We start from the raw sequence: 144,179 nt of genomic DNA, 5'->3' as shown, positions 1-144,179 counted from the left end.
TGGACTCTCAACTGGCGGACAGTTTGTTTTTTTGGTGGTTTTAGGTCAGATTTATCCCGCGCTATAAGAGAACCACAGTACCAAAGCGGATTTTGACGTGTCCTCATATTGTGGCTGTATAAGTGTTCAGCAGTACAGTGTGTGTCCAGGGGTACAGTGTGTGTCCAGGGGTACAGTGTGTGTTCAGCAGTACAGTGTGTGTCCAGGGGTACAGTGTGTGTCCAGGGGTACAGTGTGTGTCCAGGGGTACAGTGTGTGTCCAGGGGTACAGTGTGTGTCCAGGGGTACAGTGTGTGTCCAGCAGTACAGTGTGTGTCCAGGGGTACAGTGTGTGTCCAGGGGTACAGTGTGTGTCCAGGGGTACAGTGTGTGTCCAGCAGTACAGTGTGTGTCCAGGGGTACAGTGTGTGTCCAGCAGTACAGTGTGTGTTCAGCAGTACAGTGTGTGTCCAGGGGTACAGTGTGTGTCCTGCGGTACAGTGTGTGTCCTGCGGTACAGTGTGTGTCCAGGGGTACAGTGTGTGTCCAGGGGTACAGTGTGTGTCCAGGGGTACAGTGTGTGTCCAAGGGTACAGTGTGTGTTCAGCGGTACAGTGTGTGTCCAAGGGTACAGTGTGTGTCCAGGGGTACAGTGTGTGTCCAGGGGTACAGTGTGTGTCCAGGGGTACAGTGTGTGTCCAAGGGTACAGTGTGTGTCCAAGGGTACAGTGTGTGTCCAAGGGTACAGTGTGTGTCCAAGGGTACAGTGTGTGTCCAAGGATACAGTGTGTGTCCAAGGGTACAGTGTGTGTCCAGGGGTACAGTGTGTGTCCAGGGGTACAGTGTGTGTCCAGGGGTACAGTGTGTGTTCAGCAGTACAGTGTGTGTCCAGGGGTACAGTGTGTGTCCAGGGGTACAGTGTGTGTCCAGGGGTACAGTGTGTGTCCAGGGGTACAGTGTGTGTCCAGGGGTACAGTGTGTGTCCAGCAGTACAGTGTGTGTCCAGGGGTACAGTGTGTGTCCAGGGGTACAGTGTGTGTCCAGGGGTACAGTGTGTGTCCAGCAGTACAGTGTGTGTCCAGGGGTACAGTGTGTGTCCAGCAGTACAGTGTGTGTTCAGCAGTACAGTGTGTGTCCAGGGGTACAGTGTGTGTCCTGCGGTACAGTGTGTGTCCTGCGGTACAGTGTGTGTCCAGGGGTACAGTGTGTGTCCAGGGGTACAGTGTGTGTCCAGGGGTACAGTGTGTGTCCAAGGGTACAGTGTGTGTTCAGCGGTACAGTGTGTGTCCAAGGGTACAGTGTGTGTCCAGGGGTACAGTGTGTGTCCAGGGGTACAGTGTGTGTCCAGGGGTACAGTGTGTGTCCAAGGGTACAGTGTGTGTCCAAGGGTACAGTGTGTGTCCAAGGGTACAGTGTGTGTCCAAGGGTACAGTGTGTGTCCAAGGATACAGTGTGTGTCCAAGGGTACAGTGTGTGTCCAGGGGTACAGTGTGTGTCCAGGGGTACAGTGTGTGTCCAGGGGTACAGTGTGTTTCCAGGGGTACAGTGTGTGTCCAGCAGTACAGTGTGTGTCCAGGGGTACAGTGTGTTCAGGGGTACAGTGTGTGTCCAGGGGTACAGTGTGTGTTCAGCAGTACAGTGTGTGTCCAGGGGTACAGTGTGTGTCCAGGGGTACAGTGTGTGTCCAGGGGTACAGTGTGTGTCCAGGGGTACAGTGTGTGTCCAGGGGTACGTGGGTGTCCAGGGGTACAGTGTGTGTATACTCATGCATACGATGCAGACCTATTGAAGACGATATGATGCAAGGTCCACTAAAATACCTCACTTTTGGGAGTGTTTGAAAGATTGTGAAATTGTGACAGGTGCACTGACTGTGTATATAGTTGTCCTGGGAACTCAGTTGAACATTTGTTTTGGTGCTTGAGAAGGAAGGGTAGGCTACATTTGAACTATGATGTAAGACAGTTAGCATGTTTGTGTGGGTACACACGTTGCTCTGTGGCTTCTTGCTTGGCCTCCCTGAGGTTAGTGTGTGTGTGTGTGTGTGTGTGTGTGTGTGTGTGCGTGCGTGCGTGCGTGTGTGTGTGTGCGTGCGTGCATGAGGGCGCGACAAGTGGTTGAGTATTACAGCATACAAAAGTCTCACCATTGTGTGTGCGTGCGTGTGTGCATGCGTGTAAGGAAAGCAATGATTATAACTTTCCTCATATATTATTTTGCCTGGAGCAAATTCTAACTGACGGTTTTTGCACGAACAACGGTTACTCAGAGATGTTTTATTGCTTTCTCTTGGTTTGTTTTTTTTGTCTGAGGGAGCTGGAATAGAGGATTTATTTGTCTAGGTACAGGGTCTACTTTAACAGTTGTGCTTCCACTCTCCAAGAACATTAAATGGAGGATGGTTGGTCAGAAAAAGCAGCGTGGTCCTGTCTGCATGCTTCTCCGACACCATATGCAGTACTTCGAAGAATAACACACTAGCCATGATGATGAACGATGTCAGACTCAGAGGCAGACAATAATGGATTCTGCGGTACTAGACAGCGACGGTGATTTAGATGGATGACCAGAGCAGAAATCTGTGTCGGAGCTTGCGGCGTCTGGGGAAACGGAAAGTATTGTCTTGAAATTGATAGACAATACCCTGAGATGTAGGCGCTGTGTTTAATGGCTCACTTTGGTATACTGTAGGTTTGTTGTGTGAGCGTTTGTGTGTGCAGTTACAGTGGGCCTGTCTGGGGAAACGGAGGGCTGTCTATGGAGAGCTAACATGAAAGGATTTCCACACGGTTGACTTGATTATTTTCAGCTGATGGATGGAATGCGTCGTTATATTGACCTTTCGCCAGGAGGGGGAGACGGGCTTCCTCTCCGTCATACTGGCGGGGATTTGGGGGGAACGTGTTCGATTAACAAATAATGACCGACGTCTGAGTCATAAGGGAGTTGTGTGTGTTGACTTCTGTTCTGAGCCTGGCTTCAGAAAAGTGTTAGATGTCAACACACAGCCAGAGTGTTATGTTTTTCTAATTAAGTGGATGAATTGAAAGCTGTTCCAACCTAGGTTGTTAATTAACTCCCTCTCTTCTCAACCCAGGTTAATGAGTCTCCTAAGTAACTCTCTCCCCTCCCTCCCTCCCTCCCTCCCTCTCCCCCCAGATACCGCTGCGCTGCTCTGAGCACCACAACAACCCGGCAGTTTCTCTCGTCCTGACCGGAGGCACCGCTACCTGTGTGACCCGCTGGCTGTGCCAGGGTGTGTGTTTACGTGTGTGATCCGGTCCTATCTGCCAGTCAGTCCGTGAGCATGCAGGGCGTGTGTGCGGCGATCCTGTGTGTGTCTGTGTTCCTCCGCAGTGCTATTTCACAGCCACCTACAGAAAGTGACACCTACACGGTAAGGATGGGTATTCCAGGACTCTTTTTCTCTCCCTCCCTCCTCTCCTTCTATCTTGTCTTCCCCGCCCACCATACACCAGACTGATAATTTGACCCCTTTTGTACTGCAGCTGCTCCTCTCTTTCCTGTTGACCTCCGCTGTACTCTGGAGTCCTGCTGTGTCTTTTCCCCCTCTGTGCCTATGACTAGGTACCCTCCTGTTAATGTGACACAGCCATTATTTAAAATGTACCTAATAGCTTCAAATGAAAGGTCATTTGGATTGTTCAGTGCATATGACTCTCTCGCTCTCTGTCTCATGCCATCTGTAGGAATGCACAGATGGGTATCAATGGGATCCTCAGACTCAGCACTGCAAAGGTAATGGCTCTCGATTATCCTCATGTCCCCATCTCCTCTCTTCCCTCCATCAGTTGTAAGCAACGAGTGAGAGCATTACAACTTGCAACCAGTCCTGTCTTTTCAGTCCTTTTCCTTCTCCCCCGACAGACATAAACGAGTGTGAGACCATTCCGGAGGCCTGTAAGGGGGAGATGAAGTGCTTCAACCACTACGGGGGCTACCTGTGCCTCCCCCGCTCTGCCTCAGTCATCCCAGCTCCAGACCCCCCCAGCCAGCCTGGGACCAACCTGGAGAGCACCGCCAGAGAGCCCTTCAACCCCTGTCCTCTGGGCTATGAGCCCCAGGGAGACAGCTGTGTGGGTGAGAGAGTAGGGAGGGAGGGGGGGTAGACAGGTGGCTGCAAGGGACTGAATAAGGTGTGCGTGCCTTGTTTGTGATTGGGCAATAAGCATGTAGTCTGAATGAGTGCAGACTAGTGTGGGACAGGTGGTTGTATCAAGCGTGTGTTTGGGGAGTTTGTGGAGTTTGTGTGGGTGTGTGTGAGTATTTGTCGGTGGGGGGTGGATAGCTGGTACTGGAATGTGGAGATTTCACATGAGGACAGCTGCTCTTAGTTTTAGAGGACGGAGAGTGTTGAGAGGAGTGGTGTGAAGTACTTTAGTCAAAATACTTTGAAGTACTACTTAAGTACTTTTTGGGGGTATCTGTACTTTACTTTATTATTTATATTTTTGGGAACGTTTACTTCACTACATTCCTAAAGACAATAATGTACTTTTTACTCCATACATTTTCCCTGACACCCGAAAGTACTCGTTACATTTTGACAGGAAAATGGTCCAATTCACACACTTATCAAGAGAACATCCCTGGGCATCCCTACTGCCTCTGCCCTGGCGGACTCACTAAACACAAATGCTTCGTTTGTAAATTATGTCTTGTAGTGTGCCCCTGGCTATCCATCAATAAAAAAAACATTCAAGAAAATTGTACTGTTTGGTTTGCTTAATATAAGGAATTTGAAATGATTTATACATTTACTTTTGATACTTAAGTATATTTAAAAACAAATACTTTTAGACTTTTACTCAAGTAGTATTTTACTGGGTGACTTTCAGTTTTACTTGAGTCCTTTTCTATTAAGGTATCTTTACTTTTACTCAAGTATGACAATTGAGTACTTTTTCCACCACTGGTTGAGAGAGCTGCTTGTCCTGTTGTTCTTGGAGTCTGGGTGATAGGGGTTGTTGATGGGGAATGCATGAGACAGGAATAATGATTGAACAAAATGGGGCAGCTGTTGGTGCCTCAACCGTATTAACATCCATATGACTAAATACATTGTGTTGTTTTACCATATCTCACACACAGATGTGAATGAGTGTGAGAGAGATGAACACGACTGCCAGCCCAGCCAGCAGTGCATCAACACACCGGGAGCCTTTACCTGCCAGTGTCCTGAGGGTTACCGTAAGGTTGGCACCGAGTGCATCGGTAAGACAGCCAATAGAACTCCCACTAATCAGCCTAACCACTGGCCTGAGAGACAACCAATAGGACGCCCACTAACCAGAATAACCACTGGCCTGAGAGACAACCAATAGGACGCCCATTAACCAGCCTAACCACTGGCCTGAGAGACAACCAATAGGACGCCCATTAACCAGCCTAACCACTGGCCTGAGAGACAACCAATAGGACGCCCATTAACCAGCCTAACCACTGGCCTGAGAGACAGCCAATAGGACGCCCATTAACCAGCCTAACCACTGGCCTGAGAGACAGCCAATAGGACGCCCATTAACCAGCCTAACCACTGGCCTGAGAGACAACCAATAGGACTCCCACTAACGAGCCTAACCACTGGCCTGAGAGACAACCAATAGGACTCCCACTAACGAGCCTAACCACTGGCCTGAGAGACAACCAATAGGACGCCCATTAACCAGCCTAACCACTGGCCTGAGAGACAACCAATAGGACGCCCATTAACCAGCCTAACCACTGGCCTGAGAGACAACCAATAGGACGCCCATTAACTAGCCTAACCATTGGCCTGAGAGACAACCAATAGGACTCCCACTAACCAGCCTAACCACTGGCCTGAGAGACAACCAATAGGACGCCCACTAACGAGCCTAACCACTGGCCTGACAGACAACCAATAGGATGCCCATTAACCAGCCTAACCACTGGCCTGAGAGACAACCAATAGGATGCCCATTAACCAGCCTAACCACTGGCCTGAGAGACAACCAATAGGATGCCCATTAACCAGCCTAACCACTGGCCTGAGAGACAACCAATAGGACGCCCATTAACCAGCCTAACCACTAGCCTGAGTCGCACCAACTCACTGTTTGCGGTCTCACCTCATGGTTTTGGTTAAGCTTAGCCATTGTAGCATGTTATTTGACCTCTATTTAACCAGAAAGGTCATTTAGTTTATTCACAATTAATATGTTAATATGTTTTGTCACATACACCGTATAGGTCAACTTCTCCTTAGTCATTGTAGCATGTTATTTGACCTCTATTTAACCAGGAAAGCCACTTGAGTCAAAGTCTCCTTCACCATAACGACCTGGTTGGTCAACTCAATCTCCACCTTCTCTCTGGAACTGTTTCTGAATGCTCTCCTTCCATCTGGGTTGTCAGACATTGACGAGTGCAGATACAGGTACTGTCAGCATCGCTGTGTCAACGTCCCCGGCTCCTTCTCCTGTCAGTGTGAACCAGGCTTCCAGCTGGCCGGCAACAACCGCTCCTGTATTGGTAAGGCGTGGTCAGATATACACACACCCACATACAGAGAGTCCCAGGCTATCCAGACTGATGTTAGAAAATATATTGACTGATATACTGATAGACTTCTCCCTCTCCTCCTCCTTCCAGATGTGAATGAGTGTGACATGGGCGCCCCCTGTCAGCAGCGGTGTTATAACACCTACGGTACCTTCCTCTGTCGCTGTGACCAGGGCTACGAGCTTGGGCCTGATGGCTTTGCCTGCAATGGTGAGAGGATACGTCTGTCTGTCTGTCTGTCTGTCTCTATACTGTCATTAAAGTAGCAGTGCTTTGATCTGAAAAGAAAAGCTACTCTTTCTTTCTTGCATTTATTAAAAGCTTTCCTTCTGTTTCTTGGTTAAAACAGCTGTGCTATGATCGTAAACGTTGTTCCCCTCCCTCTCCCTCCATCGCTCTGCAGACATAGACGAGTGCAGCTACTCTAGTTACCTGTGTCAGTTCCAGTGTGTCAATGAGCCCGGGAAGTTCTCCTGTCAGTGCCCAGAAGGCTACCAGCTGCTGGGCACTCGACTATGCCAGGGTAAGCACCCTCTCCATCTGTTCTCCTTCTTAATGTTTTTCTGAACACCTTTCCCCATCCTTCACTGTCAGCTAACTGTGCCTGTGTGTTATTTCGTTGTCCTCGTTGTTAGTGGACGATAAAGTATTCTAATTGATTCGATTCATTTCAATTCTCTCTTTCTCCGGCCCTCATTCGATCCCTCTCCTCCCCAGATATAAACGAGTGTGAGACCGGAGAGCACCAATGTACTGAAGGACAGACATGTGTGAATATCCACGGTGCCAGTCAGTGTGTGGACACCAACCGTTGCCAGAGCCCTTACGTCCAAGTATCTGACAAGTGAGTGAACATTTATTAAAACATGGGTACACACACACACACCATTTTCCCATTATCAAACTATGCCCTGGTCACAAATCTCAACATATCATCAACTTCTGTATGGAGCATAGCTCACATTATTTTGAAGATTGCGCCAATTGCTTTTTCCATATTTCTTTCCAATTCTGTGATCTTTTCAGTTGAACATGTTCCAGTCCAATTAGAATGCTGTTAGAAGATTGAAACCAGTCTTACATTGATAACAGGTGTGGACAGTAGTTCATTTCCCCCAGCATTTTTTGGCTGTATGAAAACTGCTTCAGAAAATCTCTTGGGGAAATGGCCACTGTTCAAATACAGTTGAATGTAATCCATCTTGGTTTGAGGATAGTTCACCATGCTCCTTCATATTGCAATATACCCCTCTAGTGGTTGAGTTATCAACTACTCTTTTTAATATTGTATCTACACATGCAGGCTGGTCTCATAGACTAGACATAACATAGTAAACAAAAATATGGGACACTCAAATTAGTATGTTATGTTTGGTATGGTATGGTTACATACCAAGGCAAAAACGAAAGGACGCGAATGTCAAGCAACCCAAAGGTTGTGTGTTCGAATTTCATCAAGGACTACTTCAGCATTTTATGCTAATTATCCATTTTCCAACTACTTAACTACTTTTTAGCTACTTTGCAACTACTTAGCATGTTAGCTACACCATAACCTTAACCCCTAAACCTAACACCTAGTCTAACGTTAGCCACAGCTAATTGTAATTCATAACATATCATACTAATTGTAATTCGTAACATATATGAAATGAATGATGGACATCCACAAATTAATACATAACATACCAAACGTCACATATACTAATTTGAGCGTCCCGCATTTTAGTTTACTATGTTACATCTACCCATGGGTCCAGGTTGCAGACAAGCATGATAATATCACAGGACGTAATCTATATTTAATATTTAGTGATGAATATCAAATATTATGTTTTAATATAAAATGAAACAGAATCAAAAGTACCACATCAAGTCATCTCGTTAATGAGGTCAAATTTCAGGAAATGATGCTTTATGCAACATGACTGCCACTATGGCACAACTCATATATCTCCCCAGAGGACTAAAACCTGCGATTTTTCCCCTAGTCGCTGTGTTTGTCCTGTGACCAAGCCGGCCTGTCGAGACCTACCCTTCTCTATCGTCCAGCGCTACATGAGCATCACGTCAGAGCGCTCTGTCCCGTCAGACATCTTCCAGATACAGGCCACCAGCGTCTACCCCGGAGCCTACAACACCTTCCGTATCCGCTCTGGAGACCACGACGGAGACTTCTACATCAGAGTGAGCACAGCCATAGTGTAACAGCCCCTGTACAGCACCAGCCTGGGTCACCCTCCCATCCACCTTGTCAATATATGACGATAGACTTGTGAATGTATGATGACAGAGGAGGCCAAGAAACATATTATATTGCATTGAGTTTTGAGACATTGCATCATAACAGGACTTAGTAAGACACGTTTGCTTGACTTTTAGACTAGGATTGTACGACGGACCCTGACTAACCTCACCATCATCTCTGTGTCTCTCTCAGCAAATCAACAACATCAGCGCCATGCTGGTTTTAGCCCGGGCCGTGACGGGGCCCCAGGAGTACACACTGGACCTGGAGATGGTGTCAGTCAACCCCCTCCTGAGCTACCAGACCAGCTCGGCTCTGCGACTTTCAATCTACGTAGGGCCTTATGCATTCTAGAGGGAGGACAGAGAGTCAGAGACAGAGAGGGGGAGACACACAGTAGAGATACAAGAGAGGAGAAATAGGACACACAGAACAATCTAGAATTGAAAGGGGTCATAAACAGAACAGTCAGATACTGTGACATGATGTCAGACGTTTGTTAGCTTCTCCTATTTCATGACCTGCAAAGGAAACACACAACTCAAATCACAACCCTCTGGGAAAGCTGAGATAGAGTGAGGTAAAGAGACATTTCTAAAAATGAATACTTTATGGATAACGTGTGACTGACAAACATCAATACGACGAAGTGAATTTTCCCCCGGCCCACACACCGTCCATTTTTGTTCCCTGCCTCTTAGCTGAAGTCTCCTGAAGTATATTTTTCGACTGCTCCACGCTGCTCATTTGTCACGGTCCTTTGAGCCGAATAGGGACAATTACCCTAGTAACCTTTAGTACAAACCCCTGTCATGTTTCAGAAACACCCTGCAATTGAAGATAAAGAACAACACGTTATTTCATCATTCTCATCCCGTCTCTGTCATTCTCTTGCTTTGAGCAGGCCCATTCTCACGCCTGTGTTTTCATGCTACTCTCATTCCTCAGCCTTTCAATCCTTATCGTCCATGGACACGACTCAATAACCACTCAGATCCAACCTCCTCATTCCACCCTGTCTCTCCTGCATCCATCTCTCGCCTAAATCATAGCTAGTATTAGTGCTGAAGCTCTCACTCACTCACTCATCATTTGTAGTTTTGTCACATTAATGATTTTGTTGTAATTTTGGCCCAGGAAGCTGATACAAAATAAAACGATATACATTTTAATCACGTGTTAACCATTGCCTTTTGTTCATATTGTTTAGCCATGTCACCCTCTTCCTTAATATAGTCCCATTTCTCTCCTACTTCTTCAACTCCTGTTTCTCCTTTTCCTCCAAACAGTATTTCCTCATTTCCCAGTGTGGTATGGTCATAGCTAGTTGACCTTTCTGAATGGAAACACCCCCCCCCAGGTCCAGTATGCTCCAGTGTCAGTGGCGCTCTGTGTCTTTCCACAGCTGCAGAACAGATGCCTGGGCTTCTTGTATGACAACCACTGAGAGAATGGAAAAATCACTTGAACAAAGAGAGAGGGCAGAAGGTATCGCTAGATATATCAGCACTTAAGACTCATTAGCCTTAATATGTGAGGCATAAGACAACCAGTGGCATAATGATCTAACACAGCCACTGTGTTCTCCCTCTCCCCTGGATGACTAAAGCCATATTCCTTGGGTAGTGATTCCTCTACAGTCCCACAAAAAAACAGGGGAAAGCCCTAATTTCATTGTGTATCTCATCCGCTGCTGCTAGCTCCGCCCAGACAGCCTCCTCCTTACAACGCACGCACACCACACACTGCACACGCACACACACACACCTTCAATCTATCCTCACTCAAGGGTGATGACTCATACGCCGCGCAGTCTTACGCAATCAGCCCAGAGTGGAGTCTGTAGCCAGTACAGCCACAAGGTGGCATTGTGACACACAGATCTTTCTCCCAGGCTGAGACAGGAATAGCATCAACCCGAGGTGATGGAATCTGCTGGGTTTTTTCTCTTCCTGACTACTGAACCTGCCTTCCCTCTCCCTATCAATGAACTCATAGACTTGAGCGATGCAGAGGCACTATGGATACACAAACTAACACGTACAACAAATCATAACCACAGCTGGTGTGTAACATGCAGCGCCTGAAGTATTCACACCCCTTGACTTTTTCCACATTTTGTCCTGTGACCGACTGAATATAAAATCGATTCAGTTGAGAGTTTGTGCCACTGATCTACACATAATATCCCATAATGTCAAAGTGGAATTGTGTTTTTAGACATTTTTACAAATGAATGAAAAATGAAAAGAGGAAACGTTGAGTTAAAGAATATTCAACCTCTTTGTAATGGCATGGAGTAGAAACGTGGTTAACAAATCACATCATAAGTTGCATGGACTCACTCTGTGTGCAATAATAGTGGTTAACATGATTTTTGAATGACTTCACCCCACCTCTGTACCCCACACATACAATTATCTGTAAGGTCCCTCAGTCGACTAGTGAGTTTCAAGCACAGACTCAACCACAAATTCTAGCGAGGTTTTCTAATATCTCACAAAGAAGGGCACAGATTGGCAAAAAAAAATAAAACTTCGGACACTGAATATCCCTTTGAGCATGGGGAAGTTATTAATGAGGGTTTGAATGGTGTATCAATACACCTAGTCACTACAAAGACAGGTGTCCTTCCTAACTAATTTGCCTAAGAGGAAAGAAACCCCTCAGGGATTTCACCATAAGGCCAATGGTGCACAGTTACAGAGTTTAATGGTCGTAATAAGAGAAAACTGAGGATGGAGCAAAGGAAAGAAGACTTGAGCGAATACATCATTTTCCTAAACATGCATAATGTTCGCAACAAGGAATTAAAGTAATACTGTAAAAAAATGTGGCAAAGTAATTAACTTTTTGTCCTGAATACAAAGTGTTATGTTTGGGGGAAAATCCAACACATCACTGGGTACCATCATGTCATGTGTATGTTTGTCATCAGCAAGGACTGGGGAGTTTTTCAGGATAAAAATAAATGGAATATAGCTAAGCACAGGCAAAATCCTAGAGGAAAACCTTGTTCAGTCTGCTTTCCAACAGAAGCTGGGAAACAAATTCACCCTTCAGCAGGACAATAACCCTAAAAGGCCAAATATACACTGGAGTTTCATACCAAGATGACATTGAATGTTCCTGAATGACCTAGTTACAGTTTTGACTTAAATATGTTTGAAAATCTATGGCAAGACATGAAAACTGCTGTCTAGCAATGATCAACAACCAACTTGACAAAGCTTGAAGAATTTTTAAAAGAATAATGAGCAAATATTGTACAATCCAGATGTGCAAAGCTCTTAGAGACTTACACAAATAGACTCACTGCTGTAATCACTGCCAAAGGTGCTTCTAACGTGTATTGACCCAGGGGATGAATACGTATCTAATCAAGATATATTTGTGTATTATTTTTCATTAGTTAATTATTATTTTTTTAAATCTTTTTTTTTGTTGCATTTTCCAATTAAGAACATTCAAAACAGAAGTGAAAAGATATTACACAATTATAGGACAAAGAGACAGTAACAGACGAGCGTAACAATAAATAAATAAATCATTATAATTATATACACAAACATACAATAAGAAAAATAATAATAATAATAATGAGACATTGGATCACTTGCCGTAGGCTACATATTATACATTACGTGTGAAACATTATGTGAGGATTATATAGAGATTCAATCAATGAGATGTAGTTAATTCTTAAAAAAAAAAAAAAAATCTTCCACTTTGACGTTACAGAATATTTTGTGTGGAATTTTTACAAAAAAATGACCATTAAATACTTTCTGAAGGCACTGTACATTAACACACACACCAACCAGATGGCATCAGTACGCTTGTCTTAGCTCAGGGCTTTGTGGTACAGATCATAGTTAACAACATGATGGTGTTGTGGGGTGTGGAGGAAGGGGGGGAGAGGTGTATGTGTGAGGACTATGTGGGTTACGGGGGAGGAACAGAGTGGTACAACTCCCATGGCATTTCCTGTTGGCACTGAGACAAGGAAATAACCTGAGTGAAATGGGATCAGACTGTACTGTACCCGCGCTGTGGGCATGGGGGAGGATGGTAATATGTTGTGTGTGGGTTTGTGTGTGTATGCACAAGAGCATGTGTATGTGTGAGGGTGCTTTGTTTGTGCACGCGCAGTAAGAGTATGAGTGTAAGTGTGACGTTGTGTGTGAGTGCCAGTGTGTGAGTGTGTATGCAGACATGGGGAGGAGTGTTTGGGGTGACAGTAGGGAGCGGAACAGTGGGCCTCTCTTTGGCACCTCCGCGCAGGTATGAGCTCATTTTCCTGGGCAAACCTTCCGCCGTGGGCCGAGCCGGGTGTGGGGGTGGGAGTCAGTGGGGCAGTAATGCAATCACCGGGCCAGGAAATACAGCCAATGGAGAATATAGGACACTCAGAGAAACTAAGGACATCTTCTCCTAGAACTCACATAACCTGCTCTGTAACCAGGGTAAAGACATAAATGGCAACTATGCATAATTGATAAGATACCATCTTCTGTGAACAAACCCTCAAAAGCTCAAATTGAACAAAGCATTTCAGCTGTATTGGATTAAAAAAAGCTCTTCGCTCTCTTATTCTCTTTAACCATTATGCTTGTGGATATTTTTATCAATAGGGGAGGAAGGGAACTCAGTCTAGGTAGGGTGGTTTCATTGCCCTCCACTCCCGCCCTACCTTTGAAATTAGTCTCTTAATAAAATCAGGAGAGTGCTGTGGAATCCGAGTGTCATCAGAAATAGTCGTTACATATGACAACACAAATAGACAGATCTGAATGAGTGGATTGTAAATGAGTAGGCGGGTGGGACAGGAAATGGTTATTCTATTTTGGGGTCTCTATGGCCCTGTATATAAAGAGAGTGCTCCTATATAGAGCAACCCAAATGATAGCGATACACAAATAGATAACAACAATCACGAATACTTATCGGAAAATAGCAACCAGGTAAGTCATTGTTACCAACTCAAAATATGCTTAGTGAATTTTTATCCGGATGAATGGTCATCAACTTCTTAAAGTAGACCATCACCTGTAGCCGAACCTCATTAAGCTAGGAAGCCATGAACGGATCCGTGAGGTTAAATAGAGGAACACGCCTGAAGAAAGACCAGTTGGTGAGAGGTAATTGCACTATTTGTTTGTAGAGAATTGAATTGACCTCGAGATACCACCTAGGACATGAGATTAATAGGCTTACGAGTGACACTAACAACAAGTCATCTCCCTCATTTTTAACTGACCTCCTCATCACCTTACTCAAATTAGTGGTCTAATTGCTGGATATGTTAATTACAGGAGGTCAGTGTTATATCCTGAACTACATGTTGAATATCTCAGCGAAGGTAATGCATTAAGAAACCGGCACAGCTATCCACTGTAGGGGATTGGAACCAGCTAGATAGAGAGAAATACCATAGAATTACACATTGAATATTCTATACACCAGGGAATTTGAGATCCCTACAGTTATGTAAGTAGGGACTTGTGAGTGAATGTGTAGTTTTATGTGTAGACTTTTCTCCCTTTCCCTCATACGCTCAGGCATTGAATGTTAGAAATACTTCCAACCTTCACAGTGGTACTTTGAATAATAACCCATTCCATATCTACCCCACCTTCCATTTCTTTGCTCAGTGCGTGAATGTGGTTACTAAGATACGACAACGTGTTGCTATGGACGCGTGGGCGTACTGAGGCAAAAGGGCTTGAGCTGAAAGAAAATTCTGCTATGCAGGAAGACAGAACAGAAAAGGAAAAACTGTTATGAAAGGTGTGCAACTGAAAGGAAGCTGAAGTGTATTTTGACCAAGTACAAATGGACAGTTGATACCTGAACAAATCTGCAGCTTGGATGTCCAAATAGTCCTCTGGATATTTCACCATGGAGTAGGTGGATTTGGAGACCCAAATCCATGCCACTAAAAGGAGGATACAACTTTTTGGTTATTTGCCCTTTGCCTACACATATCAGTAGTTATTGATAAGGATGAGAAGCGGACCTCTCCAGAATAAACAAATCCAAGTTTCCCGCTCACCAACTGGAAGCCCTTAATTCTGCCCAACAATTCCGATACCTTTTGACAGTGTTGTAAATCCCATATTGGCTGTTGTGAAAAAAACAACACAACACCAACATCCTTATCATGATCAATGGCCAATTTAGTATCCACCTCTAAAGTGATTATTTCTCAGGTTTCATCACTTCCAACACACATTATCAGTTATGAAACATAATGGCAATGATATGCAGGTTAGAGAGAGAAGGGTGCTGATGGATAGAGTGAGTTAAAGGGTCAGTCATCATTAGCTATGAGTGAAGAGGAGGTAATTGGTAGAGAGAGAGAGAGCGGGAGAGGGAGAGAGAGAGAGAGCGGGAGATAGGGAGAGGGGAGGGAGAGAGAGGGAGAGAGGGGAGAGCAAAGAAAGAGAGAGGGAGAGAGAGAGGGAGAGTGGGAGAGAGAGAGATAGAGAGAGAGAGGGGGAAGCAAAGAAAGAGAGAGAGGGGGAGAGAGTGGGAGGGAGAGGGGGATGGAGAGAGGGGGGGCAAAGAAAGAGAGAGAGAGAGGAAGAGAGAGAGGTAGATGGAAAGGTAGAGGGAGAGAGAGAGCAGAGAGCAGAGAGAGAGCAGATAGAGAGATCAGCGAGAGAGAGAGAGAGAGAGAGAGAGAGAGAGGGAAAGGGAGAGAGAGAGAGCAGAGAGAGAGCAGAGAGAGAGAGAGCATAGAGAGAGAGAGAGAGCAGAGAGAGAGAGAGTGGGGTTGAAATGAAAAGACAGAATGATCTAGTACTGTGCGAATGAACTGGACAAATGGTCATGTGGTTATTACTGCATTCACTGCACCTCAAGAAAATTCACCATTGTTATCCAAAATGATGACAAATTGCAAAGGCCAACAAACCGAAGAGTAGATGAGCTTCGAGAGAGGCTCAACAAAACCCAAAGAAATGAAAGTATAGATGGTACTGTAGCTTCATTCTAAAGCCAAAATGAAGGGTACCTTATTACCTCTCTTTCTCCCTTCGCTCTTGCTCGAACAATTATTCAACATATCATCAAACCCAACACCAACACCATTTTCTCTGATTCTCATTGTTGATTATATGTCTTTGTCTCGCCTTTGTCCTTCCACTATTTTTGGTCCCCTCTTGTCAATAAGCAGATACACAATCATCTCTGCTCATTGCATGTCTATCCATTCCTATCTATCCAATATATGGTCCAAAAGAGAGAGAGAAAGAGAGCAGGAAAGACTGACTGACAGAGGGTGAATTAAAAAAACTGCTACTAGGAGGTCTCTGATGATGTCAGACATCTACACCACATCACCATAGCAACCCAGCATCAGCACCAACTTACTGAGAAAGGAGTAAGAGAAAAGGAGAGGGTGGAAATGTCTGTGGTGGTATGTAACAGTGGGATGCTTTTGCATATTATGTACGCATACATTCAATATTACATATAAAATAATGTGGATTGCAAATGTTCAATTCAATCACTCCTTTATGTCAATGCTAACCATTATATTGAGGGCCTTCATAGAAGACACTAATCATTCTGAACACATTTTTATCATATAATGCATCTAGAAAGTCTTAGTTAAAAGGAACTTTATGATGGTGGAAGATTAGAAAACATCTCTCTATCTTTTCATTCAAACTATGCCATCAGACCTATTGTCCTCATGATGCCCTGTGGGTTTTGATAGTCCAAAAACCACCAGGGCAGGGGTTAGAGAGGGGGAGCTTGACACCCCCAGCACTAGGCGACTGCTCCCCCTCTTCTGAGACCCAAGTTCTAAAAATAAACTGACTACTGGAAAAAAGAGAAAAGTACAAGACTACAGGCTCTGGAAGCATCATCAGAGGAAGGGAGGGAGGGAGAGAGGGGGGCAGAGGGAGGACGGGGGATTGGAAGCAGTGAGTGGGCGTTTGTTCGCTTCACTTCCACTAGTTACGGCTGTCGTGGAATCTGGCTGCATTCACACCAGACAAACATCCAGACGCTGTGTGAAACCCCCTAACCTGCACGCTATGCATGTGAAAGCATGCACAAACAAAACAAACTGGAAGCTATAGCACTTTCCTGTAAGCGCTTATGGTTCACACCGATTGTCAATAACTGCACCACGCACAGTCTACGCTACCATGCATGTCTCAGACAGTCCAGTCATCTCGTTTTCTTCTGTCTGATGGACTCAGCTTGTCCTATGTCACTATTCAAACTCATCATACCTCGTCATACCATCATACCTGATCATAGCCCTCATAGCCCTCTACCTCTCTGTACGTCCCTCAGTCTTTTTCATCAACCCTCCTTCCTTCCCTCCTACCCCATCTTCTCTCGTTCGCGCTTCGACGCAGGAGTGGGAGGTGTTGCTAGGCGACAGATTAGCTCCTTTCTTTCAAGAAGCAGAGCAAAGACCTTGGTTCTTTGGGTGTAAAAATAAACACTGGTGTAAAGAAAGACCTTTTGTTCTCTGGGTGTAAAAATAAACACCAGTGTGAAGAAAGACCTTGGTTCTCTGGGTGTACAAATAAACACTGGTGTAAAGAAAGACCTTGGTTCTCTGGGTGTAAAAATAAACACCAGTGTAAAGAAAGACCTTGGTTCTCTGGGTGTAAAAATAAACACCAGTGTAAAGAAAGACCTTTGTTCTCTGGGTGTAAAAATAAACACCAGTGTAAAGAAAGACCTTGGTTCTCTGGGTGTAAAAATAAACACCAGTGTAAAGAAAGACCTTGGTTCTCTGGGTGTAAAAATAAACACAAGTGTAAAGAAAGACCTTGGTTCTCTGGGTGTAAAAATAAACACCAGTGTAAAGAAAGACCTTGGTTCTCTGGGTGTAAAAATAAACACCAGTGTAAAGAAAGACCTTGGTTCTCTGGGTGTAAAAAATAAACACCAGTGTAAAGAAAGACCTTGGTTCACTGGGTGTAAAAATAAACACCAGTGTAAAGAAAGAGAGTCTTAAGGAAAGGACAAGTATCCTTCACTTCTGCCAAGAGAGGCAAACATTTATTTCCCCAGATTAATTTTTTCTACAACCCTCTTGTCTTTTTCCTCAGAATACTCTCCTTTCCCGGAGAGGGTGAGACCTAATGCACATATCATTTCAATTTGGAAAAATGATAAATATCTATCTCTACCTCTATCTCTATAGATATATCTATTCCAGTAACAATTATCTGTGCCAGTAACAATCACAGATGTCCTAAAAACTATTGCTATACAACAGAAACTCTTACCAAGAAAGAACATTTCTCCCAGGTATCATGGTTAGATAAGAAATACTTAGTAAGGTGAGCTACAAACTGTTCCCTTAAGTCAGATGGCCAGAGAGATTACAGTAGAATAGCCTACATATGGTTTGCTTTCCATCTGATGAGCAACCCATTCTCTCTGTTATACTTACACTGTAGAAACTGCTGAGAGACACCTGTTGCCATGGGTGATGCCGAACCATTTGGCCCTTCATGGACATGATACATTTCAGTGTATGACTGCAGTTAATGTAACCAGCACGTAGGCTACAACTTGTTCTTTATCTACACATTATGTGTTTGTTATGTAGGTGTGCATTATGCATGTCGTAGTGTGTTAATTAAGTGATAATGACCGAGAAGCTGGTGTTTGGATGATATATTGGCATGGGTGTTGTTAGGCCGGAGAGGAGGTCGAGGGCCGGCAAACTGTGCCAATATATCCTCCAAACACTGGCTTCGATGGCGTTATCACTTTTACACAATGGGTTTTTTATTAAATTTTTAAAAACCTTTATTTAACTAGGCAAGTACAAATTCTTATTTGCAAAGATGGCTTACACCGGCCAAACCCGGACGACGCTGGGCCAATTGTGCGCCGCCCTATGGGACTCCCAATCACGGCTGGTTGTGATACAGCCTGGAATTGAACCAGGGTGTCTGTAGTGACACCTTAAGCACTGAGATGCAGTGCCTTAGACCACTGCACCACTCGGGTTAGCAACATATTCAAATAATGATTGACATATTTTCATTAAAGACATTAATTTGTTCATACTATTTCATCCTTCCACAAGATATAGTCTCGACACAAATCTAGGGTTGCTACCCAAGCCGGCTGGTCGTTCGTTCTATCCGTTCGGTTGCCAGAGATGCGACCAAGTCGTTCAGTCTTTTTTTTCTGTATCTATGTACACAACCCAGTCGTTCATTCTAAATGCTCCATTGCCATATTGGCTTGGCAACGTTCTTATCCCTTGCTTGCTAGCTAGCCAACTACGGCTAACTTACAGTCACGTCAAAAAGTGCAGCCAGAATAACTGCAAAGTAGGTGCATTTGCATTTGTTTAAACTGTTTTCTAGAGACATTTATTTGGATACATCCATAACAATGAGCTAATGAGGTGCGATTTCACCTGGTATAGAAAATGTGCTCACTCGTCAGGATGTTGTTGTTCAGAGGAGCTGAACAACACAGCTAACAAACTGAAGCTGGAAAGACTGCAAACTAGCTGCACTTGGTTTCGTTTGACCTTTTATTTGTATATATCCGTAAAAACGATGTCAGCTGATTCATGATTTCGACAGGCTGAGAAACACAGCCTGCCTGTCTGTCTCGTCCAGACTCCCGACACTTTCATTACTATGGGAAAGCTGGACATCCGAATTTGATTATTGATTGATTATTGATTATTGTCACCCATCTTCCCCTGTGCATTTATACCTGTGTTCTCTGTTTGTCTGTTGCCAGTTTGTCTTGTCTCATCAAGCCTACCTGAGTGTTTTTTGTACTCCTGTTTTTTTCAGCCCCTGTTTTCTAGTTATCCCTATTTGGATAATTCTGCCTGCCTTGACCCTGAACCTGCCGTTCTGTACCTGTTGACACTGCCCTGGATTACTGACCTCTGCCTGCCTTGACTCTGAGCCTGCCTGCCACTCTGTACCTTACGGACTCTGCCTTGGACTACCGACCTCTGCCTGCCCTTGACCAGTCGTTTGCCTGCCCCTGTTTTATAAATAAACGTCTGTTATTTGAACTGTCTGCGTCTGGGTCTTATCCTAAGTCGTGATAGTTAGTCTAAAAGTCTAAAATAAATGTGAGATTATGTCTAGATGCTTTTCAGTGGCGATTTTAGAATGTAAATCATGGTGGGGCAAAAAAAAAAGAAGTGGGATGCATGCCATCAAAGGCACAACACTAAACAATACATGAATTGCACTGTAAAGGTGACAAACGGTGCCCACAAATTGTTAGGGCCTATGTAAAGCTGTCCCAACAGCAGAGTCCCAACAGCAGTCCCAACACCTTACCACTGCAACACCTGGCTTTCAGTGGAGCCTTGTCTGGCAACGAAAAAGTTAATTCAGCCACATTTACTACCATTTAAAAAAAACAAAGCTGATATGGCTGACTTGCTTAAACACATGTGGTTTCTACTAACAATTGAGATGTACAAACTATGGCATAAGGAGAAGGCAAGCAGATAAGAGGCAATCTGTAATTTCGGTTAAGAATTAATGAGCGAGCGATGACATACGTTGTCAATATAACTATTTGTTCAGCACTTCTGAAATGTACAGTGACAGAATTCAGAACATGGGCCGTTCTTACAGTGTACTCCCTGTACAACAAGTCAGAACCGTAGGATAAATAAAGGGGGCATTAAAACAGACAATGAAAGCTCTTACAACATTTGATGATTACATGTCTCTAAAACAGGATATAGCCTACATGTGCACCACCAAGGTAGAACAGTAGGCGCATTTAAGAGGTGAAAATAGACCACATTATTAGGGTGAGGCACAATGAACGCCGATTGGGTCTTTACGTCATATAATACCATTTGACTCATTAAATTAGCTTATAATTTGACACGTCAAATAACACAATTATATTATCGAATGTTGTGTGTGCTGAATTTGCACGTGCTAGCCAAATGTGCTACTATCAGTAGCACAGTCAAAGCTGTACAAAAAAAGTTTGCAAACAAGCACACACCGACCACAAACAATGTGTTTACAAAACCGTGTTGGTGAAAATAGAACAAATTATTAGGGTGAGGTGTAACCGATGTGAAATGGCTAGCTAGTTAGCGGTGGTGCGCGCTAATAGCGTTTCAATCGGTGACGTCACTCGGTTTGAGACCTTGAAGTAGTGGCTTTTGTGGAGCGATGGTGTTTCGTGTGTGTCAGTTGTTGATGTGTGCAGTGGGTCCCTGGTTCGAGCCCGGGTGTGGGCGAGGGGATGGACTAAAGTTATACTGTTACAGAGGCACATGGGCTACTAATAGCTTACTACTCAACATACACTTAGTATTACTTTCTTAGCTACAGTATACATATCTCCCTGGCATATTACATCATTTATGCAGCAGCATACAAGACATTTTTGGACTCACCTTGTAAAGGTGGCGTGGCGGTCCTTTGTGGGCAAATTTTGTCATCAAAGTCTGGCATTCTCTGGATTTATGGTGGGAACTCTGAAAAAAACACACACAGCCACTCCATTGAATAGCAGGCTAACATTAGTGGTTGCTTTGCAATGCTTGCAGTTAGCCACTGATTCCTTACAAACCACTCATTATTGAATTTGCGATTTCCAACTTGTTGTGTAATCTTTATGTCCAATGGCCAATGAGCACCAATACATTTTATCTATAATTTTTCATATGACAAGGATTAAAAATGATTTGCCAGTAGATTGTCGACTTGTTTCATGATGATGACTACTAGCTAAGTTGACATACGCTTCACAAGTCCTCAACTAGCAGCTTCATTAAATAGTACCCGCAAAACAACATTCTCAACGTCAACAGTGAAGAGGCGACTCCGGGATGCTGGCCTTCTAGGCAGAGTTGCAAAAAAAATAAAAACACACACATATATATATATATATATATATATATATATATATACAGTGCCTTGCGAAAGTATTCGGCCCCCTTGAACTTTGCGACCTTTTGCCACATTTAAGGCTTCAAACATAAAGATATAAAACTGTATTTTTTTGTGAAGAATCAACAACAAGTGGGACACAATCATGAAGTGGAACGACATTTATTGGATATTTCAAACTTTTTTAACAAATCAAAAACTGAAAACTTGGGCGTGCAAAATTATTCAGCCCGCTTAAGTTAATACTTTGTAGCGTCACCTTTTGCTGTGATTACAGCTGTAAGTCGCTTGGGGTATGTCTCTATCAGTTTTGCACATCGAGAGACTGACATTTTTTCCCATTCCTCCTTGCAAAACAGCTCGAGCTCAGTGAGGTTGGATGGAGAGCATTTGTGAACAGCAGTTTTCAGTTCTTTCCACAGATTCTCGATTGGATTCAGGTCTGGACTTTGACTTGGCCATTCTAACACCTGGATATGTTTATTTTTGAACCATTCCATTGTAGATTTTGCTTTATGTTTTGGATCATTGTCTTGTTGGAAGACAAATCTCCGTCCCAGTCTCAGGTCTTTTGCAGACTCCATCAGGTTTTCTTCCAGAATGGTCCTGTATTTGGCTCCATCCATCTTCCCATCAATTTTAACTATCTTCCCTGTCCCTGCTGAAGAAAAGCAGGCCCAAACCATGATGCTGCCACCACCATGTTTGACAGTGGGGATGGTGTGTTCAGCTGTGTTGCTTTTACGCCAAACATAACGTTTTGCATTGTTGCCAAAAAGTTCAATTTTGGTTTCATCTGACCAGAGCACCTTCTTCCACATGTTTGGTGTGTCTCCCAGGTGGCTTGTGGCAAACTTTAAACAACACTTTTTATGCATATCTTTAAGAAATGGCTTTCTTCTTGCCACTCTTCCATAAAGGCCAGATTTGTGCAATATACGACTGATTGTTGTCCTATGGACAGAGTCTCCCACCTCAGCTGTAGATCTCTGCAGTTCATCCAGAGTGATCATGGGCCTCTTGGCTGCATCTCTGATCAGTCTTCTCCTTGTATGAGCTGAAAGTTTAGAGGGACGGCCAGGTCTTGGTAGATATGCAGTGGTCTGATACTCCTGCCATTTCAATATTATCGCTTGCACAGTGCTCCTTGGGATGTTTAAAGCTTGGGAAATCTTTTTGTATCCAAATCCGGCTTTAAACTTCTTCACAACAGTATCTCGGACCTGCCTGGTGTGTTCCTTGTTCTTCATGATGCTCTCTGCGCTTTTAACGGACCTCTGAGACTATCACAGTGCAGGTGCATTTATACGGAGACTTGATTACACACAGGTGGATTGTATTTATCATCATTAGTCATTTAGGTCAACATTGGATCATTCAGAGATCCTCACTGAACTTCTGGAGAGAGTTTGCTGCACTGAAAGTAAAGGGGCTGAATAATTTTGCACGCCCAATTTTTCAGTTTTTGATTTGTTAAAAAAGTTTGAAATATCCAATAAATGTCGTTCCACTTCATGATTGTGTCCCACTTGTTGTTGATTCTTCACAAAAAAATACAGTTTTATATATTTATGTTTGAAGCCTGAAATGTGGCAAAAGGTCGCAAAGTTCAAGGGGGCCGAATACTTTCGCAAGGCACTGTATATATATATATATATATATATATATATATATATATATATATATATATATATATATATATAGAGAGAGAGAGAGAGAGAGAGAGAGATAGTGAGCGGGCAAACAGGCCCAACCCCCACTCTCACACTCGCCCAAGCCAATGGCATGTACCAGATGCTCAGCAGGCTCTGCTCACACTTACTGGCCTGAGGCCATACCACGACCAACAACATTGGACACTTTATGGAACAAAAAGTGTTCACTATATCATCCTGGAATATCCAAGGCCTGAGGTCATCTGCCTTTGGCCTAAAGAGCAGGAACCAAAGAAATCGGTAATACAGACATTGTCATCCTGCAAGAAACTTGGTATAGAGGAGACGGACCCACTGGTTGCCCTCTAGGTTACAGAGAGCTGGTAGTCCCATCCACCAAACTACCAGGTGTGAAACAGGGAAGGGACTCAGGGGGTATGCTAATTTGGTATAGAGCAGACCTAACTTACTCCATTAAATTAATCAAAACAGGAACATTTTACATTTGGCTAGAAATTCAAAAGGAAATTATCTTAACAGAGAAAAATGTTCTCCTGTGTGCTACCTATATCCCCCCACTAGAATCCCCATATTTTAATGAAGACAGCTTATTTATCCTGGAGGGGGAAATCAATCATTTCCAGGCCCAGGGACATGTACTAATCTGTGGCGACCTAAATGCCAGAACCGGACAAGAACCTGACACCCTCAGCACACAGGGGGACAAACACCTGCCTGCAGGTGACAGCATTCCCTCCCACATATGCCCCACTAGGCACAACTATGACAACATAACAAACAAAAACGAATCACAACTCTTGCAGGTCTGTCGCTGGGTATGTACATAGTCAATGGTAGGCTTCGAGGGGACTCCTATGGTAGGTACACCTATAGCTCATCTCTTGGCAGTAGTACTGTAGACTACTTTATCACTGACCTCAACCCAGAGTCTCTCAGAGCGTTCACAGTCAGCCCATTGACACCCCTATCAGACCACAGCAAAATCACAGTCTACTTGAACAGAGCAATACCCAATCACGAGACATCAAAGCCAAAGGAACTGAGTAACATTAAGAAATGCTATAGATGGAAGGAATGCAGTTTGGAAACCTACCAAAAAACAATTAAGCAACAACAAATTCAATCCCTTCTAGACAATTTCCTGGGTAAAATGTTTCACTGCAATAGTGAAGGTGTAAACTTGGCAGTAGAAAATCTTAACAGTATATTTGACCTCTCATTTTCCCTATCAAATCTAAAAAATCTCAAATAGAAAACCGAAGAAAATTAACAACAATGACAAATGGTTTGATGAAGAATGCAAAAATCTAACAAAGAAATTGAGAAACCTGTCCAACCAAAAACATAGAGACCCGGAAAACCTGAGTCTACGCCTTCACTATGGTGAATCACTAAAACAATACAGAAATACACTACGGAAAAAGAAGGAACAGCACGCCAGAAATCAGCTCAATGTAATTGATGAAACCATACACTCTAACCACTTCTGGGAAAATTGGAAAACACTAAACAAACAACAACACAAAGAATTATCTATCCAAAATGGAGATGTATGGTTAAACCACTTCTCCAATCTTTTTGGCTCTATAACAAAGAATAAAGAGCAAAAACATATACATGATCAAATACAAATCTTAGAATCAACTATTAAAGACTACCAGAACCCACTGGATTCTCCAATTACCTTGAACGAGTTACAGGACAAAATAAAAACCCTCCAATCCAAAAAGGCCTGTGGTGTTGATGTTAATGAAATTATCAAGTATACAGACAACAAATTCCAATTGGCTATACTAAAACTCTTTAACATCATCCTTAGCTCTGGCATCTTCCCCAATATTTGGAACCAAGGACTGATCACCCCAATCCACAAAAGTGGAGACAAATTTGACCCCAATAACTACCGTGGAATATGCGTCAACAGTAACCTTGGGAAAATCCTCTGCATTATCATTAACAGCAGACTCGTACATTTCCTCCATGAAAACAATGTACTGAGCAAATGTCAAATTGGCTTTTTACCAAATTACCGTACAGCAGACCATGTATTCACCCTGCACACCTAATTGACAACCAAACAAACCAAAACAAAGGCAAAGTCTTCTCATGCTTTGTTGATTTCAAAAAAGCCTTCGACTCAATTTGGCATGAGGGTCTGCTATACAAATTGATGGAAAGTGGTGTTGGGGGTAAAACATACAATATTATAAAATCCATGTACACAAACAACAAATGTGCGGTTAAAATTGGCAAAAAACACACACATTTCTTCACACAGAGTCGTGGGGTGAGACAGGGATGTCAACGAATTGGCGCGGGCACTAGAAAAGTCTGCAGCACCCGGCCTCACCCTGCTAGAATCTTAAGTCAAATGTCTACTGTTTGCTGATGATCTGGTGCTTCTGTCACCAACCAAGGAGGGCCCACAGCAGCACCTAGATCTTCTGCACAGATTCTGTCAGACCTGGGTCCGACAGTAAATCTCAGTAAGACCAAAATAATGGTGTTCCAAAAAAGGTCCAGTCGCCAGGACCACAAATACAAATTCCATCTAGACACTGTTGCCCTAGAGCACACAAAAAACTATACATACCTTGGCCTAAACATCAGCGCCACAGGTAACTTCCACAAAGCTGTGAACGATCTGAGAGACAAGGCAAGAAGGGCATTCTATGCCATCAAAAGGAACATAAATTTCAACATACCAATTAGGATCTGGCTAAAAATACTTGATTCAGTCATAGAGCCCATTGCCCTTTACGGTTGTGAGGTCTGGGGTCCGCTCACCAACCAAGACTTCACAAAATGGGACAAACACCAAATTGAGACTCTGCACACAGAATTCTGCAAAAATATCCTCTGTGTACAACGTAGAACACCAAATAATGCATGCAGAGCAGAATTAGGCCGATACCCACTAATGATCAAAATCCAGAAAAGAGCTGTTAAATTCTACAACCACCTAAAAGGAAGCGATTCCCAAACCTTCCATAACAAAGCCATCACCTACAGAGAGATGAACCTGGAGAAGAGTCCCCTAAGCAAGCTGGTCCTGGGGCTCTGTTCACAAACACAAACACACCTCACAGAGCCCCAGGACAGCAGCACAATTAGACCCAACCAAATCATTAGAAAACAAAAAGATAATTACTTGACACATTGAAAAGAATTAACAAAAAAACAGAGCAAACTAGAATGCTATTTGGCCCTAAACAGAGAGTCAGAATACCTGTCCACTGTGACTGACCCAAACTTAAGGAAAGCTTTGACTATATACAGACTTAGTGAGCATAGCCTTGCTATTGAGAAAGGCCGCCGTAGACAGACCTGGCTCTCAAGAGAAGACAGGCTATGTGCACACTGCCCACAAAATGAGGTGGAAAATGAGCTGCACTTCCTAACCTCCTGTCCAATGTATGACCATATTAGAGATACATATTTCCCTCAGATTACACAGATCCACAAAGAATTCGAAAACAAATCCAATTTTGATAAACTCTCATATCTACTGGGGGAAATTCCACAGTGTGCCATCACAGCAGCATGATTTGTGACCTGTTGCCACAAGAAAAGGGCAACCAGTGAAGAACAAACACCATTGTAAATACAACCCATATTTATGCTTATTTATTTTCCCTTGTGTTCTTTAACCATTTGTACATTGTTACAACACTGTATATGTATAATATGACATTTGTAATGTCTTTATTGTTTTGAAATTTCTGTATGTGTAATGTTTACTGTTAATTTGTATTGTTTATTTCACTTTTGTATATTATCTACCTCACTTGCTTTGGCAATGTTAACACATGTTTCCCATGCCAATAAAGCCCCTTGAATTGAATTGAATTGAATTGAGAGAGAGATTTTGTTTGCGCAAAATGTGGAGCTCAAAACAGGTGGGTACTGATTATTTTTATAGTGGAGATTAAGTTTATAAAGTGCTTGGCTGGGCTGATCAGACAGTGGATTGCGCAGTTTGATGGAACAGAGTAAATAGTAATTTTAACATCATAGATTTAGCCGGTGGTAACTTGTGGAATAGACACCAGCTGGAATGCGGTTTTAACCAATCAGCATTCACGATTAGACCCACCCGTTGTATAATGTCATTGAGCCATGAGACAGTCTTATTGGATTCATTGAAGTCCTCTCAATTAGACAGGCTACTCATCCCTGCGACCCTCTTACCATTTCACATGCCTGCCCATAATAGCTGCCATTATCATGACAAGCACAACAAAGGAAGTGATGGCAATTTGTCCAGGCCACTGCTGCGTCAACACAGTGTGTAGGACACGATGTGCTTCTGAAACTGCCAGGAGAAAAAATAAAGATGCATACTATTTTTGGTGAAATATGGGATAGAAATAGCTATGAAGTGTTTTGAATAATCGTGATCCGAAAATGATCTGATATTGGAGTAAAAACACACAGTAGCCTACCAACAAGCATCAGACCAGAGCATAGATTCCTTAAACATCTCTGGATGCCAGACATCTGGCAATAGGCCTACACTGTAACAAAATGCTGTAGTTTTTACAGTAAAAATGCACAGTAATGCCATGGTTTATCCGTTAACAATATAAGGATGTAGACTGCAATGCATCTTGGGTTGCCATACAGGCATGAAGATGAACAGCAATAACGGTTAGTCCTAGGCCCATCGGATTATGACATTGCTCGGTCTTTTCTGGTAAATTATTGTACAGACCTGTAGACTGAAGCAGCCATCAAGTGGGTTAAATCATATTTACATTAATCAGCCATACAATGACAAGACCATTTCTCACTAGGTTTCGGCTCCCGATGTAAAATAGCCAACAGAATCACATAGTCTATGGTAAATATTTGGCCATTTGGGCAAGTAGGCTACATTAAATTTGTTGAATTTTCAAATAACATTTTGCATCGGGAGCCCATTAATCGGTTTGAAAACGTCAAGTGTCTCTGCGAGCCTTCAGTCTAAAACTATTATTATTAATAGCATATTCCAAGTTCTGTTTCCCCCAAATATTTTTGTATGTGAGATAATAGGTAGGTGTTCCCTCCCTTAGCTAAATATTGGAACATTGTTAGAATCAAGATGGAATAGATTCTAGATGTATTTTCGTTATGTCCGTTATGGCTTGATGGTTCGAATGTGTAATCAATCGGTCTGTTTGTTGGCGAGCTAGCTGCATTACAGCTGTCATTTGAGGTGAATTTAGGTAAACAACTCTCAGCCACAAACGTTAGTTTGCTATTCTTTTGAACTGTTTATTTAACTTCTAATTTTGGGATTTGGATTATAGAAATAAATACAGGCTAATGCAGCTTGAACTGAGACTGTTAATTTGTTTCGTTTTTAAAAATTATTATCCAGAATCAACCTTACACAGTTAAAATGTTTCAGTGCAAATCGTGTATGCATGAATCTAATACAGTAGTATCATAAGTACAGCACATGAAACTTCATAGAAATTGACTAAATTGCTCTTTTAATTGTGACGTGCCCAAATGTTCAGGCAATTTACTGCCTTTAAATCTCACTTACACAGAGACCACAAAGGATATCAAAGGTATGTGAAAAGTGCTCAATTTCAACCAGCAGACAAAATGGTGATTTGCCCAATAGAAATTTGTCCGTTCATATGTTATTATTTGACAGATTTTTTTTTTCATTTGAAGGATCATTTGCAAGAGGGCAGAGAAATGAGTTGCCCTTTTATGGGATGTGAAAAAACATGCTGTTAAATTTACATTTGCGTCTCATACAGTACCAAGTCAAAAGTTTGGACACACATACTCTTTCAAGGGTTTTTCTTTATTTTTTACTATTTTCTACATTGTAGAATAATAGTGATGACATCAGCACTCTGAAATAACACATGGAATCATGTAGTAACCAAAAAAGTGTAAAACAAATCAAAATATATTTTATATTTTATATTCTTCTTTTTTTTATATTCTTCTTTGCCTTGATGACAGCTTTGCACACTCTTGGCATTCTCTCAACCAGCTTCACCTGGAATGCTTTTCCAACAGTTTTGAAGAAGTTCCCACATATGCTGAGCACTTGTTGGCTGCTTTTCCTTCACTCTGTGGTCCAACTCACCCCAAACTATCTCATTACACAGCCTGGAGGTGTGAAGAACAAATGATAGTCCCACTAAGCGCAAACCAGATGGGATGGCGTATCGCTGCAGAATGCTGTGGCAGCCATGCTGGTTAAGTGTGCCTTGAATTCTAAATAAATCACTGACAGTGTCACCAGCAAAACACCATCACAGCTCCTCCTCCATGTTTCACGGTGGGAACCACACATGCAGAGATCATCCGTTCCCCTACTCTGCGTCTCAAAAAGACATGGCGGTTGGAACCAAAAATCTCAAATTTGGACTCATCAGACCAAAGGACAGATTACCACTGGTCTAATGTCCATGGCTCGTATTTCTTGACCCAAGCAAGTCTCTTCTTCTTGTCCTTTAGTAGTGGTTTCTTTGCAGCAATTTGACCATGAAGGCCTGATTCATACAGTCTCCTCTGAACTTGATTTTGAAATGTGTCTGTTATTTGAACTCTGTGAAGCATTTATTTAGGCTGCAATCTGAGGTGCAAATTGGTGAAGTGAAATGAAAAAAATAACTTGTTTCAAAAATTTAAATGTAAATAAAAAACGGAAAAGTGGTGCGTGCATATGTATTCACCTCCTTTGCTATGAAGCCCCTAAAAACGATCTGGTGCAACCAATCACCTTCAGAAGTCACATAATTAGTTAGATTGCACACAGGTGGACTTTATTTAAGTGTCACATGATATCAGTATATATACACCTGTTCTGAAAGGCCCCAGAATCTGCAACACCACTAAGCAAGGGGCGCCACCAAGCAAGCAGCACCATGAAGACCATGGAGCTCTCCAAACAGGTCAGGGACAAAGTTGTGGAGTACAGATCAGGGTTGGGTTATAATAAAAATATCAGAAACTTTGAACATCCTTCGGAGCACCATTAAAGCCATTATTAAAAAAATAGAAGTAATATGGCACCATAACAAACCTGCCAAGAGAGGGCCGCCCACCAAAACTCATGGACCTGCAAGGAGGGCATTAATCAGAGAGGCAACAAAGAGACCAAAGATAACTATGAAGGAGTGGCAAAGCTCCACAGCGGAGATTGGATTATCTGTCTATAGGACCACTTTAAGCCGTTCTCTCCATACAGCTGTGCTTACGGAAGAGTGGCTAGAAAAAAAAACATTGCTTAAAGAAAAAAATAAGCAAATACATTTGGTGTTTGCCAAAAGGCATGTGGGACTCCCCAAATATATGGAAGAAGGTACTTTGGTCAGATGAGACTAAAATGTAGCTTTTTGGCCATCAAGGAAAACGCTATGTCTGGCGCACACTCAACACCTCTCATCAACCCAAGAACACCATCCCCACAGTGAAGCATGGTGGTGGCAGCATCATGCTGTGGGGATGTTTTTCATCGGCAGGGACTGGGAAACCTGTTTCAGTCAGAATTGAAGGAATGATGGATGGCTCTAAATACAGGGAAATTCTTGAGGGAAACCTGTGTCAGTCTTCCAGAGATTTGAGACTGGGATGGAGGTTCACCTTCCAGCAGGACAATGAAAGCATACTGCTAAAGCAACACTCGGGAGGTTTAAGGGGAAACATTTAACATTTGGAATGGCCTAGTCAAAGCCCAGACCTCAATCCAATTGAGAATCTGCGGTATGACTTAAAGATTGCCGTGCACCAGTGGAACCCATCCAAATTGAAGGAGCTGGAGCAGTTTTGCCTTGAAGGATGGGCAAAAACCCCAGTGGCTAGATGTGCCAAGCTTATAGAGACATACCCCCAGAGACATGCAGCTGTAATTGCTGGCTCTACAAAGTATTGACTTTGGGTGGGTGAATAGTTATGCACGCTCAAGTTTTCAGTTTTTTTTTCCTTATTTCTTTTTGTTTCACAAAAACCTATATTTAGCATTTTCAAGGTGGTAGGCATGTAGTGTTATTCAAATGATACAAACCGCCAGAAAATCTATTTTAATTCCAGGTTGTAAGGCTTCAAAATAGGAAAAATGGGGGGGGAGGTGACTACTTCCGCAAGCCACTGTATGAGTCAGTGTTGGAAAGACAAAGTGAAAATGTTACTGAGACCCCTGGTGTGTCTACAGAGAATGACTTTAAAGAGGACCTAGAGGCAGGCGGCCCCTTGGACAGTGTTGATGAAGCTCTCTTTTTAAAAAAAAAATCTTACACTGTTTTATTAAAAGCTTCAGACAAAGTTATTGTTTTCTGTCTCTGTCATTCAGTCTGCTGTTGAAGAATTTCAAGATATTCATTTCCTTGGTCAATCACATTTTCTTTCAAAGCTCAAGGAGAAGGTGGGTGTACTTGGCATTCCTGAGAATGATCTAAAACAATGTAATAGAAGAGCTGAAAAAGGAGGATATTCTTAAGGCCTGTAATGGTTCTTTACGAACAGATCAGCATCAGAAGACTATCTTTAAAAACACTTTCAATTATGTTGAACTTGTGCCCTTGTATTTAGGCACTAATGAATCTGGGAACGAGTGCTTTGCCCAGTATGTCCCTATGAATAAAACACTTGGTGCCCTTTTTGAGTCAGACATTCAAGACACAGTATGAGAAAGCACTGATAAGGAAATCTTTGGGATGGACAGAATATTGCAGACAATGCTTTATTTAAAACAGAAGCATCATTTTTAGCCTTAATACTTTATCGAGATGCATCTGAGGTTGCAAATCCTTAGGGAAAAAGAAACACAAGGTGCTTGCTTTCTATCTTACTCTAGGTGACATGTTGCCTTAGAACAGGTCAAATATTGATCACATGCAACCAGTCCTTCTGTGCAGAGAGCAAGATTTTAAGCATTTTGGACAGGAATGAGTTCTTAACCCATTGTGAAGAGATCTTAAGGAGCTAGAGGATGGTGGTATTGTTTTAGCAGATGGATGTGTTTTGAGAGGTGCTTTAGGTGCCATACCGGGAGATAATCTGGGATCTCACAGTATTGGGGGCTCTGTGGAAAATGTCAGCCAGGGGAACATATTTTTGGCGATATTGTGACATTGACAGAGCAACATTTGAGTCTAATCCACTGTCAACTGGAACTGCCCAGTCCTAAAACAATGTACTGTACTGTACATAGAAGCTACTGTACATACATGTACTGTACATAGAAGCTACTGTACATACATGTACTGTACATAGAAGCTAATGACAGTGGATGGGGTGTCACATTTGATTCTCTATTTATGAGCTTAGGTACTTCCATGTTTGCCAGCCTGGACTGCTTCCTTGCCTTGGTCATGACCTCTTCAAGGGCATTGTCTCTTTTGACCTTGCACTGTTCATGAATCATTTGGTCAATCAAGAGAAACATTTGACATATTTAGAATTGAGCAGATGCATCAGCCAATTTAAATACCTTGGGAGTGATGGTAATGACAGACCTCCTGAGATAAGCCCTGGCAGTGAGAAGCTAAGTGGTGTCTGTTGAGAGTGCTCCCCCTCTTAGTTGGAGATTGGATCAAAAATCAACCAGATAGTGGTGTATGGCAGTTGATTTTGCTCCTAAGACATAGATATGGGCATCGGCCATTACTGCGGACAGGTGGCATATCTTGAAGTCCTTATTGATAAATATATCAATTTCAGAACTGAGAATTTTCCTGACAAATCCCTCAAGCCAAAGCACCATTACCCCAAGCTTGTCATTAGGTTCAAGCCACTTATTCGTCTCTGGACGTTGAGGTTCGAAAGTAAGCATACTTACTTCAAGCAGTGTGCACGGAAATGGCACAACTTTAAGAATCTATGTGGGACTCTAGCAGAGAGACACCAACTGTTCCAAGCCTATTTAAGTGCTGGCAGTTTATTTCTGCCTCTCATTCAGGTAGAAAAGGGAAGTGACTTTTATGCCAGTGATTACAACAAGAATATTTGAGCATTCAGTCGCTGCATTTCACTTCAAATCTGACCACACAGTTATTTTAAATTATATCACTGTCAAAGGCACAAAGTACAGAAAGGAAATGTATGTTGTGATGGGGAATGATGGGGATGGATTGCAAATGGGTGAGATGAAGTTGATCCTGGTCCATTGCTACTCTTCTGTTTATTTTGTTTTAGAGAGCCAGCAGGCTGTGCAGCTAGTTGATTTAGGTATTCACTGCCTAACAGGAGTAGCCAAGGACTCAAAATTGATCTGCATTAAGCATGAAAACCGTCTTGATTATTACCCCATAGTAGAGTACAAGGTATTGGGCAAATCACTGATGATTCTTCATCATTGTTTCCCTTTGTTGTAGAGCCGTGACAGCGCTGGGAGAGGAGATAAGAGAGGCAGTATTGTCAGTGCTACCAGATTTGCCTGGGCAGACACTTTCATCCCTCCTGGACAAGCTAGCAAGTAGAGGCAAAGTCAGACCTTCAATTTCTTAAAGACCTACAGGAGCACATCAGACTAGGATTGCACATTTTGGGGAGTACCCAGAGGTGGAAAATGTCAGTGGGAATTAACAGGAGTATATGGGAATTAACGGGAATATATGGGAATTAACGGAAATATATGCACATTGATATTAATACCATTTAAATGTAGATGTTTTTTGCATTGGATATATTTACCATATGGAGACAGAAAGAGACAGACTCCATCCCCTCTAGGAGACTGTTGCTGGGCAGCTTCCATGTGGTGCTCTTATTCTTCTCACTTTGCTTAGTGAGGTAAATTGCTGTTATAACTTGATGACCATTCACATACCTAACCATTTCCTTGGCTCTCTTGTAGAGTGTATCCATTGTTTTCAGTGCCATGATGTCCTTGAGAAGCATATTCAATGCATGAACAGCACAGCCAATGGGTGTGAAGTGAGGGTAGGACTCCTCCACTTTAGACCAAGCAGCCTTCATGTTCGCAGCATTGTCTGTCACCAGTGCAAATACCTTCTGTGGTCCAAGGTCATTGATGACTGCCTTCAGCTCATCTGCAATGTAGAGACCGGTGTGTCTGTTGTCCCTTGTGTCTGTGCTCTTGTAGAATACTGGTTGAAGGGGAGAATGTAGTTAATTATTCCTTGCCCACAAACATTCGACCACCCATCAGAGATGATTGCAATACAGTCTGCTTTCTCTGTGATTTGCTTGACCTTGACTTGAACTCTGTTGAACTCTCCATCCAGCAAATGTGTAGATAAAGCATGTCCGGTTTGAGGGGTGTATGTTGGGCGAAGAACATTCAGAAATCTATTCTAATACATATTGCCTGTGAGCATCAGCGGTGAACCAGTTGTGTACAAAGCTCGAGCAAGACATTCATTAGTATTTCTCTGACTACGTTCCTCCATTGAGTCAAAAAAACTTCTGATTCCAGGAAGACCATGAGCTGGTGCTATTGATAAGGTGTCTGATTCATCATTTGTTTTTACCTCGAATAGAAGTAGAGGGACTTTTGTCAGAGGTTGCTTGTTGTGAGCGCTGAGGGAACTTTACACACTTGGCCAGATGATTCTGCATCTTTGTTGCATTCTTCACATATGATTTGGCACAGTATTTGTTAATGTACACAGCTTTTCCTTCTACATTAGCTGCAGTGAAATGTCTCCACACATCAGATAGTGCCTGTGGCATTTTCCTGTAAAGATTAGAAAACAATTAGTAAAAAAACAACAAATACAATTCCCTGTACAGATAAATAGTTAAGGATTTAGATTAAACAACTCCTTTGTAAGATAAATGTTTTAAAATTAAACATGTATGGAAACAGGTGAATTAACACTCCTCAGGGAGCAGGTTCAAGCGAGCTAAAACCCACATGGTAGCATAAACTAACTAGCAGAAATTATTAACAAGTTAGAAATTATTTGAACACACTTTGCTGTAGGCTACTGTTTACTAGTTAACAAAAAATATTGTATGTCATATAAAATATACTCACCCCACCCAGTATTGTAATCAAAATTACCAGAAAGCATGTAGTCCTTGGCTCAAACAATGTAGTAGTGTGGGCTCAATAGCATTTTATTAATGTGCAAGATCTTGAGAATCATCTGTACATGTGATGGAAGAATGCACTGTGCATGCAGAGGGTTGCAATTCCATTGAATAGTTTTGGGGATAGTTTAACCAAAATATACCACAAGAGCTAGAATTGCTTTATTTTTATCCCACAAAAAAGATTCACTGTTAAAAGCTAACTTTTTGATGAATTTATGCAATATTACCCAAATTCCAGGGCCTAACTTACCATGGAAAATTTCCGGAAGAATTCCAGAAATGTACCGGAAAGTTTCCAACCCTTGGCAACCAATACAATGGCGGAAGCTGCTAAATGCATGGAGATTTGAAAGTATTACATTTTGTTAAAATATTTACAAGTAATTTACAGTTGAGAGGAAATGTTTGGAATTGTATTAGTTGAGCAACTAAACTCATAAAAAAATAAACATCCTTTCACTGTCAACTGCGTTTATTTTCAGCAAACTTAAGATGTGTAAATGTTTGTATGAACATAACAAGACTCAACAACTGAGACATAAACTGAACAAATTCCACAGACATGTGACTAACAGAAATTTAATAATGTGTCCCTGAACAAAGGGTGGGTCAAAATCAAAAGTAACAGCCAGTATCTGGTGTGGCCACCAGCTGCATTAAGTACTGCAGTGCATCTCCTCCTCATGGACTGCACCAGATTTGCCAGTTCTTGCTGTGAGATGTTACCCCAGTCTTCCACCAAGACACCTGCAAGTTCCCGGACATTTCTAGGGGGAATGGCCATGGCCCTCACTCTCTGATCCAACAGGTCCCAGACGTGCTCAATGGGATTGAGATCCGGGCTCATTTTTTGAAAAATCGCGGTTTTCTTTTTTTTGATATATGCAGTATAGCAGTGCCTTTCTTATCTGTAATTCTGTCACTTTCTATGCTGGAACAGTTATTAACATGCTACTTTTTGATAGGTGCTAGGGGGAAAGGTTTGTAATTTAAGTGTTTGTGATGAAGCCCATTTGGCTACAGTTTATTGGCGAAGTTGTACTATTGGAGCTTATAGAATGTGTTGTCACTTTTTTTTTCTTTACATTAAACCATGCTTAATAACATTTGGTTTACTTGTTTTGGTAATGCAAATATTTTAGAAGTTTACAGTACTGTTGGCATATTTTATCTGTAAATGTCTTATGTTACTGTAAAAGCACATACAACAGATTAATTACAGTAATTTAACAGCAATTTGAGTTGCCAAGTAAATCCTGTACATTTCGCCGATGCAAGTAATTATTGTAAAATAGAAGTACAATAATATATTGTAATTAGAAAGGTGTACAGGTACTGTAATAATACAGAAAGCAACATGTTGTAATTATAATTTACAGTAAATCACTGTTGTTTTACAGTAATTTTACTGGCAACTTTTTTTGCCATTCGTTTCATGTCATTTCTACAGTCAATTTTTACAGTGTACCTCCCTGACAACTTACATGGGAGAAAAGGCCCTTTTCACTCTACCCAGTGCTGAACATAGTGGTTGTAGCTCTCTTCATTAAAAAACTGTCTGTAATTTTATCCACAAAACAAGAACACAGGTCAACAGTCAGTAAAGTATGAATATAGAAGACAGACCAATGATGTAGGCTAACGCAGATCCATTTCATCATTCATGTACAGTATGCCATGTGGGAAGCTGTTCATATGCATTTGCGAAAAGGGCAAACTTCTTTAAGTCGATCCAATTGTGGGAAGCTGTTTATACTGCTCTGTCTCAACACGTTATCCATTGTTACTGTACCTTTTTGCATATGCGGAAAGCAACATTTGATGAACGCCATCACTCTATGTGACAATTATTGTGTAGGAATACATAAAGAGGAACATGCAGGTGTTTTGTTTGATGTTTAGGCGTGATAAACGCTCCTAGAGAGCGATGCAGCGCTACCGAGAGCTGAAACGTCTATGTAGCTGTCCATGGTGCTGAAATATATTGCGGCCGCTCTAAAATAAAGCGTTTGCGGGGAAAGGGAAGGTCCGTGAAATCGAAGTTTGTGAACATGCAACATATATTTTGAGCCTTAAAAAAACCCATCTGTCTAAAAATAGGGACAATTGGAGATAGAAGCGGGGGTGCGCCACTGAGTGAATGTGTCAGTTACGGGTGAGAGCTATTTATAGAAACGAGGAGCTTCATCTCTGTGCTCGTGCTCTGTTTGCAACAGGTGTGGTGTTTGTGTGTGTGTGTGTGTGTGTGTGTGTGTTTAGGCCAATATACTTTGAGTATCCTATAAAATATATACAATTCTACAAAACTGTTTGTATGCTTCAAATATCACTTGGACTATTTCCTAAACTTTAACATGCAGTAAGAACCCCATGACAACATTGTTGCAACATACTTTCATACAGTTCCTTTCAAATCATTTCACAAAACATCACATTTCATCTCAAATTGAGCTTCCACAATTCACTGGATCCGACTGTCTTCTCACAGGTTTTTACACATCAGTGGTAGATGTAGATACGAATGACTGCTGCAAAGCCTACATCCCCACGCCTTCAAAGAATTTAGGCAACGTTTTATATTATAGTTTGATTGAAGATAATGTATTTTGGGCAATAACAAACTCTGGTGTTATCTGTACAGCCCATAGAGAAAGGGTTGGGCTATGATCATGTTGTTTGGATCTATGTTTTTCGACAAAGCGAAAAAAAACACAATTTGCAAATATTAACACGGGTGCTTATAAATAAGATGCAACTTTAACCTGTGAAAATGGTTACAAGACTTTCCCAAATAATTCCCCGTTTGGATGCAATCCATGCCTAAGGTTTTCAACCAGAAGAATCAGCCAGGTTTCGATGCATAGACTAGACATAGCTCAGCATCACCCTTAGCTACATTCAGTTCAAATTACCTTATAAGGAAGGATGTTGCAGTTTATGTAACATATAGGCTATACAGAGCGATTATGCTGTCTCTCCTCTTCCTTTGCGCGTTAGCCCCGGAGGCACTGCGCTGCCTGACAACTGAATTTCAGTCAGAATGGTGGATTCCATTCATAAAAAGCAACTGAATTTGGTGATGTAACACTGCCCCACTGTCCCGCGTTTCTCCCTGAAGCAGACTTCCACCAATGCTAGAATAACTTTTTGCTGGAATATTGTTAATATATAACCTTGGCATGCGTTACCCTAGAGGTCGACGGTGGACGGTTTTAAAGAAGGCATCGCATCGTTCATAATCATAACATTAAACATATTATGAGCTAGTCTGGCGAGGCATAGATGCATTTGCATAATTTAGGCTACTGATAACCTAGCCTACACTATATTAGGAATGATACATTTTTAGAGAGGATTAATCGTTCCTCGGGTGTCAGACATAAAAACAAATCTTCTCAGTTTCACTCCTCCTCTCTCCCCCCTCCCTTACACCGGAGTCCGGTGACTCCGTCTACGTTTTACGTTTGTCTCCGCCCATTCCTCGGTTTTGTCCAAATCGGGCTTTTTGCGTCGCCGGAGCTCCCGATATCAAGCCAACGTCATCATTGGGTAGAGGGAAGAGCTGACGTCAGAAAAGAGTCACCAAAAGGAGAGGGTATGAGCAGTAGGGGGAGCGGGCAGAGGGAGAGAATTTCACCATTGCTAACATTGAATCCCCCTCGGCCCCCCTTCTCTCTAGCCCCCCTCTTCCTACAACGTCGGTGTTGGCGCGTTGGGAGCCCCCCTTCGTCACCGGAATCCCAGCCTATATAACTTACTCGAGAGCAGAGTCCCTCCACCAGATTTACGGGATCCGGATATCTGGGCGAGAGACGGCTACTACAGCCGCCGAATCACTCACACTCTGAACCGGTGGAAAGCCATCCAGCGGCTAGCCAGCAACCTTACTGGACGCTGTGGCGGAACCGAAGAGGAAAAAAGAACGGATAGGAGAAGGTCTGAAGCCTTACTCTGGAACAAGCTGAGATGAAATTCCAATAGTAAAACGACAAGGTTATTACTACTAGCCTTTCTCTGACACCTCATCTTGGGAGAAAGAGACTCAGACCTCAATATTCAGTTGAGTTTCACCTTCAAATCCAGGGAATTTAGTCAACCACTATAACAGGCTACAATGTATCGATCAACGAAGGGCGCGTCGAAGGCTCGAAGGGACCAAATCAACGCGGAGATTCGGAACCTGAAGGACTTGCTTCCCATATCCGATGCGGAAAAGGCACGGCTCTCATACCTACATATCATGTCCCTTGCCAGCATGTACACCAGAAAATCGGTCTTCTTCTCTCAAGGTAAGCGCGACTTAGCTTATAACAAACAAGTTCAAATACACCCAGTGTATAACCCATAGCCTGTTGATTCATAACTAAGAAATGCTTGTGAATGAAACATATACTGACAAACTGTTGCTTCCATCCGTCTGAGCTAGTTGCATGCTACCTTTGGCTTTCCGCTTGAATCAACAGGTGCCATATTTCTTGCCGAAAGAAACAGTTGATGAATTTCATGTCTACATGTGAATTATGTTGTTTAGGAATATATATAAGGAAATATTATAGTGCTTTGTTTGAGGTTCTGGCGTGAAAAACTATTTTAGAGCCGAGTGTCGCTATCTAGTGCTGAAACGCTTCTATCGCTGTCCATGGCACTGAAATCTAATGCGGCCGTTCTATAGCTACTGCAGGGAGCATACACGTTACCTTTGTGGTATGATGACATCCATAAGCTAGACAAAAACATAATTTAAAAAACATTTCAAATCATCTTTTGTTTTTAGAATCGGGATCCGCTGGCAGTCTCGAGGAAAGCGCGAGGTTCCTGTCTTTCCACGAGCTGTCAGAGCTGGTGCAGGAGCTACCCGGGTTCCTGCTCCTGCTGACTGGGGAAGGCAAGCTGCTCTACCTGTCAGACAGCGTCTCCGAGCACCTCGGCCACTCCATGGTGAGTTCACGGGAGCCCGTATCATGTCTACAAACTAGTAAATTAGCTGTAATTTAGATTTTGCCTCAGGGATTTCATGAATATGCTAAATAAAAACGACTCTTTCTCGATGTTTCAGGTGGATCTGGTTGCCCAGGGTGACAGTGTGTATGATATCATTGACCCTACTGACCACTTCATCATGAGGACCAACCTAGCTCCTCCTACATCACCTGACACAGGTAAGATGCGCCTTCCTATTTCCAATGGTACAGAAATGTGTTACAAATGGCTCGCATTTATATCACTCAGATCATTTCTGATATTCACAATTTCTCCTTTCCTCTTCTTCCTCTCAGATCGTCTATTCCGTTGTCGTTTCAACACTTCCAAGTCGGTGCGCAGGCAGAGTGCTGGGAACAAGCTGGTTCTGGTCCGGGCACGCTGCCCTTTCCCACCCTCCTCTTCTACCACCCCTAGCTCCTACTGGACATCCAATCCCGTCTGGATGTGCTTCTGTTCGCCTCTGGAGGCCGTCCCCACCCGCTCTGGTCCTGGGGGGGACCAAGTTCCAGCTCTGATCCCTCCTGCGGCTGAGAACAACTTCTTCCTAGCCTCGTTCCAGTCTCAACACAGCCGAGACATGAGGCTCCAGAATGCACAGGACAGGTGAGGTCACACCCACTGACCAGGCAACGCCACCTGTTGCTTTAGATCGTCTGAGTGATGGCATGACGTGTACGCTTTATAGTTAGAAGTATGTTGAAGACATAGACTTACCATGTCTTCTCTCCATCTTCCCTGTAGTGTCAGTGTTTACCTTGGCCTTGATGTGTCAGCCCTGAGGTCTCGCTCCTGGTACAGCCTCCTCCACCCACAGGACCTGTCACACGCCTCCACTCAGCACTGCAGCCTGTGTAAGTACCAATTCAGTTCACCACACAACAATCACACACAGACGCACCAACACACATCAACACAAATGTGAACTCAATTATACTGCATCCACCATTACATGGAGCAAACTTCACTACAAACCCACCATTAAAGTTCTGTGATGTGATCAGTAGTAGAACACTGTCTGATGTCGATGTTCTCTTTTTGTTCCCCCACAGTGAGAGAGGGAGGAGAGGGTAGATCTGAGATGGTGGTACGGGTGGAGTCTGCAGACCACTCTTGGGTCTGGCTCTACATGGTACTGCAGCTGGAGGCAGGAGACAGCCCCATCAGCAGCAACAACTACATCATCAGGTACTACCTCTACCCTATGACAGATTATCATAACACATTTTCAATAGATATAAAGGAGATTGCAAAGAGCACAAGAGAATCTTACTAACCATTTCCATCTTTTTCTCTTTCTGTTTCTCTCTCAGTGAGGCGGAGGCGTGGTCAGTGAGACAGCAGCTGAGCACAGAGCAGACCCAGCTGACCCTGGTACTGAGTACCAGTACCTCCCGCCAGGACAGCCTGAGCCTGTCCAGCCCAGACCAAGTCTTCACCCCAGGCAGCAGTGGCCTCTCAGCCCAGTCCTTCGACTTCAGCATGACTGTGTCCAGCAGTGTGGGCTCCTCAGACGAGACAGGGGGCGCCACCACTGAGCCCATGCAGGTGGAGGGCGACCCTCGCTCTAGTATTTCCTCTATTGAGGAGGAGAGCTTCTTCCAGCAGCAGCAGATGCCTGCCCCTGTCCAAACCCGCTCTGCTGCCTCCTCCCCCACCCCAGTTACCGTTGCCACGGTAGCAGACCTGGACTTCCTCACTCAGAACATTCTCCTGCCCCCCTCCTTCCAGCTCGAGCCCCCGCTGCCCGCCCTCCCCCTTCCACTCCCCCCAGTGCCCACCTCCCAGGAGCAGCAGACCAAAGAGTTTGTGTGTACGCCCCCCTACACACCCCAGCTGGGCGGGGGCAGCTTCCTGTTCGGCGAGCCCCTCTTTAGCTTCGACCCCACAGGCACCACCACACCCCCTCCCTCCACCACCACAGCTACAGCCACCACCTCCATCGCCCCCTCCCTCTCCCCCTCTGCCCCACCCACCACAGCCTCCAGCCCTGTTCCCCCCTCCTCCCTGTGCCTCACTGGCCCCTCCACTGACCTGTTCTTCCCTGCCGATCCCTGCAGTGGCTCTATTTATGAGAAGCTACCCCCCACTCCTGACAGCCCTCGGGATGGGGACTGCACAGTGATGACCTTGCCTGAGGTTCGGGGACCCCTGTATGTAGATGTCCCTTTAGGGCCCTTTCACTACCCCCTCGAGGGCCTCCTCACCCCAGAGGCCTCCCCCGGTAAACAGCCTGGTCTCTCTTTCTTCTCCCTGGACAGAGAGAGGGATAAGGAGAGAGCAGAGATCTCCCTCTTAGCTCAGCACATCAGCTCCTTAGCAGAGGGATTCTACCTGGATCCTCTCTTATCCAAACTATCCCCTCCTTCCATGTCCCCCTCCTCCTCCCCTCCCCCCCCGGCCCTCTCACCATCCGTAGCCACTGCTGGTGTTGACTCTATCCACATGCTGGGAGAGTTTTACCCCGTGAAAGTGTGGAGAGGCCTGGACTTCCCCGTATTCCAAGATGATGATGACTCTCTGTTTGAAGAGAGCATCTTAGAAGCCCTGCTCCAGGACTTCTCCACCCCTCCACCCCTCTCCCCTTCCATCCCCCCGCCATCTCCCCCCAACCCAGTGTGCTGGCACTCACCCTCCCACTTTGAGGGGGTCAGCCACTTCTGTAGCGTCCAATCGGCGCACTGTTACCCCACGGCAAGGTGCGGGGCGACATTGGCCAGCGAGGCCGGGGCGATGGCAGAATGGGAGGGGCTGGGGGAGGAGCCTATGGAGATTGAGGTGGCGTCATCACCTCTGTCCTCCTGTTCCTCCATCCCAGCATCCCCTCCCCTGCGACTCACTGCCTCCCCCGCCTCCGCCCCCTCCACGCCCGTCGCCCCCAACACGCCCGCCGTGCCTTGCGCCCAGTCCCTCCTGGAGGAGCTGGCCGCCCTGGAACCCATGTTTGGGGCAGGTGCCTCGATCGCCCCCGGCTTGGGGCAGCAACCTGAGTTGTATCAACTCCAGTGTCACCAGCCGCCACAGTGCTTCCACAAAGGTGAGAATCATTCAGTTAACTTGTTCTACTGTCTTTCTCTGTTTGATAAATGGATTAAGATTTGTTAACCCTGAACATACCAGACTAATGTGCCCTTCCTCTTTGTCTCTTGTGTTTTTCAGATGGGAGTGGAAGTGTTCCCCCGTTCTAAATAAGTCTGTGACTTACTTCATTAAGTATGGCATATTGTCATATTTCGTGGAGCTATTTTACTGAAAAGTAAAGATGATTTAAGTGTATAAATATATACATAATGTATACTACTAAAGGACTTTATTTCCTACATGTCTACTGAGAACAAATATTGCCTTCATATTTTTGTTCATTTATTTATTTATTCATGTATTTCTATTTTTTTTTTTTTTTTTTAATCAAACAATTTCACATTTACTTTCAACATTGTTGACATAATGGTGCAACATTTACCAACTGAATGTACCCATGACTGACTGAGTTTTGGGTCCATTTGGTGCCACAGCTTTTCTGTAACATAAGCTTCAGAGTGGATCAGTCAGAGACGTAACAAAACCTCTGACCTTGTAAAGCGCCGTTTAACTTCCAGACTGCATTTGTATTCACTCATAGTGAAAAACCTGTTGCGAACAAAAAAAAATGAGAATACCTTCTTTGATATTTCAATAGAGAAATAACTTAGAGCATTATTGCTTGTAATGCAGCAACGCAAACCCAAATCACAAATGTGGTGAAAGTCTATGTTTACAGAAATCTCTACTGACCTGGTACAACCACTGACAGTAGCTGACAAAAGGGGACCAGATTCCCCCTCTCACATCCTCAATATTCCGTTTACAGAGAGACACATAGTTCTACTCGGACCTTATTGTATTCCTCTCTTGTCATAGCTTGAAAGGCCAAACATATGAATACTGTAGTCAAACTAACCTAATACTTTGAGCTTTGAGTTTGCGGCTGAACATTTGAAAACATTTGACTTCATGTTATTTCTCCATTACGAACTTGTGTATCAATGTGATGGCGTGCAAAAGAAAAACAACAATACAAAATGTGTGAAGACATAGGTCTTGGAATGTCCACACGCAAGAACGCATGACGGAGGTTTCTGGCCTTTACCAGAAGGTGTTGCCGAATGGAAATCGTCTGGAAGTTACTCAACAACTGTGTGTGGTTCTGTTGTGTACAGGACCAGCACATTGTACATTAGACTCTGAATGTGGGCTCTTTAGGTCACCGTTCTCTTGGGCTTGGCTTCAAGGGCAGCTCTGCTGGATTTTCTTGCAGCATCAATATTTGCAATGCTGGCAGTTTATAGCGGCTCCTGTGTGCCTGGCATGGCCATGTCCTGCTGAACTCTGAACTCTATCTGAACTCTTTCTCTATGTCCATGAACCAATGGGCTGACAGTCACATCGTAGCTCTACTTGAGTTATGGTGTTGTGGGGCACAATACAGGCTATGTGAATGACTATATGATTCTTCTTTTTTGAGAGGGGTTAGACAAAAATGGAAGTTTTGTTTTAAAAAATGACCTGAAAATAGTGTGATGGGTTACTATTTCTATTCAGTTCCTCCTAAGCGACACGGGTTGAGAATGGTACTATTCCCATGGTGTCGACATGCTAACGTAGAGTTGTCTACGGTCAAGTAAAGGATTGATTCCTACGTTCTAGCTATTAAATGCTACGTTTAACATATGTGTAAGTATTATATTGTATGTGTTGAATTGACAAAGAAGAAACTGTTGATGTTCAATGCATAATGCATTGTGTCTGTGGATGTAGGCACATGCAATTTTTTTGAAGGATTGTACACATTTGTACATTTGTATAAATACATCAGTCTGTACATATCAGAGACATTTCTATTGTTTAAGATGGACTGTATACATGATGATATATTGAAGAATGGACATTGTGGATCAGTGTTCTCTTGTGTTGCTGAAAAGTGTATTTGGTTGTCAAACAAATGCATTTATATTAAAGTGCACTTAAAGCGGTTGGATCTCTTTGTGTCGTCACTTCCTGTCCACCTCCTCCTCCTTCTACCTACTCTCATCATCATCCCCTCATCCCTCCCTCCCTCCTCTCTCCTCCATCCCTCGCTCTCTCCTCCGTTTCTTCCCCTGGAGCGAGCTCCGCTCAGCAACAGCACTGACGCAACGATCTGACTCAGACTGACGCACATGCTCCACACCGAGGCTCTCACACACACAGGCACACACCACACACACACACAGTTGGCCTCCCACTCAAGCAGGCATGTTCACTTTGACACACACATTCACACAGGGGCGGACTGGGACCAAAGATCGGCTCTGTCATTTCTAACACGCCAGCTGTTTTTCCACCTGACCCCCCCCCCCCCCCCCCCCCCCAAGCCACCAGGTATTTTGCGAAAAAATACATGTATTAATAGTTAGACAGGCCTACAAGGCAAAACATTGACCAGCCCATCTGACATTTGTCTGAAATACCAGATGGCCAGCCCGCCCCTGCACACACACCCAATAGGAGCCCCTCCAGCTTTACAAATAGCAGCAGATCACACTCACTCAATGTACCTGCTACTCTGAGAGCGTGCTGTGATGGTGTCAGACTCCATATATAGGCATTCCTGTGTCGAAGCTCTGATTCAAGCAGCCCCCTCTTTCCTCAGCCTCCGATTCAGATGGGAGGGGGGACTGGGGGAGCCAGAGAGAGAGAGAAAGAGAGAGAGAGAAGGGAGAGAGGGGGGAGAAAAAGAGAGCAAGAGAAGAGAGGAAGCCAAAACCAGAGAGAAAGAGGGACAGTCATGATGAATGTACTATCAATCACTGACTAGTACCCAATGAAAGCTCTGTGCTCTTCACATCATGGAGGGCACATTTTTGGTAAAATCACTGACGTTATATGAGTGATGGGCATTGCCATGTTACTGGGTAAATGCATCCTGCCGCCTCCTCAGGTCCCTCAAATCTAATTTCAAAAGCAGATCTGCAGGATAGGGTACAAATGTGAGGCCTTTAATATCTTATGTACTAAACCTTATATACTAAACCTGCCATACCCACATTTTGTTTCAGCACCAGACCAGTCACTGCAGTGAGCCACCTGGAGATGAGAGCAGCAGCGATAGAATAGATTGTAGCTCTCTTCTGTCATCTTGTGGCGAAGCAAAAGTAGTGCATATTCAAACACTTGGTACTCATTGGAAAAAAAAGAAATGGCCTCTCACTGTCAACTGCGTTTATTTTCAGCAAACTTAACATGTGTAAATATTTGTATGAACATAACAAGATTCAACAACTGAGACATAAACTGAACAAGTTCCACAGACATGTGACTAACAGAAATGGAATAATGTGTCCCTGAACAAAGGGTGGGTCAAAATCAAAAGTAACAGTCAGTATCTGGTGTGGCCACCAGCTGCATTAAGTACTGCAGTGCATCTCCTCCTCATGGACTGCACCAGATTTGTCAGTTCTTGCTGTGAGATGTTACCCCACTCTTCCACCAAGGCACCTGCAAGTTCCTGGACATGTCTGGGGGGGGAATGACCCTAGCCCTCACTCTCTAATCCAACAAGTCCCAGACGTGCTCAACGGGATTGAGATCCGGGCTCTTCGCTGGCCATGGCAGAACACTGACATTCCTGTCTTGCAGGAAATCATGCATAGAATGAGCAGTATGGCTGGTGGCATTGTCATGCTGGAGGGTCTTGTCAGATTGAGCCTGCAGGAAGGGTACCACATGAGGGAGGTCTGCCACAGCGAGGACGATCAGCTGTCCGTCCTGTCTCCCTGTAGCACTGGCTTAGGCGTCTCACAGTACGGACATTGCAATTTATTGCCCTGGCCACATCTGCAGTCCTCATGTCTCCTTGCAGCATGCCTAAGGCACGTTCACGCAGATGAGCAGGGACCCTGGGCATCTTTCTTTTGGTGTTTTTCAAAGTCAGTAGAAAGACCTCTTTTGTGTCCTAAGTTTTCATAACTGTGACCTTAATTGCCTACTGTCTGTAAGCTGTTAGTGTCTTAACGACCGTTCCACAGGTGCATGTTCAGTAATTGTTTATGGTTCATTGAACAAGCATGGGAAACAGTGTTTAAACCCTTTACAATGAAGATCTGTGAAGTTATTGGGATTTTTACGAATTGTCATTGAAAGACACGGTCCTGGAAAAGGGACGTTGTTTACTTCCATGGGGCAGATGGAAAAAAATGCATTTATAAAGCTAATTCCTGCAATTCTACACATTTTGCCATGACTTACACCATGCTCATATTTGGTATCTTAATTGGATTCCCTTTACCTGTTGCGAAAGCAGCAGCTACTCTTCCTGGGGTCCACACAAAACATGAAATACAGAACATTAACAGATAAGAACTGCTCAAGGACTGAACTACATATATTTAAAATCGACGCGTATAGCCTACATGTCAATACATTCACACAAAATATTTAGGTCAAATAAGGGAGAGCTATTGTTGCTTTAACTGTTTGTTTAACTCAGGTTTGCTGTTCATTTGAGAAACACAAAATGGAAGATAGTTTCATGCAATAATGGCTCTATATTATACTGTACACTTTCTTGAATTTGCTCTGGATTTGGGGACTGTGAAAAGACCCCTGGTGGCATGTCTATTGTCAGAGCATATTAATGGTTCTCATAAAAAGAGACGTAATACAGTCAGACTCTCCTCAACTCTTAGCCAAGAGAGACTGGCATGAATAGTACTTATATTAGCCCTCTGATTACAATGAAGAGCAAGACGTAGTGCTCTGTTCTGGGCCAGTTGCAGCTTAACTAGATCTTTCTTTGCAGGACATGACCACATGACTGGACAATAATCAAGATTAGACAAAACTAGAGCCTGCAGGACTTGCTTTGTGGAGTGTGGTGTCCCATATTTGGTATTAATACAGACGAGAGCACTGGATCCAGCTTCACACCGTTTTGACATGACGATGGGTACAATGAGTTTCATAGTGCTTTCAAGACAACGGGGAGTTCTGAAAAAAATAAGGTCAAATCATGACGTCAGTGATCTTCTGGTCGGAAAGTCTGAGCTCCAGAAAGAGGCCCGAGTTGGATGACCGTTCAAAATGATTTGGGAAGTAGGATTGGGAAGTACTGTAGGTCCCAAAGTGCTCTTCCAAGTGTTGGAGGTGAGCAGTCATCACTCGTGTGTTACACTTACAGATGCTGTTTTCTGTGATAAACATGCACAGCTGAGGGAAGTGGGAATGATTCGCTTACAGAAAACTTTCTCTCCAATAACAATTATTTCCCCTGAATCCACTGATTCGGTCACTCATCTGTAGAATATTTCTGCATTTCCCCTGCATGCTTGCGTACAGTTTCCCAAATATGTCTTGAGAGACATTTTATTTTCATTACACAGAAAGTCAACCACGTTTTTTTTTACATCCATTGTGAAGGACAAAAGTTCCTCTCTCAATGCGAAAAATGTTTCCAACACTCCCCCTCGATAACCACCAAGCCTCAGTGTGAAATAGAACATCATCATGCTCTGATATCATATCTCCACATAGTTTAGTGAACAGGCGTGCGCACAGTGGATGTAGGTCGATGTGGTTTACAATCAAAGTTACCTGCTGCAGCATATCTGAGTTCTGTGCTCAGCTCTTTTGCCGCCAGTTGCTCTCGGTGTATCATACAATGTGTCCATATGGCAGAAGGAGACACATTCATAACTAGAGTGCAGAGACCTGCCTGCCGTCCTGCCATAGATATAACCCCATCTGTGCAATAGCACACAATTCTATCCCATGGAATCGCTTTTTTGTCAATATAGCCACGCAGCACACTGAAACTCCCCTGTGCCATTTCAAATAATATCAAATCAAATTGTATTGGTCACATACACGTGTTTTGCAAATGTTATTGCGGGTGTAGCGAAATGCTCGTGCTTCTAGTTCCGACTGTGCAGCAATATCTAACATGTAATATCCAACAATTTCACAATATATAACCAATACACATAAATCTAAGTAAAAGAATGGAATTAAGAATATATAAATATATGGATGAGCAAGAAGGCTGTTGTGCCTTCTTCACCACCCTGTCTGTGTGGGTGGACCACCACGCTGTCTGTGTGGGTGGACCACCACGCTGTCTGTGTGGGTGGAACACCACGCTGTCTGTGTGGGTGGACCAACACGCTGTCTGTGTGGGTGGACCACCACGCTGTCTGTGTGGGTGGACCACCACGCTGTCTGTGTGGGTGGACCAACACGCAGTCTGTGTGGGTGGACCACCACGCTGTCTGTGTGGGTGGACCAACACGCTGTCTGTGTGGGTGTACCACCACGCTGTCTGTGTGGGTGGACCACCACGCTGTCTGTGTGGGTGGACCAACACACAGTCTGTGTGGGTGGACCACCACGCTGTCTGTGTGGGTGGACCACCACGCTGTCTGTGTGGGTGGACCACCACGCTGTCTGTGTGGGTGGACCGCCACCCTGTCTGTGTGGGTGGACCGCCACGCTGTCTGTGTGGGTGGACCGCCACGCTGTCTGTGTGGGTGGACCACCACCCTGTCTGTGTGGGTGGACCATTTCAGTTTGTCCGTGATGTGTACGCCGAGGAACTTAAAACATTCCACTTGCTCCATTGCTGTCCCGTCGATGTGGATAGTGGGGTGCTCCCTCTGCTGTTTCCTGAAGTTCACGATCATCTCCTTTGTTTTGTTGACGCTCCCAGAGCCCTCACCTCCTCCCCGTAGACTGTCTCATCATTGTTGGTAATCAAGCCCACTACTGTTGTGTCGTCTGCAAACTTGATGATTGAGTTGGAGGCGTGCATGGCCATGCAGCCATGGGTGAACAGGGAGTACAGGAGGGGGCTGTGCACGCACCCTTGTGTGGCCCAAGTGTTGAGGATCAGCAAAGCGGAGGTGTTGTTTCCTACATTCACCACCTGGGGGCGTCCCGTCAGGAATTCCAGGACCCAATTGCACAGGGCAGGGTTCAGACCCAGGGCCTCAAGATTAATGATGAGCTTGGAGGGTTACTATGGAGGGTTCATGCTCAGGAATCGTGAGACAGAACAATATGTCCTCGTGAATAGCTTCCCCTGACATGTATAGAGAACAAAGGTCAATGCGTGGGCATCTCGGCCCTCACAGCTAACGTCCGTTTGGAGCGCATAAACTGGGGAGAGTCGTTCAATCTGAGTTTCCTCTTGATTGCTAGCAATAGCATAAATTATTTGTTTAACAGTGTTATCTGACAAAGTTATTGATGTGAATTTCTTTGCCCCTGCCTCCCCACACATTGTTTTCACCATATCAATTGTGACTGGTAATATCAAAGTCTCTGCAGTAGTGTGTGGTTTTCTAGCGTAGCGGGCCTAGCCATTCACCGTGGGCATCACTTGCTCTTAGGCTGAATTTTATCTTTCAGATTTGAATAATTTGAATTTAGATTAAGGCTAACCACATTACAATGATTTTCAGATACAAAGATTATATTGTAATATATAAAACATTTGTAGTATACTCATCGAACCTGTTCACTCTATTGTTGTCAGTACTTGTCTACTCAAAAGCACAACTGTAGGTGCTCATACACAACAATACACGACTAGACTGTCTACAACTCAAACCCATCTCAATTGCCCATTATTGCCCCTGAGTGTAACAAAAGACATACCAGTCTACTGTACCCTTTTTTGTTTACAGATGAACATGAGTTGTACGATTTACACATCCACATGCTCAGTCTTCATGTTTTACACATCCTCATCTCTTCATGTTTTACACATCCACATGCTCAGTCTTCATGTTTTACACATCCTCATCTCTTCATGTTTTACACATCCACATGCTCAGTCTTCATGTTTTACACATCCACATGATTAGTCTTTATGTTTTACACATCCTCATCTCTTCATGTTTTACACAACCACATGATCAGTCTTCATGTTTTACACATCCACATGATTAGTCTTTATGTTTTACACATCCTCATCTCTTCATGTTTTACACATCCACATGATCAGTCTTTATGTTTTACACATCCACATGATTAGTCTTCATGTTTTACACATCCACATGCTCAGTCTTCATGTTTTACAAATCATCATCTCTTCATGTTTTACACATCCACATGCTCAGTCTTCATGCTTTACACATCCACATGATTAGTCTTTATGTTTTACACATCCTCATCTCTTCATGTTTTACACATCCACATGATCAGTCTTCATGTTTTACACATCCACATGATTAGTCTTTATGTTTTACACATCCTCATCTCTTCATGTTTTACACATCCACATGATCAGTCTTCATGTTTTACACATCCACATGATTAGTCTTCATGTTTTACACATCCACATGCTCAGTCTTCATGTTTTACACATCCACATGCTCAGTCTTCATGTTTTACACATCCACATGATCAGTCTTCATGTTTTACACATCCACATGCTCAGTCTTCATGTTTTACACATCCACATGATCAGTCTTCATGTTTTGCACATCCACATGATCAGTCTTCATGTTTTACACATCCACATGCTCAGTCTTCATGTTTTACACATCCACATGATCAGTCTTCATGTTTTACACATCCACATGCTCAGTCTTCATGTTTTACACATCCACATGATCAGTCTTCATGTTTTACACATCCACATGCTCAGTCTTCATGTTTTACACATCCACATGCTCAGTCTTCATGTTTTACACATCCTCATGTCTTCATGTTTTACACATCCACATGATCAGTCTTTATGTTTTACACATCCTCATGTCTTTATGTTTTACACATCCTCATGTCTTTATGTTTTACACATCCACATGTCTTTATGTTTTACACATCCTCATGTCTTCATGTTTTACACATCCTCATGTCTTCATGTTTTACACATCCTCATGTCTTTATGTTTTACACATCCACATGTCTTTATGTTTTACACATCCTCATGTCTTCATGTTTTACACATCCACATGTCTTTATGTTTTACACATCCACATGTCTTTATGTTTTACACATCCTCATGTCTTTATGTTTTACACATCCTCATGTCTTCATGTTTTACACATCCTCATGTCTTCGTGTTTTACACATCCTCATGTCTTTATGTTTTACACATCCTCATGTCTTCATGTTTTACACATCCTCATGTCTTCATGTTTTACACATCCTCATGTCTTTATGTTTTACACATCCACATGTCTTTATGTTTTACACATCCACATGTCTTCATGTTTTACACATGATCAGTCTTCATGTTTTACACATCCACATGATCAGTCTTTGTTTTACACATCCACATGATCAGTCTTCATGTTTTACACATCCACATGCTCAGTCTTCATGTTTTACACATCCACATGATCAGTCTTCATGTTTTACACATCCACATGCTCAGTCTTCATGTTTTACACATCCACATGATCAGTCTTCATGTTTTACACATCCACATGCTCAGTCTTCATGTTTTACACATCCACATGCTCAGTCTTCATGTTTTACACATCCTCATGTCTTCATGTTTTACACATCCACATGATCAGTCTTTATGTTTTACACATCCTCATGTCTTTATGTTTTACACATCCTCATGTCTTTATGTTTTACACATCCACATGTCTTTATGTTTTACACATCCTCATGTCTTCATGTTTTACACATCCTCATGTCTTCATGTTTTACACATCCTCATGTCTTTATGTTTTACACATCCACATGTCTTTATGTTTTACACATCCTCATGTCTTCATGTTTTACACATCCACATGTCTTTATGTTTTACACATCCACATGTCTTTATGTTTTACACATCCTCATGTCTTCATGTTTTACACATCCTCATGTCTTCGTGTTTTACACATCCTCATGTCTTTATGTTTTACACATCCTCATGTCTTCATGTTTTACACATCCTCATGTCTTCATGTTTTACACATCCACATGTCTTTATGTTTTACACATCCACATGTCTTCATGTTTTACACATGATCAGTCTTCATGTTTTACACATCCACATGATCAGTCTTTGTTTTACACATCCACATAATCAGTCTTCATGTTTTACACATCATCATGTCTTCATGTTTTACACATCCACATGATCAGTCTTTGTTTTACACATCCACATGATCAGTCTTCATGTTTTACACATCCTTGTGTCTTCATGTTTTACACATCCTCGTGTCTTCATGTTTTACACATCCTCATGATCAGTCTTTATGATTTACACATCCTCATGTCTTTATGTTTTACACATCCTCATGTCTTTATGTTTTACACATCCACATGTCTTCATGTTTTACACATCCTCATGTCTTCATGTTTTACACATCCTCATGTCTTCATGTTTTACACATCATCATGTCTTTATGTTTTACACATCCACATGTTTTCATGTTTTACACATCCTCATGTCTTCATGTTTTACACATCCTCATGTCTTCATGTTTTACACATCATCATGTCTTCATGTTTTACACATCCACATGTTTTCATGTTTTACACATCCTCATGTCTTCATGTTTTACACATCATCATGTCTTTATGTTTTACACATCCACATGTTTTCATGTTTTACACATCCTCATGTCTTCATGTTTTACACATCCTCATGTCTTCGTGTTTTACACATCCTCATGTCTTCATGTTTTACACATCCTCATGTTTTTATGTTTTACACATCCACATGTCTTCATGTTTTACACATCCTCATGTCTTCATGTTTTACACATCCTCATGTCTTCATGTTTTACACATCCTCATGTCTTCATGTTTTACACATCCTCATGTCTTTATGTTTTACACATCCAAATGATCAGTCTTTGTTTTACACATCCACATGCTCAGTCTTCATGTTTTACACATCCTCATGTCTTCATGTTTTACACATCCACATGATCAGTCTTTATGTTTTACACATCCTCATGTCTTTATGTTTTACACATCCTCATGTCTTTATGTTTTACACATCCACATGTCTTTATGTTTTACACATCCTCATGTCTTCATGTTTTACACATCCTCATGTCTTCATGTTTTACACATCCTCATGTCTTTATGTTTTACACATCCACATGTCTTTAAGTTTTACACATCCTCATGTCTTCATGTTTTACACATCCACATGTCTTTATGTTTTACACATCCACATGTCTTTATGTTTTACACATCCTCATGTCTTCATATTTTACACATCCTCATGTCTTCGTGTTTTACACATCCTCATGTCTTTATGTTTTACACATCCTCATGTCTTCATGTTTTACACATCCTCATGTCTTCATGTTTTACACATCCTCATGTCTTTATGTTTTACACATCCACATGTCTTTATGTTTTACACATCCTCATGTCTTCATGTTTTACACATCCACATGTCTTTATGTTTTACACATCCACATGTCTTCATGTTTTACACATGATCAGTCTTCATGTTTTACACATCCACATGCTCAGTCTTCATGTTTTACACATCCACATGATCAGTCTTCATGTTTTACACATCCACATGCTCAGTCTTCATGTTTTACACATCCACATGATCAGTCTTCATGTTTTACACATCCACATGCTCAGTCTTCATGTTTTACACATCCACATGCTCAGTCTTCATGTTTTACACATCCTCATGTCTTCATGTTTTACACATCCACATGATCAGTCTTTATGTTTTACACATCCTCATGTCTTTATGTTTTACACATCCTCATGTCTTTATGTTTTACACATCCACATGTCTTTATGTTTTACACATCCTCATGTCTTCATGTTTTACACATCCTCATGTCTTCATGTTTTACACATCCTCATGTCTTTATGTTTTACACATCCACATGTCTTTATGTTTTACACATCCTCATGTCTTCATGTTTTACACATCCACATGTCTTTATGTTTTACACATCCACATGTCTTTATGTTTTACACATCCTCATGTCTTCATGTTTTACACATCCACATGTCTTTATGTTTTACACATCCACATGTCTTTATGTTTTACACATCCTCATGTCTTCATGTTTTACACATCCTCATGTCTTCGTGTTTTACACATCCTCATGTCTTTATGTTTTACACATCCTCATGTCTTCATGTTTTACACATCCTCATGTCTTCATGTTTTACACATCCACATGTCTTTATGTTTTACACATCCACATGTCTTCATGTTTTACACATGATCAGTCTTCATGTTTTACACATCCACATGATCAGTCTTTGTTTTACACATCCACATGATCAGTCTTCATGTTTTACACATCATCATGTCTTCATGTTTTACACATCCACATGATCAGTCTTTGTTTTACACATCCACATGATCAGTCTTCATGTTTTACACATCCTTGTGTCTTCATGTTTTACACATCCTCGTGTCTTCATGTTTTACACATCCTCATGATCAGTCTTTATGATTTACACATCCTCATGTCTTTATGTTTTACACATCCTCATGTCTTTATGTTTTACACATCCACATGTCTTCATGTTTTACACATCCTCATGTCTTCATGTTTTACACATCCTCATGTCTTCATGTTTTACACATCATCATGTCTTTATGTTTTACACATCCACATGTTTTCATGTTTTACACATCCTCATGTCTTCATGTTTTACACATCCTCATGTCTTCATGTTTTACACATCATCATGTCTTTATGTTTTACACATCCACATGTTTTCATGTTTTACACATCCTCATGTCTTCATGTTTTACACATCCTCATGTCTTCGTGTTTTACACATCCTCATGTCTTCATGTTTTACACATCCTCATGTTTTTATGTTTTACACATCCACATGTCTTCATGTTTTACACATCCTCATGTCTTCATGTTTTACACATCCTCATGTCTTCATGTTTTACACATCCTCATGTCTTCATGTTTTACACATCCTCATGTCTTTATGTTTTACACATCCAAATGATCAGTCTTTGTTTTACACATCCACATGATCAGTCTTCATGTTTTACACATCCTCGTGTCTTCATGTTTTACACATCCTCGTGTCTTCATGTTTTACACATCCTCATGATTAGTCTTTATGATTTACACATCCTCATGTCTTCATGTTTTACACATTCTCATGATCAGTCTTCATGTTTTACACATCCACATGTTCAGTCTTCATGTTTTACACATCCACATGATTAGTCTTTATGTTTTACACATCCTCATCTCTTCATGTTTTACACATCCACATGATCAGTCTTCATGTTTTACACATCCACATGATTAGTCTTTATGTTTTACACATCCTCATCTCTTCATGTTTTACACATCCACATGATCAGTCTTCATGTTTTACACATCCACATGATTAGTCTTCATGTTTTACACATCCACATGCTCAGTCTTCATGTTTTACACATCCACATGCTCAGTCTTCATGTTTTACACATCCACATGATCAGTCTTCATGTTTTACACATCCACATGCTCAGTCTTCATGTTTTACACATCCACATGATCAGTCTTCATGTTTTGCACATCCACATGATCAGTCTTCATGTTTTACACATCCACATGCTCAGTCTTCATGTTTTACACATCCACATGATCAGTCTTCATGTTTTACACATCCACATGCTCAGTCTTCATGTTTTACACATCCACATGATCAGTCTTCATGTTTTACACATCCACATGCTCAGTCTTCATGTTTTACACATCCACATTCTCAGTCTTCATGTTTTACACATCCTCATGTCTTCATGTTTTACACATCCACATGATCAGTCTTCATGTTTTACACATCCTCATGTCTTCATGTTTTACACATCCACATGATCAGTCTTTATGTTTTACACATCCTCATGTCTTTATGTTTTACACACCCTCATGTCTTTATGTTTTACACATCCTCATGTCTTTATGTTTTACACACCCTCATGTCTTTATGTTTTACACATCCTCATGTCTTTATGTTTTACACATCCACATGTCTTCATGTTTTACACATGATCAGTCTTCATGTTTTACACATCCACATGATCAGTCTTTGTTTTACACATCCACATGATCAGTCTTCATGTTTTACACATCATCATGTCTTCATGTTTTACACATCCACATGATCAGTCTTTGTTTTACACATCCACATGATCAGTCTTCATGTTTTACACATCCTTGTGTCTTCATGTTTTACACATCCTCGTGTCTTCATGTTTTACACATCCTCATGATCAGTCTTTATGATTTACACATCCTCATGTCTTTATGTTTTACACATCCTCATGTCTTTATGTTTTACACATCCACATGTCTTCATGTTTTACACATCCTCATGTCTTCATGTTTTACACATCCTCATGTCTTCATGTTTTACACATCATCATGTCTTCATGTTTTACACATCCACATGTTTTCATGTTTTACACATCCTCATGTCTTCATGTTTTACACATCATCATGTCTTTATGTTTTACACATCCACATGTTTTCATGTTTTACACATCCTCATGTCTTCATGTTTTACACATCCTCATGTCTTCGTGTTTTACACATCCTCATGTCTTCATGTTTTACACATCCTCATGTTTTTATGTTTTACACATCCACATGTCTTCATGTTTTACACATCCTCATGTCTTCATGTTTTACACATCCTCATGTCTTCATGTTTTACACATCCTCATGTCTTCATGTTTTACACATCCTCATGTCTTTATGTTTTACACATCCAAATGATCAGTCTTTGTTTTACACATCCACATGCTCAGTCTTCATGTTTTACACATCCTCATGTCTTCATGTTTTACACATCCACATGATCAGTCTTTATGTTTTACACATCCTCATGTCTTTATGTTTTACACATCCTCATGTCTTTATGTTTTACACATCCACATGTCTTTATGTTTTACACATCCTCATGTCTTCATGTTTTACACATCCTCATGTCTTCATGTTTTACACATCCTCATGTCTTTATGTTTTACACATCCACATGTCTTTATGTTTTACACATCCTCATGTCTTCTTGTTTTACACATCCACATGTCTTTATGTTTTACACATCCACATGTCTTTATGTTTTACACATCCTCATGTCTTCATGTTTTACACATCCTCATGTCTTCGTGTTTTACACATCCTCATGTCTTTATGTTTTACACATCCTCATGTCTTCATGTTTTACACATCCTCATGTCTTCATGTTTTACACATCCTCATGTCTTTATGTTTTACACATCCACATGTCTTTATGTTTTACACATCCTCATGTCTTCATGTTTTACACATCCACATGTCTTTATGTTTTACACATCCACATGTCTTCATGTTTTACACATGATCAGTCTTCATGTTTTACACATCCACATGATCAGTCTTTGTATTACACATCCACATGATCAGTCTTCATGTTTTACACATCCACATGCTCAGTCTTCATGTTTTACACATCCACATGATCAGTCTTCATGTTTTACACATCCACATGCTCAGTCTTCATGTTTTACACATCCACATGATCAGTCTTCATGTTTTACACATCCACATGCTCAGTCTTCATGTTTTACACATCCACATGCTCAGTCTTCATGTTTTACACATCCTCATGTCTTCATGTTTTACACATCCACATGATCAGTCTTTATGTTTTACACATCCTCATGTCTTTATGTTTTACACATCCTCATGTCTTTATGTTTTACACATCCACATGTCTTTATGTTTTACACATCCTCATGTCTTCATGTTTTACACATCCTCATGTCTTCATGTTTTACACATCCTCATGTCTTTATGTTTTACACATCCACATGTCTTTATGTTTTACACATCCTCATGTCTTCATGTTTTACACATCCACATGTCTTTATGTTTTACACATCCACATGTCTTTATGTTTTACACATCCTCATGTCTTCATGTTTTACACATCCACATGTCTTTATGTTTTACACATCCACATGTCTTTATGTTTTACACATCCTCATGTCTTCATGTTTTACACATCCTCATGTCTTCGTGTTTTACACATCCTCATGTCTTTATGTTTTACACATCCTCATGTCTTCATGTTTTACACATCCTCATGTCTTCATGTTTTACACATCCACATGTCTTTATGTTTTACACATCCACATGTCTTCATGTTTTACACATGATCAGTCTTCATGTTTTACACATCCACATGATCAGTCTTTGTTTTACACATCCACATGATCAGTCTTCATGTTTTACACATCATCATGTCTTCATGTTTTACACATCCACATGATCAGTCTTTGTTTTACACATCCACATGATCAGTCTTCATGTTTTACACATCCTTGTGTCTTCATGTTTTACACATCCTCGTGTCTTCATGTTTTACACATCCTCATGATCAGTCTTTATGATTTACACATCCTCATGTCTTTATGTTTTACACATCCTCATGTCTTTATGTTTTACACATCCACATGTCTTCATGTTTTACACATCCTCATGTCTTCATGTTTTACACATCCTCATGTCTTCATGTTTTACACATCATCATGTCTTTATGTTTTACACATCCACATGTTTTCATGTTTTACACATCCTCATGTCTTCATGTTTTACACATCCTCATGTCTTCATGTTTTACACATCATCATGTCTTTATGTTTTACACATCCACATGTTTTCATGTTTTACACATCCTCATGTCTTCATGTTTTACACATCCTCATGTCTTCGTGTTTTACACATCCTCATGTCTTCATGTTTTACACATCCTCATGTTTTTATGTTTTACACATCCACATGTCTTCATGTTTTACACATCCTCATGTCTTCATGTTTTACACATCCTCATGTCTTCATGTTTTACACATCCTCATGTCTTCATGTTTTACACATCCTCATGTCTTTATGTTTTACACATCCAAATGATCAGTCTTTGTTTTACACATCCACATGATCAGTCTTCATGTTTTACACATCCTCGTGTCTTCATGTTTTACACATCCTCGTGTCTTCATGTTTTACACATCCTCATGATTAGTCTTTATGATTTACACATCCTCATGTCTTCATGTTTTACACATTCTCATGATCAGTCTTCATGTTTTACACATCCACATGTTCAGTCTTCATGTTTTACACATCCACATGATTAGTCTTTATGTTTTACACATCCTCATCTCTTCATGTTTTACACATCCACATGATCAGTCTTCATGTTTTACACATCCACATGATTAGTCTTTATGTTTTACACATCCTCATCTCTTCATGTTTTACACATCCACATGATCAGTCTTCATGTTTTACACATCCACATGATTAGTCTTCATGTTTTACACATCCACATGCTCAGTCTTCATGTTTTACACATCCACATGCTCAGTCTTCATGTTTTACACATCCACATGATCAGTCTTCATGTTTTACACATCCACATGCTCAGTCTTCATGTTTTACACATCCACATGATCAGTCTTCATGTTTTGCACATCCACATGATCAGTCTTCATGTTTTACACATCCACATGCTCAGTCTTCATGTTTTACACATCCACATGATCAGTCTTCATGTTTTACACATCCACATGCTCAGTCTTCATGTTTTACACATCCACATGATCAGTCTTCATGTTTTACACATCCACATGCTCAGTCTTCATGTTTTACACATCCACATTCTCAGTCTTCATGTTTTACACATCCTCATGTCTTCATGTTTTACACATCCACATGATCAGTCTTCATGTTTTACACATCCTCATGTCTTCATGTTTTACACATCCACATGATCAGTCTTTATGTTTTACACATCCTCATGTCTTTATGTTTTACACACCCTCATGTCTTTATGTTTTACACATCCTCATGTCTTTATGTTTTACACACCCTCATGTCTTTATGTTTTACACATCCTCATGTCTTTATGTTTTACACATCCACATGTCTTCATGTTTTACACATGATCAGTCTTCATGTTTTACACATCCACATGATCAGTCTTTGTTTTACACATCCACATGATCAGTCTTCATGTTTTACACATCATCATGTCTTCATGTTTTACACATCCACATGATCAGTCTTTGTTTTACACATCCACATGATCAGTCTTCATGTTTTACACATCCTTGTGTCTTCATGTTTTACACATCCTCGTGTCTTCATGTTTTACACATCCTCATGATCAGTCTTTATGATTTACACATCCTCATGTCTTTATGTTTTACACATCCTCATGTCTTTATGTTTTACACATCCACATGTCTTCATGTTTTACACATCCTCATGTCTTCATGTTTTACACATCCTCATGTCTTCATGTTTTACACATCATCATGTCTTCATGTTTTACACATCCACATGTTTTCATGTTTTACACATCCTCATGTCTTCATGTTTTACACATCATCATGTCTTTATGTTTTACACATCCACATGTTTTCATGTTTTACACATCCTCATGTCTTCATGTTTTACACATCCTCATGTCTTCGTGTTTTACACATCCTCATGTCTTCATGTTTTACACATCCTCATGTTTTTATGTTTTACACATCCACATGTCTTCATGTTTTACACATCCTCATGTCTTCATGTTTTACACATCCTCATGTCTTCATGTTTTACACATCCTCATGTCTTCATGTTTTACACATCCTCATGTCTTTATGTTTTACACATCCAAATGATCAGTCTTTGTTTTACACATCCACATGCTCAGTCTTCATGTTTTACACATCCTCATGTCTTCATGTTTTACACATCCACATGATCAGTCTTTATGTTTTACACATCCTCATGTCTTTATGTTTTACACATCCTCATGTCTTTATGTTTTACACATCCACATGTCTTTATGTTTTACACATCCTCATGTCTTCATGTTTTACACATCCTCATGTCTTCATGTTTTACACATCCTCATGTCTTTATGTTTTACACATCCACATGTCTTTATGTTTTACACATCCTCATGTCTTCTTGTTTTACACATCCACATGTCTTTATGTTTTACACATCCACATGTCTTTATGTTTTACACATCCTCATGTCTTCATGTTTTACACATCCTCATGTCTTCGTGTTTTACACATCCTCATGTCTTTATGTTTTACACATCCTCATGTCTTCATGTTTTACACATCCTCATGTCTTCATGTTTTACACATCCTCATGTCTTTATGTTTTACACATCCACATGTCTTTATGTTTTACACATCCTCATGTCTTCATGTTTTACACATCCACATGTCTTTATGTTTTACACATCCACATGTCTTCATGTTTTACACATGATCAGTCTTCATGTTTTACACATCCACATGATCAGTCTTTGTATTACACATCCACATGATCAGTCTTCATGTTTTACACATCCACATGCTCAGTCTTCATGTTTTACACATCCACATGATCAGTCTTCATGTTTTACACATCCACATGCTCAGTCTTCATGTTTTACACATCCACATGATCAGTCTTCATGTTTTACACATCCACATGCTCAGTCTTCATGTTTTACACATCCACATGCTCAGTCTTCATGTTTTACACATCCTCATGTCTTCATGTTTTACACATCCACATGATCAGTCTTTATGTTTTACACATCCTCATGTCTTTATGTTTTACACATCCTCATGTCTTTATGTTTTACACATCCACATGTCTTTATGTTTTACACATCCTCATGTCTTCATGTTTTACACATCCTCATGTCTTCATGTTTTACACATCCTCATGTCTTTATGTTTTACACATCCACATGTCTTTATGTTTTACACATCCTCATGTCTTCATGTTTTACACATCCACATGTCTTTATGTTTTACACATCCACATGTCTTTATGTTTTACACATCCTCATGTCTTCATGTTTTACACATCCACATGTCTTTATGTTTTACACATCCACATGTCTTTATGTTTTACACATCCTCATGTCTTCATGTTTTACACATCCTCATGTCTTCGTGTTTTACACATCCTCATGTCTTTATGTTTTACACATCCTCATGTCTTCATGTTTTACACATCCTCATGTCTTCATGTTTTACACATCCACATGTCTTTATGTTTTACACATCCACATGTCTTCATGTTTTACACATGATCAGTCTTCATGTTTTACACATCCACATGATCAGTCTTTGTTTTACACATCCACATGATCAGTCTTCATGTTTTACACATCATCATGTCTTCATGTTTTACACATCCACATGATCAGTCTTTGTTTTACACATCCACATGATCAGTCTTCATGTTTTACACATCCTTGTGTCTTCATGTTTTACACATCCTCGTGTCTTCATGTTTTACACATCCTCATGATCAGTCTTTATGATTTACACATCCTCATGTCTTTATGTTTTACACATCCTCATGTCTTTATGTTTTACACATCCACATGTCTTCATGTTTTACACATCCTCATGTCTTCATGTTTTACACATCCTCATGTCTTCATGTTTTACACATCATCATGTCTTTATGTTTTACACATCCACATGTTTTCATGTTTTACACATCCTCATGTCTTCATGTTTTACACATCCTCATGTCTTCATGTTTTACACATCATCATGTCTTTATGTTTTACACATCCACATGTTTTCATGTTTTACACATCCTCATGTCTTCATGTTTTACACATCCTCATGTCTTCGTGTTTTACACATCCTCATGTCTTCATGTTTTACACATCCTCATGTTTTTATGTTTTACACATCCACATGTCTTCATGTTTTACACATCCTCATGTCTTCATGTTTTACACATCCTCATGTCTTCATGTTTTACACATCCTCATGTCTTCATGTTTTACACATCCTCATGTCTTTATGTTTTACACATCCAAATGATCAGTCTTTGTTTTACACATCCACATGATCAGTCTTCATGTTTTACACATCCTCGTGTCTTCATGTTTTACACATCCTCGTGTCTTCATGTTTTACACATCCTCATGATTAGTCTTTATGATTTACACATCCTCATGTCTTCATGTTTTACACATTCTCATGATCAGTCTTCATGTTTTACACATCCACATGTTCAGTCTTCATGTTTTACACATCCACATGATTAGTCTTTATGTTTTACACATCCTCATCTCTTCATGTTTTACACATCCACATGATCAGTCTTCATGTTTTACACATCCACATGATTAGTCTTTATGTTTTACACATCCTCATCTCTTCATGTTTTACACATCCACATGATCAGTCTTCATGTTTTACACATCCACATGATTAGTCTTCATGTTTTACACATCCACATGCTCAGTCTTCATGTTTTACACATCCACATGCTCAGTCTTCATGTTTTACACATCCACATGATCAGTCTTCATGTTTTACACATCCACATGCTCAGTCTTCATGTTTTACACATCCACATGATCAGTCTTCATGTTTTGCACATCCACATGATCAGTCTTCATGTTTTACACATCCACATGCTCAGTCTTCATGTTTTACACATCCACATGATCAGTCTTCATGTTTTACACATCCACATGCTCAGTCTTCATGTTTTACACATCCACATGATCAGTCTTCATGTTTTACACATCCACATGCTCAGTCTTCATGTTTTACACATCCTCATGTCTTCATGTTTTACACATCCACATGATCAGTCTTCATGTTTTACACATCCTCATGTCTTCATGTTTTACACATCCACATGATCAGTCTTTATGTTTTACACATCCTCATGTCTTTATGTTTTACACACCCTCATGTCTTTATGTTTTACACATCCACATGTCTTTATGTTTTACACATCCTCATGTCTTCATGTTTTACACATCCTCATGTCTTCATGTTTTACACATCCTCATGTCTTTATGTTTTACACATCCACATGTCTTTATGTTTTACACATCCTCATGTCTTCATGTTTTACACATCCACATGTCTTTATGTTTTACACATCCACATGTCTTTATGTTTTACACATCCTCATGTCTTCATGTTTTACACATCCTCATGTCTTCGTGTTTTACACATCCTCATGTCTTTATGTTTTACACATCCTCATGTCTTCATGTTTTACACATCCTCATGTCTTCATGTTTTACACATCCTCATGTCTTTATGTTTTACACATCCACATGTCTTTATGTTTTACACATCCACATGTCTTCATGTTTTACACATGATCAGTCTTCATGTTTTACACATCCACATGATCAGTCTTTGTTTTACACATCCACATGATCAGTCTTCATGTTTTACACATCATCATGTCTTCATGTTTTACACATCCACATGATCAGTCTTTGTTTTACACATCCACATGATCAGTCTTCATGTTTTACACATCATCATGTCTTCATGTTATACACATCCACATGATCAGTCTTTGTTTTACACATCCACATGATCAGTCTTCATGTTTTACACATCCTTGTGTCTTCATGTTTTACACATCCTCGTGTCTTCATGTTTTACACATCCTCATGATCAGTCTTTATGTTTTACACATCCTCATGTCTTTATGTTTTACACATCCTCATGTCTTTATGTTTTACACATCCACATGTCTTCATGTTTTACACATCCTCATGTCTTCATGTTTTACACATCCTCATGTCTTCATGTTTTACACATCATCATGTCTTTATGTTTTACACATCCACATGTCTTCATGTTTTACACATCCTCATGTCTTCATGTTTTACACATCCTCATGTTTTTATGTTTTACACATCCACATGTCTTCATGTTTTACACATCCTCATGTCTTCATGTTTTACACATCCTCATGTCTTCATGTTTTACACATCCACATGATCAGTCTTTGTTTTACACATCCACATGATCAGTCTTCATGTTTTACACATCCTCGTGTCTTCATGTTTTACACATCCTCGTGCCTTCATGTTTTACACATCCTCATGATTAGTCTTTATGATTTACACATCCTCATGTCTTCATGTTTTACACATTCTCATGATCAGTCTTCATGTTTTACACATCCACATGTTCAGTCTTCATGTTTTACACATCCATATGATTAGTCTTTATGTTTTACACAGCCTCATGTCTTCATGTTTTACACATCCACATGATCAGTCTTCATGTTTTACACATCCACATGATTAGTCTTTATGTTTTACACAGCCTCATGTCTTCATGTTTTACACATCCACATGATCAGTCTTCATGTTTTACACATCCACATGATCAGTCTTTATGTTTTACACATCCACATGATCAGTCTTCATGTTTACACATCTACATGATCAGTCTTCATGTTTTACACATCCACATGTTCAGTCTTTATGATTTACACATCCTCATGATCAGTCTTCATGTTTTACACATCCACATGATTAGTCTTTATGTTTTACACAGCCTCATGTCTTCATGTTTTACACATCCACATGATCAGTCTTCATGTTTTACACATCCTCATGATCAGTCTTCATGTTCTACACATCCTCATGATCAGTCTTCATGTTTTACACCTCCTCATGATCAGTCTTCATGTTCTACACATCCTCATGATCAGTCTTTATGTCTTTCCAAGAGCTGTGCAGTACCAACCAATATACCCGCTGTCAAAGTAGAGGGTAGTGAAGAACATCACCAAAGCCTGCTAAACCAGCTGCCATTACCCAAAACAATAAGTTCACCAGATGAAGATCATTCTGGAACATTCAACCAACAACATCCATATTCAGTTAGACCGATGTTGTAGTATAATATAGAATGCCAAGTATGCTCACAACTGCATTGTGGTCTAGATATTGCTAGCTGTCGTACATATGTATATAATTGTTTCAAATATTTTTTACTAGTGTACTGACAAGTGACTAAATGATTCCAGCTGCATGGAGTTGGTGTATAATTTAAACTTGAATTTGTTGGCAAGTAAACATGTTTCAATAAAACAGTAGATTAGTCTGTCAATATAGCAAATAAATAGACATGGCTTGTATTCAAGACAACGTTTAATTGCTCTGAAGACCGACGTGAATTTACACAGCAGTACGGAGGAACAGTTATGGCACTGAATATACCAAACATTAGGAATATTAAGTTGCACCCCCGTCCCTCTTGTTGGAGTGAACATGATGGCCCGTGTTGACTCCAATGCTTCTGTTGGAGGCTGAAAAACTCTGCAGCATTGCAGTTCTTGACACAAACCGGTGCGCTTGGCACCTACTAACATGTCCCATTCAAAGGCACGTCAGTCTTCTGTCTTGCCCATTCACCCTCTGAATGGCACACATACACAATCCATGTTTCTTAAAAATCCTTCTTTAACCTATCTCCTCCCCTTCATCTACACTGATTGAAGTGTATTTTACAAGTGACATCAATAAGGGATAAGCTTTCACCTGGTCAGTCTATGTCATGGAAAGAGCAGGTGTTCTTCATGTTTTGCATACTCAAGTGTATATACAGTAGAATCTAAATATACTACTAGTCAGTCATTCCTTTACCCTCAGCCATCATCATCATCAAAACACTTCTCCAGTTTTGCTCCTAATGAGAGACACAGAGGCTAGCTAACTAACTAGCTATAACGTTAGATTATAGTCACCGGAGGCTGCTGAGGGGAGGACAGCTCATAATAATGGCTGGAATGGAGTGAATGGAATGGTATTAACCACATGGATAACATGTTTGATGTGTTTGATACCATTCCATTGATTCCGCTCCAGCCATTACTAAAAGCCCGTCCACCCCAATTAAAGTGCCACCTGCCGCCTGTGATTAGAGTACATTTTAGGTATAGCAAACACAGCTACCTAGCTAGCTCGCTACATTTGGCTAGATTGGTTTGTAGTACTAGCAAGCAGGTAGGATGAAAACCGCTACGTTGACCATGATCCTTTGCTAGTTACAGCCACTTTCGTCATGATCCTTAGCGATTTATGGTGCCATTCAGCCAATGAGGTATATACATCCTGGATCGCTGATGCTATTTTTTGGCCAATGAGAGGTCGGTCATATTGGCACTCCTCAGAAAAGCAGTCCTCCATAAGAATGAACGGAATTATACATTATTTCATTTAAATGTTTCAAGGACAAAATTACATATATTTAAGTATTTTGTTTTGTAGTGGGGACAGTAACGTTAGAACTTTCTAAAACTTATACTTTAAGGAAAATATTTGTATATATTTTTTCATGTTTCTGTTTAGCTCACATAATTTAATTTAAAAGTATGCTTTAAGGTGTCTGTAAGAGAATAAACATGGTAAAAAAAAATGAGTAAGTGCTTTTCTATAGTCGGCGCTATAGAAAGAGGCCCGAGTTCCCAAGTTGGAATTCCGAGTAGGATGACTGTTCAAATAGTTTTTTCCCCCCAGTCAGAGCTATTTATTTTCCCAAGTTCCCAGTTGTTTTGAATGCACTGAGGTCGGAAGTCTGAGATTTCCGAGTACCCAGTTGTTTAGAATGCGGCATCTATAGCGTCTGTGACAGCATGAGCAGCCATTGAGTCTCTCTCTTTTGAAGTAGTACATTTTATTCTTCACGACTGGCTGATCCCTCCTGATAATCCGGTTGGACATGACTCCAACAGGGTCACCAGGAGGGATCAACCAATAAAGTTGGAAGTCCCACCCATTTGACTACATTAGAATGGTGGAAGCCCTCAATGGCCTTGCCCATGCTAATATGACCTTTTTGGCCACTAGAGGCCTCTATCATTCTCTATGGCCCTTCACTTCAGGCAATCAGGCATTACATTTATAAGGATGGAATCATAAAGTAAATGTGTAAAGTTATAAAAACGAATTTAACTAGTTTTGCAATATATTTTACAGTAAAAGGATAAGTAGTAAATATTTGTTAATAAGAATTTTGCTAGGACTGTCTGGTAGTGAAGGGTGAGCCTAATGGGAGGGATATGCAACCTGAAAACTAGCTGTTATAGACAGAGGTTTGAAACTCTTCGTTCTTGGTCTATTAACTTATACCACCTGGTGATGTCACCAGGAAGGCCAAAACTTCAATCCCCAAAACTAAATATTTTCTAACAGCCATAACACTAAAATGTAATTATCATTTTCACATTATTATTCCAACCTCATTGTGTGGAAATATACACAGAGTATACAAAACATTACAAACACCTGCTCTTTCCATGACAGACTGACCAGGTGAAAGCTATGATCCCTTATTGATGTCACTTGTAAAATCTACTTCAATCAGTGTAGATGAAGGGGAGGATACAGGTGTCATGACATTGGCCTGGGGGGTAGGTTTATGACGGTCATAAATACCTCTTCCCCCCTGTTTCCTCTCTCTACCCTACTGATGTGAAATTTGAAAACCCCTTGGTTAACATAGAGATTCTGGGAACATCAGAAGGTGGGGGGGAAATTAACTATATTCTGGTAATCAGACCAATTGAACATATGCGGTGGTACTTAATGAATATGATGTCAGTTCGGTTGTCATCTGAGACATTCTCATCAATGATAAGATGACAAACTCTACAGTGGAAAGTCTGCACATTGTAGTTATGGGATTCACATGGAATTGTTCAATTTATATGTTTGAAAATAAATGATTGGTGAAGAGATTAAATGTATTTTAATTCCTAATGAGAGATTTGGGTTTTCATAAGGTTAGGGCTCTGCTCAATCAGTGGCCCGCCCCTGTGAAGGGACATGGGTTATAAAACTTTTCAAACACGCCCTCCTCTCCCTTCCTATATAAAGCCTTGACAACAATATAATCTTCTGTTCCGAGGATGTGAGGACGACGGTCCGATGTCAGAATGGTTCAGATAATAACTACAGAACGAAGCCAACATCAGCGTGAGCTTTGGTTGCGAATGGTATGAACTTTAAACTCTTATTTACTACAGAAGTGATACCTCCTAGCCGTTGAGTCAGCAACAGCAGCTGCAAACGAGGGTTAGGAAGGAACAGAGAGTATCTCGTCTATCACACAACGTTACTACAACGTATCCAATTGACCACCAGAGACATTCTTCAAAGGACAAAGGACTCGGTTTGGCAACACGGCCTCCCATCTACCACCAACCTACCGAAACGCAGCTCAAGAGTAAGTATTTATTGCATTTTCCTTTTCCAAATGGGCGGTAATTTAGAATGCATAAGATACTGTATTTACGATAGCACAGCTTCGCCCTTTGTTCCTCAGTCTTCCCGCTCTTTCACTCAAACCCAGACCCTTTTCTTTTGTGTAACAAGCTGTCATATTTGTCCGCCCGCTAGGGACGTTTTCCTTTATGACGTAATTTGTAATCAAGTTATGATTAGTTATGTGTAATTCTGTGTGATTAGTTAGGTATTTAGTAAATAAATAAACCCAATTTTGTATCGTTGATTCAACTTGTTAGCCAGGGTTCGTGAAGATAACCAAGAATTTACAACTTTCAGATGAGACTGAATTAAGGTGACTATTAATATTGACTGCTATTGATGTAAAATATTACCAAGTCTTTAAGAGTTTATTCGGAAGATAACAGCTCTATAAATATTATTTTGTGGTGCCCCGACTCTAGTTAATTACATTCACATGAGTAGCTCAATCAGGTAATATTAATTACGGAGAAATTATTTTATAGAATAGCACATCATTTCACTTAATCGGGAAAAGCCAAAGACACAACACAGGTTAAAGAAGTACTTTTAAGCCTTAAGTGCCTTTGAACAGAGTATGGTAGTATGTGCCAGGCGCACCGGTTTGTGTCAACAACTGCAAACCTGCTGGTTTTTTTCATGCTCAACAGTTTCCTTTTGTATCAAGAATGGCCCACCACCCAAAGGACATCTAGCCAACTTGACAACTGTGGGAAGCGCTGGAGACATGGGCCATGTAACTCAATATTAAGGTGGACTTAATGTTTGGTATACTCAGTGTATATAAAGCACAGGAAAACCACTTCTTCTGGACCATTCAACCCTTTTTTAATTTGATAGATGGCAAATGAAAGAAGATGCAGCAATTTTTATAACAAATTCCTTTAATACAGCTTGGTTTGATGCCAATATTGAGAGATGAGATACATTCCTTAAATCATCTTCTGCACATTGTTTGTATTTAATAAACTCTAGAGAAAACATGAATCTCGTTGAGAAAATTGGCATAAAAACACACTCAACTACACTTAAAATCATACAAGTTTATTTTGCTAAGAAATACAGATCTACTGTAAATGACAGTTATGACAGAACGTGTGTATGTGAGTTGTATGTGTACAGTACAGGGTCAGTATAAATGCATATGTAGGATATGGGGTGGTCCTCATTTCTTCTTCACTGACTGCTTCGGCTGCAGCCTCGGCTCTCAGCCTCTCCTTCTCCTCCAGGAAAGTGTTAGACTCCTCTGCCGATAAACTGAAGGTGGGATAAGAGGGAGGAAGGTAAGGCGAGACAGGGTGAGAGACTGGGAGAGAGAGAGAGAGAGAGAGAGAGAGGGGAAAATAAGACAAAAAGTGAATAAAGTGGCACAACTATTTTTTTATCAACGATACAGTGGTCCTAACTGAATAGTGGACAGTACCATTTGCCAATGATGAGAATGGCACTTAATTACAGTCTGTTAACACATACACAACCATTCAAAAGTTTGGGGTCACTTAGAAATGTCCTTGTTTTCCATGAAAACATACATGAATAGGAATAGGAAATAATGAAAATGAATAGGAAATAGTCAAGACGTTGACAAGGTTATAAATAATGATTTTTAATTGAAATAATAATTGTGTCCTTCAAACTTCGCTTTCGTCAAAGAACACTCCATTTGCAGCAATTACAGCCTTGCAGACCTCCGGCATTCTAGTTGTCAATTTGTTGAGGTAATCTTGAAAGATTTCACCCCATGCTTCCTGAAACACCTCTCAGATCCGGTGACTGTGCTGGCCACTACATTATAGACAGAATACCAGCTGACTGCGTCTTCCCTAAATAGACTTTGCATAGTTTGGAGCTATGCTTTGTGTCATTGTCCTGTTGGAGGAGGAAATTGGCACCAATTAAACGCCGTCCACAGGTTATGGCATGGCGTTGCAAAATGGAGTGATAGCCTTCCTTCTTCAAGATCCCTTTTATCCTGTACAAATCTCCCACTTTACCACCAAAGCACTGTATTACCACCAAAGCACTGCACCCCCAGACCATCACATTGACTCCACCATGCTTGACAGATTGCGTCAAGCACTCCTCCAGCATCTTTTCATTTTTTCTGCGTCTCACGAATGTTCTTCGTGATCCGAACACCTCAAACTTAGATTTGTCTGTCCATAACACTTTTTCCCAATCTTCCTCTGTCCAATGTCTGTGTTCTTTTTCGCATCTTAATCTTTTATTGGCCAGTCTGAGATATGGCTTTTTCTTTGTAACTCTGCATAGAAGGCCAGCATCCCAGAGTCGCTTCTTCACTGTTGACGTTGAGACTGGTGTTTTGCGGGTACTATTTAACGAAGCTGCCAGTTGAGGACTTGTTAGGCGTCTGTTTCTCAAACTAGACACTAATGTACTTGTCCTTTTACTCAGTTGTGCACCAGGGCTTCCCACTCCTCTTTATTCTGGTTAGAGCCAGTTTGCGCTGTTCTGTGAAGGAGTAGTACACCACGCTGTATGAGATCTTCAGTTTCTTGCCAATTTCAAGCATGGAAAATACTAATTTCTCAGAACAAGAATAGACTGACGAGTTTCAGAAGAAAGGTCTTTGTTTCTGGTCATTTTGAGCCCGTAATCGAACCCACAAATGCTGATGCTCCAGATACTCAACTAGTCTAAAGGCAGCCAATATTATTGCTTCTTTAAAATCAGCAGAACAGTTTTCAGCTGTGCTAACATAATTGCAAAAGGGTTTTCTAATGACCCTAATGACCCTATCAACTTGGATTAGCTTACACAACGTGCCATTGGAACACATGAGTGATGGTTGCTGATAATGGGCCTATGTAGATATTCCATTTAAAAAAAAGCAGTTTCCAGCTACAATAGTAATTTACAACATTAACAATGTCTACACTGCATTTCTGATCAATTATGTTATTTTAATGGACAAATGTTTTTGCTTTTCTTTCAAAAAACAAGGACATTTCTAAGAGACCACAAACGTTTGAACGGTAGTGTACCTGGGAGTACAACAGAATGAGTTTTTCAATGCCAAGTATTGTTCCAATATTAATGACACTAGGCACTTTGAGACAAGGGTCTTACTCGTTGACGATCTCAACGCCCAACGAGCGAGCCAAACCGATGATGCTCTTGACGACCGTCTCTAAGGAAGCATTCTGCATCTTCAAGGCCTCGTCCTGTGCCTTGACCTGAGTGATCTCATACACAGCCCTCCACAGACACCCTCCCGGCTGTCTCATAGCCTAGAGATGGAGAAAGAGATAAGAGTCCAAAGTGGAAATAGGATGAAGAAACCGAGGGGAGCGAACGGTGGAATAATGAGAAAGGGTAAGGAGCAAAAAGGAGGGCAGAGTGTGGAGGAAAAAACGAGGAAGTGATCAAAGGGAGGAGCTGGCACAGAAGGAGGAAATCCATAATTCTCTTTCCTTAGCCCACCACTTTTCCCACTACCTTCCTCCTGCCTGTAATTGCCTGGCTTAAAGCCCCCCCCCGATCATAAATATATCATCAATCAAAGAAGTCCAATCTCCGCCTCAACGCCCTGTGTGAGACGTCTGCCCGTCCGGTACGGGCCTGGCCTCAGACAGCCGGCTACAGAGATGGAGTGAGGGGGGGAAACCAGCCAACAATGTCCAAACCTTGCCGGTTTTACTGGCCCCCTTTCTGGATGCCAGCCACCTGCTTGAGGAAGTAAGACACTGTGGGTTGGCCGATCTTCAGGTCATACGTCCTGTCAGGCTGCATTGAGAATGAGTAAGACATGAAAGAGAGCTAGATCAAGAGAGTAGGGAAGAGAGTTCATTTGAATCTATCAATCAAGGTGTGATCAAAGTGGAACGGACGCTGTATGAAGTGGAAGTTGCTCTCACAGCCTCTGTTCTGCGTTAACTTGTCAATGGAATTATCTATCATCAGTGACCTCACAATGAAATGACACCATTTTTCTTTTATGAAATAGCCATTCGCTGGGGTGGCCTAAATCTCCTGGCATCGATCTGGCGGACAATAGCAACATCCGAGAATTACTCTTGATTTAGGGATGGTGACTTTGTAAAATAGGAAGATTTGCTACTGTTCCTACCTTTTTGTTGAACAGGATGAGTCAGAGACAGGGACAAAGAAATGAAGGAACAATGAATACAAGGCTGATCGAGGCTGCAAGGTTCCAACAGCCCTGTGGCATGCCAGTGAGAGAGACACTTGCACTATACTAGCTAAACCAAGTCTGGGCAATTAGGCCTGGCTTGCAGTCAGCGTTCCAAATCATCCCAAAGGTGTTTGATGGGGTTGAGGTCAGGGCTCTGTACAGGCCAGGCATTGTCATGCTGAAACAGGAAAGGGCCTTCCCCAAACTGTAGCCACAAAGTTGGAAGCACATAATTGTCTAGAATGTCATTAGATGCTGTAGCGTTAAGATCTCTCTTAACTGGAACTAAGGGACCTAGCCCAAACCATGAAAAACAGCCCAAGACCATCCTCCACCAAACTTTACAGTTGGCACTATGTATTGGGGGCAAATAGTGTTCTCCTGGCATCTGCCAAACCCAGATTTGTCAGTCAGACAGCCAGATGGTAAAGCGCGATTCATCACACTAGAGAACGCGTTTCAACTGCTCCAGAGTCCATTTGCGGTGAGCTTTACACCATTCCTGCCGACGCTTGGCATTGCACATGGTGATCTTAGGCCATTCTACTGCCTATGTTTGTCTATGGAGATTGCATGGCGGTGTGCTTGATTTTATACAACTGTCAGCAACGGGTGAAGCTGAAATATCCAAATCCACTAATTTGAAGAGGTGTCCAAATACTGGTGTATATATAGTGTATTATATAAAGCATGACAAACAATACTCAGTAGATCAACACGGCAAGGGAAATTCTACGAGCATTGCAGTAACCAAAAGGTTGGTGGATCGAATCCCCGAGCTGACAAGGTAAAAATCTGTCGTTCTGCCCCTGATCAAGGCAGTTAATCCACTGTTCCCCGGGCGCCGAAGACGTGGATGTTGATTAAGGCAGCCCTCCGCACCTCTCTGATTTAAAGGGTTTGGGTTAAATGCGTTAAAACACATTTTAGTTGAATGCCTTCGGTTGTACAACCGACTAGGTATCCCCCTTTATATACACAAAAGGACATTTGGGTAGTGAGGAGATGCTTGTAGTGACCAGCAGATGGAGCCCGTGAGTAAGAGCGAGGCTGCAGGTGGGTTGGACAAAGTTCTGAGTCTTTCTGTCAAAGTCAATGCCTATGGGGTTTACAAGGCTTAATCTGTTCCCTCATTAGATATTCCACATTCACTGACATCAATGCATGTATAATTGGATAGAGGACTTTGAAAATGATTAACAAAAAACACTGCTGTATGAGATATGAAAAATTAATACCATATGAAAAAAAATCATAAAAGACACTTTACGATGATTCTATCCTCTTTACGATGATTCTATCCTCTTATACACGCGAAATTCTTGGAGACTTTTACGTCCCCCCGGAAAACGCTAGATTAATGAATGCAAACGGAAAAGCTTACTTCAGTGGAACAGTATGAATAATGGAGGTTCTTGGGTAATGGTATGCAGCCAGTGAAATCAGGCAGGATCTCTGAAACGGTAAGCTGTAGGGGGCACGGCTGGGTACACTGAGTGAGTAGTATTTTTAACACACCTTAACATGAATCTGGATGGGCAGAGGGATTCCTTTCCTTGAGCTCTTCTGTCTTCTCGTTGAAGTCCTAGCAGAACTGGCCAATAGGGATGCCCTTCTGATGGAGACAGAAGGAGAAAAGACAGAGAGACAGGTGAAATGTTTTAAAATGGATGAGGAGTCTGGACCTGCAAAAACATCCATCCGATTGTCACTCATAGTGGGTGCGGCTCGCTGCTGGAATACCAATAACTGCTGGGGTCTGTCAATCAATCACAGGGCTTTTCAGAGTGGGCTGAGTGTATGTGCACGCATGACCGCCCTGGGGAGTGAGAGCATTTGCAGGTGTGGGTGGTTGTGTGTGTGTCGTTGTTTCTGTAGTGCGTGTGTGGTTGTTTATGTCCGTCTGTCTGTTTTAAAGTGCACACGTGTGTGTGTGTGTGTGTGTGTGTGTGTGTGTGTGTGTGTGTGTGTGTGTGTGTGTCAGGGGGGTATGACAGAAGCCACGTGCGTGGCCGCTGAGTGGGAGACCTGAGATGAATGAGCCTGGCGTTTCCAGTGCCTGCCAGGCCAACCAGAGCGGAAGCTAAATGGATGGGTGACATTAAGTCAACACGCGCCACTGGCATTCCCTTCTCTTGTCAAGCCTACCTCCACACACCCATAGCACAATAAGCCATTTCTCAGAGTTGCATTGGGAGGCAATGACTAATCAGCAATCTAATTACTGCCGTTTAAATTTCAACTGACCTTCAACAGCCATCTTTCCCCTAAGGCAACGGGCACGCTTTGATTGAAATGTTTCTCTCAGAATAAGCAAAGAGCGAGAAACAGATTTTTGACCACAGTCTAATGGTGCTATGAGCTGCTGTGCTGCCGTGATGGACCATGTTGAACACTGCCTGCAGTTCCTAATTATGTCGCTAATGAAAAGCCATTCATCCCAGCAGACATTATTCAATGACAGGAGGATGAGGAGGACCTTTATTTGGGACTAATGGAGCAGAAAAGCTCTTTTAACATCTTAACTCTATGTGAGAAAAAAACTAATGAATGTGAATCGATCCATCCATTTATCTGTCAATCCCATCGATCTATCTTACTGCCTCTATCACAGGAGGCTGCTGAGAGGACGGCGGCTTATAATAATGGCTGGAACAGAGTAAATAGAATGGCAAACGCATGGAAACTCCGTGTTGGATGTATTTGATACCATTCCACAGATTCCGCTCCAGCCATTACCACGAGCCCGTCCTCCCCAATTAAGGTGCCACCAACCTCCTGTGCTCTCCATGTATCTCAGGAATTTATAGAAACCCAACCTGACTGAAGTTACAACACACCGTGTGTCGTCAAGACTCATATTGTTTCAGAGCAGATGAGAACCATTTGAATGATAAAACCTCAGTAATGAAAAGCCATAAAGTCCCTGGAGCCCATCCCCCCCGTGTCCCTCAGCTGCTTATTAACAGTAATCCTATGTCAACCTCACTTCTGTCTACTGCCTTCCCTCCCCTCCTTCCCCTTCCTCCCATAAAACAACAGAGCTAAACAAACAAATGGGGAGGAGGGGAGGACAGAAAGAAAATGTCTAATTAAATAAGGCTTAATATAAAGGCTGTGCTCCCCGCACACAGATCCGGGCTCCCCTTCTCTCTTCCTCGTTCCTTCTGTTCTCCCCCATAAGATAATGATCTGCCGGAGACTCTACGGCCAATGAACAATGACACGAAAAGCCACACAGACTAGCAGACTAGAGGAGATGGGTCTAATGCCGTTATAAAGTGCTTAAGCATAGACAGAGGGACATGTATGCAGTCAGACAAACGGACGGCCAATTATGCTAAAGAGAGGATGACAGAGAGGATGACATGAAAGGACCACAGACCAGTGGAGATGTTGTCCCATGGTGTTAGAAACAGATTAAAAGAACAGAGAGCAAGATGCAGAGAGAGAGCGAGCAAGATGCAGAGAGAGATGCAGAGAGAGAGAGAGATGCAGAGAGAGAGAGAGATGCAGAGAGAGAGAGAGAGAGAGAGAGAGAGATGCAAAGAGAGAGAGAGATGCAGAGAGAGAGAGAGATGCAGAGAGAGAGAGAGATGCAGAGAGAGAGAGAGAGATGCAGAGAGAGAGAGATGCAGAGAGAGAGAGATGCAGAGAGAGAGAGAGAGATGCAGAGAGAGAGAGCACGAGATGCAGAGAGAGATGCAGAGAGAGAGCAAGAGAGAAATGCAGAGAGCGAGAAAGAGATGCAGAGAGAAAGAGATGCAGAGAGAGAGCAAGAAAGAGATGCCAAGAGAGAGAGCAAGAGAGGGATGCAGAGAGAGAGAGCAAGAGAGATGCAGAGAGCGAGAGATGCAGAGAGAGAGATGCAGAGAGAGAGAGCAAGAGAGAGATGCAGAGAGAGAGAGAACGAGAGAGAGATGCAGAGAGAGAGAGCGAGAGAGAGAGAGATGCAGAGAGTTTGTGGATTTTATGACACCTCACGTCAATCGTAAATTATAATGCAGCAGACCAACTCCATCCTGGTCTCTAGTTTGGGCGAATGGATTGTCACTTTGTTACAGAAGAGTTTGCCGCCCAAAACTTCAACATCTAACAATGGACACTGGGACAATATATTTCAACATCCAATTGTTGGGAATGATGAGATTGAATATGGAAAATGAATGCCTATTTTGTGATGTCATTAAAAGTTGTATGAAGACGTTATAAAGAAAACATTGTAACTTAGAGCTTTTACACTGTGTCCATCTGGTTTACATCCTTTATGTTGTGTAGAAATATCAAGGATAAAGGGAATGTTTTTGTGACGATAAGATTGTGATTTTAGTTCTCTAATGAGATCATAGTAAATTATGATACCATGCTTTGTAACTAGCCACGCTCCAGGGAGCCCAGGGATTGTGTCAGCATGACGCAGACACCCCTTTTTACCAGAGGGTATACAGGATCAAATTAAGAATAAACATATCGGACTAGACGGACCACAAGCTGCAGCTTGGTCCACATTAGTCACGACCCCGGAACGCAACACAAGGTTGAAGACAAAAGATCCTCTAACAATCCAATGCTACTGTTGAGTAGCTGTTCTAAGTACTGTATCTAAGACAGTGAATTTAAGTAGGACCATCCGGTTATTCTCTTCAAATCATCGTTGCCTATACTGCTCTCATCCCCACTCCGGGATCATCGACATGGCTGATTAGCCCGTCCTCAGAAGACCACTCTTCCAGAACGAGTGCAAGTAAACAGACAACTAAGAAGGACATTGTGACCTCGTGAACAATCAGAGACTTACACCTGAGAATGAAGGTGAAGGCCATCCGAAGAACTGGGGCCCAATCGAACCCTACTCACGAAGCGGAACCCTGCCCACGATGGCCTGAGCCCAACGAAGACCTCCAACACGTAAATACATACGTGACTTCTTACCCAAAGAGCAGCAGTTCGGGGCAATGTATTAGCGCTACTGTAAGCATAGTTTCCAAATGTATCCAAGTGTTGATTCTCTTTGGAACTCTCCATCTTGTGTAACAAGTGTCATATTGTGTTAATACGATGACAACAGGTCCCTAGCGGACTAAGTTACTAATCAATAACCTACTGCGTGTGTGTGTATCCTATGTTATCATTTAGTTTGTTTGTAAAATAATCAAATCAATGTGTGTGGTACGGTATGATCAGTGAGACTCGGGTTTGTGCAGATTCACGAAGTCTGCAACGTTCAGAATGAGACTGATATGAGGAAATTATTAATTAGTGACTGTTATATCTATATATTCTTGAGTTTAATTCGGGAGACGGTAACTGGTTAAACAACTTTTCCCGTGGTGCCCCAAATTCCTAATGAGTTAATTGTTACATGATTAATTTAATCTAATAACAATGAAACGTAGGTGATTTCGTGAATTATTCAATGAATAACAGTCATCACATTAATGATAGTCACGTCATGACAACCCAATAGAATCCCCATACTTTAACGATGACAACTTCTCCATCCTAGAGGAGGAGATCAACAATTTCCAGGCTCAAGGACATGTACTAGTCTGTGGCGACCTCAATGCCAGAACTGGACAAGAACCCGACAGACAACCTCAGCACACAGGTTGACAAACACCTACCTGGAGGTGACAGCATTCCCTTCCCGATATGCCACCCAGACACAATTACGACAACATTACCAACGAAAACGGGTCACAACTCCTACAGCGCTGTTGGACGGTATGTGTATTGTTAATGGTATGCTGAGGGAACTCCTATGGTAGGTACACCTATAGCTCATCTCTTGGCAGTAGTACTGTAGAAAACTTTAGCACTGACCTCAACCCAGAGTCAGTTCACAGTCAGTCCACAGCAAAATCACACTATACTTGAACAGAGCTTTGCTCAATCACGAGGCATTAAAGCCAAAGGAATATTAAGAAATGCTATAGATGGAAGGAAAGCAGTGTTGAAATCTACCAACAAAAAACAATTAGACAAACTCAATCCCTTCTTGACAATTTCCTGGACAAAATGTTTCACTGTAATAGTGAAGGTGTAAATTTGGCAGTAGAAAACTTAAAACAGTATATTTGACCTCTCAGCTTCCCTATCAAATCTAAACATTTAAAGCAGACAACCTAAGAAAATGAACAACAAATGGATTGATGAAAAATGCAAAACATAAAGAAACAAATTCAGAAACCTATATAACCAAAAACAAAAAGACCCAGAAAACTGCAGCCTTCACTATGGTGAATCATTAAAACAATACAGAAATACACTACGGAAAAAGGAACAGCACGTCAGAAATCAGCTAAATGTAATTGAAGAATCCATAGAATCTAACCACTTCTGGGAAAATTGGAAAACGGGGATGTATGGATAAACCACTTCTCAAATCTTTTTGGCTCGATGACAAAGAACAAACAGCAAAAACATATTCAAAATCTTAGAATCAACTATTAAAGACTACCAGAACCCACTGGATTCTCCAATTATAGTGAATGAACTACAGGACAAAATACAAACCCTCCAACCCAAAAAGGCCTGTGGGGTTGATGGTATCCTAGATGAAATGATAAAATATACAGACCACAAATTCAAATTGGCTATCCTTAAACTTTTTATCATCCTCAGCTCTGGCATATTCCACAATATTTGGAACCAAGGACTGCTCACCCCAATTCACAAAAGTGGAGACAAAATTGACCCCAATAACTAGACTCGTACATTTCCTCAGCAAAAACAATGTACTGAGCAAATGTCAAATTGGCTTTTTACCAAATCGTACAACAGACCATGTATTCACCCTGCACACCCTAATTGACAAACAAACAAAGTCTTATCATGCTTCACTGACTTCAAAAAAGCTTGACACAATTTGGCATGAGGGTCTGCTATACAAATTGATGGAAAGTGGTGTTAGGGGAAAAAAATCCAACATAAAAAAATCCATGTACAAACAAGAGTGCGGTTAAAATTGGCAAAAAACACATTTCTTCCCACAGGGCCGTGGGTGAGACAAGGATGCAGCTTAAGCCCCACCCTCTTCAACATACAGTACCAAGTCAAAAGTGTGGACACCTGCTCATTCAAGGGTTTTTCTTTATTTTTACTATTTTCTACATAGTAGAATAATGGTGAAGACATCAAAACGATGAAATAACACATGGAATCATGTAGTAAACTAAAAAGTGTTAAACCAATCAAAACATTTGCGATTTTTCAAAGTAGCCACCCTTTGCCTTGATGACCGTTTTTCACACTCTTAGCCAGCTCTCAACCAAGCTTCATGAGGAATGCATTTCAATTAACCGATGTGCCTTGTTAAAAGTTAAATAATGGAATTTCTTTCCTTCTTAATGCGTTTGAGCCAGTCAGTTGTGTTGTGACAAGATAGGGTTGGTATACAGAAGATAGCCCTATTTGGTAAAATACCAAGTCCATGTTATGGCAAGAACAGCTCAAATAAGCAAAGAGAAAAGACAGTCCATTACTTTAAGACATGAAGTTTCATGAACTTTGAAAGTTTCTTCAAGTGCAGTCGCAAAAACCATCAAGTGCTATGATGAAACTGGCTCTCATGAGGAACGCCACAGGAAAGGAAGATCCAGAGTTACCTCTGCTGCAGAGGATAAGTTCATTAGAGCTACCAGCATCAGCTATTGCAGCCCAAATAAATGCTTCACAGAGTTCTAGTAACAGACATCTCTACATCAACGTGAATCAGGCCTTCATGGTCGAATTGCTGCAAAGAAACCACTACTAAAGGACACCAGTAAGAAGAAGAGACTTGTTTATGTAAAAAAACACGAGCAATGGACATTAGATCGTGGAAATCTGTCCTTTAATCAGGAGTCCAAATTGGAGATTTTTAGTTCCAGCTGCCGTGTTGGAACCAAAAAGCAGCCAACAAGTGCTCAGCATATGTGGAAACTCCTCCAAGACTGTTGTAAAAGCATTCCAAGTGAAGCTGGTTGAGAGAATGCCAAGAGTGTGCAAAGCTGTCATCAAGGCAAAGGGTGGCTACTTTATAGAATCTAAAATATATTTTTATTTTTTGAACACTTTTTGGGTTACTACATGATTCCATATGTGTTATTTCATAGTTGAGGTCTTCACTACTTTTTGACGATGTAGAAAATAGTAAAAATAAAGAAAAACCCTTGAATGAGTAGGTGTGTCCAAACATTTAACAGGTACTGTATATATCAACGAATTGGCGAGGGCACTAGAACAGTCTGCAGCATCCGGCCTCACCATACTAGAATCAGAAGTCAAATGTCTACTTTTTGCTGATGATCTGGTGCTTCTGTCCCCAACCAAGGAAGGCCTACAGCACCACCTAGATCTTCTGCACAGATTCTGTCAGACCTGGGCCCTGACAGTGAATCTCTGTAAGACAAAAATAATGGTGTTCCAAAAAAGGTCCCATTGCCAGGACCACAAATTCCATCTAGAGTACACAAAAAACAATATATACCTCAGCCTAAACATCAGCGCCACAGGTAACCTCGACAAAGCTGTGAATGATCAGAGAGACAAGGGCCTTCTATGCCATAAAAATTAACACAAAATTCGACACACCAATTAGGATCTGGCAAAAAATTATTGAATGAGTTATAGAACCCATTGCCCTTTATGGTTGTGAGGTCTAGGGTCCGCTCACCAACTAAGAATTCTCAAAATGGGACAAACACCAAATTGAGACACTGCATACAGAATTCTGTAAAAATACAACGTAAAACACCAAATAATGCATGCAGAGCAGAATTAGGCCGATACCCGCTAATGATCAAAATCCAGAAAAGAGACGTTCAATTCTACAACCACCTAAAAGGAAGCTATTCCCAAATCTCCATAACAAAGCCATCACCTCCAGAGAAATAAACCTGGAGAAGAGCCCCCTAAGCAAGCTGGTACTGGGGCTCTGTTCACAAACACAGACAGACCCCACAGAGCCCCAGGACAGCAAAACAATTAGACCCAACCAAATCATGAGAAAACAAAAAGATAATTACTTGACACATTGGAAAGAATTAGCCAAGAAACAGAACAAACTAGAATGCCATTTGGCCCTAAACAGAGAGTACACAGTGGCAGAATACCTGACCACTGTGACTGACCCAAAATTAAGGAAATGTTCGACTATGTAAAGACTCAGTGAGCATAGCCTTGCTATTGAGAAAGGCCGCCGAAGGCAGACCTGGCTCTCAAGATTAGACCTGCTATGTGCACACTGCTCACAAAATGAGGTGGAAACTGAGCTGCACTTCCTAACCTCCTGCTAGATGTATGACCACAGACAGTTGAAGTCAGAAGTTTACATACACGTAAGTTAAGGTTGAAGTCATTAAAACTAATTTTTCAACCACTCCACAAATTTATTGTTAACAAACTATAGTTTTGGCAAGTCAGTTAGGACTAGAGGTCGACCGATTAATCGGAATGGCCGATTAATTAGGGCTGATTTCAAGTTTTCATAACGATCGGTATTTTTGGACACTGATTTTGCAGATTTTTTAAAATATTTTTTTTACACCTTTATTTAATCTTTATTTAACTAGGCAAGTCAGTTAAGAACACATTCTTATTTTCAATGACGGCCTAGGAACGGTGGGTTAATAACTGCCTCGTTCAGGGGCAGAACGACAGATTTTCACCTTGTCAGCTCGGGGGATCCAATCTTACAGTTAACTAGTCCAACGCAATAACGACCTGCCTCTCTCTCGTTGCGAGACTGCCTGTTACGCGAATGCAGTAAGCCAAGGTAAGTTGCTAGCTAGCATTAAACTTATCTTATAAAAAACCAAATCAATCAATCATAATCACTAGTTAACTACGCATGGTTGATGATATTACTAGATATTATCTAGCGTGTCCTGCGTTGCATATAATCTGACTGAGCATACAAGTATCTAAGTATCTGACTGAGCGGTGGTAGGCAGAAGCAGGCGCGTAAACATTCATTCAAACAGCACTTTCGTGCATTTTGCCAGCAGCTCCTCGTTGTGCGTCAAGCATTGCACTGTTTATGACTTCAAGCCTATCAACTCCCGAGATGAGGCTGGTGTAACCGAAGTGAAATGGCAAGCTAGTTAGCGCGCGCTAATAGCGTTTCAAACGTCACTCGGTCTGAGACTTGGAGTCGTTGTTTCCCTTGCTCTGCATGGGTAACGCTGCTTCGAGAGCTGCTGTTGTCGTTGTGTTCCTGGTTCGAGCCCAGGGAGGAGCGAAGAGAGGGACGGAAGCTATACTGTTACACTGGCAATACTAAAGTGCCTATAAGAACATCCTATAGTCAAAGGTATATGAAATACAAATGGTATAGTGGGAAATGGTCCTATAATTCCAATAATAATTACAACCTAAAACTTCTTACCTGGGAATATTGAAGACTCATGTTAAAAGGAACCACCAGCATTCATATGTTTTCATGTTCTGAGCAAGGAACTGAAACGTTAGCTTTCTTACATAGCACATATTGCACTTTTACTTTCTTCTCCAACACTTTGTTTTTGCATTATTTAAACCGAATTGTACATGTTTATTATTTATTTGAGGTTAAATTGAATTTATTGATGTATTATATTAAGTTAAAATAAGTGTTAATTCAGTATTGTTGTAATTGTCCTTAATACAAATAAATATATATATATATATATATATATATATATATATATATATATATATATATATATATATATATATATATATATATATATATATATATATATATATATATATATTTTTTTTTTTTCCTTTTTTTATCATTCTTTTTAATTTATTTTTTAAATCGTCCGATTAATCGGTATCGGCCTTTTAGGTCCCCCAATAATCGGTATCGGTATTGAAGAATCATATATCGGTCGACCTCTAGTTAGGACATCTACTTCGTGCATGACAAGTCATTTTTCCAACAATTGTTTATAGACAGATTATTTCACTTATTATTCACTGTATCACAATTCCAGTGGGTCAGAAGTTTACATACACTAAGCTGACTGTGCCTTTAAACAGCTTGGAAAATTCCAGAAAATGATGTCATGGCTTTAGAAGCTTCTGATAGGCTAATTGACAATTTTAGTCAATTGGATGTGTACCTGTGGATGCATTTCAAGGCCTACCTTCAAACTCAGTGCCTCTTTGCTTGACATCATGGAAAAATCAAAAGATATCAACTAAGACCTCAGAAAAAAATGGTAGACCTCCACAAGTCTGGTTCATCCTTGGGAGCAATTTCCAAACACCTGAAGGTACCACGTTCATCTGTACAAACAATAGTACGCAAGTATAAACACCATGGGAGCACGCAGCCGTCATACCGCTCAGGAAGGAGACGCGTTGTGTCTCCTAGAGATGAACATACTGTGGTGCGAAAAGTACAAATCAATCCCAGAACAGCAGCAAAGGACCATGTGAAGATGCTGGAGGAAACAGGTACAAAAGTATCTATATCCACACTAAAACGAGTCCTATATCGACATGACTTGAAAGGCCGCTCAACAAGGAAGAAGCCACTGCTCCAAAACTGCCATTAAAAAGTCAGACTACGGTTTGCAACTGCACATAGGGACAAAGATCGTACTTTTTGGAGAAATGTCCTCTGGTCTGCTAAAACAAAAATAGAACTGTTTGGCCATAATGACCATCGTTATGTTTGGAGGAAAAAGGGGGAGGCTTGCAAGCCAAAGAACACCATCCCAACCGTGAAGCACGAGGGTGGCAGCATCATGTTGTGGGGGTGCTTTGCTGCAGGAGGGACTGGTGCACTTCACAATAGATGGCGTCATGAGGGAGGAAAACAATGTGGATATATTGAAGCAACATCTCAAGACATCAGTCAGGAAGTTAAAGCTTGGTCGCAAATGGGTCTTTACAATGGACAAATGACCCCAAGCATACTTCCAAGTTGTGGCAAAATGGCTTAAAGACAACAAAGTCAAGGTATTGGAGTGTCCATCAAAGTCCTGACCTCAAAATCCTATTGAAAATTTGAGGGCAGAACTGAAAAAGCGCATGCGAGCAAGGAGGCCAAAATGAGGAATGGGCCAAAATCCACCCAACTTATTGTGGGAAACTTGTAGAAGGCTACCCGAAGGCAATGCTACCAAATACTAATTGAGTGTATGTAAACTTCTGACCCACTGGGAATATGATGAAATAAATAAAATAAATCAATCAATCATTCTCTCTACTATTATTCTGACATTTCACATTCTTAAAATAAAGTGGTGATCCTAACTGACCTAGGACAGGGAATTTTTACTAGGATTAAATGTCAGGAATTGTGAAAAACGGAGTTTAAATGTATTTGGCTAAGGTGTATGGAAACTTCCGACTTCAACTGTATTTCCCTCAGATTACACAGGCCCACAAAGAATTTGAAAACAAATCCAATTTTGATAAACTCCCATATCTATTGGGTGAAATACCACAGTACGCCATCACAGCAGCAGGATTTGTGACCTGTTGCCACGAGAAAAAGGGCAACCAGTGAAGAACAAACACCATTGTAACTACAACCTATATGTATGTTTTGTACTTGATCTATTTGCACATCATTACGACACTATATAGACAATGACATTTGAAATGTCTTTATACTTTTGGAACTTGTGTGTATAATTTTTACTGTTCGTTTTTTGTTTAACTTTTGTTTGTTATCTATTTCACTTGCTTTGGCAATGTAAACATGTTTGCCATGCCAATAAAGCCCCTTGAACTGAATTTTGAGAGAGCGCACAAGAGATGCAGAGCGAGAGCGCGAGTTGCAGAGAGAGAGTGCGAGATGCAGAGCAGTGAACAGACAATGACATGCCAGACAGTGAACGTGGGCACAAAGAAAAAACACAAACTATATCAGGCAAACAGAATAGTCCCCATCGTTTTAATTAAAACATTACCTGAGGGTGCCAGTCATTGGGGCGTTTGAAGATGACAGGGTGAGTCTCTTTGTCACCCCGGCCCTTTTTAATAGCCTAATTGAAGTCATTATTTGGATTGAGCCATGTTGGTAATTGTAAATGAGACTCTTTAAACTGGCAGTGGAGGCTGGCATGCCATGAAAGCAAGGTTAACTCGGCTCCCTGACTTCCCAGGACATTTAGAGCAGAGAGAGTGAGAGCGAGCGACGCTGAGCATTTGCACCCTGGCCAAATAGCCAACCCTGCTCCACGCTCCCTCTCCATCTGAACATTCAAATCATCCCACAGTCCGAGATGAGCGGCCGGCTCTCTCTCTCTCCTCCTGTACCATGACTGATTAGACTCCAGAGCGCAAAATGGCTGGAACCCATCACCCAAGGCGGGCCTACACATTGTCGAGTGAAGGGGATATTTAACTCCCTCATCTTCAAAGAGTTTCTCTGAGATCCTGTCTGTGCATCAGGATTAAGTGCTAATCTTTGGCGATATTTTAGCTGTCAGACGCCACAGCGACAGTAGTGAGTAATTGCTCCAATTTATTTCCAGATCCGAGGGTTATTATATATAATAATTAAGAGCGCAATTAGGCATATGCAATTAAAATCTTGGAAGTGTCCGTCTGACTTGACCCTCACACCATATTCTCTCCACTGTGCTTGTCACTCCTCATGTTAATGTGATTGGCCTTTCAGCTTCACTAACTCTTTTTAACAAGATATAGCGAGCACTGACATGAGCGAGAGAGAAAAGGGTAACTGCGAATGTGTATGGACAGAGAATGAAAGAAGAGAGAAAGCGAAGAGGGAGAGATAGCCGGGAGGTAGATTTGAGTGTTCAGCATGAACCGTGATCATCAGGATTAATATTTGAACAACGGAAAGGTTCATTTGACCAAGGTGAACAAGGGGAGAAAACAGAAGTACAGAGAGGCACCACAGGAGATCCTCATTCAAGTGTGTGCAAGCAAACACACATTTAAGTCTGACAAGAATGTCAGATGGAGATAACATGTGTTTCCATATTCTTTCTTTCAGAAACAAAACGTTGACATGAAAAGATACTGAGGAGTGAGGCTCTGCAGGGTGTGTGTATTCCGTCTCCCCACTCTCTTTGTTAGGGGGTAGATCAGCTTTAATACTGCAGATAGATTGTGGGTTCTATCAATGTAATTGCTGCATCATTTCCAATTCCCCATATATATTTTTTTCAAATATAATTAGAAATGTTCCCCTAACACTACCACCCTTCCCCTAATTGGAGTAAAATAATGGACAACAATACTTAGGCTTTTACTTCCAGCTTATACACACACATTTTACAGTTCTTTTATACATTTATTTTGTTTTTAGTCCCACCCATGAGCTACCCTCAACCCTTCCCATCTATCACTGCAAACATCCAGTTTTGATAGTTGTCATATATTTTTCAACTCTGCTGTATTTTTTCACAAAAGTTCTGAATCTTTCTATTCTCATTGTTTCTACAGATTGTAATTTAAAAAAACATTTTTACAAAAAATATTATTACATTATTGATCGATTGACTAATGCTTTTCAAGAGTTAGCTCCAGGTAAATGTTGCAATTCTTCAGCCATTCCTGAACCTGCGACCAAAAACAAGCAACACATGAGCAGTACCAAAACAAGTGATCTAATGATTTGGTCTCCTCGCAGCAAAATCTGCAAAGCTGGGATGGTTGTTCCCCCCCCCCACCCATATACAGTTGCAAGAAAAAGTATGTGAACCCTTTGGAATTACCTGGATTTATGCATAAATAGCCCATCCAACCAACTACCTACCTCATCCCATATTTGCTTTTCTGCTCTTTTACACACCAGTATTTCTACTTGCATATCTTCATCTGCACATCTATCACTCCAGTGTTAATTGATAAATTGTAATTACTTTGCCACTATGTCCTATTTATTGCCTTACCTCCTTACTTCATTCGCACACACTGTATATAGATTTTTCTATTGAGTTATTGACTGTACGTTTGTTTATCCCATGTGTAACTCTGTTGTTTTTGTTGCACTGCTTTGATTTCTCTTGGCCAGGTCGCAGTTGTAAATGAGAAATTATTCTTAACTGGCCTACCTGGTTAAATAAAGCTAGCATTTTTTAAATTAATCAGTCATAAACTTTGATCTGATCGTCATCTAAGTCACAACAATAGACAACAGTCTGCTTAAACTAATAACAAATAATTATACATTTTCAAGTCTTTATTGAACACCGTGTAAACATTGACAGTTTAGGGTGGGAACCATTTGGATTTAATAACTGGTTGACCCCTCCTTTAGCAGAAATTACCTCAACCAAACGTTTTCTGCAGTTGCGGATCAGACCTGCACAACGGTCAGGAGGAATTTTTGACCATTCATCTTCACAAAACTGTTTCAGTTCAGCAATATTCTTAGGAGGTCTGGTGTGAACCGCTCTCGAAGTCGTGCCACAGCATTTTAAAATCGGGTTGAGGTCAGAACTCCTGAAGGCGTATTTTCTTCTGTTGAAGCCATTTTGTTGTTGATTTACTTCTGTGTTTTGGGTCGTTGTCCTGTTGCATCCCCCAACTTATGTTGAGCTTCAATTGGCAGACAGATAGCTTTACATTCTCCTGAAATTTTTTTTGATACACTTGGGAATTCATTTTTCCGTCAATGATAGCAAGCTGTCCAGGCCCTGAGGCAGCAAAGCAGCCCCAAACCATGATGCTCCCTCCACCATACTTTACAGATGGGATGAGGTTGATGTGCTGTGTCTTTTTTTCTCCACATAGTGAGTGTTGTGTGTTTATTCCAAACAACACAACTGTAGTTTCATCTGTCCACAGAATATATTGCCAGAAGCGCTGTGGAACATCCAGGTGCTCTTTTGCGAACTTCAGAAGTGCAGCAATGTTTTTTTGGACAGCAGTGGATTCTTCCGTGGTGTCCTCCATGAACACCATTCTTGTTTAGTGTTTTACGTGTTGTAGACCCGTCATCAGGGATGTTAGCATGTTCCAGAGATTTCTGTAAGTCTTTAGCTGACACTAGGATTCTTCTTAACCTCATTGAGTATTCTGCGCTGTGCTCTTGCAGTCATCTTTGCAGTACGCCCACTCCTAGGGAGAGTAGCAACAGTGCTGAACTTTCTTCATAGACAATTTGTCTTACCGTGGACTGATGAACATCAGGGCTTTTAGAGATACTTTTGTAATCCTTTCCAGCTTTATGTAAGTCAACATTTCTTAATATTAGGTCTTCTGAGATCTCTTTTGTTCGAGGCATGGTTCACATCAGGCAACGCTTCTTGTGAATTTTATTTTTATTTCACCTTTATTTAACCAGGTAGGCTAGTTGAGAACAAGTTCTCATTTGCAACTGCGAGCTGGCCAAGATAAAGCATAGCAGTGTGAACAGACAACACAGAGTTACACATGGAGTAAACAATAAACAAGTCAATAACACAGTAGAAAAAAAGAGAGTCTATATGCATTGTGTGCAAAAGGCATGAGGAGGTAGGCAAATAATTAAAATTTTGCAGATTAACACTGGAGTGATAAATGATCAGATGGTCATGTACAGGTAGAGATATTGGTGTGCAAAAGAGCAGAAAAGTAAATAAATAAAAACAGTATGGGGATGAGGTAGGTAAACTTGGGTGGGCTATTTACCGATAGACTATGTACAGCTGCAGCGATCGGTTAGCTGCTCAGATAGCAGATATTTGAAGTTGGTGAGGGAGATAAAAGTCTCCAACTTCAGCGATTTTTGCAATTCGTTCCAGTCACAGGCAGCAGAGAACTGGAACGAAAGGCGGCCAAATGAGGTGTTGGCTTTAGGGATGATCAGTGAGATACACCTGCTGGAGCGCGTGCTACGGGTGGGTGTTGCCATCGTGACCAGTGAACTGAGATAAGGCGGAGCTTTACCTAGCATGGACTTGTAGATGACCTGGAACCAGTGGGTCTGGCGACGAATATGTAGCGAGGGCCAGCCGACTAGAGCATACAGGTCGCAGTGGTGGGTGGTATAAGGTGTTTTAGTGACAAAACGGATGGCACTGTGATAGACTGCATCCAGTTTGCTGAGTAGAGTGTTGGAAGCTATTTTGTAGATGACGTCGCCGAAGTCGAGGATCGGTAGGATAGTCAGTTTTACTAGGGTAAGTTTGGCGGCGTGAGTGAAGGAGGCTTTGTTGCGGAATAGAAAGCCGACTCTAGATTTGATTTTCGATTGGAGATGTTTGATATGAGTCTGGAAGGAGAGTTTACAGTCTAGCCAGACACCTAGGTACTTATAGATGTCCACATATTCAAGGTCGGAACCATCCAGGGTGGTGATACTAGTCAGGCGTGCGGGTGCAGGGCAGTGAACGGTTGAAAAGCATGCATTTGGTTTTAATAGCGTTTAAGAGCAGTTGGAGGCCATGGAAGGAGTGTTGTATGGCATTGAAGCTCGTTTGGAGGTTAGATAGCACAGTGTCCAAGGACGGGCCGGAAGTATACAGAATGGTGTCGTCTGCGTAGAGGTGGATCAGGGAATCGCCCGCAGCAAGAGCAACATCATTGATATATACAGAGAAAAGAGTCGGCCCGAGAATTGAACCCTGTGGCACCCCCATAGAGACTGCCAGAGGACCGGAGAGCATGCCCTCCGATTTGACACACTGAACTCTGTCTGCAAAGTAGTTGGTGAACCAGGCACGGCAGTCATCAGAAAAACCGAGGCTACTGAGTCTGCCGATAAGAATATGGTGATTGACAGAGTCGAAAGCCTTGGCAAGGTCGATGAAGACGGCTGCACAGTACTGTCTTTTATCGATGGCCGTTATGATATCGTTTAGTACCTTGCACCCGTGACCGGCTCGGAAACCAGATTGCACAGCGGAGAAGGTACGGTGTGATTTGAGATGGTCAGTGACCTGTTTGTTGACTTGGCTTTCGAAGACCTTAGATAGGCAGGGCAGGATGGATATAGGTCTGTAACAGTTTGGGTCCAGGGTGTCTCCCCCTTTGAAGAGGGGAATGACTGCGGCAGCTTTCCAATCCTTGGGGATCTCAGACGATACGAAAGAGAGGTTGAACAGGCTGGTAATAGGGGTTGCGACAATGGCAGCGGATAGTTTCAGAAATAGAGGGTCCAGATTGTCAAGCCCAGCTGATTTGTACGGGTCCAGGTTTTGCAGCTCTTTCAGAACATCTGCTATCTGGATTTGGGTAAAGGAGAACCTTGAGAGGCTTGCTGTTGGCCGAGGTTGGAGTAGCCAGGCGGAAGGCATGGCCAGCCGTTGAGAAATGCTTGTTGAAGTTTTCGATAATCATGGATTTATCGGTGGTGACCGTGTTACCTAGCCTCAGTGCAGTGGGCAGCTGGGAGGAGGTGCTCTTGTTCTCCATGGACTTCACAGTGTCCCAGAACTTTTTGGAGTTGGAGCTACAGAATGCACATTTCTGCCTGAAGAAGTTGGTCTTAGCTTTCCTGACTGACTAAGTGTATTGGTTCCTGACTTCCCTGAACAGTTGCATATCGCGGGGACTATTCGATGCTATTGCAGTCCGCCACAGGATGTTTTTGTGCTGGTCAAGGGCAGTCAGGTCTGGAGTGAACCAAGGGCTATATCTGTTCTTAGTTCTGCATTTTTTGAACGGAGCATGCTTATCTAAAATGGTGAGGAAGTTACTTTTAAAGAATGACCAGGCATCCTCAACTGACGGGATGAGGTCAATGTCCTTCCAGGATACCCGGGCCAGGTCGATTAGAAAGGCCTGCTCACAGAAGTGTTTTAGGGAGCGTTAGACAGTGATGAGGGGTGGTCGTTTGACTGCGGCTCCGTAGCGGATACAGGCAATGAGGCAGTGATCCTGGTTGAAGACGGCGGAGGTGTATTTGGAGGGCCAGTTGGTCAGGATGACGTCTATGAGGGTGCCCTTGTTTACAGATTTAGGGTTGTACCTGGTGGGTTCCTTGATGATTTGTGTGAGATTGAGGGCATCTAGCTTAGATTGTCGGACTGCCAGGGTGTTAAGCATATCCCAGTTTAGGTCACCTAACAGAACAAACTCTGAAGCTAGATGGGGGGCGATCAATTCACAAATGGTGTCCGCTGGGAGCACAGCTGGGAGCTGAGGGGGGTCGGTAGCAGGCGGCAACAGTGAGAGACTTATTTCTGGAGAGAGTAATTTTTAAGATTAGTAGTTCGAACTGTTTGGGTACGGACCTGGAAAGTATGACATTACTTTGCAGGCTATCTCTGCAGTAGACTGCAACTCCTCCCCCTTTGGCAGTTCTATCTTGACGGAAAATGTTATAGTTGGGTATGGAAATCTCCAAATTTTTGGTGGCCTTTCTGAGCCAGGATTCAGACACGGCAAGGACATCAGGGTTGGTTAGCAGAGTGTGCTAAAGCAGTGAGTTAAACAAACTTAGGGAGGAGGCTTCTGATGTTGACATGCATGAAACCAAGGCTTTTTCGATCACAGAAGTCAACAAATGAGGGTGCCTGGGGACATGCAGGGCCTGGGTTTACCTCCACATCACCCGCGGAACAGAGGAGGAGTAGTATGAGGGTCCAGGTTAAAAAAACTGGCTGGCTGTGCAGAAGGTAAAAGCCGCTAGCAGTGGCTAACAATGACTAAATAGCTTGTAGCTAGTTAGCTCGTTAGCTTCTGGAGGTTCTTGAATGTGTTCTAAAAATTACAAATAATAGCGACTCCGTATCACATTGGGTGAGGCAGGTTACCGGGAGGTATAATCGAATTAAAAATCGAAAAGAGATTGAAAGTAAATATGGGTCCAGTGAGTGGTTGGGCTGGCTGGGGACGTGGCGATTCAGACAGTTAGCAGGCCTGTGCTAACAAGCTAACAGTTAGTAGGCCGGGGCTAAACAAGCTAGCAGTTAGCAGACCGGGGCTAAACAAGCTAGCAGTTAGCAGGCCGAATTAGCAAGCAAGCAGATAGCAAGGGCTAGAAAGTTAGCCTTTGGGGGACGTCGCGATGGGGTTAAGTCTGTTTATGCCTCTTCATGCGGTGACATCGATAGACCGGTCGTGGGTCCGGATATTGTAGCCCAGGAGTATGCTTCGGTGGTAGCACAGGAGCTCTGGCCGGGCTAGCTTCAAGCTAAGTGGATGGAAACGCTAGCCAGGAGTAATCATCCGGGGTTGCGGTTAGCTAGTTAGCTAGTTGTGAAGATCCAGATGAGAATGTTCTGTTCACAAGTTCACAAAAAAAGAGATGCTTGTTCCAGGTCCCAAGAAACAAAGATATCTTCTTTTGAATCTGACAATTATCTTGATGGTTGTACAGTCGTCTCAAATAAAACTGAAGGACCTCGGGCTTTACTCTGGATCCTGATCTCTCTTTTGACGAACATATCAAGAATGTTTCAAGGACAGCTTTTTTCCATCTACGTAACATTGCAAAAATCAGAAACTTTCTGTCCAAAAAGGATGCAGAAAAAGTAATCCATGCTTTTGTCACTTCTAGGTTAGACTACTACAATGCTCTACTTTCCGGCTACCCGGATAAAGCACTAAATAAACTTCAGTTAGTGCTAAACATGGCTGCTAGAATCTTGACTTGAACTCCAAACTTTGATCAATATTACTCCAGTGCTAGCCTCTCTACACTGGCTTCCTGTTAAGGCTGGGGCTGATGTCAAGGTTTTACTGCTAACCTACAAAGCATTACATGGGCTTGCTCCTAAATATCTTTCCGATTTGGTCCTGCCGTACATACCTACACGTACGCTAAGGTCACAAGACACATGCCTCCTTACCGTCCCTAGAATTTCTAAGCAAACAGCTGGAGGCAGGGCTTTCTCCTATAAAGCTCCACTTTTATGGAATAGTCTGCCAACCCATGTGAGAGACGCAGACTCGGTCTCGACCTTTAACCTCTTGAGTGTAGGGGGCAGTATTTTGATGTTTGTATGAAAAATGTACCCAAATGAAACTGCCTATTTCTCAGGCCCAGAATCTAGAATGTGCATATAATTCAGATTAGGATAGAAAACAATCTAAAGTTTCCAAAACTGTCAAAAGTATAACAGAAGTACAACAGAACTGATATTGCAGGCGAAAAACCTGAGGAAAATCCAGAGGTAGTGCCTTCTATTTCGAAAGCTCCCTGTTCCATTGCATGCCTTCCCTCCATTTAAAAGGGATAATTCTGAAAAATGAGCGAGAAAGATCACATCTCGACAGTGGATGGCTGGGTGCCAGCAGAGTTTTGCATGAGTGAGCAGCTTGGAGCAGACATTTTCTCTCTCTCTCTCTCCTATTGAAAATTCCACAGTCCGGTTGAAATATTATCGATTATTTATTGTAAAAACAACCTGAGGATTGATTATAAAAAATGTTTGACATGTTTCTACGAACTTTACAGATACTATTTGGAATTTGTCTGCCCCGTCGTGACCGCTCGAGCCTGTGGATTTCTGAACATAACGCGCCTACCAAATGGAGGTATTTTGGATATAAAAATAATCTTTATGGAACAATGGGAACATTTATTGTTAAACGGGGAGTCTCATGGGGGCAAACATCCAAAGATCAAAGGTAAGCGATTCATTTTATTGCTTTTCTGACATTCGTGACTAATCTACTTTGCTGCTAGCTGTTTGTAATGTTTTGTCTGCTGAGAGAGATGTCCTTACATAAATGCTTGGTTTGCTTTCGCCGAAAAGCTTTTTTGAAATCTGACACGCCAGATGGATTAACAACAAGCGAAGCTGTGTTTTGCTATATTGCACTTGTGATTTCATGAAAAAAAAAGAAAGTAATTTAATTTGAATTTGGTGCTCTGCAATTCAGTGGATGTTGACGAAAATGATCCCGCTAAAGGGATGGGTGCGCCAAGAAGTTAAGTCTTTATTGAAGACTAATTTCTTCAGTAGGTCCTATGATTGAATGTAGTCTGGCCCAGTGTGAAGGTGAACAGAAAGGCACTGGAGCAATGAACTGCCCTTGCTGTCTCTGCCTGGCCGGTTCCCCTCTCTCCACTGGGATTCTCTGCCTCTAACCCTATTACAGGGGCTGAGCCACTGGCTTACTGGTGCTCTTCCATGCCGTCCCTAGGAGGGGTGCGTCAATTGAGTGGGTTGAGTCACTGACGTGGTCTTCCTGTCCGGGTTGGCGCACCCCATTGGGTTGTGCAGTTGCGGAGATCTTTGTGGGCTATACTCGGCCTGGTCTCAGGATGGTAAGTTGGTGGTTGAAGATATCCCTCTAGTGGTGTGGGGGCTGTGCATTGGCAAAGTGGGTGGGGTTATATATAGCCTGTTTGGCCCTGTCTGGGGGTATCGTTGGATGGGGCCAGTGTCTTCCGACCCCTCCTGTCTCAGCCTCCAGTATTTAGTGTGTCGGGGGGCTAGGGTCAGTCTGTTATATCTGGAGTATTTCTCCTGTCTTATCCGGCGTCCTGTGTGAATTTAAGTATGTTCTCTCTAATTATCTTTCTTTCTCTTGGAGGAACTGAGCCCTAGGACCATGCCTTAAGACTACCTGACGACTCCTTGCTGTGCTGCTGCTCCAGTTTCAACTGTTCTGCCTACGGCTATGGAACCCTGACCTGTTCACCGGACGTGCTACCTGTCCCAGACCTGCTGTTTTCAACTCTCTAGAGACAGCAGGAGCGGTAGATATACTCAATGATCGGCTATGAAAAGCCAACTGACATTTAATCCTGAGGTGCTGACCTGTTGCACCCTCAACAACCACTGATTATTATTATTATTATTATTATTATTATTATTATTATTATTTGACCCTGCTGGTCATCTATGAACATTTGAACATCTTGGCCATGTTCTGTTATAATTTCCACCAGCCCAGCCAGAAGAGGACTGGCACCCCTCATAGCCTGGTTCCTCTCTAGGTTTCTTCCTAGGTTCTGGCCTTTCTAGGGAGTTTTTCCTAGCCACCGTGCTTCTACACCTGCATTGCTTGCTGTTTGGGGTTTTAGGTTGGGTTTCTGTACAAACTCAGTGTCTCTTTGCTTGACATCATGGGAAAATCAAATTAAATCAGCAGAGACCTCAAAAAAAATAGTAGACCTCCACACGTCTGGTTCATCCATGGGAGCAATTTCCAAACGACTGAAGGTACCACGTTCATCTGTACAAACAATAGTACGCAAGTATAAACGCCATGGGACCACGCAGCCGTCATACCGCTCAGGAAAGAGACGCGTTCTGTCTCCTAGAGATGAACATACTTTGGTGTGAAAAGTGCAAATCAATCCCAGAACAGCAGCAAAGGACCGTGTGACGATGCTGGAGGAAACAGGTACAAAAGTATCTATATCCACACTAAAACGAGTCCTATATTGACATAACCTGAAAGGCCGCTCAACAAGCAAGAAGCCACTGCTCCAAAACCGCCATTAAAAAAAAGCCAGACTACAGGTTGCAACTGCACATTGGGACAAATCTCATACTTTTTGGAGAATTGTCCTCTGGTCTGATGAAGTAAAAATAGATATGTTTGGCCATAATGACCATCGTTCTGTTTGGAGGAAAAAAGGGTGAGCCTTGAAAGCCGAAGAACACCATCCCAACCGTGAAACACGAGGGTGGCAGCATCATGTTGTGGGGCTGCTTTGCTGCAGGAGGGATTGGTGCACTTCACAAAATAGATGGCATCACGAGGGAGGAAAATTATGTGGATATATTGAAGCAATATCTCAAGACATCAGTCAGGAAGTTAAAGCTTGGTCGCAAATGGGTCTTCCAAAATGGACAATGACCCCAAGCATACTTCCAAGGTTGTGGCAAAATGGCTTAAGGACAACAAAGTCAAGGTATTGGAGTGGCCATCACAAAGCCCTGACCTCAATCCTATAGAAAATTTGAGAGCAGAACTGAAAAAGAGTCTGCGATTTAAGGAGGCCTACAAACCTGACTCAGTTACACCAGCTCTGTCAGGAGGAATGGGCCAAAATCCACCCAACTTATTGTGGGAAGCTTGTGGAAGGCTACCCGAAACGTTTGACCCAAATGAACTTTTTATGGCTGCAGGGGCAGTATTGAGTAGCTTGGATAAAAAGGTGCCCATATCAAACGGCCTACACCTCAGTCATAGTCGCTAATATTTGCATATTATTATTAGTTTTGGATAGAAAACACTCTGAAGATTCTAAAACTGTTTGAATGATATCTGAGTATAACAGAACTCATATTGGCAGGCAAAATCCTGAGTTGAAATCAAAACAGGAAGTCAGAAATCTGAGCTTGTATCTATTCACCAGAGTCCCCAATGAAATCCCCTTGCAATATGAATGATGTTGCACTGCCTATGGGTTCCACTAGACGTCAACCATCAATAGAAATTATAATGAGGCTTCTATGTTGTTGTGGGAGTGAATGAGAGCAGAATATATCAGCTGTCCATCAAGCAGCCATTTTGTGATTCCACTTTTTCCTCATGGTAGTCACTTGCGTTCCATTGCTCACGAAGACAAGAAGGAGTACTCCGGTTGGAACTTTATTGAAGCTATATGTTAAAAACATCCTAATGATTGATTCTGTACTTAGTTTGAAATGTTTCTTTGACCGGTAATATCACTTTTTGAAGTTTTTGTCCGATATAACGCTGACCAGAATTAGCGTTTGGATATGTATAGCAAACTCTCTAACAAAAGAAGGTATTTGGACATAAATAACTGACATTTTCGAACAAAACAAACATTTATTGTGGACCTGGGATTCCTGGAGTGCTTTCTGATGTAGAAGGGCATATTTATCATGTAGACGCCATCTTTGCGGCTGTGGTGTTTTTAAATTGAGCGCCGTCTCAGATTATTGCATGCATTTCTTTTTCCGTAAAGTTTTTTTGAAATCTGACACCGCGGTTGCATTAAGGAGAGGTATATCTATAATTCCAGGTGTATAACTATATTATCATCTACATTTATGATGAGTATTTCTGTTGAATGATGTGGCTATGCAAAATCACTTGATGTTTTTGGAACTAGTGAATCTAACGCGCCAATGTAAACTCAGATTTTTGTTACATAAATATGAACTTTATCAAACAAAACATGCATGTATTGTGTAACATGAAGTCCTATGAGTGTCATCTGATGAAGATAAAATTAATCACTAACCTTCAATTATCTTTATTTCTGGTTTTTGTGAAGGCTATATTTTGCTGGAAAATGGCTGTGCTTATTGTGGTTTGGTGGATAACTAACAATCGTTTGTAGTGCTTTCGCTGAAAAGCCTATTTGAAAAATCGGACACTTTGGTGGGATTAACAACGAAAGTAGATTTAAAATGATATAAGACATGTATGTTTTAGGAATTTCTGTGGTTTGAATTTTGGCGCCCTCTATTTTCACTGGTAGTTGTCATGTCGATCCCGGTATCGGGATTGGAGCCATAACAAGTTAAACAATTTAAAAGGCAATGCTACCAAATACTAATTGATTGTATGTAAACTTCTGACCCACTGGGAATGTGATGAAAGAAATAAAAGCAGAAATAAATCACTACTATTATTGACACAAATAAAGTGGTGATCCTAATTTTACCGAGGACAGGGAATCTTTACTCTGATTAAATGTCAGGAATTGTGAAAAACTGAAATTAAATGTATTTGGCTAAGGTGTATGTAAACTTCCGACTTCAACTGTATGTGCTGTAGAATCGGCACATAGAAAATCTCTTCCCAACTATTTTGTAATCTGTATGGTGCAGCTGCCAATTTTTGGGTACTTAATAATGTTTACATGTCTTACATTACTCATATTACATAGTGTATTTTATACCATGTACTGCACCTTGCCTATGCCGCTTGGCCATCGCTCATCCATATACTTATATGTACATATTCTCATTTCCCCCTTTAGATGTGTGTATTAGGTAGTTGTTGGGGAATTGTTAGATTAATTGTTAGATATTACTGCACTGTTGGAACTAGAAGCGAAAGCATTTCGCTACACTCGCATTAACATCTGCTAACCATGTGTATGTGACCAATAACATTTGATTTGATGGGCCTCCCAGGTGGCACAGTGGTCTAGGTCATTATACGTTTCTAATTTTGGTCAGAAAGTTATTGCAAGTTAAAGCGTACTGTTAGCTTGTGTATAATAGTATTTGTATCACAGTGGCTCTGCATTGCTAGTTGGTTAGCTTGAGCTACCTGTAGATTCATGCAGGGTATTAAAGTTATGAGTTGGGATTATGGAAGGCTGGACAATAGAATGAGTCAAAATTAACCCAAGGCTGAAAAATGGCAAAAGAACATTGCCTAAGCTGGAACACTAGCCCATAGCAATATAATGGAATCAAACATTCGCAAAGCCTGTTTTGACTGGAGTGACGCTTAGAATTACATTTTGCCTTAATGGCACCAACATTTTTTATCCCTTTCTTTTTACCACTACCATCTGGTCTTAGGACGAAACTGAAAAATAACTTGTGTAGGAAGTAAAACATCCGCACCCCAATGGTGCCAAGTGTGCTTATGTCTGCATAACGAGGAAGTAGGGGAAAAAAATCCAGAAATAGTCAGAAGTTGACTAGCGTTTGATGACAACGGAATACACTGCCCAGCCTTACATAATTAGAAAGAGGAGATTCTCATGATTAAAAATGGCATCCAACTAAATTACACATTGTGAGATATTTGGAGAAATAGACAGACATACACTACCGTTCAAGTTTGGGGTCACTTAGAAATGTCCTTGCATTTGAAAGAAAATAAAAAAAATTGTCCATTAAAATAACATAAAATTGGTCAGAAATACAGTGTAGACATCGTTAATGTTGTAAATGACCATTGTGGCTGGAAACAGCTGATTTTTTTATGGAATATCTACATAGGCAGCAACCATCACACCTGTGTTCCAATGGCATGTTGTATTACCTAATCCAAGTTTATCATTTTAAAAAGGCTAATGTATCATTAGAAAACCCTTTTGCAATTTTGTTAGCATGGCTGAAAACTGTTGTCCTGATTAAAAAAGCAAATAAAAAAAAACTGTCCTTCTTTGGACTAGTTGAGTATCTGGAGCACCAGCATTTATGGGTTCGAATACAGGCTCAAAATGGTCAGAAACAAAGACCATTCTTCTGAAACTCTTCAGTCTATTCTTGTTCTGAGAAATGAAAGCACTTTCTCACATGGAATAGCCAAAAAACTGAAGATCTCGTACAATGCTGTGTACTACTCTAAACAGTTGGTGTTAAAATACACCAGCGATGCTATTTTGGACCACCAGGCTGCTGATATCATGCAGCCTATAGTTTTTGTGTTTATACTTTTTCATAACAACAATGACAAGTTTGATGTCGGACGACAATAGAATGCAGTGACATCATGAACAACAACTGTCTACAGACATGTAGTATAAACCAGCTTTTAATCTTTGGTTGTTTAATACACTACTGTACTCATTCTGTTTAGCACATGGCCTCACATGTGACTCCTTAAAAAGAGATTGGTGGGGCTAAGGCTTAAGAGGGTGTGAACAATGCTGAACGTGTACAAAACGCTGTTAAGTATTTGTAGTTAACCGTATCAGTAATGTTAGTTCATCATATCTGAGATGTAGCTCCGCCCACTGGTGAAGTGGAGCAGAGCATGCTGGGCGATCTCTAGCTCAGAGAAGATCAGCTCGAGAGAAGTCAAGTGAGAGAAAGCTCCAGCCACCCGTGTTTTCCCACCAGTTAGCTTTCATTGTGTTAGCCAAGGCCAGTGTGCGTCCTTATTACATATCTTTCAGGTATTTATGTCTCTGCGACAATGTCCTATTTATGGTTACACTAATTAGTAGTTTCTACTGCGAGCTAGCTACTGTGAGCTGGCAAGCTCTGTTATGGTGGTTAGAGCATTGGGCCAGTAACTGAAAGGTTGCTGGATCGAATCCCTGAGCTGACAAGGTAAAAATCTGTCATTCTGCCCCTGAGCAAGGCAGATAACCCACTGTTCCCCGGGCCCCCGAAGGCGCGGATGTCGATTATGGCAGACCTTCGGACCTCTCTGATTCAGAGGGGTTGGGTTAAATGCGGAAGACACATTTCAGTTGAAGGCATTCAGTTGTACAACTAACTAGGTATCCCCCTTTCCCCCATTTAATTTTGGACATTTAACCCTGTATTTGTATAGGATAATGTCCCCAAGTGCGTTTTTTATATGCCCTGTAATTGTATACGTAGGGTAAATCATTATATGGGTATAACATTGCATTTCACTGTTTAGAGGTATTCAAGTTCATTGTAGCCCTGTACTGAAGATGGTCCTATGCTTTGTAGTACACGTGCGGCGGCACCCTTTTGATCTTAAATTAATACACTTATTTGTTTTATTACGCTGTATGTTATTGCCATGCATATTGTTTATGAGAGATTGTATTCTGTCATTCACCATCTTTATTTATCTCTTTACACATACACACACACACGTTGAAGCAAGTTGCCAGACCACCAAGTACCTTAGCAGATCCATACTATATACGCTGTGCAGTGCTGTTCCGTGCCTGTGCATCTTCAGCGTTATTAAACCACCTCAATTTGAATCCTACCTGTCTGTCATCTGTGCCTTTACCAGCACATGGGAGCAAACACAAAGTAAAACCTAACCTAAAGAATATACAGTCCACCAAGTCCTCACTTACAGAATGGGTGTAGACAAAGAAGAGCTCTCCAGTAGGTGTACCAAAACATTCAAGAGCCAAAAGCGGGGTTACAAGTTTACCAACTTTCAAGGCAGAATTACTTTCCCATTTTTCTGCAATTGTAGTATATCATATACAATTTTCTAGCTCCGAGTCTATACATTTATCCAATATAAAAAACACAATTTCAAAATTTGTTACATAATACCAAATCGAGCCGGTCGGTGCATTTCATTTTCAAATAACTTAAAGTGAAAGGTTGTAATTGGAATAAAGGGGAAAAGGCACTTTTAATGAGTTTGGAATTAACTTTTGTATGACTGAAACCTTTAGTGAGAGGTTCAATACGTTCATATTTAATCATTTCAGCCCTCCGAATTCATATTCATTATATAAAATAACCCTGTTTAATATTGTCTGGCGTGCCGTTCCAAATAATGTGGAATATGTTTTGCGCATATAATTTTTTTTAAAACAAGTAAATCGGTGTGGGCAGGGCCATAAGTAAAAATAGGTGAACTGGGATATGACTCAATTAAAATCAGGTCGATTTTCCATAAAAAAAAAAACAGGCATTTACCTTTCCATGGTAGCATCAGCTTATCTATTTTTATCTATTTCTGATTAAATGTATTGTGAGAGTGTATTTCGGGATATGAATACAGAATATGACCACTTCACCGTCAGACCATTTTATTGGTAAAATTATTTCATTTTTTAGCGATCCAATATGTAATATGGTACACTTATCATAATTTGGTTTTAATCCAGAGGTTAGACAAATGATCTAGATCCGTTAATGAGGTTGTGCAGGGATACAAGTTGTGGATATAAAAGAAAACATGAATTATCCACATACATTGACGCCTTTGATTTTAAGCCCTGGATTTCCAGCCCCTTGATGTTATTGTTGGAGCTCATTTTAATAGCTATTTGTTATGTCGATGACCATAACAGATAGATATGCCGATAGTGGACAACATCGTTTTACTGCGACAGTTGAAGACTTTCTGAGAAGTATTCATTATTTACCACACAACTTTAACCCATTGTATAAATTAAAATAGTCCATTCATTCATTCATTCATTTATATATATATATATATATATATATATATATAAATTCTAGTCATACTTTATCGAATGCCTTTTTCAAAATCAGCTATGAATACCAGGCCTGGTTTCCCAGATTCTTCATATTGTTCTATAGTTTCTAATACTTGTCTTCTATTATCGCTTACATATCTTCCATTTAAAAAACCTGTCTGATTAGGATGAATAATATCCGACGATAACTTTTCAATTCTATGCATATTGCTAAAATTTTAGATAATTGAAGTGTAAGGGTCCTCCAGTTTACAGGTGTCTTAGAAGCATGTGTGCGTGCGAGAGCGAGACAGCAAGAAAAAGAGAATGTGTGTAAGCAAGTGTGGCAGACATGCAGGTAGAGGACACAGACATAGGAGGGGGCCTTGGGGCAGGATTAATTGCCCCGGGCACACAAGAAGGACAGGGGATAAATTGCTCTGGCAGGCAGTGTGGTGGTTGGGTGGGATAGGGAGAAGGGAGGAGTTACAGAGGGGTGTGTGCCGTGAGAGTGGGGGGTAGGATGCGGCTGGGGGTTAATTAAACGCCGGTGAAACGCTCATTCGTTATCGTGTTCATTTAATCTGCTGCCATGTTGCCGTTTTATCACTCATCCCTATCAGGACGTCATTCAGCTGATTGGGTTGACCCATCTTACCCCTGCACGGCACGCCTAGAGAGGGGGTAGGGACACGGCAGTCTGCCACAGAGAATAGCAGGTCAGCTCAGGTCCTCTAAGCCCACAGTCAACTCTCACATATTGTACTGAAATAAGTGTACTTCAAGCACATTTTCCAAATGACCAGGATGATGACGACGGACAGTGACGGCCAAACTCCCAAAGAACTCCTTTCCATAACAAGCGAAACGGGTGAGCAACAACCAGCAGCACAGCTCTGCTCCAAGGGCGTATACTGGCTCCATCTGAGTCTACACAGCAGAGAACCTGCCCAATCAGATCAGCAAGCAGGGCAGGAAAACAAGTGATTACACCATATCAAAGAAAACATGGTATTTTCGACTCCATTAAGTTCCCTTCACACTGTCGACAGTGTTGTGCTTCATGATTAATCATGTGTAGAGGCAGCAGCAGCTGAATGGCCTACTGGAGGCATCAACTAGATGCCTCAGGAACTCTGGAGGAGCTAGTGGGAGAGCCAGGAACTGTATCACATGGGTATTGATTTGGTAGTGTTGCATTGGAGTGCAGCAGTAGTAGTCGTAGCAGCTGTAGTAGCAGCAACAGAAAAGTAGTGAGGTATTATGGTTGTGAAAGGTTCTGTCATTTAATTTCAAATCAAATTGTATTAGTCACATGCGCCGAATAAAACAGGTGTAGACCTTACAGTGAAATGCTTACTTACGAGACCCAAACCAACAGTGCAGTTTAAAAAAAACACAGATAAGAATAAGAGATAAAAGTAGCAAGTAATTAAAGAGCAGCAGTAAAAAATAACAATATATACAGGGGTGTGCCGGTACAGAGTCAATGTGAGGGGGCACCGGTTAGTTGTATGTACATGTAGTTAGAGTTAAAGTGACTTTCTCATTTGTGCAATTTAGAAGGCATTCCAATTGCCACATTAAACTAAATTATTCAGTGTGGTAGGTAAAGCTGTGCATGAATAGCAGCAGAGGATAGAGCTCTGATACATGTGACGGAAAGGAGACTAGTGAGAGCAGATGGTGGAGAGGAGATTGCTATTCTATTCTGGCTCTGTGGTGGTTGGCCTCTGCCACTGGTGGACATCAGCTTGGAACCAATCAGTCCTTAGCATTCTTGGACGGTCTCTTACCCCACGTCCTTCCAAACTTCCTCATGTTTAGGAGGGAAAGCGATGACTATGCACTGCTGTGGACAGTCTGCCTTCCCTTTCTCCCTCCCTCTGTCCCCCTCTCTCTCTCCCACTATGTCTGCTCCCCCTTTTCATGCTGAAAGAGAGCCAGTGCAGAGTGACCTTCAACCACACCCACAGGGAACCAAAGGAAAAAGGCAGAAGAGAGACAGAGAGAATGAAACTGGAAGGCATGAGAAGGGAGAGAAAGAGGAGAGCTGAGAGAAAAACAAACAAATTGAACCAAGGGAATGGAAAACCTCTGGAAGCCAGTGGAGCGAGAAGCCGATTGTGACAAGAATGATGACTCTCCTTCCCCTGTCTCACACACAGAGACGAGATAATAAAAAGGGAGATGGTTAAATGAGAAAGCCTTTGAGTTTAGAAGTGATGCTGAGAAGGTGGAGATTGATATGCATATGCATTCACTTAACGGAACACACAATGACAAGGTGAAGCAATGCATGCTCCTTGACTATCAAAATCATCCATTCCTATACCCTTTAGGCCATAAGGCAGCCAGCTGGGACTGTTTTAAATCTACACTACAACAAGAAACAGGATGGTTTTGTTGTGTAACTAAAGACGGTAAGAAACAGAAGGGGTCTAATTAAAGTAGTAACATCTGCGTTTTGAGATGTGTCCATAGGCTACAGGCATCTCTCGCTCTACTTGGCTCCGTATATCTGAGTGCGTTCCGTATAAATTTCATTAGGGTACGGCACTGGCAGGGCAATCAAGGCTGTAACCTACTTCCATCTAATACCAATCCATTACGCTAGTTTTCATCAAAGTGGCATAATGATCATTACCATAACCGATGGACATAACTGTGGGCAACTACATTTATGCAGCGGTACCCTCGGTGTGTTAAGATTTCACTTAAGGACCAATGGAATGGTCTAAAATATATATAATGTATATAATATATATATATATATATATATTTTTTTAAACTCCGCCTACCCGGGGCACTGGGCGATGCAAAACGAACTCACCCAGTGAGAGAGAACGAGGCGGGGAGCCGAGAGTATGTAACCTGCCTACAAATTAACACCGCAATCATAAACTCTAGCGGCGAGTTTCCTCATGTTTCTCTCTCGTGTCCTCGAGGTTTGCTTTACTGTCGATACTTATCTGGCCGTCTATTCCTGATCATCATTCCGCGTCAAGCAGCCGTCTACTTCTGAGCGACTTCGACAGCTCACAGAATACGGAGCCCGGCGAACAAGCCCGCACAGCTCCTTCCCGAATAACTGGATCTTCGGCTGCCAGACCGGAGAGCCAAGGTGTCAAATTCAATACGGACATACCAAGAGATGGATAATTCTGCGCCCACGATGACTGTGGGATAACTGTGCAAAATGACACGTTTATCTGATGACCGAAAAAGCAAAAGCGGCTTGACGTTTTAAATCTTACAAACTCGAAGATGGACAATTACTTTCCCCCTATTTTATCAGTATGATAAGATCGTCATAGCAGAGTGGGAGTTTGTTCAAATATTCCCGACAGACACACAGCATTATAGGTCTAACACAAAGCAACCGATGTAAAGACTAATTTAGGAATCACAGATTATCATTTTTAACCTTTAATGTTTATCCAGGGACCGTTCTAGTACGACTAATAGGCGACGTGGATCTCAATCAAACCAAGAGGAGCAGCGAAGAACGCATGCTTTGGGTAACTAGCTATCCACTACTTTGAAAGAGTTGAATTATGTATGCACGTATTAATAAAGAGTGATTATGTAACAGGTGGTGCATCATTAAAATGTACCATAAATAAATGAGTGACTAGGTGTTAAGTGTGTGGCTCCAACATAATGGTAGACAAAATCGCCCTTAGAGAAGGTATTTAAACAGATTTCTGTTAAAATGATCATTTGGGGTACATGCTCCAATACCTACAACCCCTACACATGTAATAGCTGTTCCCATAGGCGTACAAATGCCTCATGAGACATCAGCTGTTACTGCTGGATGGCAACTCAGTCACCTGGATGAGACACGATTTGCCAATACTATACCATTAGTTGGATGTTTTTTTTCCCCTCCACGTTTTACCTCCATAAATGAATTTAATTGACGAGAAATCCCCTTTTCTCTCTAACAAGCAAGCACCTCAGGCTTTCACATAGCCCCATGTACAACTTAGGCTAGACTGAGCTATCTCCCCTCCTGCTGGGTAAGATTACATTGGATTTAGTTTGTAGTAAGACAAATATCCTGGGGATGTTTTTATATGAATTATAAGTCTAGAGCAATTAATCTTCCTTTTACCTGCCTCCCAGCGCACCTGGCAGACCACCAATATTAGAGGAAAACAGACGAGGTGTGTGTGTGTGTCTCCATGTGTGTAGGGGAGCTCATTTGAAAACCATAACAGATTACCTGGGTGATTGGCAAAAACACTCCTTTCTTCACAATACACACGACACGCATAACAAACAAGAAGGAAGTCTTTCTGTCCTTGTACACCGTCGGCTGAAGAATCACAAACAAAATGTTTATCTGTCCACCTTTACAGGCCCCATTCCTTACACTTGCAGCGGAATAGCCTGAATCAGCCTGTCAGTTACAGTACGGCTTTCTAATGATAGGGATGATGAATCTGGTCATTATTGATGAGCAGAGTGGACACACGGCAGTCATCTGGGCCGCTCACTCAGAACAAAATCAATGTGCGTTGACAAGCCGTCACAACACAAACACAGGCTGACAGAGGAATGCCAGGGTTCCAGGGTACAATTTAAGACGCACATAGAATTGCCAACAGGCGTGTTGGGAATGAGAAAGGCAAACACACTGTCTGGGGTAGCAGACTACCTTTCTCCTTCCACTGACTGCAGTTTGGGGGGGTGGGGGTTTGTTCAGATAAAACATTTTTCAATTCCAATATTCTCACAGTCAGCGGCTTGGTACACTAGAATCCATTCAATTCCAGCACTGATAATCAGGACGCAGTGAAACAAAAATGTATGATAATCAGATATTAGTGAAGCTGACATTTGTGCCCCTCCTCTTCGTTTCCTCACCATGCCCCTAGGAGGATTAGTCAGTCAGTCTAGGTCTTTTTCTCACCCATACATTTTTCACTCCTCTGTTCCAGATATTAAAGTGTTTAATTTCCTCTGATCCCTGGTGATGAATACATTTAAATCTATTCATACACAGAGCAGGCGTAAGATGCCATGTCTTCTTTAGCTGCCTGCGTCAACATCTTTATGTCTGCAGCTTCCTCTTCATCACTTTTGGCTTTCATCTCATCTCCCCTCCAACTCTCTCCAAGCAGAGTTAATTTATGAACTATTACCATCATGCAGTAATACTTTATTAGGCATGTAGACAGCCAAGAGCATATATCTTACTTTCAATCCCCTCTCACAAGTCTCTCCTGCAGACCCTTTGACAGTCCCTCTCGCTCAGTGGATGACAGGGCTCAGATGAGCGGTGCATTGAAAAGATTGATGCCTGTCGTCAGTCAGAAGCAGACATAAACACACGTTATTAGCTCTGTTCATTTGTTCCCTTATGGCCGTGGAGCCCACAATCGTTTCGCTCGATCACACCCTCAAATGTTGCCATTATGGGATATCTGAGGTGGTAATGATTTCATTTTAAAATGCCAGATCTCATGGCAGTGTTGACACCCTCGACGGTGCTAGTCAGATGGCCGACAACCCTCCTCAGCTCTCCTGGCTCCTCAATACGATAAGGAGAGGAGTGTTTTATTTCACCGTAAAGTCTGATAATTTCACACTCCCAATCAATACTGAGGTTTTATACTGTTCACTGCTGAAATATGGCACATAATTAGCCAATTAGAATGGCTTACACACACACACACACACACACACACACACACACACACACACACGTGTGTTCATGAACACACAAGCAATTACCGTCAAAAACATCTCAGAACAAATATTAATAAGAGACGTTATTAATATTCAGCCCAAATGAGAAGGCAATTTTCTGCCAATTTAAGACTGCGGCAGGCAGCAACAATGAGAATCAAACAGGCCGAGTAAACAGGAAGGAGAAAAAAAGATTTACTGCACTTTAACACAATTAATTAATAATGAATAAAGGTAAGACCACCCAAGCAAAACACCATGGAAGGAAACCTGTGTCATACTCAAGAGTTTTAGCCATGGCGCCGGGAGGGGTTGAAACTTTCATCGCCGAAGAGACCCATTTAAATTAAAAAGCCGCAGAGGAGTGAGAACTAACACCTCAGGATGTATGACCAGGGAAGAACGGCCTCTGACCCAAAGCTCACTGCTGAACTGACATCAAAATTATCTTTATCCATAGCAACAAGCAAAAAAGAATGACTAACATCACTTAAGTAGACAAGAGTCGTGAAGAAAGCTTTTGTCTATCATGCAAGGGAAATTCACTTTGGCAAATGAATGAGGTCAGAGTCTAGACGGGAACAAAACAGTTCCTATATTTTGTATTATTTCCCTTCTCTCAGCTTTGTCATGTTTCTGTGTTCCTCTCCCAGGCATGGTGCCTACGCCCCAGGTGTGCGTATCAACCCTGGTCACGGTGAGCACCATGGCAGTGGTCGACCTCTACCTGCTGGAGCAGAGCATGCTGGGAGCCCGTGGCAAGGCCGGGCCCGGCGTGTGGCCGTGTGCCGCTGTGTTGCTAGGTGACCTGGGCTTCCTGCTGGCTCTGCGTTTCGTGTCGGCGGGAGTGGTGTCTGAAGCGCACTCGCCTCGCCGAGGCTTTGCCAACGCACTCTGGTTCCTCTTCCTGTCCCTGCTCCAGCTCAAACTCTTCTTTGTCTGCCAGAACTACCGAATGGAACGCCGACCGCCTGACCCCCTGGCCAGGAAGACGCTCACCTTGCTGCTGTCAGTCTGCCTGCCCTCCCTGTTCCTCATCCTGACTGGGGCTGACAACATGACGCCCCTGCGAAGGAAACAGGAAGTGCGGGGGAGGCTGCTCTGGGTTGTGGTGGACCTGCTGGATGTTCTGGACCTGCAGGCAGGGCTGTGGGAAGCCCACACAGGGGCCACTGACCTGGGGGTGCCCCTGTGGGCCGAAGGCCTGGTGTTCTTCTATTGCTATGCCCTGCTGCTGCTGCTGCCCTGCGTGGCCCTCACAGAGCTGGGGGCCGCAGCCCTGCCGGGACAGAGGGGGCCCCGTAAGGAGGCCCTGTACCCCTGGCTTAGCCTGGTCACCATCAACGTGTTCACAATGGCCCTCAGGGGCACAGGCATGCTGTGGTACAGGGACCCCAGGGTCTCGACAGTGTTCTTGGGGAAGAACCTGCTGGCCCTGGCTGTGAAGCTGAGCTCTGCCTGGGAGAGGCACAAGCAAGGTGGGAGCAGGGGGACAGGGATGGGGGCCGGGGCGGGAGTAGAGTCAAGTATGGACTCCACCCTGGCAACTCAGAGCTCAGAGCAGACAGAAGTCCAAGCCCAAGGCAAAACCACCCCCAGGCCATCCTCTCGCAACCACACAATGTCCCGCTCCCACAGCCACTCCGTGTCACACATCAGTCTGGATCCCACAGAGACCTCTCTGGGCCCTTCCTTCATCTCCCATGAACTCTAGAAACTGTCCAGACAGACAGCTTAACAGCTGAAGCCGAGCTATCGGAACTCCCCAGTTAGGGAAGCATTTAGCACTGAATAGTGAAGACCGTTGGCCTCACACAGACGAACAAACTAAAAACAACACGTACACCCCATGCTCTGTGGACCAGCCAAGGCAATCACATCAGTAACTCATTCAATTAGCTCACTTTGGTTAAAGGGATGATTTATCCACCCCTGGGTCCTGGCAGCATGTAGTATTTGGTTATCCGAGGGAGAGAGAAGGCTCAGGGCTGGGGCAGAGTGAGAGATGTACAGCGAAGAAGTGCCTCGCTTTTCAAGGAGCTACAATCCTCAGTACTGGTTCCACACAGACATGATTTGCGTCATATGGGACTCAGACATAATACCATGGTGTGAGTCAGTGTGTGTACTGTGAAAGCTCTTCCACAGCTCTTGTCAGCTACACCTCCAGGACAGCTTCTAAACTGTAATAAAGTGTTTCATACTCACAGGCTCAGACACTTTATTGGCCATGTGTGGGAGGGTATTGGCAGCCTGTCACCACAACATTGGAGAAGACAGGATCAGAGGCTGACCATTCACAGTTAGTGACATCTAGTATACCCCTGAGGCCCTCTAACTTTCAAAACATCCACTGCATCAAAGCAAATGTGTTTACCCTTTACATATTCAGTGAAAACTTCAGCATTTCTTTGTTGAAGATACAGGCCGATGTTATGGATCGGGAGCTGCTGGGGTGAAGCCCTCCACACATCTGAGGCAGGCAGTGCAATGTGCGAAGAGAGAGTGACAGACAGCGGAACAGCTATCATTTATCACAATTAGACCAGCAGCACCAGCCTGATAGGCATGCAGTGATCCTTCAGCCAGTCATCTGGCTGCTGGTCCAGCTTTAAGGTTTCAACAGTAGAGCCTGCAGATGTGCTAAAGTTTGTGTGTGTGTGTGTGCTGAGCGATTAATCATCATATATTTTTTTTTTCAATTATTAAACAACTAATTGAACGATGTCGGTTCAATTACTTGAATTCCATTTATTTTTTGTGTGAGCCCAACACGCTGTTTCTCAAATCATTCACGAAAGAAATCAAGTCAAGAACTATGTGGGATGCTAGGCTGAAGGGTGTTGTAGTGTTCACTAAGCAAATATTCAACTTAGTTCAGCACAGAAATGTGGTAATTAACTACAATGACCATAATCCACTGCGCCAGCTTTTTCACTCGCCAAAATCAGCCCAATGCATTTCTATGGGCTTATTTTGAAGCTAAACTTGCAACCTGCCTTCCCGCCTTTGGGACAACACCCCTTGTTAGGGCAGCGACATGAGAATATCACCATTATATACAGATCTCTGTACGGATACAATTTTACGCCTGCTATGTTAGGTTTAGATATACACAGACCGTATGAGAAAGGAATGTACACAACGAGGGACAGAGACAGTTCTGGAAAGTATGCCTCATCTACTTTGAAGAAGTAGTAAAATTATTGACAGGCAGGCACCTCTACAGCATACTTAGGCAGGCAAGCTAAATAGGATGACTACAGACAGTCCAGTATGAGGAGAACATAACAGATGGTCTGGCTGGCTGACTGCTATTGCCTGAGCAGAGATTAAAAAGAATAAAGCAGTCAAATAAAACAAAGTAATATAAACTGAAATATTGAATGTCATAGTAATATCCTATTGAGGTCTACCTGATCAGAGACAATAGAATATTTTCAATATTTTGAATGCTCACCATTTGGGGCTTTGGAAGTCTATTAATTAATAAACTCTGAAATCATAGTAACGTCATTATTTCGTGATGCATTTCATGTTTTTTTATTTTTTTAATGATCGAACCGAAACCGACCTCAAAAAGCACTAATCGCTCAGCACTAGTGTGAGAGAGAGAGGAAGTGCTGTTTTTAGGATAGGAAAGGGTCTATTCAATCTCCATCAGTGGTTCCTAATGCACTCCGCACCGCTTCTGCCTCCCCTCTAACCATTAATGCTCCTATTCACTGAAATTGGGACCCATTTGTCTAAACGCTAAGAGCTTATACACAAAGCTTTATGCTTGATTTACAGGATGCGCTAAGAGACACACACACACACACAGTTACCAGTAAAGCCATTCCTCCAGGGAGTTTCTCTGTAGTTTTGAGAGAGACGGGGAAACGTCGGAGATGTGTTCAGTTCAGTAGACCGGGAGTCCGCTTCGCTCTCTCTCTCTTTCATCTCTCGCTCCCTTACTCTCTCTCCATTTCTAAACTACGCATTCTGGATGCACTCCCAGTTGGCCAACGTCTCTCATATTTCTGATATAAAAAGCAGTAACTGCATCGGCAACAGCTGCAGAAAATGACTACTTCCTTGAATTTGTTACACCTGTTAAGCCCCATGTACAATCCTCAGCATCTTCCTGAGGTCCTGAAGAGATATTAGTGGTCCCGCTCTTTTTCCTCCCTCCCTCATTGGAGTGTGCTAATTTCACTATGGACTGTAATTATTCTCCCCCACCAAAGCTGTCAGTTCTTCCCTTTTGTATCTTGCGTCCCCTTTTATTTCTCTCGTTTGTTTAAATTTGCCCCGCAGCCGACAGCCTACCTCTCTGCGCTTCCCCTGTCAGGGGTGGTTAGTCAGAAGGGCAGAGGAAGAGGAGAGAGGGAAATTTAAGGGCCAAGGCCGGTGCCTAAAGCCTAGTGGCTGCCGACTGGCACTCATTTACCGTTTACCACACACACACACACACACACAGAGCTTGATGGAGCAAGGGAGCAAAGAAAAACACTGGCATGGCATGCCGCAACACTGACATATGGCATACGAAACCACTAAGAGAGTACCTTTAGACAAACATACGGCTCGGCTTTGCCTGGATGCAACTCATCCCACCTCATTACAGCTCTCTCTACCACACAAAGGCATATTTTCCTGAGCTCCCCAACCCCCACAGTGTGGGAGAGGGAGAAACTTAACAGAATGAAGTCTAAATCATTCATCATAGCTCAACCCTCAAAAGGACCCAACACTTTCTTTTTGGCAGGAACTTCCAAAGTATATTTCAAGAGCAACCACCAACTGATGCACACGAGCCTGACACTCCAAGACATTCAAGAGAAGACATGTTAAGAATCTGACACAGTTTCTCTCTTCTTGTTTGAAGGGAAATAGAATAGATGAGACAGGAAGTGGAGTCTGAGCAGTAAGTTTACCTGTCCCAGGACAGGACCCAGGAGGAGGTCCGGGAGCCGCCTGTCCTAACCTCACGATGGCCCGGATCACGCCCTCCATGTCCACCTTCTTCACGGCCTTGGAGATCTTGGACATCCCGTTCTGTATGGAACGCCGTCTATCCGTCCGTCTGTAAGGAGAGAGAAACTACAGTGTAAGAAATTTGAGCAGAAAAATGCTATTAACTTCAAAAGACATCACCTTAAAACAACTAATTTACAAACATGATGGGCTCATTAAAATATCACACAGTCTAATCGATAGAAGACAACCCGGGTTTAGCCCGAGGGTTTATATTTCGTAGCAGTCTAGTAATTTAAAAAGGAATTTGCCTTCGATCTCCCTGCAAGTCACCTGGAGGGCATTGTGTGGATCAGTGTGTCTGGGTGAAAAGCAAGGCCTTGGGAGAAGGACCCTTAGTACTCGCTGGATTTAGGGATTCTGAGATTAAACATGGGTTGCAGTCCAAATGTCTTCACTGTATCTAATCTGATACCGTCACCGAACCAGTACAGAACCATAGTAAGCTGTATGACTCAGTTCCATCATATGTCTCTGTGCTGATCCCATCAGCAGAGGTAAAGGGGTCATTTGGAACCTAGCCAAGGCAAGGTCAGGTGGATAAGCATCGTCACTCTACAGTAAGGGCAGAGAGGGGTCTTCTTTTTCATTCCACCTTCAAATGCATTTACCAAATTACCAGTCAATTAGCGGAGTGGGGAGAGTGGGCTGAACTCTTTGCCCTGCTCCGCAGAAAGAGCCAGAACACATAAATAGCAAGCCTGTAGACTGTAATGCCCACTTGGAAAAGACCACAGGTGTAAAACCCAAAGATCAATGGGTGTACACAAGAGACAAGTAGGGAGCTAAGGTTTAGCCGGGTGGAATTGGGTGAGACCTGCATTCAATAAAAGTTAGAACCTCGAAGGAGTGGAGAGGAGACGTAAAAACAATTCCGTTTGTGTCTGCTCTTGTTGATCTAATTTTTTGCCCAACCTAAAAAGACATAGCGGGGCACTTTTGGTGATCCAAAGAAGTTACCAATGAGAAGATGTTGTTCTATATACTGCAGCTGAGTTTGTTTAAGGGCAATTTCAGCATTATGGACTTCACATTTGCACGCAAAATCTAAACTTTAATGTCTCACGGAATGGTTAAGCAAAATAGAAATTAAAAAATGATGTGTGTCGATAGTACCCCTTGAGGGAAGTGTACCGTGCCTTCAGGAAGTATTCACACCTATTGACTTTTTCCACATTCTGTTGTTACAAAGTGGGATTAAAATGGATTTAAATTGTCTTCTTGTCAACGATCTACACAAAATACTCTAATGTCAAAGTGGAAGAAAAATTCTAAACATTTGTTAAAAAGAAAAACACTAATATACACTACATGACCAAGAGTATGTGGACACCTGCTCATAGAACATCTCATTCCAAAATCATGGGCATTAATATGGAGTTGAACCCTCCCCTTTGCTGCTATAACAGCCTCCATCCACTCTTATGGGAGGCTTTCCACTAACGTTGGAAGTGTTGCAAGGATTCGCTTCCATTCAGCCACACGAGAATTAGGCCTGGCTTGCAGTCGGCATTCCAATTCATCCCAAAGGTGTTTGATGGGTTTGAGGTCAGGGCTCTGTGCAGGCCAGTCAAGTTCTTCCACACCGATCTCGACAAACCATGTCTGTATGGACCTCGCTTTGTGCATGGGAGCATTGTCATGCTGAAACAGGAAAGGGCCTTCCCCAAACTGTTGCCACAATGTTGGAAGCACAGAATCGTATGGAATGTAAATATGATTGTATGCTGTAGCGTGAAGATTTCCCTTCACTGGAACTAAGGGGCCTTGCCCAAAACATGAAAAAACAGCCCCAGACCATTATTCCTCCTCCACCAAACTTTACAGTTGGCACTATGCATTCGGGCAGGTAGCGTTCTCCTGGCATCCACCAATCCAAGATTTGTCTGTAGGACTGCCAGAGGGTGAAGCGTGATTCGTCACTCCAGAGAATGTGTTTCCACTGCTCCAGAGTCCAATGGCAGCAAGCTGTACACCACTCTAACCAACGTTGGCATTGCACATGGTGATTTTAGGCTTGTGTGCTGCTGCTCGGCCATGGAAACCTATTTCATGAAGCTCCCGACAAACAGTTATTGTGCTGACGTTGCTTCCAGAGGTAATTTGGAACTTCGTAGTGAGTGTTGCAACAGAGGACAGACATACCTATTTTTACACAATATATATATATTTTTTGCACATCTACCAATAGGTGACCTTCTTTGCGAGGTATTGGAAAACCTTCCTGGTCTTTATAATTGAATCTGTGTTGGAATTTCAATGCTGGACTGAAGGACCTTACAGATAATTGTGTGTGTGTGTGGTACAGAGATGAGGTAGACATTCAAAAATAATGTCAAACACTTATTGCACACTGTGTGTCCATGTAACTTATTATGCACCTAATTACTCCTGAACTTGACTCAATATATTTAAGCTTTTCATTGTTTATTCATCTGTAAAAACTTCAAAACGACATAATGCCACTTTGTCATTGTGTGTAGGCCACTCACATTTTTTTGTTACTTGACCCATTTTAAATTCAGGCTGTAAGACAACCAAATGTGGAAAAAGTCAAGGCGTGTGAATTCTTTCTGAAGGCACTGTGTACAGTATACCCAAATAAGCAGACTTCTAAATATTTGAGAAATTAAGCAAATAAGAAGTGTTATGGACGTTACATGAAACGGACAAGCTTTTTGGGGAGACTGAACACATTAGCAAAAGTCTGAGGTTGTAAGTCTTAGATCAAATCACGGATAGCAATTTCAGAAGGAATGGACATTCAAATGTCTTGGTCAAAATATATCATAACACATTTTTCATTTGGAAGGTTTTTAAAAATGTCAGCAGATGGTATAGTACCTAGAATTGCATAATTACAGGCAGCCGGAATAGTATACAAGGCCATACACCACACCATTACAAGTATTTATCTATCTTTATACATATAAAAATGAACCTTTACCAGTTGAAGCTAGACACAAATACAACTTTTCTGCATGACGATTTTTCTGAAATATTGTAACAAATTACCCAAATTAGACAATATACAGTGGGATCCTAAATTATTCACACCCGTGATAAAGATGAGCAATAATGACTGTATAAAATAATTCAAATACTGGAGAAATATTTTCCCATTCTTTTCATACTAAAACAATTGCTTAGAGTAAGAGATTTTGTTGAACAAGTAATACTTTTCCTCAAAAGTGTAGGGGTCACCCCTGAAAGATTCTTAGAAAATAAGAAAATGTTTAGTATTTGGTCCCATATTCCTACAGTAGCGTGCAAGGACAACATCAAGCGTGTGACTGCAAACTTGCTGGAACCATTTGCAGCTTGTTTTGGTTGTGTTTCAGATCATTTGTGCCCAATAGAATTGAAAAATAATGTAGTGTCATTTTGGAATTACTTTTATTATAAAACAGGCAATTTCTAAACACCTCTACATTAATGTGGATGCTACCATGATTACAGATGAGTGAGAAAGTTTGAGGCTCAAAAAGGTCATACCCCCCAAAATATGCTAACCTCTCACCATTACCAATAACAGGGGAGATTAGCATGTATGATCTTTGACCCTCTGTATGGATGTAGTCATTACGTTACAGGAATATGGGACCAAATAGTAAACTTGACTACTTTTCAACTTTTAGGGGTGTTAATCATTTTGACCCCTACCTTTGAGGGAAAAAAGTATTACTTGTTAAACAAAATCTCTTTCTGAGCAATTGTATTAGTATAACAACATCATTTCCCAAAAATGTTGACCATACAATATAGCTCAGTATTGGAATCATTTATTTTATACAATCATTACTGCGCATCTTTGTTAAGGGTGTCCCTAATTTCAACCCACTATACATGTGCCTACTGTACACTACCAATCCACTTTTCTGGACACTGGATGAAGTCAGTATATTTTGGGGAGCTTTCAGTTGAACTCCAGGACTATTCACAAATCGTTGATAAACACTTATCTAGTACTGCCACGTATGAGAAATTCATTTCAGCATACATTTTCCAAAATAACATTATCAGTTGCTTCAGTAAAAGCCTGATGAATACATTTCAGAACAAGCACACAAAATGTGGTGAATGCACATTTTTATGGAGAGAAAACAATTATAGACCATATTAAAACATTGATGAAAGCCAGCTTTACATAGAAAGTTAAGATATTTGAAAGTAAGGAGCACGTAAAAAAAATAAATAATAATATATTTATCCTCCAAAACATTATGGATGTTAGACTGCCTGTCCCAGTCACCTTTACAAGACTGTAAAACACACACCAAAAAACTGAAGCGCCTTTGAGACTTGGCATCCTAATCCTTAACAGTCAAAATCCATAAAATGTCCTACTTAAACATTTAAAATAAAGCCTGAACTCTAACTGTACCTTAAGGACAATTATGAACGTGGTTTCATTCGGAAAATGCTAACCTTATTTGGGGATGCCTAGGTTGACTTTTCCACAGAATCGTCCTTAAATGAAAAGCAATTTTGAGGCTTAGTAAGAATGTTAACGGAATTCAAACTGGGTCGCTAATTGTGGGGCAACGCAAATATTATTTTGGTTTTAAGAACTCTACTCTAGCCCTTGAAAATGTTACTCAGGTCAGCCACTACATTTTGGCAGTCAATTTCATGCTACTCACATAACGTGTAATTCCCCTGTAAAATAATCATGTAGCAGTTCAAATTGATTAGGGAGCGAGTCAGAAAGAGAGGAGTCCAGCATTCATAGATGAGCAGGGTAATCTGCCCAATTTCAGGTGGGGGGAAAAAGCAACGATCAAAGAAATAGCACAGAGAAATTAAAATAAATTAACAAAAAACTGAGGAAACTGACAAACTGCCTTAGGAGTTATATTCCTTTTTTTATTTATTTTATGTATAAATGGACCATCATCCTAACACAAACACAGACATGCAAGGCAAGATGTGGAATTATGGTAAAATACACTAGACAGTCATTTGAAATGGCAGAAAATGTGGAGTTAGTACTCCAAATATGGGAGTTCGGGAATAACATTTGCAGTGTGAGGAAGTGACTGTGTCATGCTTTAATGCACCACGACCCAAGCCCGAGTATGAATAATGAAAACAGCAGTTCCCGCTAAAAATTAAATTGTTCATCAGAAGGCCAAGCAGAGGGCTCGTGAAGTACTGACCTAGATAACAGCAACAACATTTCACAATACTGCATTTTGCATTCCTAAATCATACCGCTCTTTGTAACTCAATATTCTCTTGGAGATATGTAGCTGATACATTATTAGAAGGTGATATGTGTATTGCTATTTCTGCACCTGCTGTGCTTCTAGAGCCAACCTACCATTGATGAGCATGCTAAAACACTTGAGACTGGATAATCAATAAGAAATTAGGAATCGACTTTCTTTTCCTAGCCAAACATTGATCACAAAAGAAAGCATCAACCTCTTATTGAACAACAGTCAAATTGGGACATAATTTGAAGATATTTCTGCAAACACACAGGCTTGGGGCCTTGTACCCTCAGCCTTCGTAATCAGTCAAGGGACACAGGCCTTACATGTCCTCTGTCAAACATTGTGATGTTATGCACAGCAATGAATTGTCACCACCAAAGTCAATAGAACCCCAATGAATCACACCATAGGTCTGGATGAGATTAATATAGTTTAGCCTGTCAATCAAATGCAAAGGAGGTCTTGAAGTTCTGATCAATACTGATAGGAACATAGACCAGATGAAGAACAAAGCTAAACATGTCAATTAAAGCAGACATGTTCACAGAGAAAATTGGACTTACAAATTTCCCTTTTCAAACTGAAAGTCTATGGCCAGAGCTTACCCATGAGGTATAAATCCATGATTCTTCGTTTTAGTCAAAGTATGATATATTTGGGCATGAAGTGAGAAATCCCAACTGCTCACTTCATGCAAATCCATGTGTATGCAGTGTCTTTTCCTATGATACGGCATACAAATTATTTTTCAGCCTAAATTTTGTTTCAGAGCTGGGTTTTAATTTAAACGTTACCACACACCAGTATGTTTATTAATCAGAAACAGCTGCAAAATTATTACTCTTCGCAACTGAGATGAGCCAAAGCCTTGTGTTCACTTGGCTGCCTGGAGAAAATTTAAAACGGGGGTGAAACTTGGGTTTTTGCACCTCCACTTATTTTTTTTACCCGAACATTTGTCAATGTTGACTTATTATTTTTTGCTTGTCTATTTTTATTTATGTACACACACACACACACACACACACACACACAGGCTCAGCTGTCGAAGATACTGCATCTCGGTGCTAGAGGCGTCACTACAGACCTTGGTTCGATTCCAGACTGTATCACAACCGGCCGTGATTGGGAGTCCCATAGGGCGGTGCACAATTGGCCCAGCATAGTCCGGGTTAGGGTTTGGCCGGGGTAGGCAGTCATTGTAGATAAAAATGTGTTCTTACCTGACTTGCCTAGCTAAAACTTCTAAAGGACGGGTGAGTCCCCTGCGGAACGGTTGAGCTAATGTAGGCTAATGCAATTAGTATGCGGTTGTAAGTAACAAGAACATTTCCCAGGACATGGACATATCTGATATTGGCAGAAAAATTATTGTTAATCCAACTGCACTGTCCAATTTACAGTAGCTATTACAGTGAAATAATAGCATGCTATTGTTTGAGGAGAGTGCACAGTTTAGAACATGAAAAGTTATTAATAAACAAATTAGGCACATTTGGGAAGTCTTGATACAACATTTTGACCAGAAATGCAATGGTTCATTGGATCAGTCTTAAACTTTGCACATACACTGCTGCAATCTAGAGGACAAAATCTAAACTGCACCTGGGCTGGCATACCACCCTGCATACCACTGCTGGCTGGCTTCTGAAGCTAAGCAGGGTTGGTCCTGGTCAGTCCCTGGATGGGAGACCAGATGCTGCTGGAAGTGGTGTTGGAGGGCCAGTAGGAGGCACTCTTTCCTCTGGTCTACAAAAATATCCCAATGCCCCAGGGCAGTGATTGGGGACACTGCCCTGTGTAGGGTGCCGTCTTTCGGATGGGACGTTAAACGGGTGTCCTGACTCTCTGAGGTCATTAAAGTAAAGATCCCATGGCACTTATCGTAAGAGTAGGGGTGTTAACCCCGGTGTCCTGGCTAAATTCCCAATCTGGCTGGCTAAATTCCCAATCTGTCTCTCAAACCATCACGGTCACCTAATAATCCCCAGTTTACAATTGGCTCATTCATCCCCCTCCTCTCCCCTGTAACTATTCCCCAGGTTGTTGCTGCAAATGAGAACATGTTCTCAGTCAACTTACCTGGTAAAATAAAAATAAAATACATTATGGCCTTTCTCTTGCATTTCAAAGATGGTACAAAAAAAAAATACAAACGGTTGTTTTTTTCTTTGTATTATCTTCTACCAGATCTAATGTGTTATATTCTCCTACATTCATTTCACATTTTGAAAACTTCAAAGTGTTTCGTTTCAAATGGTATCAAGAATATGCATATCTTTGCGTCAGGGCCTGAGCTACAGGCAGTTAGATTTGGGTATGTCATTTTTGGCGAAAATTTAAAAGGGGGCCTATCTTTAAGAGGAATTATCAAAAATACCTCAAGTGGCCAGTTTATTAAGTACACCCATCTAGTACTGTGTCGAACCCCCATGTAGCCATGAAGGGATGCACCTGGTCAGCAACGACTTTGATACGGTGTGGCATTCAGACGTTGCTAAATTGGTATTAAGGGACCCTAACGTGTGCCATTACGCCACCAGCCGAAACAATTGACATCACGCAGGATGGGACCATGGGCTCATGCTATTGACACCAAATCCTGACTTTGCCATCATCATGACGCAACAGGAACTGGGATTCGTGGGATGTGGCAATGTTTTTCCACTCCTCAACGGGGTGGTATACCTAATAAACTTGCCAATGAGTGTATATGACCATTTTATAAATGGTATAATTGTGTTATATGATAGCATTTTGTTAACCTGCTCCCCCCATTGCCCACAGAGGAATGGTTTTGACCACTAAAATTGCTTCACTACACATGCCACTGCATTGATTGGTGTGGTTTCTATCTAACGTTACGAGTGTCTATCCAGATAAGGAAAATGAAGCGTGCATGATCATGAGCAAAATCGTCGTAGCCTATCATTTCACTTCCCCCATAAGCACGGGCTGACTTGGCTTTGCTGTACCGCAGCTGAAGCCTGCCAGCCGCCTACCTACCAGAGGCTGCACTGTTTCCATAACAATAGAAAAACGCATATACACCATCTTTCAATAGTTATCCAAATTTCCGTGCGGAGGGTCATCTTATTCTTTCTAACTATTTCTATGGCCGATTCATGGCCACAATTTATGGAAGATGCCAAAACTTCAGATGACAATTGATGGCGAAGTCCAAGATAATCCTGATAGGTAACAGTTTGGTGTTTTCTGTAATGACCTTAGTGATCACTGTTTTACAGCCTGTGTTCGTAATGGCTGCTCAGTGAAACTACCTGTCCTGATTTGTCATAGACGCTTGCTAAAAAAACTTTAATGAGCAAGCCTTCCTTCATGAACTGGCTATCGTTCAGGCAAATGAGAAATAAGTGCACTCACGTTATCCGGAAGGCCAAAGTTAGTTACTTTAAGGAGCAGTTCTCGCTCTGTGGATCTAACCCCAAGAAGTTCTGGAAAACTGTTAAAGACCTGGAGAATAAACCCTCTACCTCACAGCTGCCCATGTCCCTTAATGTTGATGATGTGATTGTTACTGACAAGAAGCACATGGCTGAGCTCTTTAAATCACAACTTCATTAAGTCAGGATTCCTATTTGACTCAGCCATGCCTCCTTGCACGTCCAACATTTCCTCATCTCCCACCCCTTCTAATGCGACTAGCCCCGATGCTTCTCACCCTGCCCCGCTACAAAGTTTCTCCCTGCAGGCAGTGCAGGCAGTCACTGAGTCCGAGGTGCTAAAGGAGCTCCTTAAACTTGACCCCAAAAAAACATCTGGGTCAGATGGTTTAGACCCTTTCTTCTTTAAGGTTGCCGCCCCTATCAACGCCAAGCCTCTCTCCCCTTTCTGGGGAGGTTCCCATTGCTTGGAAGGCAGCCACAGTTCATCCTTTATTTAAAAGGGGGAGACCAAGCTGATCCTAACTGTTATAGGCCTATTTCTAGTTTGCCCTGTTTATCAAAAGAGTTGGAAAAACTTGTCAATAAACAACTGACTGGCTTTCTTGATGTCTATAGTATTCTCCAGAGGTTGGACTAGCGTCCCAAATATGATGACTTGCAACTTGACTAACACCAATGACTTGTGACTTGACTTGAGCCTTATGACTCGACCTGACTTGATACACACCCAAAGCCCAAATCTAAAAAATGATGCCGTTAAGAAAAAAAGAGGGGGAAAAAAAAAGTGTGCAGTGTATCAACTCTTCATTTAACTGATTTAAGTTTGAATCGGACAGCAGCCAATCCAATTGTGACAGCGGAGAAAAAGTTGTGCGTGGCAGTGCAGAGGAACGTCAGCGGGTCAATTCAGATTGAGCCATTAGAAAGATTATCCGAAAATAATAATTTTGGGTATCAACAGACTACGCTGTAGTCAACAAAACACGGATTGCAACTTGCAAAACATGCGGGAAGAAAATTACAGAGTGAGACGCAACAACTTCCAACTTTGTTTGACATTTGAAGCTGCACAAAGAACGGTAAGTCGTGGCTAATATAGCCAACAGCTGTATCTAACTTTGCTAGTATAGCATGTAGGCTAACATAACATTAAATCAATGAGCCTCCAGAGTCAGCCAGTGCAGGAACGTGATCATTACACCCAAGATTGAGACCAGGCAAGATTGTGCTACTGCCCCGCTCAATTATTATTTTTTTTATGCTTACAGATTTGAACAAAACCAGATGAACAAACATGTCACAAGTGAACCACAACAGTCTCCAATCTCACAGTTCATGGAGACCCGTGTAGGGCAGTACAGCATGAATCTTGAACAGCAGAAAGCTTTCAACAATGCAATCATGTCCGACCTGGTTATCGATTGCAATTTGCCACTGTCTATTGTGGAAAACAAGAGTTTGTCACTTTCTGTCAGCGGTTGACAGTAAGCACAGCCCAGTATGTCGTAGAACATTGACATCAAAAGAACCTCGCTACAGAGGGATGTTCAAAACTGAACACAGACCATGTTTCAGTGACAGTGGACATTTGTTCCGACCGAAAGACGAGGGGGTTCCTTGGTGTCACTGAACTGTATGGAGAAAGATGGAGAGGATACAGCTCAAGTTCAATCGCTTGGCCTGTGACTGCTTCCTGTGACCACACAAGGCCAAAAGAATCTGTGAGAAATTTGAGGCCATATGTGGTGAGTACAGCATTAAAGATAAATTGGACTATATCATTAGTGACAATGCTACCAACATGAGAAAAGCATTCACGTTGTGCTTCCCCATTGAACAATAAGATGAAGTTCATGACGAAGGTCACCTTGATGACCCAGAGCTCTGGAATGACCTAACCCTGGAAGACCAGCAAACAGTTGATACTGCTATTGCAAAAAAAACAGCGCTTGCAGTGTTTAGCCCACACTCTCCAGCTGGTGGTGGAAGATGGCTTGAAAGAAACAAGTGATGACTCCTCTTTCAAAGTTATCAAAAATCAGCTCACTGCTACATACAAGTACAACATTCAAAGAGGTGTTTGAGGCTGAATTTGGGGAAAGAGGCATCCCTGCTGCTGTCAACAAAAGATGGAACTCAACACAGACATGTGACCATCAAAAGCTCAGTCATGTTCTAGAAAAGGCTGGGCACAGAGTTGTTGTTGTTCACAGTACGGGAGTGGAGTAAGTTGAAGGAGTTGGTGGACATCCTGAGGCCATTTGGAGAAGCAACAGATATGACACAGGGGGAGAAGATAGGTCACAATCAGTTCTGTTGTTCCCTCGGTCCTGTCCCTGAATCACCACCTGGAGCAGCGGAAGCCTCAAGTCCATTTCCTGAGCGGCCTGGTCAGAAGTCTCCAGGCATCCCTGAACAAAATATTTCTTGGAATCTTCAATGTGAAAATGGCCAGGACACAAGATGGAATCACTGCCCCCTTTTCAGATCCAGTCTACCTCAAAGCAGCTGCCTTGGATCCAGCTTTTTCTCTGATGTGGGTGGACCACCATGTGCTGGTCAAGAAGGAGGTGACACAAAGAGTGAAAGGTAAATATTGAGTTTAATGTTACTTCTCATAATTTAATCCAATTGACTGCAACAATAATACTTTTTCAGTTTAACCCACTGCATCGCCAATACCGGACTTTTTGTTTCTGCTTTTACATGTTTTGCCAGAACTGATTCTGCAAGATGCTGCAGGGACTGAGCAAGCTGTGCCTCTTGTTGATGAGGAAGAGCGAGAGGACCATAGTCTTGGACAAGAAGAAGGGCCGTTTGCAGCATACTGTAAGAGGCAGAAGGAAACTGTTGGGATCACTCCAGCACTACAGTTAAGTCACTACCTTGACATATGCGAAGGACAGAATGTCCTCTTTTTTCTGGGCAATGAACAGGAAGGCTCTTCCTTCACTGTCCCGAGTGGCCATCAGGGTCTTGGCAGAGCCTCCAGTGGAGCGTGTCTTCAGCCATGGTGGCATCATACCGCGGCCTCATCGAGCACAAATGACTGACAGACTTTTATCGAATTTGGTCTTTTGCAAATGCAATGCATCATAGGGCCCGGAGATAAGAGAAAAAAATGAAACTGTTTATGCATTACACACACACACACACACACACACACACACGGCGTCTTCATGTTCAGGTTTTATCTCCCATCTTTGGGATCTGTATTTTTTTCTCAGACATTCATGCCAGTGTTCAAATTGTAGGCCTACTTGAAGTTCAGTATCAGTTGTTTAGATGTACCTTTTAATAAATGATTGTAACTTTACGGCAGGATTATTTTAGGCGTCTAGAGTATATCTGGAGAGAGAGAGAGACCTACAATATTTTGTTCTCTCTTCTCATGGCTACCCATGTATTTCCATGGAAATAATGTTTTTGGGAAGTAATACATATTTATAAAAGCATTCATGATTTGCATAAATGTAATATACTATTACTCTTGTTAAATATGAAATGGTATTACATTTGGTGAAGAGCACATTATGACTTGTTTAGGACTTGAGACGACTCGGACTTGCCTGTCTTGACTTGGGACTTGAGTGCTAAGACTTGAGACTTACTTGTGACTTGAAAAACATTGACTTGGTCCCACCTCTGGTAATCTGGTTCCCGCTCAGGTTATGGATGTGTCACTGCAACCTTAAAGGTTGTCAATGATGTCACCATTGCCCTTCTAGGCAATATTGTGCAGCTATTTTTATGGACTTGGCCAAAGCTTTTGATACGAGACTATTCCATGCTTTTGGGCCGGCGAAGGAGTATTGGTGTCTCTGAGGGGTCTTTGTCCTGGTTTGCTAACTACCTCTCTCAAAGAGTGCAGTGTATAAAGTCAGAAAATCTGTTGTCTCAGTCACTGCCTGCCTGCTTTGCAACAACGCTTTCTTTAGTGTCCAACAAGCATTCTCTACCCTTAACCTTGTTCGAAACACCTCCAAAACAAAAGGTCATGTGGTTTGGTAAGAAGAATGCCCCTCTTCCCACAGGTGTTATTACTACCGCTGAGGGTTGAGAGCTTGAGGTAGTCACCTCATACAACTACAGCTAGACAGTGCACTGTCCTCCTTTCAGCACATATCAAAGCTGCAGGCTAAAGTTAAATCTAGGCTTCGTTTCCTCTATCGTAATCGCTCCTCTTTGACCCCAGCTGCCAAACTAACCCTGATTCAGAGGACCATCCTACCCATGCTAGATTACGCAGACATCATTTATAGATCGGCAGGTAAGGGTGCTCTCGAGCGGCTAGATGTTATTTACCATTCGGCCATCAGATTTGCCACCAATTCTCAAGGCCAGACAAAGAACTCAATAAGTAAAGTCTTGGAGAAATGCTCACAAAATGCTAACTGACCATGTCTAGACAAGGCTATACAGTAGATCACTCTACCAAGCCCAAACGTAATATTGATAAAGCTGAAATCTCAAAATAGTGATCATGTCAGGCAGCTGCTGCTAAGACTGGCTAGAAACTGGGCTGACGGGCCTCTGATCATTTCCAGGGGCCTCATTTATAAAACCATGCTTAAGTACACATATACCCCAAAATGTGTGTGCGCGCCAGTTCATGCGAAAGTTGGCATTTATACAAATTTTACTTGACGTAAGAATGTGCTCACCTCACAGCAAACTTTAGACCATGCGTACTCACATCTGCTAGTGGTTGAAATATTGCATTGCAAGATGGAAAGTAAGTATTTTGTGCAAAATGGGGTTATAAAAGCTTATTCATACAAAAAACAAAAACAGAACGCAGCAATATACCACTAGTGAGAAGAGCAAAAATCCAAAATAATTTGACATAGGAACCTTTTTCCTTTCATTTTCATAACCATTGCAGAATATATTCCTCACCTTTTCTGGTTGTGATAGGTTCATATTCCCAAAGAAGCCATAGCCTTCAACAAATTACCATGTGCATCTCATTTAATTGGACCCTAGTAGCCTAGTAAATAGGTCTAGCCTATATTTACTATCATAGGCAGCAGTTTATAATACCGATATACAGTTGAATTTAACAGCTGATCTATACTGAACAAAAACACGTTATATATATATATATATATATATATATATATATATATATATATATATATATATCTATCTCACACAGAAGTATGTGGACATCCGTTCAAAATTAGTGGATTCAACCGCACCCATTGCTGACGTATATCAAATCGAGGACACAGCCATGCAAACTCCATAGACAAACATTGGCAGTAGAATGGCTTTACTGAAGAGCTCAGTGACTTTCAACTGTAAGTGCTGTTATTGAAGTGGAAACATCTAAGAGCAACAACGGCTCAGCCGCGAAGTGGTAGGCCTCACAAGCTCACAGAACGGGACCGCCGAGTGCTGAAGCGTGCAGTGCGTAAAAATCGTCTGTCCTCGGTTGCAACACTCACCACCGAGTCCCAAACTGCCTCTGGAAGTAACGCTAATACAAGAACTGTTCGTCAGGAGCTTCATGAAATTGGTTTCCATAGTCGAGCAGCCGCACTTGCACATAGGCATAAAATTACCATGAGCAATGCCAAGCATCGGCTGGGGTGGTAAAAAGCACGCCACCATTGGACTCTGGAGCAGTGGAAACGCGTTCTCTGGAGTGAAGAATCACTCTTCACCATCTGGCAGTCAGATAGATGAATCTGGGTTTGACGGATGCCAGGAGAACGCTACCTGCCTGAATGCATAGTAGAGGTTGACCGATTAATCAGAATGGCCGATTAATTAGGGCCAATTTCAAGTTATTACAATCGGAAATCTGTATTTTTGGACACCGATTTGCCAATTTTTTTTTCTACCATTATTTAATCTTTATTTAACTAGGCAAGTCAGTTAAGAACACATTTTTATTTTCAATGACGGCCTAGGAACGGTGGGTTAACTGCCTCGTTCAGGGGCAGAACAACAGATTGTTACCTTGTCAGCTCGGGGATTCAATCTTGAAAACTTGCAGTTAACTAGTCCAACGCTCTAACCACCTGCCTCACGAGGAGCCTGCCTGTTACACGAATGCAGTAAGCCAAGGTAAGTTGCTAGCTGGCATTAAACTTTTACCTTCTTCTCCAACACTTTGTTTTTGCATTATGTAAACCAAATTGAACATGTTTCATTATTTATTTGAGGCTAAATTGATTTTATTGATGTATTATATTAAATTCAAATTAGTGTTCATTCAGTATTGTTGTAATTGTCATTATTACACATTTTAAAATCGTCCAATTAAATCGGTATCGGCTTTTTTTGGTCCTCCAATAATCTGTATCGGCGATGAAAAATCATAACTGGTCGACCTCTAATTCAGGTCCATTGTCAGTGTCTGAAAAAGAAAGTCCTCATCCAGATACAGCATAAATTACTGATAAAGATTCTCTCCCACACACACAAAAAGTGGAAACGTCTTAAGTCAATAAGTTTTCAAACGCTTTGTAATGGCAAGCGTAAATAAGTTCAGGAATAAAAATGTACTTAACAAGTTGCATGGACTCAATAGTGTTTAACATGATTTTTTTTTTATTGAATTTTTACGACTACCTAAAATTGTATGTGTGAGGTACAAAAATTATCTGTCGAGACCCTCAGTCAAGCAGTGAATTTAAAACCGATTCAACCAAAAAGACCTGGGAGGTTTTCCAATGCCTATCAAAGACTTGCACCTATTGGTAGTTGGGTGAAAATAAAATAAAAAGCAGACATTGAATATCCCTTTGAGCATGGTGAAGTTATTAAATTACACTTTGTGCATCAATACACCCAGTCACAACAAAGACACAGGCGTCCTTCCTAACTCAGTTGCCGAAGAGGAAGGAAACCACTCAGGGATTTCAACATGAGGCCAATGGTGATTAAAACAGTTAGAACTTAAATGGCTGTGAGTTTTAACCTGAGGATGGATCAACAACATTGTAGTTACTCCACAATACTAATTGACTGAGTGAAGAGGAGGAAGCCTGTACATCATTTTTTTCTATCCCCCAAATGCATCCTGTTTGTAACAAGGCACTGCAAAAAAATGTGGCTAAGCAATTCACGCTTTTGTCCTGAATACAAAGTTTTATGTTTGGGGCAAATCCAATAAAAACACATTACTGAGTGCCACTCTATATTTTCAAGCATAGTGGTGGCTGCATCATGTTATGGGTGTAATTGTTAAGGACCGGGAAGTTTTTCAGGATAAAAAAATAAACTGAATGGAGCCTGAAGTACAGGCAAAATCCTAGAGGAAAACCTGGTTCAGTCTGCTTTCCACCAGACACTGGGAGATTAATTCATGTTACAGCAAGACAGTAACCTAAAACACAATAACAAATCTACAATGGAGTTGATTACCAAGAAGACAGTGAACGTTCCTGAGTGGCCGAGTTACAGTTGACTTAATCTACATGAAAATCTATAGCAAGACCTGAAAATTGTAGTCTAGCAATGAACAACCACCAATTTAACAGAGCTTGAACATTTTTGGAAAGATGTAGCAAGCTCATAGAGACTTACCCTGAAAGACTCAGCTGTAATTGCTGCCAAAGGTGCTTCTACAAAGTTCTGACTCAGGGGTGTGAAAACTTATGTGAATGAGATCTGCATTTCTTTCAAAATAAATTTGCAAAAATGTCTACAAACACATTTTCCCTGTCATTGTGGGGTATTGGGTGTACATGGACGAAATAAAATGTTATGCAAGCTGTACCACAACAAAATGTGAAGATACTGGAAATATTTCATTCGTATTTTGCGTGTCATGGCATAACGTCAATAGTTCCAAATTATACAGCAAATAAAGGCGTTGTCACCATAAAAGGTGGAGTATCAATGCTCGTTTCCACACACACAGTTTTACAACATGACTGATTTATTATGGGAAACATGCGTATGAATGGCGTGCACCAAGTTAATAAACCTCAATATTTTGGTAGGTGCGCAGACTTTTCTGAAAAGGTGCACGCAGAAGTTTAGTGCGAAATGTACTCAGCGGTTATAAAATGAGGCCTCAGGGGCAGCTCCAGTTGACATCTGCAGCGCTGTGCATGTTGTTTCAATTACATGAACAAGCCCATGGGGTCCTGTTCAGACCTACTATTATAAATAGAGGTGCACATTATGCGTGAATGCATTAGCCGGATTCTGTTGCAAAATGTTTTTCACTTGAAACCGTTTACTCCAAATGGAAAACGTTTAGCAAATAAGTTTCTAAGTTTCCTCCCCCCCCGGCTTCCGTTTGCTCCCTAAAATGGTAAACGATTTCTGTTGCAAAACGTTTAACAGACCAAATGTTTTGCAACGGAATCTAACTAATGGAAACACTGCAGGCTTCCTCGTCTCCTTTGCCTCATATACACTGATGAGAATGTGCATGGAAGCAGAGAAAAGCTCATTCCCTATAGGCATCCACCATTGCCAGTGTTATCAGATGAGTGCAGAATGAAGGAAAGAAGACGAGGACAATTACTGAGACAGGAGAGGTGGTTCGTTCTTGTGCAAATGCCATTCTGTATTCCCTTCAGCTCTTCATAGACGGAAGACATAACTAGTACATTGCTGTACTGGAGAGTTCGAGTGACGTCACTGTGATTGAAGATTTGACGTCTGTAAAGTGTGTTTTATTTTATTATTGACAAACCATGCACATAACTACTCGTCAAAACAATTGAAACAGTGGTCCAGCTAATTCCTGGCACCAACCATAGAAAAGGTGATTACAAAACAGTTTGAGCAGCAGTGCAAAGAAGCACACAACATTTAGCTAATATCCTCTTTTTGCTAGTTAGTGTGAGCTCGTGCTAGTTACATTGCAGAATAGGAGCTATCGTTTGCTAGCTAACGTTAGATAAATAGTATGTATACACATTCAAACAAACTGCAAAGACTAAGCTAGCTAGCAGACACAGATGTAAGAAAGAAAAAAGTCCCCTTTACCGTACCTTCCCGTTATTCAATGCTCAAAGCAGACACCTTCAACTAATGCTCAGGGCGCAGCCATTTTGAATTAACCCGAAACACTCACTGGTGAGCGCGCCACTAACAATGCTGCCACCTAATGTGTTGGAGTGAAACTGAAGAATAGCATTGCAGGCAAGAGCATTCAGCAGAGCAGAGGAACGCTAAAAACGTGTTACTTTGAGCTGAGTAAAATCACTGAGCTCAACAATACGTGCTATCAAATCAAGAATATATAAGTACTTTCATATACATGCTCATTCAAAAAAGAACTATATGATATAGTTACAGAAATTACTGCACTGTTTGGGCTAGAAACACAAGCATTTCGCTATCCGCATCCGCAATAATATCTGCTTAACATGTGTATGTGACTAATAGAATTTGATAGGCGAATGGGCTCATTGTAATTGCTGGAATGGAATGGAATAATTAGAAAGTTATCAAAAACAAACATATGGAAACCACATTTGACTCAGTTCCAAGAATTCCATTCCAGCAAGTAAGTAGACAATGGACCTGATCGGACAGCTCAGAGCCTCTGCTCTTTTCTGTCCATAAGAAACAATTCGATTGGTGGAAGAGGCAGGGCAGGCCAGTTTCGCCTTTTTGCTTTCCCCGGCATGAGTTCGTGGTGTTTTGCTTTAAAAATAGCAGTAAAAAAATAAAAAAATATCTAAAATAAAATAAAAAAGTAAAAAAATAAGGGATAAAAAACGTAATTACAATTATAGCTCACAACTGTGCATGGGGAGAGGGGTGGGGGCGCTAAGGAGTGCATTCACATATATCTACACATTTTCATACACACACAAATGATTATTTTGTTGTTGTTGTATATATATATATATTTTTTTTTGTATTTTGTATTTTTTTTCTTCCCCTCTTCTAGGTCAGTTTCAGCATTATGGACATGGGTGTATCTGTGGTTCATTTGGCCTGTCCCACGGCTTCCTTCAATGATGTGTTGTGAGTGGCTCTGTTGATGAACTTCTGGCCAATGATTGACTGTCTATTGTTTATTGATGTCAGTCCAGATATGCTGATGTAGACTTTCAGCAGTCTGAGGTGAGACTCCATATTTTCTTCCGCACAGTGTTTTTAGGTGGTTTAGTCTTTTTTGTCCCTCTCTCTCTATGTTCGCTTTATGGGTTGTCCAGTGCATGTTCTTCTGGAAGGTGACTCCAAGGAATTTTGCTTATTTTTCTACTTTTATTGTTTCACCGTAGAGTTTGAGATCTATGGGTTTCCTGTTTTTTTTGCTGGTGCTTCTTGTGAAGAGGACACATTGGGTATTTTGTGGGTTCAATTTTACTCGCCACATGTTAGACCACGACTCGATCCTTTCAATAGACTTCTGGAGTTTTTTTGCAGCAAGTTGAGGACATTTGGAGCTGGACCAGTAGCAGAGGTCATCGGCAAACTGTGAGACTTGACCTATGGTGGGTGGAGGGTAGTAGATATCTGATATGTAGAGTAGAAAGAGTAGCGGGCTTAGAACTGCCCCCTGTGGGACACCTGCCTCCGGGGTGAAAGGTGAGGATATTGCTGTGGAGACCTTCACTTTAATTGTACGGTTATGGAGAAAGCTGGTGATGATGTTTCTGATGGAGAGCGGTAGTTTGAGATTGGAATCTGCGAGCCGGTAACACAGTCCATTGTGCCACATCTTGTCAAATGTTTTCTCTATGTCAAAGAAAACCGCCAGGAGTAAGTTATTTTTTCTTGAAGTTCCGAAGGATGTCCTCTGACAGTCTTAGAATGTTATCGGTGGTTGATCTTGCTTTCCTGAAGCCAGCTTGGTGGATTCCAAGGAGGCCCATTTCCTCGATGTGGCCGCTCAGTCTTTGGGTGAGTACTCTCTCAAACAGCTTCCCGACATGACTGAGGAGGCTGATTGTTCTATAACTTGTGACGTTGTATGGGTCTTTGCCAGGTTTGTGGATCATTGTGACAACTGCAGATTTCCAAGGTAGGGGAAAGTAGCCTTCCGTGGGACATTCTGTGAAGAGGTTGGAAAGGAGGTGCAGGTATTCATCAGGTGCTTGTTTGATGAGTGTGCTGTCAATGTTGTCTTCCCCTGGTGCTTTGTTTTTTTTTTTTTTTTTCAGGTGAGTCTTGATTTCTTCAACGCTAACAGAGCGGGTGAGGGGATGGTCTACTGGTGTCGGATTTGAGGTGTACACTGTTTTCTGCATTTCTCTGTCGTCGATGGTTTTCCAGTCTTTGTCAAAGAGAGGATCGCCGGGACAAGAATGAACATTTTGTAGGTGGTTTCTGAATAATGTTGCTTTTGTTTCGTTGTCTTCGATGAGTTGGTTTTGAGACTTTAGCACAGGTATGATGTTATTGGTTTTGTCTCCGTTGATTGTTTGATTTTTTGCCAGAAGGTCCGGGGGTTGGTGTCTGCATCTAGCTCCATTCCAGCCATTACAATCAGTCTGTCTTATAGCTCCTCCCACCAGCATCGATTATCTTGGGTATACTTAAGTATAGCTACAAAATCCAAATTAGTTGTTAATCTCTTAAAACTGCACTATGCCGAAATCGTTTCGCTTTCAAATAGAATTATAAATCTATAGCTCACATTTATGTCAATTTAGTCAGGTCGCCCAAAAAGTTACATATTGCCACTTTAATAATCCATTTATTTTTGTCTGTGAACTTTAATAATGATCAACATAGAGAAAGACAGTTAAAACTCAGTAATACCATTGGACTGGATGAATCCATATTCAGAAGACAGAATATATTTACCACACAATCTAAAGGGGCAGCAGGTAGCCTAGTGGTTAGAGCGTTGGGCCAGTAACGGTTGCTACATCAAATCCCCGAACTGACAAGGTAAAAAATCTGTCGTTCTGCCCTTGAACAAGGCAGACCCATTGTTCCTAGGCTGTCATTGTCATTGTAAATAAGAATTTGTTCTTAACTGACTTGCCTATTTAAATTTTTAAAAATGAAAGCATAACAGGCATATGTCAAAAAAGCAAGAAAAATGTAAATAACTTTATTAAGAAGGCACATCGACACCGAAAACATCACATTCAGTTGCTTCGGAAGCCATGGTAAAACCTAGATCACATGTGTAATTACTGGCTATTCTCCAAACCAAACACAATATGAACAACTTCAGTCAAATGATTCTGGTCATTTAACACATCTCCCCATCAACTCTGAACGTGATTATAAACGTTTTGGACAAAATGTTAACATTTTATTCACAGTGCTCTGTTTGTCCCTACCAGTAAAGTTTTTCGAAATAAAAGTGCATTTATGGTCCCTCTGAGTTTGACAATGGAGTACATTGTTACCATCTCGATAGCAAATATTGACATTTTCTACACTGGTAAAGGACATTTGAACCTGAATAACCACACATTTTTATACCACACATTATTTGCCCATGTTGCTAAATACATAATCAAGATCAACTTATTTCATAGTCAACATATGATACATTTTAAATAATAGGCATGATTCACAGCATGTTTAATGCATGAGGTAAAATATGTTTTCCTGGAAATGTATCATAAAGATGTATTTATTATAATACTCCAATCAAGTGTAGACATATGGATTAAATGCTACTAAATGGGACTGTTGTAAGGCCTGACAACCAATCAAATAAATATGAACATTTTCTAAAACATCAGAACGAAAGTTCACTGAACTAAAGATCATTTAAAAGCATGATTCACCTGAGAACATCTAAAAATGAGTTAGTTGACGTTCACTTTCTGCAGGGTTATGGCACTCACATTAAGGGCATCCTCACCTGGCAGAAGCTCTCTCAACAGGAATGAAAGCAGCATCTATTGAAAAGAAAGAGAAGCAAAAGGTGAATCAACATAACTGTACAAGAAAGTCTACAGTACCAGTCAAAAGTTTGGACACACCCACTCATTCAAGGGTTTTTCTTACATTATAGAATAATAGTGAGGACGTCAAAACTATGAATTGAATGTTTCTTCAAATGCAGTCGCAAAAACCATCAAGCGCTATGATGAAACTGGCTCTCAAAGGACCGCCACAGGAAAGGAAAACCCAGTTACCTCTGCTGCAGAGAATACGTTCATTAGAGGAGTTAACTGCACCTTAGATTGCAGCCCAAATAAATTACTCAGAGCTCAAGTGACAGACATCTCAACATCAACTGTTCAGAGGAGACTGCGTGAAATTAGGCCTTCGTGGTCGACTTGCTGCAAAGAAACCACTACTAAAGGACACCAGTAAGAAGAAGAGACTTGTTTGAGCCAAGAAACACGAGCAATGGACATTAGACCGGTGGAAATCTGTCCAAATTTGAGATGTTTGGTTCTTTGTGAGATGTAGAGTAGGTGAACGGATGATCTCCGCATATGTGGTTACCGTCGTGAAGCATGGAGGTGGTGTGATGCTGCTTTGCTGGTGACACTGCATGTAATTCATTTAAAATTCAAGGCATACTTAACCAGCATGGCTACCACAGCATTCTGCAGAGATACGCCATCCCATCTAGTTTGCGCTTAGTGGGACTATAATTTGTTTTTCAACAGGACAATGATCCAAAACACACCTCCAGGCTGTGTAAGGGCTATTTGACCAAGGAGAGTGATGGAGTGCTGCATCAGATGACCTGGCCTCAACAATCACCCGACCTCAACCCCATTTAGATGGTTTGGGATGAGTTGGGACCACAGAGTGAAGGAAAAGCAGCCAACAAGTGCTCAGCATGTGTGGGAACTGCTTCAAGACTGTTGGAAAAGCATTCCAGGTGAAGCTATTTGAGAGAATGCCAATAGTGTACAAAGCTGTCATCAATGCTACTTTGAAGAATCTAAAATATATTTTGATTTGTTTAACACTTTTTTGGTTACTACATGATTCCATATGTGTTATTTCATAGTTTTGATGTATTCACTATTATTCTACAGTGTAGAAAATAGTACAAATAAAGAAAAACCCTGGAATGAGTAGGTGTCTAAAACTTTGACTGGTACTGTATATTTTTAGAACATTTGACAGATATCAAATATAGAGAGACAGAACTGCAACATTGATGAGAGGACATTAGGATCTTGACGCCAGAGTTCTCTCTTCCAGTGCTCTCTACAGAAACTTAAGAGGCTAGATACGCACATAGACCAGCTTCTTGTTTTCTTCACAGTCCTGGAAGAGCTTAAATGCTGACTCCATATCGGTCTTCTTCAAGATTAAATAGTTTGAATCTAAAATGAGAACATGTTGTTAGTGAACTGTGACAAACTTCTCAAATTTCTGTCCAAGCATGAAAAGCAGAATTCCAAACATTTAGATAGAAAAAAACAAAACGCTGTGTATATCACATACATCTGGCATTGATGAGATGGTGAGCTCGGCCTTTGGTTTCATGCTTCTCCTCACTGCTGCGATGGGGTATAGGGCATGTCACCTCCGGCAAGCCCCCGGGCCACTGTTTCTCACGCAGGTTGTCGATATAGGAGGCAATCTGTGCTTCCGTTGGGTTCATATTATTCAAGAAGCTGTTCACTTTCCTAGAGAATATTATAAAACGTCATGCTGGGATTCTCAAAAGGACAAATGTAGATCATCCTATTACTCTGTCAGTATGACAAACCAGGACTGCAGTGGAAAAATGGGAGAATATTTCACAGTTCTTACTTTTTCAATATCGGCATGACGGGTTTCAAAATCGCATCAAATATGTTCAGAAGGATGGAATTGCCTGGAGGGCAAAGTAGGGTGCTGATTATTACACACTATTAAATGTCATTAATATTCATAACCATCCTCAAAAGGTGACTCTAATTAAAATATAAACATATAAAATGACATTGAACAAAAATATAAATGCAACATGCACCAATATTTTTCTTTTTACTGAGTTATAAAGAAATCAGTAAATTGAAATACATTCATTAGGCCCTAATCTATGGATTTTACATGACTGGGAATACAGATATGCATCTGTTGGTCACAGACACCATTATTACTTTTTGTTTTGTTTTAAATAGGGGTGTGGATCAGAAACCCAGTCAGTATCTGGTGTGACCAACATTTGCCTCATGCAGTACGACACATCTCCTTCACAGAGTTGATCAGGCGGTTGACTGTGGCCTGTGGAATGTTGCCCCACTCCTCTTCAATGGCTGTGTGTCGTCGCTGGATATTGGCGGAAACTGGAACACACTGTCATACACGTCGATTCAGAGCATCCCAAACCTACAGAATGGGTGACACGTCTGGTGAGTATGCTGGCCATGGAAGAACTGGGACATTTTCAGCCTCCAGGAATTATGTACAGATCCTTGCAACATGGGGCCATTCATTATCATGCTGAAACACGAGGTGATGGCGGCGGATGAATGGCACGACAATGGGCCTCAGGATCTCATCACGGTATCTCTGTGTGTTCAAATCATCATTGATAAAATTATAATTGTGTTCATTGTCCGAAGCATATGCATGCACATACCATAACCCCACCGCCACCATGGGGCACTCTGTTCACAATGTTGACATCAGCAAACACACCCACACGACACAATACATGTTGCCTACCATCTGCCCGGTACAGTTGAAACCAGGATTCATCTGTGAAGAGCACACTTCTCCAGCTTGCCAGTGGCCATTCGAAGGTGAGTATTTGCCCCCTGAAGTCGGTTACGATACTGAACTGCAATCAAAAAGACCCTGGTGAGGACGACAAGCACGCAGATGAGCTTCCCTGAGACGTTTCAGACAGGTAACAGGTGATCCCTCATGTGAAAAAGCCAGATGTGGAGGTCCTGGGCTGGTGTGATTACAAGTGGTCTTCGGTTGTGAGGCCACTTAGACGTACTGCCAAATTATCTAAAGTGCCATTGGAGGCAGCTTATGGTAGAGAAGTTAACATTAAATTCTCTGGCAACAGCTCTGGTGGACATTCCTGCAGTCAGCATGCCAATTGCAAAAATGTTGACATCTGTGGCACTGTGTTGTGTGACGAAACGGCACATTTTAAAGTGGCCTTTTATTGTCCTCTCACAAGGTGCACCTGTGTAATGACCATACTGTTTAATTAGCTTCTTTAAATGCCACACCTGTCAGGTGGATTGATTATCTTGGCAAAGGAGAAATATTCACTAACAGGGATGTAAACAAATTTGAGAGAAAAATAACCTTTTTGTGCATATGGAAAATTTCTGGGAGCATTTATTTCAGCTCATGAAACCAACACTACATGTTGCACTTATATTTTTGTATTTATATTTTTGTTCAGTATACCATTTATTATTTATAAAAAATGTTTTAAAAAATCTCCCCAATTTCGTGATGTCCAATTGGTAGTTAGTCTTGTCTCATCGCTGCAACTCCCGTACGGACTCGGGAGAGGCGAAGGTCGAGAGCCGTGCGTCCTCCGAAACACAACCCAACCAAGCCGCACTGCTTCTTGACACAATGCCTACTTAACCCAGATGCCAGCCTCACCAATGTGTCTGAGGAAACAGTGCACCTGGCAACCGTGTCAGCGTGCACTGCGCCCGGCCCGCCACAGGAGTCGCTAGTGCGCGATGGGACAAGGACATCCCTGCCGACCAAACCGTCTCCTAACCAGGACAACGCTGGGCCAATTGTGCGCCATCCCATGGGTCTCCCAGTCGCGGTCTGCTGCAACAGAGCCTGGACTCGAACCCAGTATACAATTTCAAACAAATTAGGAAGTTAGAACTAACCAGATATTGCTTTCAACAAATCAAAAAGGGCTTTGGTTGCTTCCATTTGCTCCCAGCTGGATTGTTCCTTTTTCAAACACGGTGAGTCTTCTAATTTTGGCTGACTCCCCATTTCATTTCCTTTACTCTTGGGCATCCCTCCTGACATTTTGAAAGTGAGCTTCTCCTTTTTATTCGACTTTCCACCAAAAGGATGTGTTGGACTGACAGCGAGGTCAAATTGCAAGCTTCCATTTTCACTGGAACGTCGCAGTCTACAGAAAGAGTCAGTCTGGTCTTCAGGGGTGTCTGATTTTGTTTGGGCCAGACACTCCTCTGATCTAGATAGCCTTTTGATTGCCATCTTTAGGTGAGAAGTTATGGGGTTCTCAGATCCCTCGGTTTTGTCTGCATTAACCAAAATGTCAGATTTCTCTATTGGTTCGGTTTCGTCATCTCTGCAGCACTCAATGGAACTGGGTTCTGGAGGAGAATCCTCATCACATTGGGAGATGATGATACATGGGCCCCGGGCCAGGTCATCCCTTGTATCGCCATCCAGGTTCTCAGTTGCAGTTGGGTCTGCAGCCTCCGTTGTGTTGGAATCATCTGGTTTGGTCCCTCTTCCAAGGCTGTTGTGCTTGTCCTGAAAAATTCAATGTGCATTGCAGACCTGGGTTCACATACATGTACATTTGATTATTAAAATTATTGTTTTTGGTATGAGTATGTTTGAGTATGTTTAAATAATGTGAACTAGCTACTACTTCTGTTCGAGGTGTTTTGATGTATTTTCTAATCATTTCCCATAAAAAGCCTACTATTAGAACATTTTTCCAAATACATTATTTCAAATAACAAACAGACCTGCTTTCAAATGCATGAGATTATTTGAAAATACAGAGTATTTTGTTTTTCTTACACTTTTTACCCCTTTTTTCTTCCCAATTTCGTGGTATCCAATTGGTAGTTCCAGTCTTGTCCCATCGCTGCAACTCCCGTACGGACTCGGGAGAGGCGAAGGTCTAGAGCCATGCATTGTCCAAAAAACAACCCCGTCAAGCCGCACTGCTTCTTGACACACTGCTTGCTTAACCCGGAAGCCAGCCGCACCAATGTGTAGGAGGAAACGCTGTACAGCTGGCGACCAAAGTTGCGGCCGGCTGCAACACAGCCTGGGATTGAACCCGGGTCTGTAGTGACACCTCTAGCACCGCGATGCAGTGCCTTAGGAGGCCAGGTATTTAGTTTAAAAAATATATACAAATACCCAAATACTTACTTTCAAATGTCTTTGAAAGTTGTGCATTGAAACACTATCACAAATACTGACTGACTGCTAGAGACTCACAACTGGTTTGGTTTATTAATCCACCAGCAGAGGGCATCATTTGCCATTTGTGGTGACACTGACATGATACAAGACGACCTGGCTTGCAGGCCTTGCTCAACAGGTTATTAAAATGCCTACCTCATCTTCCTCTTGGCCCGGAGTCAGGAAGTAGGCCAGGCCACTGAAGAGGCCCCACACTTCCCCCACATGATCCTCTTCAACCAGCAGCTTGTCCAGAGGACACAGAAACTGAAACACTGGCTGAGTGTGGCCCACTAGATCATCAGACACCAGCTCCTGGAAAGGACATTTATTTTTATCATATCAGATCACCTATCTGTGTTAATTTATGCTCATGCCTGAAGTATGCCAGTGTACCTGTAAGAAGTGCTTGATTGACTTTTTGGCTTCTTTAAAATCCTCACTGATGTTCACCACAGTACTCTCTTCTAACACGGATAGGGAGGGTAAAGTAGCAGAGTCCTAAAACAAACAATCCAAACAAGGGAAAAATATTAATAAAATATAAATTGTATGATCTGTAGATAAGAGCGTCTGCTAAATGACTCAAATGTAAATCTGGACCCATATTGAGGATGCAAAAGGGAGACCAGTGTCAGAAGAGACTATACACTCAAGACTATTAGCATTGGTTGTATCTGTGCAACATCCATACGATGTCAGAGATAAATGAAACAGTACGGTATCTGTTACATCCACAAGTCCTGCAGCGGTCTGTTTTGACAACAGTGCTGTGGTTTTGTCATCTTGAGACCCAACAAAATAAGGAAGTTACCATTGGTCTCATTTCTCAATAACCTTTTACACTGAATGAATTCAATACCAAACAGCATAGCGGCTTTACATCATTTCATTGGCCATGAGGTTACATAGTGAAATGATACCTTGTGCAACACAATAGCAACAATACAATATCCCTCTTCATAATTCCCTAACCTGCCATAGGTTGCGGAAGTGGATGATGTCTGTTTGGGTCTTCCTCACGTTCCAGTGAAGGTTTTCAGGGTTGTCCCTCTCCTCCAGGTGAACTGTAAAACACAGTTCCTCGTTTTCCCTCTCCACCTACAGACAGTAACATCTTACTTTACACACCATTCTGTCACAAACAGGTAACAGAACGACCAAGGACATGTCTTCACACAGCTCAGTTTCATAACTAACAGTAGTTACATTCAAAGCATTCCACAGTGACTTGTGTGCGATTAGTGACTTACACAAGGGACGCTGACAGCCCAGTGGCCAACCCGCCACAGCTCATACGACAGATTGAATTCCATCATATCCTCTTGTACACTGTTCCAGTAGCTCTCCAGATCACTGTCCTCCTGGTGAAAGAAGCCAATGACAAAATAAAAATGTCAGCCGTGTTATATTTCATCCTCAGTTTGATACTTAATGTTACCAGACTATAAATAGAACAATGTTTGGGGAGGAGAGAGGACATTCAGAAATAATATTCTATTGGATAGATGGCAAAACATGTACTGTCTGTACGTATGCACTGTCTTCAGCACTGTCTTTAGAAATCAGTTGAATTGCTATTAAAAAAAAGGCTAGAACAGGGTGAATAGTGCAGTGATGACTGCAGAGCTGCTCTTTCTGGTGCAGTGTCCTTACATTGTCAGAGTCCTGCTGGTTCCGGATGGAGCCCTCCCGGCTACTCCCTTCAGTTTCGTTTGATGGACGACCCTGGATAGACATGGCCATGACAACCAGCGCCTGCTCCCTTTTCTTCATCTTCTCCCTTTTAGCATTCTTCAATCTCATCTTGTCAAGGAATTTAGACCAGCCTTCCTTCAATTTGTTAGCTGGAAAAACACCCATATCTGATTAGCTAAGTGTCAACCTTTTTCATTGCCCTTTTCTATGTCACAAGTTGACTGCAAACTGTGATAACTTTAAGGCAGGGGAAAGAAAAACACACAGAATAAACTGGACATTTTAATTAGCCTAGTGATGGTTTCAAATACACAAATACCCTCACCTTTCTTTTTGGACTTGCTGTCACTGGTTTGCACATCCTCTGTTTCATCCTGTGTCCTAAAAAGACCACCAAACAAAATCAAAGCACAATTTCTTTCTGTGTTCTCTGCACCCGTGCAGCACTGAAGTGTGTTTATTAAAGACAAGAGAGGCAGCCTGGTAGGAAAAGGTCCACTCACGCTCCACTGGCCTGGCTCTCCAGGGAGGCTGGAGAGGCCCTGTCAGAGTGGGACTCACACAGATCCGCCACAGAGCTTTTACGGGTCGCTCCATCCAGCTGACTCACCACCAGCTGGTTGAGGTTGTCAGGGTCTGAGAGCCAACGCACCAGCAGGTCCAGTACTGAGGGCATGGATGACAAAGTCAATGTGATACCTACTACAGAGTAAAACCACATAGTAGTGGGACAAAACCATGTTCAATAAATACTAAACAAAAATATAAACTGCCCCATGTTTCATGAGCTGAAATAAAATATCTAATTTGGGAAGCTTATTTCTCTTAAATCTTGTGCACAAATGAGTTTATATCCCTGTTAGTGAGCATTTCTCCTTGCTAAGATAATCTATCCACCTGACTGGTGTGGCATTTTGAGAAGCTGATTAAACAGAATGGTAATTACACAGATGCACCTTGTGCTTGGGACAATAAAAGGCCATTCTAAAATGTGCAGTTGTCTCACATAGGTATCTTTTGGTTATCACTACGGCA

The 144,179-nt window shown here is 41.8% G+C and overlaps 5 protein-coding genes across 6 annotated transcripts in view; 3 read left to right on the top strand and 2 right to left on the bottom strand.

Annotated features, from left to right (window-relative positions):
- LOC110504978 (EGF-containing fibulin-like extracellular matrix protein 2) overlaps window positions 1–9,945 on the top strand; it is a 14,439-nt gene extending 4,494 nt beyond the window's left edge. Inside the window, exons 2-11 of the mRNA XM_021583894.2 lie at window positions 3,139–3,376; window positions 3,690–3,738; window positions 3,868–4,080; window positions 5,092–5,214; window positions 6,379–6,495; window positions 6,616–6,735; window positions 6,929–7,048; window positions 7,243–7,369; window positions 8,517–8,712; window positions 8,966–9,945. Of these exons, the coding sequence (XP_021439569.1) occupies window positions 3,287–3,376; window positions 3,690–3,738; window positions 3,868–4,080; window positions 5,092–5,214; window positions 6,379–6,495; window positions 6,616–6,735; window positions 6,929–7,048; window positions 7,243–7,369; window positions 8,517–8,712; window positions 8,966–9,127 (1,317 nt within the window). The 5' untranslated portion in view covers window positions 3,139–3,286 and the 3' untranslated portion in view covers window positions 9,128–9,945. The remainder of the gene's footprint in view (window positions 1–3,138; window positions 3,377–3,689; window positions 3,739–3,867; window positions 4,081–5,091; window positions 5,215–6,378; window positions 6,496–6,615; window positions 6,736–6,928; window positions 7,049–7,242; window positions 7,370–8,516; window positions 8,713–8,965) is intronic.
- Window positions 9,946–39,160: 29,215 nt separating this feature from the next.
- On the top strand, window positions 39,161–45,352 carry LOC110504977 (neuronal PAS domain-containing protein 4A-like). The gene is made up of 8 exons (XM_021583893.2): window positions 39,161–39,649; window positions 40,135–40,298; window positions 40,417–40,519; window positions 40,637–40,946; window positions 41,085–41,194; window positions 41,393–41,528; window positions 41,654–43,377; window positions 43,500–45,352. The coding sequence occupies exons 1-8, from the start codon at window positions 39,475–39,477 to the stop codon at window positions 43,526–43,528; spliced, it is 2,751 nt and encodes a 916-aa protein (XP_021439568.2). The 5' UTR covers window positions 39,161–39,474; the 3' UTR covers window positions 43,529–45,352.
- Window positions 45,353–71,233: 25,881 nt separating this feature from the next.
- Window positions 71,234–132,651, bottom strand: LOC110504976 (39S ribosomal protein L11, mitochondrial). The gene is given in 8 exon segments (XM_036969772.1): window positions 71,234–71,624; window positions 73,458–73,606; window positions 74,004–74,114; window positions 76,042–76,074; window positions 76,076–76,138; window positions 114,751–114,771; window positions 114,773–114,899; window positions 132,435–132,651. Coding segments are annotated over 7 exon segments (660 nt in total). The 5' UTR covers window positions 114,866–114,899; window positions 132,435–132,651; the 3' UTR covers window positions 71,234–71,434.
- LOC110504974 (transmembrane protein 121) lies at window positions 106,969–113,347 on the top strand. Its single transcript, XM_021583891.2, has 2 exons — window positions 106,969–107,652; window positions 110,485–113,347. Exon 2 carries the CDS (start codon window positions 110,487–110,489, stop codon window positions 111,543–111,545), a length of 1,059 nt encoding a protein of 352 aa, XP_021439566.2. The 5' UTR covers window positions 106,969–107,652; window positions 110,485–110,486; the 3' UTR covers window positions 111,546–113,347.
- A 2,783-nt stretch (window positions 132,652–135,434) lies between the features above and the next one.
- Window positions 135,435–144,179, bottom strand: part of LOC110504973 — a 16,452-nt gene continuing 7,707 nt past the window's right edge. For both annotated transcript variants that reach the window (XM_021583889.2, XM_036969771.1), the window contains exons 5-16: window positions 143,648–143,810; window positions 143,470–143,525; window positions 143,103–143,293; window positions 142,700–142,810; window positions 142,422–142,547; window positions 141,843–141,947; window positions 141,603–141,761; window positions 140,153–140,777; window positions 138,099–138,162; window positions 137,787–137,971; window positions 137,577–137,665; window positions 135,435–136,270 (exon numbers count right to left, since the gene is read on the bottom strand). In XM_021583889.2, the coding sequence (XP_021439564.2) occupies window positions 136,178–136,270; window positions 137,577–137,665; window positions 137,787–137,971; window positions 138,099–138,162; window positions 140,153–140,777; window positions 141,603–141,761; window positions 141,843–141,947; window positions 142,422–142,547; window positions 142,700–142,810; window positions 143,103–143,293; window positions 143,470–143,525; window positions 143,648–143,810 (1,967 nt within the window). In that variant the 3' untranslated portion in view covers window positions 135,435–136,177. The remainder of the gene's footprint in view (window positions 136,271–137,576; window positions 137,666–137,786; window positions 137,972–138,098; window positions 138,163–140,152; window positions 140,778–141,602; window positions 141,762–141,842; window positions 141,948–142,421; window positions 142,548–142,699; window positions 142,811–143,102; window positions 143,294–143,469; window positions 143,526–143,647; window positions 143,811–144,179) is intronic.

Source organism: Oncorhynchus mykiss, chromosome 31, assembly GCF_013265735.2.
Source record: "Oncorhynchus mykiss isolate Arlee chromosome 31, USDA_OmykA_1.1, whole genome shotgun sequence".
Classification (NCBI taxonomy): domain Eukaryota; kingdom Metazoa; phylum Chordata; class Actinopteri; order Salmoniformes; family Salmonidae; genus Oncorhynchus; species Oncorhynchus mykiss.
Note: the sequence above shows the minus strand (reverse complement) of the source record. Positions and strands in the feature narration are given on the sequence as shown.

Excerpts from the sequence above, each read along its gene's own strand:
- LOC110504977 (XM_021583893.2), top strand. The coding sequence starts at position 39,475 with ATGTATCGATCAACGAAGGGCGCGTCGAAGGCTCGAAGGGACCAAATC. Across the intron at positions 40,299-40,416 it reads AGCACCTCGGCCACTCCATG|GTGGATCTGGTTGCCCAGGG; the intron begins GTGAGTTCACGG and ends TCGATGTTTCAG. Across the intron at positions 40,947-41,084 it reads CTCCAGAATGCACAGGACAG|TGTCAGTGTTTACCTTGGCC; the intron begins GTGAGGTCACAC and ends TCTTCCCTGTAG.
- LOC110504974 (XM_021583891.2), top strand. The coding sequence starts at position 110,487 with ATGGTGCCTACGCCCCAGGTGTGCGTATCAACCCTGGTCACGGTGAGC.